This window comes from Delphinus delphis, chromosome 15 (assembly GCF_949987515.2).
Source record: "Delphinus delphis chromosome 15, mDelDel1.2, whole genome shotgun sequence".
In the NCBI taxonomy this organism is placed as follows: Eukaryota; Metazoa; Chordata; class Mammalia; order Artiodactyla; family Delphinidae; genus Delphinus; species Delphinus delphis.
Genome location: NC_082697.1, coordinates 14609948 through 14747369, shown reverse-complemented (window position 1 = coordinate 14747369; position 137422 = coordinate 14609948). Strand labels below are relative to the sequence as shown.

The window sequence follows — 137422 nt, the reverse complement described above, 5'->3', positions numbered from 1 at the left end:
TTCCAGGAAACTTGGGCTCTGGTGGGAGTAGTCAAGGGCTTCCAACTTTGTCAGTGAGAACTAACATTTTTAGCCAAGTGGTGCTTCATCTCATGGGGTCCTCACAGCAAACATAATACCCAGTTTACAGACAAGGGAACCGAGAATCATAGAGTTAAAGTAATATGCTCAGCGCTAGCCAACTGGTCAGTGGTGGAGCTGGATTACAAACCCAAGGCTTGGGATGCCTTAGTCCCAAAGGATTGTTTCCTGGGGTGGCTTAGTTCACTTCTGCTGAGTAGATTCTCACACTTCCTGTTTCCACTGAATGTTTTCACTGATGCTTTTCCTCCTGCTTTCAACTCGGGCCTCATGACTCCTCATTCCCTTTCACGCTTAGAAATCTGCCTTCTCCAAGGCCCCAGGCACCCTCTCCCTCTGTCCTCTAACTCAAGCTCTTATCTCTGCCTGGAACGTTTTTCTCCCACTTTTCAACAAACTCCCACTCATGCTTCAAGTTTCATATTAAATAAAAATCTCCATGGAAGCTTCACCCCAGACAGAATGGTTCTCCTTTTCTTTTCACAGAACCTTATCTTGGCCCTACTTTAAACTTTATCACATTATACTGTAACTGTTTAACTTAGTATTTTCTCAACCTAGAGTATGAGTCCCATAAAAGTAGGAACTGTGTCTGACTCCTTTGCCACGGTACCCTAAAACCCAAAACCATGCCTTGCATATAGTGAGGACATCATTCTGACTTTTCAAATGGGCTGAGAAGCAGGCTGGCAAGGGGTAGCCTAATCCTAACACTTCATGAATTTTTCTCGCAAAGAAAATCTTCACTGGCTAGTCCAGAAGCCCTCAGATACCAGCTGTCTACTTCAATTTTGTCTGCTGGACTCAGGTGTTTTACAAATTATTTTTCTTAAAGGCGAATTTATATTTGATTTGGAAAATAGAATAGGAGGGAAAACAAACAAAAAAGAAGCGTGGGAATATCCCATTCAGAGGGAGGACTAGGATAGACTAAGGGCTATAGGGCTATAGGGGTCCTGGCTGCTCTGGGACTCAGTCCGGCTCTGCCCTTGCTGACCTGGAGATGCTGAGTATTTCCGAGTCCTCAAGGCTCCAACCTCTTCATCTGTAAATGGAGCTGAATAATACCTACCCCAGGTGTGTCATGAGACAAAATGAGATGGCACAGGCAAAGCACATACCACAGTGCCTGGCAGAGAGTCTAAGGAAAATGTTACTATTATTACTTGTGTTTTCCCAAACCTTCATTTATCCAAAATTCTTGTTTTATAAAGGAATCAACATGTACATTCCACCTTAAACTCTATGTTTTTAAACTTTTCCTCTAGGTTCCATATAAATTAGCTCCCAAAGAAGACAAGTATCGTGTCTCCGATCTCTGAAATATCTTCTCAGATGGAACAAGGCATATTTGTGGAAAGTACTCCATCCCTGAAAGACTGTGGGATTAAATCAAATGATAAAAGCTCAGCTAATTTAACAATGATCTCGATTTCTCTACTAAACCTCCAGCAGCTATGGAAGATGTTGCTTCCCTCTGCAAGTCCCATGTAAATTTACCAACTTGGAAATTTGTGGTCACCTACTCCCATGATTCCACTTTGCCCCAATCACACCCCCCTCCAAATGAAGTTTTCCCAAGATAAATGTATCACCATTCCATGTCCCACACCTTTCTTCTAATCTGACACCCTTCTAATCTGGCTGACCCCTGGTAACCCCTGGCCCAGAGCTGGAAACATTGTTCAGAAAACTCTACAGCTTCCTTTATCACCATGAGTTGACCAGATGTGGTTCAAGTTGATCTAATGAGCCAGGCCTCTCACATTAAGGTTGGCCCATTCAAACTACAGCTGTCACTGTCTTAATCATCTAATCTTGATCTGTCTGTTACCACAGGCACTGGTCACAGGAGTCTATTTAAGTGTAAATTTATATTAATTACAATTCAATAAAATAAAATATTCTATCAACTCCTCAGTCTCACTAATCACATTGCAAGTGTTTGATAATCTCATGTGACTTGTGGCTAATATATTAAACAATGCAGACATAGAACATTTCCATCACTGCAGAAAAAGTTCTACTGGAAGGCATTGCTTTGAGCCTTATAAAGCTGATGTGTAAATAATAATTGCTAATTAAAAATCATGACACCAGATGAATGGATGAAGAAGATGTGGCACATATATACAATGGAATATTACTCAGCCATAAAAAGAAACGAAAGTGAGTTATTTGCAGCTAGGTGGATGAAACTAGAGACTGTCATACAGAGTGAAGTAAGTCAGAAAGAGAAAAACAAATACCGTATGCTAACACATATATATGGAACCTAAACAAAAAAATGGTTCTGAAGAACCTAGGGGCAGGACAGGAATAAAGACGCAGACATAGAGAATGGACTTGAGGACACGGGGAGGGGAAAGTGTGAGCTGGGACAAAGTGAGAGAGTGGCATGGACATATCTACACTACCAAACGTAAAATAGCTAGCTAGTGGGAAGCAGCCGCATAGCACAGGGAGATCAGCTCGGTGCTTTGTGTCCACCTAGAGGGGTGGGGTAAGGAGGGTAGGAGGGAGATGCAAGAGGGAGGAGATACGGGGATGTATGTATACGTATAGCTGATTCACTTTGTTATACAGCAGAAACTAACATTATTGGAGCAATTATACTCCAATAAAGATGTTAAAAAAAATCATGATGTCAGAATTTTACAAGGGTTGAATATTATAGAAGTTTTTTTTACATTTAGTGTATTGGTATTTAGTTCCAATTATTCATAAAGGAATAAAATTCGAAGATGTGTATTAATTGTTGAAGCATGTATTTGAACTTTTTACTCGGGGCATAAGAGTGTGATATGAAAAGCGCCTGAGGCAGGAATAGGTAGTGAAGGGACTTGGGCAATGGAGCTCTCCTATTTCATAGGCACCCACAATATGGATTTCCAACTGAAGGAACTGGAGATGATACAGGAATGGACCCATGTTTTTGGAGGATTAAGTGGGTGTTGGACTGGAGGACCCATAGGCATCACACCAGGTGAAGATCATTACTAAAAGATGTGCTGATGAAATAATGATGTGGTCAAAGATGTTCATCAATATTACTTATGAATATAAAATATTTGAATCAGATTTAATACTCAAAAGGAGGAGACTACTTATGTAACTTATAGTAGACCAATGGTGCAAAATGAATGTATTTATGATAGGCTATGGAGTGGGACTTCTTCTGTTGTCTCATAGATTTTAGCTGAGATTTCACAGCTAAAGACAATCATCGATGTTCCAAACTCATTCTATGAAGCCAGCCTCACCCTGATACCAAAATTTGACAAAGATAAAGAAAATTATAGGTTATTTTAAAAAAGAAAGAAAATCACAGGCCAATATTACTGAAGAACATAGATGCAAAAAATCCTCAACAAAATATTAGCAAACAGAATTCAACAATACATTAAAACAATCGTGTATCATAATCAGATGAGATTTATCCCAGGGATGCAAAGGTGGTTCAATATCCACATCAGGTACTTCCCTGGTGGCGCAGTGGTTAAGAATCCGCCTGCCAGTGCAGGGGACACGGGTTCAATCCCTGGTCCAGGAAGATCCCACATGCCGCAGAGCAACTAAGCCCATGGGCCACAACTACTGAGCCTGCGTTCTAGAGCCCGCGAGCCACAACTATTGAGCCCGCGTGCCACAACTACTGAAACCCGTGCGCCTAGAGCCTGTGCTCCACAACTAGAGAAGTCACCACAGTGAGAAACCCACGCACCACAACAAAGAGTAGCTCCCGCTCGCCACAACTAGAGAAAGCCCGTGTGCCACAACAAAGACCCAACATAGCCAAAAAAAAAAAGAGTAAAGGGAATGTGGGGTGGGGAAGGGACAGAGTGGGAAGTTAGGGTTAGTCGATGCAAATTATTATATAGAGAATAGATATACAACAAGGTCCTACTGTATAGCACAGGGAACTATATTCAATATCCTGTGATAAACCATAATGGGAAAGAATACAAATAAGAATGTACATACATATGTATACGTATAACTGAATCATTTTGCTGTACAGCAGAAATTAACGCAACATTGTAAATCAGCTATACTTCAATTAAAAAAAAAAAGAGTAAAGGGAATGTGGTGAAGCCAAAGGAGGGGTCAGAGGCTTAGCTCTGGTTGGAATCTGGGACTCTTCTAATGGGAATTTTACTATGTCCTTTTGTATCCTGTCAGCACATCCTGATTGGAACAAAATTCCCCCTTTAATTCAACCAGAACTAAGTGAATATCTGCCTGTGAACAAAGAATTACTTCAGTCAAAGATCCTACACGGGAGGTTGACTACTGTACAGGATGCTATATATAAAGGTACGGAATGACTCTGAAGATTTTGAAGAAGGTGTATTGATTCAAGATAGAAATAGGTATAGTAGGGTATCAGTAGGGCTGAGTTGCTTAAGAAACCTTTAATGCAGTAATCAGTAAGGGAACCTGTCCTAGAAGGTGGATGCCCAAGAAAGGAGTCGATTGCTGAAACTTTTCATTAGACAAATCCGGAAAATCTTTTGGTGCAGTGGTGGAGAGAGCTGTTTAACCTGAAGTCAGAAGGTAGTATTAGGCTCATAAATAAAATGAATAAATAAAATCTCTTGCGTCTGCAAGGGAGCAGAAAGTAGTCAGAGTGAGACTGGAAGGAAATTCTGTTAGGAGTTTATGAACTAGATCCCTTCCCAATTAGCCTTGTGACTCAGCCTGGGATGTTTCCAAATGAGAATTGATGGAAAAAGGTCAGAAGCCTTGGGCCACAGGCCTAAGGGAGAAATACATAAGGTGTATACAGTAATGAGTACAGTGGTGAGATAAAGTAAGATCCTTAGAGCATGACTAGGAGAGTTAGATATTCACAATAAATCAAGGAGCTTTTTCTGAAGCTTAAATGCTAAAAACTCCCTGGGTCCACAGGTGCCTGCTTGGAATTCCCTCATTCACCGCAGTCATGTAATATATGGTGGCCACAAAGGATGAATTACTTGGGTAAACAGTAAATTAAGGATATAAGGATGAACGCCTGTGTTTGGATATCCCAGAAGTTACAAGGACACCAACACAACTCAAGCAGCCTTCATAGGAAGATATATGAAGAGAGACATGGAATTTTAATCATTGATTCTTCCAAAATTTTGCAAACAGTTGGCACTAGATGTCCCGATTGCATCGAGTGCATCACTCATGTCAAGTGCATCGCTCATGGAAGTCCCTCCCCCCATCCATCTTACCGTTTGGCTTCGTCATTCATAGCTCTTATAACCTAGCAGCTGAGAGCTGGGACTGCAATCAGCTTCTTCCTAAAGAAACCATAAGTGTGGATTTCAAATACTGTGACAACACAACAAGAAGAGTATATTTCATGGGCTGAGAGTGTAATTTGCTTTCTCATAAAATTTACTTGTGCCTTTGGGCCACGTCATAACTGGTCTAATGTAGACTCCTTCCTTATTTAAATAGACTTCTAATGGGTTTACTAGGTACTCCAAGCTTTTCTCAAGCATCCTTCTTTTAAAAGTTTTATCCAGGCAAAGCAGGGAGTTAATGACCCTCGCTGATTCCCCCCCCGCCCCCCGTAACATTTTCACCCAGTGTCTTAGACCTCACACACTGAAATGGCACATTTCATCTTCTCTCCCTGAAGACCTGCAGTTCCGAACATTCACTCCCATGCTTGCACGTGAGCGTACAGGAACTTCGGGAACCCAATATTTAAATAATGGTGCCATCAGGTAGCCCTTCTTCCGAACACATAGGGGAAAAGACAAGGCATTCAGCACTCTGGAATATATTTATTCCTTCATCATAGCCTAGGGCCTCTCCCACCAGCCCTGCCACTATTCAGCCTTGTCCTAATAAGGACAATGGAGCTGGTGATCAGGGCAAGCAAAGATGTTGACCTTGCTGGAACCATGGAACCAGATACCTTTTACTCCAGCCTTTGGCTCTGATCTGTCTCCATGCTGTGGAGAATGTACTCCAGCCAACACAAGATACTTAGCCTCTCTACCCACTGACTATTAAATCAGATTCCAAGTCTTTTATACAGTTTAATTATGAAAGCCTTAAAAAAAAAAAAGGAATTATGCCGCATTTGGCTTCCTCTAACAATATATGACCTAGCATAGCAGAGAAACTAATTGTATATTGATTACGTTCTCAACACAGGACTGGATCATAATGACACTCTAGAACTCAAGTATGCAAAAGCATTTAAAGGTTATCAGAAATTTTAAAACATGAGTTTAACATTTTTCAAAAATAATGTTCCACCTAGATCCATATCAAGGTTGCTTATATTTGTTGCCGTATAGAATATATACTATTAATCACATGGAGATGTGGAGTCATAATATATATAACAGAATTGATATAGTCTATGCATTACAAGCTAAAATGTTTTAATCCTTTCTCACTCATAATGTCCAAGTACAAAATAATAATTTATCCCCTCAGCAAAAAGAAAATATCCTGGCACCAATAAGATAACAGAATTAAGATTTGCCCGGGACTTCCCTGGTGGTCCAGTGGTTAAGACTCCACGCTTCCAGTGCAGCGGGCACGGGTTCAATCCCTGATCAGGGAACTAAGATTCCACGTGCTGCGTGGCAAGGCCAAAGAATTAAAAAAAAAAAAAATTTGCCCAATATGAACCAAAATCCCTGAACATTAAAAGCCTAGATTCTCTGACTCTTACCCAAATACTCACAGCACCCCATTCTCCCATTCATGAGTTGTTCCTGCCCACACTTATAGGAAAGAAAAGACACCATAACTGAAAGTCCAATATGCAGAGGGAAAGTTCTGCAAAGAACAATTGGGGTGCTGTTACCAGATGGAGGATAGTGGACAAAAGCAAAAATATTCACTACATTCTACCCCTTGACTCTTTAACTCATATGCACTGTTTTCCATTCATAAACTTTTTAAGTCTTATGATTAAAATAGCCAAAAGCATTTAACACAACCCAAAAGGAGACCATCGGAAGTCCCGTTCACTACCTCAACTACCTTCAGAGCTAGGGTTTTACAGGTAAAGTCTCTTCTCTTTTAGCACTACCTGAATCCTGCCCGGAAGTTCTGCAACCAGTGTATCAAATGGCAAGTTTCAACATCAACCAACATATCTTAAATAAAACAGTAAGTAAAATGGAAAAGAGGGAATTTCATGTAATTCTATAATACAAGCAAGGAAAAATAGGTAGCATATTTGTGCTGTATCTTATAAGGCCGTATGTTTAAAAACATTCCTCCTTTTTTAACATTTAAACATTTAAACAATGTTTAAAAACATTCCTCCTTCAAATATTGTACATTCCATATTGCCCCACCTTTGGCCAGAACCTCTGTTTAACTGGGCTCTTTACACATTGGGTAACGCAAAGTAACACTCTAGACAGAAGAAATATGAGCTCATGGTGGGACTTCCTGGGCAGTTTTTAATCTTTCCATCTTTCAGGCTTTCATGCTTTCTAACTTCCATGAACCTTTACCACCTCAGATGATGTACAATACATGCTCTAGGGCTTCAGAGTCCCTTCGGTGAAGCGTTAACCATATCCCCCCTGATAGGCTCATTCACTTTAGATAAAAATAAACCCTCCTTTTCCTGCTTTACCAGGTGAAAGAGAATTCCAATTGAGCCCATAAATGTGGGTTAAGGAAGCTGTGACACCACAGAAAAAAGAGGCTTAGCCAGAAATGAAATATAACTGCAATGAAATTGCCTGGTCCGATACAAAGTCCTTCCCTCTAATGGAATGCTACTGGGTACATGAGTGTCTCAAGCTTTCTCAAGAACTTTCAATTGTTAGTTTTCTACTAGACAGAACAGAAAATGCAATGGAAAAAAATAAAGGAAATTTAATGACCCTCATTGTTTTCTGCCTCACACCTCTTTCATCTAAAATTTTGTGCTGTATGCTTTCCACTGAAATGGAACATCTCACTTATTTCCCCCAGAGACATGCAGTGCAGGACTTTCACTGCACGTGATAACAGAGATACTTCATGCAAAACACCAAGGTTTCCAGCATCCTGGGGGATATTTATTCAATTCATTATAGCCTAGATCCTCTCCCATTCAGTTTTCCTTCTCCTTATTGGGAGCTGGGCTAGTTAGTAAGTTAAACAAAAATGTTGACACTGTTGGAACCATGGAGCAAGGCACCTCCAGACTCCTGGCCCAACAGTGAGGAATAGACATCAAGAGTTTAGCTTCTACTAGGTAGATCTTAAATATTCTCACAACACACACACACACACACACACAAATGGTAATTATATGAGGTGATGGATATGTTACTTTGCTATCACTTCACAGTGTATACGTATATCAAAACATCATGTTGCACACCTTAAATATAATTTTTATTTATCAACTGTACTTCAGTAAAGCTGGGGGGGGGTAGGCCTGACTAGTCACCTCATGTTTCTACATTTCAAGCTTTTTATCTTCTGTTAAACTTTACTGCTTAAAACAGTGGTAATATGCAATTCGGTGTTTGCTTCACTTACCCTATTGGGATACATTAACCCTATTTTCTTCTGATATGGTCAACTGAATAAAATTGAGGACCCAGAAATAAATTCTTACATTTTTGATCAATTGATTTCCAACAAAGGGGCCAAGATAATTCAATGGGGAGCTCAGTTTTTTCAGCACGTGGTGCTGGGACGATAGAATATACACATGGAAAAGAGTACAATTGGACCTCTACCTCACATCATATACAATAACTAACACAAAATGGATCAAAGACCTAAATGTAAGAGCCAAAACTATAAAACTCTTAGAAGAAAACACACAGAGGCAAATCTTTGTCACCTTGGGTTAGGCAATGGTTTGTTAGAATGACACTAAAAGTACAAGTGACAAAAGAAAAAACAGATACATTGGTCTTCATCAAAGTTTTAAAAATTGTGCTTTAAAGGGCACTATCAAGAAAGTGGAGGGAATTCCCTAGAGGTCCAGTGGTTACAATTCCACGCTTCCACTGCCGGGGGCACGGGTTAGATGCCTGGTTGGGGAACTAAGATCCCGCAAGCCCTGCAGTCAGCCAAAAAAAAAAAAAGTTTTATTCATAATTGCCAAAAAATGGAAATAAACCAGATGTCCATCAGTTGATGAATGGGTAAACAAAATGTGCTATATTCATACAATGGAATATTATTTAGCAATAAAGAGGAATGAAGTACTGCCACATGCTACAACATGGATGAACCTTAAAAATATTATGTTAAGATGGGGCACAGAGATGCTTCTGGAAGAAATATCACAATGACTGCCCAAGGAGAACCCCAAGTTCAGTTCAAACTTATACTGGTTGGTGATGGTGTTACTGGAAAAACTATTTTCATGAAACATCCTTTGACTGGTAAATTTGAAAATACCTTGGGTGTTGAGGTCCACCCCCTTGTGTTCCATACCAGCAGATGATCTATTAAGTTCAATGTATGGTCAGTTTGTCAGAAGAAATTTGGTGGACTGAGAGATGGCTATTATATCTAAGCCCAGTGTGCATTATAATGTTGGATGTAACATCAAGAGTTACTTAACAAGAATGTGCTTAACTGTAACGGAGATCTCATAGGAGCATGTAAAACACCCCCACTGTGCTGTGTGGCAACAAAGTGGATATTAAGGACAGGAAAGGTAAGACAAAATTGTCTTCCACTAAAAAAGAATCTTCAGGGACTTCCCTGGTGATGCAGTGGTTAAGAATCTGCCTGCCAATGCAGGGGACACGGGTTCAAGCCCTGGTCCAGGAAGATCCCACATGCCCCAGAGCAACTAAGCCCGTGCACCACAACTACTGAGCCTGAGCTCTAGAGCCCACCAGCCACAACTACTGAGCCCACGTGCCGCAACTACTGAAGCCCACGCGCTTAGAGCCTGTGCTCCGCAGCAAGAGAAGCCACCACAATGAGAAGCCTGCACACCGCAACAAAGAGTAGCCCCCTGCTCGCTGCAACTAGAAAAAGCCTGCGCGCAGCAGCAAAGACCCAATGCAGCCAAATAAATAAATATTTTTTTAAGAAAAGAAATTTCAGTACTATGAAATTTCTGTCCTAAGTAAATTCAACTTTGAAAAGCCCTTCCTCTGGCTGGCTAGAAAATTAATTAGAGACCCTAACTTGGAGTTTGTGGCACGCCTACTCTTGCCCTACCAGACTGTCATGCACCTGGCTTTGGCTGTGTAACATAAGCATGACTGAGAGGTTGCTCAGACAACTGTTCACCCAAATGAGGATGACGACCTGTGAGAAAATGAGTCTGGAGAACAAGGTCAGAAGTCTAGTTTTACAGGCAACTGTCCTGTGATGTCAGTGGTGCAGCATGTTTGCCACTTTATTATTATATAAGTTGAGCAGGATATGTGCTTAACCTTTGGGGTACTGAAGGAGAAGAACAGGCTTCAGAGTGAATGTGGCAGTTTTAAAAATACCTTCTTTGGGGCTTCGCTGGTGGCGCAGTGGTTGAGAGTCCGCCTGCAGATGCAGGGGACACGGGTTCGTGTCCCGGTCCGGAAAGATCCCACATGCCGCTCCGCGGCTGGGCCTGTGAGCCATGGCCGCTGAGCGTGCGTGTCCGGAGCCTGTGCTCCGCAACGGGCGAGGCCACAGCAGTGAGAGGCCCTCGTACCGCAAAAAAACCCACAAACCTTCTTTTTTTTTTTGGACCTGCATATTTAGCTGTTTTAGAATGCAGCTGTTTATTCCTTTAGTGTCTAATAGAAGATTGCTACTATCACATCACAATATTCAGTGGTGAAATCTTGTTACTGTCATTCCTCCCTTTCGTTTAGAATCAGAATAAAGTTTTATTTCAAATATCTTTTTTAAAAAAGAAAGAGAGAGAGAGAGAAAGGGAAAGGAAAGATTAAGTGAAAGGATCCAGACACAAAAGGCCCTAAATTGTATGATTCCATTTATGTGAAATATACAGACAAGGCAAATTTATAGCGACAGAAAGTAGATTAGTGGTTGCCAGGGGCGATGGGAGAATGGTGTGTGAGTTTTCTTTCTGGGGTGGTGAAAATGTTCGGGAATTAAAGAGTGGTGATGGTTGCACGATTCGTGACTGTGCTCAAAGCTATTAAATTTGCGAGTATGTAAATTATATCTCAATTTTTTAAAAACAGTGTGGCAGTTGTACAGGAATGAAAACAGTCATAGATAAATGAGACAGAAAATCCAGAAAGTGATCCAAGTATAACTGAGAAAATGAGGAAGCAGCATGTCAAATCAAGGGAAATTTTATATATCCTTCAATAAATGATCAGACAATTTGCTGTTCATTTGATACGGTAGTCAAATTAGATCCCTACTCCACACATTCATACAAAAATAAATATCCAATATATTAAGGTTGTACATGTAAAAAAAAGATAAACTAATAGAAGAAAATATATGAAAACATTCTTCTAAATTTGGAGTGATAGAGGACTTTCCAAGACAGAAAACTCAGAAGCCCCTATGTTTGTTTGTGTGTTCATGTATTTATGAATGACAGCTTTCATCTTATAACTCTATGTATATAATTATATAAACATTAAAAGTACACAATTGAAGAAACCACAACAGGATGAGAGGACAAATAATACCCCGGGAGAAAATACTTACAGCAAATTAAGACTCATAATTTATAAAGTACTCTCATAAATCAGTAAGAAAAAAGACCAAGATAAAAATAACCGAAGTGTAAGAAGAGGCAAGGCAGTTCACAAACTCAAAATGTCAATAACCATGCTGAAATAATCTCATCCCCACTAGTAGTCAGGGAAATATAAGTTAATGGTCTGCCATTTTTCACCCTTTAAATTTACAGATAAATGAGCGTTGGCAAAGCTGTGATGAACTGGGTAATATCTGCTGAATTTTATAATGTGTAATACATGCTTTTGACCCCGAAGCTCACCTCTAAAAATCCGTCATAGAAATAATTGTACATAAAGATCCATGTTCGAGAATGTTCACTACAACATTATTTGCAATCACCTATCAAAAACAATCTACTATGTTCATAGCAGCACTATTTACAATAGCCAAGACATGGAACAACCTAAATGTCCATTGACAGATGAATGGATAAAGAAGATGTGGTACGTATATACAATGCAATACTAACCAGCCATAAAAAAGAATGAAATAATGCCATTGGCAGCAACATGGATGGACCTAGAGATTGTCATACCAAGCGAAGTAAGTCAGAAAGAGAAAGACAGGACATCCCTGGTGGTCCAGTAGTTAAGACTCCATGCTCCCAATGCAGGGGGCATGAGTTCAATCCCTGGTCAGGGGAAGATCCCGCATGCTGCGAGGCACGGTCAAAAAAAAAGAGAGAGAGACAAATAACATATGGTATCACTTATATGTGGAATCTATTAATGAAACAAGACAAATGAACATATCTACAAAATAGAAACAGACTCACAGGCATAGAGAACAGACCTGTGGTTGCGGGGGGGTGGGGGGAAGGACTGGGAATTTGGGATTAGCAGATGCAAACTTACATATAGGATGGGTAAACAACAAGGTCCTACTGTATAGCAGAGGGAACTATATTCAATATCCCGTGATAAACCATAATGGAAAAGAATATGAGGGAATTCCCTGGTGGTCCAGTGGTTAAGAATCCACCTTCCAATATAGGGGGCACGGGTTCGATCCCTGGTCAGGGAACTAAGATCCCGCAAGCCACGAGGTGTGGCCAAAAATAATAATAATAAATAAATAAAGGAAAATAATTTTAACTGGGAGAACTCTAAAAATGGGAAGATATAAGCTCCATATCAAATGGATCAATGCAGAACAGAAGAACCTTAACACTGAAACCAAGAACACTCTATATAAAGAAAAATCAATAGCAATCTTATCTGCAAGCCCAAGAAGTGTTGCAAAAAGATAGAGGCTTTGTCACCTAAAACACTTATTGGCTTCATTGAAATAAAATTGAAAATAAAAGTCTTTGAAACCACTTGGCAAAGACCATGGGAAACAGCAAAAGCCTTGTTAAATATAAAAAAATTAATAAATAGTTAGGGAAACAGAATACTTTAACAATTAAAAATCACGTCTCTCTATGACATACTGTTGAATGACAAACGCCAATATCACAGAACCACAGGCACTTCCCCTGATTGCTACCCATATCAACACTTGTGACAGTTATCTGTGGGCCAGGAAATCTTCCTCTTTGTTTGGATATCTCAACAATGATTATGCAGTTTTTTCAAAAGATAATAAACTGGAAAAGGAAGAGATGAAGGAAGGGGGAGGGGGAGGAGAAAAGGAATAACAAAAAAGACTCATGGCCCCAAGCATATAAACAGCTCTGAACATATGGGAAAGCCGAAGGAGAAAAACAAGAGAATGGTAAAGGCTGGATGAACACTTCAGATTACTGAATTAGGATGGGATTTCCCTGGCAGTCCAGTGGTTAAGACTCCATGCTTCCACTGCAGGGGGGCAGGGGTTTGATCCCTGGTCAGGGAACTAAAATCTGGCTTGCTGCACTGCACGGCCAAAAAAAAAGAAAAGAAAAGTTTATTGAATTGGGCTCACAGATCCTTGTAGCTGAGAGGGACTTTTGATGCTGAAAACTTGGCCTCTGCGCACTGATGCCAAATGTAATCTTGGAAACAGAGTTTTGGGTGAAGTAGAAAAGAATAGCTTTATTGTTTTGCCAGGCAAACATAGGGGAGGGGAATTTGGTGAGGAGTGAGTTGCTGATAAGGATCAGGGTGTGTGCAGGGCCTGTTTAATCTGGCCTCAGGCGGTCTCCTGATGAGCTTTTGTGGTTCTCCAGGTTATCAAACTATGACCTTCTCTCTGGAATGAAGAATGCCTCATCAAGTAGTTTATCTCCCATTTGTTGGGGGTTTTAATTCTGCAGAAGAGCTCAAAGATACTGTTCTGTGTGTCCCTTGAGGCAGAACTGGGAACCTGCCCCAAGGCTGCGCTACTGTTTCTGGGCTGCTTCTCCCTTGTCTCTGCATCCCCTCCCTTCCCTGATTAGCAACTGTTCGAATCTGCCCTTTGGGACTGAGGGAAGGTCAAGGAGGCGGACTCAGGGAAGGTCACGGAGGCGGACTCAGGGAAGGTCATGGAGGCGGACTCAGGGAAGGTCATGGAAGCTGAAGCCTATTACCAAGAAATGGGGGGACACAGAAAGGCTTCCGTGCCCAGAAGCTCCACAGGGTCCTGCCCGGTTTCATTTTCACAAACTTCTAATTCAGAGATCCCCAAACCAGATCACCTACTAGAATCCCCTGAGGAGCACTTTTAAAATAACTACTAATAAATAAACAAGCAGCTTCTTTGGCCTGCCCTAGTTTTGACCTACTGAATCAAAATATCTGGGGTGGGGGATCTCGCTGGTGGCGCACTGGGTAAGAATCTGCCTGCCAATGCAGGGGACACGGGTTCGAGCCCTGGTCCAGGAGGATCCCACATGCCACGGAGCAACTAAGCCCGCGAACCACAACTGCTAAAGCCCCCTAGAGCCGGTGCTCCACGACAAGAAAAGCCACCGCAATGAGAAGACCGCGCACAGCAACAAAGACCAAACACAGCCATAAATAAATAAATAAGTATATATATATATGGGATGGGATTTGGAAATCTGTACATTAAGAAGCCCACTTGGGTACCGATGACCATTGAACCAGGCCAGGGTTAGGGGATCCGACCCTCCACACAGTAGAAAATTTGAGCATAACTTATAGGCAGCCCTCCCTATACGAAGCTCCTCTGGATCCACAGTCCCGCATCCTCTGATGCAACCAACCAGCACTGCAGTGTTTACTATTGGAAAAAATCCACCCTTAAGTGGACCCACACAGTTCAAAACCATGTTGTTCACGGGTAAACTGTAATTCTGTTCTAAAACCAGACCTGACAACCACTAACGGGCTTTCTGTCTCCATGGACTTGCCTATTCTAGATATTTTGTTTGAATGCGGCCTTTTGTGTCTGGCTTCTTTCACTTACTATGATGTTTCCAGGCTCATCCCGGCTGTAGCATATGTCAGTACTTCATTCCTTTTAAGGCCAAATAATATTCCATTGGATGGATATGCTCTATATTGTTTATCCATTTATCCACTGATGGACATTTGGGTTGCTTCCAGCTTTTGGCAATTGTAAATAGCGTATCAATGAGGATTCATGTGCAAGTTTTTGTTTAAACGCCTGTTTTCAATTCCTTTGGGTATATGCCTGAGACTGGAGTTGCTGGGTCATAGGGTAATTCTATATTTCACTTTTTGAGTAAACACCAAACTTTTTCCTTTTTTAATGTGGCTACTAGAAAATTTGAAATGCAAATGTGGCTTGCAATATATTTCTATTGGAGAGTGCTGCTCTAGATATTTCTTTCTGCCTAAGAATTCTAACTGGTACTAACCTCTCATATATGTATACACCCCCTTCCTCCAAACAGGATTTGAGGAACTTAATACTATAAAACACATTCCATAAAACTGAAAAATCATTGAACCGAGAGTAAAAAAAAAAAGTCAGAGACAATAAAAGAGGGTAGAGAAACTGAGTAACAATAGCTAACATTCATTGGGTGTGCGTTTTGTGTCAGGCTCTGTGCTAAGTGCTTACTTTATATATTGACTCTTCCCAGAAATCTTGTGAGGTGGGCAAAGTGATAATGTTATTATCCTCATTCATTTTGCATAAAGATAATAAGCAACAAAGAGTCTAAATTCAAACCCAGCCCTGGCTCCAAAACCCAGGCTCTTGGGTAGGATGAATTGGGAGATGGGGATTGACATATATACACTATTGATACTATGTATAAAATAGATAACTAATGAGAACCTACTGCCTAGCACAGGGAACTCTACTCAATGCCCTGTGGTGACCTACATGGGAAGGAAATCCAAAAGAGGGGATATATGTATACGTATAGCTGATTCACTTTGCTGTACAGTAGAAACTAATACAACATTGTAAAGCAACTCTACTCCAATTTGAAAAAAACAAAAAACAAAAAACAAGCTCTTGGCTTCCTGGTAGCCAAAATGAAATATCATCTCTCGATAGCAACATAAGAGATGTCCAATAAATCATTTCCCATTCTCATAACAGCTTATCATGAGAGGGAAACTCCTGATCTTGAGCTCCACAAGGAATTTGCCCTGTGACTTTGGTACAAGAAACATTGATACAACATAATGGATAATGTCCCCAAGATAAATGTTACCAAAAGTGCAGAAGCATTCCACATCATATGAAAAGGAAGGCCATAATGTTAGGTCTTGCTTTATTACATGTAATTCAGTAGGGATCTGGAGTATAGACCCAGCTATGTAACTTTTTCTCAAAGTGGATTGAAAAAGCTGGGACGAGCTCAGAATAACGTTTCTATTGCCTGGAAATGGTCTATGACGACCTCTGCTGCCCTCTGGTGGCTCTGAGCATAAAAGCACCAACAAGGAATTCCACTCAAAACTCCCAGCCCCAAAGCGCAGCTAAGCCTGGGGTCCCAGAGGAGGAGCATCTGAGCCCCACTACCACTCCGAATAGGTCTTGATCCCTCACTGAGCACCCTACACCTCATCTTCAGTGTCTGGATGAGACACCCTCACAAACTCCATTTCATTTCTTAACAGGAAGAGCTAAATCGGACTCCATGTTCGATCTGTTTCTTTGACTCTAACCTTTGCTTTGCGTTTTGTTACTATAATCAGACATAATGGCCTGCCGCAGGGAACCCTGTCCACCTGTGGATGGCTGCAAGAAAGAAGAAATTAACACATCCCCTCACCAAGGCTGTCCATTCCAGGGGATACTTGCAAAAGTTACCGCCTTTTTACTTTACTTCCTCATCTCCTCCCCCTCTCTGTGCTATAAAAGAAACTGTCATCCAAACTCTGATAAAATGATTTATTGGAGACACTAGTCTGCCATCTCCTTGGTCTGCCAGTAGGCTTTGCATTCCTTCCCTCAACACCTCGTCTCCAATTCATTGGCCTGTCGTGCAGCTAGCAGAGCGAGCTTGGACTCGGTAACAATTTCCCTGTCCTGAGTGCACTGGTGTCCTGGTCCAGACTGGAGCTGGGGTCCAGGTTGTCGTTGGAAGAAAACAATTTAAGAGCTGTTACCTGATGGTCTGACAGTCAGTATATAAGGACATGATGACAGAGTATAAATGAGGAAGTATGAAAGGGAGCGTATGATGCAGAGTTATCCTTGCCTGTCCCTCTTTTTCTTCTCAAACTATTGCAGTGGCCTACCACTAGCCTACCACTACTTTATAGTTAGAGAAAGTAGAATATTAAAATTAGAAGAGGGACTTCCCTGGTGGTCCAGTGGGTAAGACTCCGTGCTCCCAAAGCAGGCGGCCCGGGGTTCGATCCCTGATCCAGGAACTAGATCCCGCATGCATGCCACAACTAAGAGTCCACATGCTGCAACTAAGAAGCCCACATGCCGCAACGAAGATACCGCATGCTGCAACTAAGACCCCGTGCAGCCAAATAAATAAATAAGTAAATATAAAAAAAAAAATTTAGAAGAATTTTGAGGTCAAACAGACCAAGGTTCAAACTAGCCCTCTGACTTACTCTGGGACTTCGGGCAAGTTACTTAAACTTTCTGACTCTCCAGAAAGAGAAAGACAAATACCATATGATATCACTTATATGTGGAATCTAAAGTATGACACAAATGAACATATCTACGAAACAGAAATAGACTCACAGACATAGAGAACAGGCTTGTGGTTGCCAAGGGGGAGGAAGGTGAGGGAGGGTTGGATTGGGAGTTTGGGGTTAGCAGATGTAAACAATTATATAGAGAATGGATAAACAACAAGGTCCTACTGTATAGCACAGGGAACTATATTCAATATCCTGTGATAAACCATAATGGAAAAGAATATGAAAAAGAATGTGTGTATATGTATACCTGAATCACTTTGCTGTACAGTAGAAATTAACACAACATTGTAAATCAACTATACTTCAATAAAATAAAAATTTTTTTAATAAAAAAATAAACTTCTGACTCAGTTTCTTCATCTGAAAAACATGGGACTTCTCAAGGCCACTATGAGGATTAAATGAGATTGTGCATGGAAAGTTCTTAGCTTGGCACCTGGGACATAGTGCTCAAAAAGTGTTCCCTGTGAACTCCTTTGGGGGGTTTCTTCATTCTTTACTGATGCTTGTGAATCTAAATGAGGCTGCCCTTCTCTGCACTGATCTCTTTGACAAGAGGGCCCCTTGCCTGGGGCATGGGTTGAGCCTCCTGCCCCTCTCATCCCACGTGCACCACTCCCCAATTACACTGTGCCCCACCAGACAGCAGTGAGATCCAGGAGGACGACAGGGAGAGGATGCAGGGGTTCATGGTGCTGTCAGGGCTCAGTGCACCTGTGGAGCTAGGGACTTCTACCACCAGATGGTCAGGAAAGGGATGGAGAAGGGAAGACTTGCAAGACTCACTGTCTCTGGTCAAAGAACAGGTCTTGGTCAACCCATACTTGAAGACTGGCAAGTGTCAGAACCTCAGAAAATCCTGCCCAGGGCGAGGATTTATTAGAGGAGGTCATCGCGAGGACGTGACCGCTGGTTGCCCCGTGCAAGGGACCCGGGCAATCGGAGGCTCCTCACCCCCTCCCCCGTGCTTGGAATGTACCTTCTGCCCACTGTTCCCACAGTGGGAGGTGTTCCAAGGATGCGGCCTTAAGACAGGGATGCTGTTGAAACCATCTGCACGGTGTACACGGCTGAACCAGGCTAAGGCCTCCCTGTAAACTTTTAAGCTTCTGGAGGCGGGTGCAGAGATTGGCTGGTCTTGAGCCCGCCCCCAAACAAACACGTAAGTTCCCTTGCTGGTTAAAACTGCCACCTACCGGGGCTTCCCTGGTGGCGCAGTGGTTGAGAGTCCGCCTGAGGATGCAAGGTACACGGGTTCGCCTAAGGATGCAAGGTACACAGGTTCGTACCCCGGTCTGGGAAGATCCCACATGCCGCGGAGCCTGTGCTCCGCGACGGGAGGGGCCACAACAGTGAGAGGCCCGCATACAGCAAAAAAAACCAAAACAACAACAAAACCCTGCCACCTACCAATCCGGAGTGGTCTGCCTCTTTCTTCTCTCTCTCTCTGCCCTCTGTGTGCCCTCCAGAGTAAGGGGCTGGTTTCAAATTTCACCCAGGAAGTTCCCAAGGTGAACCAGCAGGAAGCTGAGAATTAGGGAGGGGGAGGTGTGTGGCTTTTCTACCAAGTCAGAAGCTAATTTCAGGGTGCAAGTTTAGGGAGTAGGACCAGGGTCCACAGAAGACTTACACTCGCAGGAAGGAAAGGTTCTGATGGCTTTTTTGGTTTAAGGTACAACAGTAGGAAAAGCTGCCCAGAAAGGTCTTGGAGGCGCGCAGCGGGGAGGGGTGGGGTGTTGCAGGGTGCGAGACGTGGAATTTGGCCTCCTCTCAGCCCTTGACCTCCAGCTCCAAGTTCAAATTCAGCCTGAACTTCAGCCCTTTCCTCCTCTCTCTCTCTCCCCCCTTTCTATCTTCCTCTCTCTCAAAAACTTGCTACCTATAGGCAGGTCAGCAGCTCCCATGCGGACAGGATGGGCTGCCCCAGATGAGAAGGGAAGTTCTGGAAGGGACCCCTCTCCCAGTGCTCAGCCTGAGCTGCACCTGGAGCTCACACCTCCCTCTCCAGCTCCCCACCCGGCAGAAAATCATCCTACAGGGGCTTCCCTCCCTGGTGGCGCAGTGGTTGAGAGTCCGCCTGCCGATGCAGGGGACGCAGGTTCGTGCCCCGGTCCGGGAAGATCCCACATGCCGCGGAGCGGCTGGGCCCGTGACCCATGGCCGCTGAGCCTGGGCGTCCGGAGCCTGTGCTCCGCAACGGGAGAGGCCGCAACAGTGAGAGGCCCGTGTACCACAAAAAAAAAAAAAAAAAAAAAAAAAATCCTACAGTATTTTAAGATCCCCAGATTATCTTTCATTGAAAACTCTTCCATACTGATTTTTCCAACTAGATGCATGTATAATATTATTTTGCTTGTTTTAATAAACAATAATTAACAAGTAAACATTCATTATCAAATAAATAATGATAAGCAAAACAATGGAAGAGGGATTGGCTAAAATGTTCATCGGCCCATCACAGACCCCGGTCCTTCCCAGCTCCCTGCAATGTGAGCCTGGAGGCGTGGGTGTCCCTAGGATGCCCATGGGTGTCCCTAGGATGACCACCCTGAGGCTCACGCCAGTAACTCTTTTTCAGCTCAGGCAACGCTGTCCTATGTCTCCTCTACTCCAAGAGATGAATGTTCTAAACCAGCAGAAACCAGAATACCACATGCCAGTATGAAAACAGAGGAGGAAAAGGGGGTACAAAAACCCAGCAGTGGTGAGAACTTTTTTTAAAATTTATACTTCACCTTTTTCCATTAAAGTTGGGAATTACAGGGCTTCCCTGGTGGTGCAGTGGTTGAGAGTCCGCCTGCCGATGCAGGGGACACGGGTTCGTGCCCCGGTCCGGGAAGATCCCACGTGCCGCGGAGCGGCTGGGCCCGTGAGCCATGGCTGCTGAGCCTGCGTGTCTGGAGCCTGTGCTCCGCGACGGGAGAGGCCACAACAGTGAGATGCCCACATACCACAAAAAAAAAAAAAAAAGTTGGGAATTACAAAAGCATTTCTGCAATATTCAACATGAGCAGTGATACCATTTTTTTTTTTCTTGTTACAAAAGCCCTGCCTAGGGCTTTTAGAAATTTCTGTCCGAATTTTAAATGCATATGTCCTTTGACCCAGTATGGTACACACAGTTTATTACCTACCCATCCCAAAAGCATTCCCTCCTTTCTTCTTGCTAATAGAAGCTCGATTTTTTTTTAAATTCTCAGCGCTTTTTTTTTAAGTTGTGTATTTTATTTTATTTTATTATTTTTTGGCTGCATTGGGTCTTCGTTTCTGCAGGTGGGCTTTCTCTCGTTGTGGCGAGCGGGGGCTACTCTTCATTGCAGTGCACAGGCCTCTCACTGCAGTGGCTTCTCTTGTTGTGGAGCACGGGCGCTAGGCACTCGGGCTTCAGTAGCTGCAGCACACAGGCTCAGTAGTTGCAGCATGCAGGCCCTAGAGCACGTGGGCTTCAGTAATTGGGGCACACGGGCCCAGTAGTTGTGGCTCGCGGGCTCTAGAGCACAGGCTAGTAGTTCTGGCACACGGGCTTAGTTATTCCTCAGCATGTGGGATCTTCCCGGAACAGGGATCAAACCCGCGTCCCCTGCATTGACAGGCAGATTCTTAACCACTGTGCCACCAGGGAAGTCCCATCAATTTTTTTTTTTTGGAAGTGTAGTTGATTTACAAGGTTGTGTTAATTTCTGCTGTACAGCAAAGTGATTCATTTATATATATATATACATTCTTCTTTCATATTCTTTTCCATTATGATTTATCACAGGATATTGAATATAGCTCCCTGTGCTATACAGTAGAACCTTGTTCTTTATCCATTCTAGAACCTCGATTTTTATAGCCACGTGGTCACCTGCCTCAGCCTCAGGGATGAAGCAGGATTAATTTAAGATCTTAGGTCACTTTCCCATTAGCGTCTGCAGACATTTGCTTTCCAGGCCTTCCTTGCAGCACCAGCCAATGAGATGACAAGGGAAGCCTGGGAAGGCCGTGGCTTCTGGGGAAGCCACTCTCCATCAAGAAAAAGAGAGCATGGTCTGCTGTAAAGGTCTTTTCACCACTGCCCTCTACACACAACTTCCTGTTGTGACATCTAGAGCTGCAGCAACCATCCCACACCCATGAGGTGACCGGCACAAGAACAAAAGCCAACACACTGAGGATGGTGGAGACGGAAGAAATGACTCTGGCCATCAGTGTTTCGGTCCAGCTGCTGAACCAGCCTCACTGCCTCTCTCCAGACTCTGACGTGAGAAAATTAAATGTCTTTATTGGCTAAGCCACTATTAGTTAGGTTTTCTATTAATTGCAGCCCAACAAACTCCTAATGGGATAGACTTGGGAATTACATTCATTCTTTCACTCATTCAGCAAATATTTACTGAGAGCTTGTTCTTTGCCAGGCTCTATTTAAGAAACTAGAATTCTACTACCAAGAATTTACCCAGATTTATCTGCAAAAGTAGGCCATGATTTTTATATGTGAAAAATGTTAATGTCCAACAAGAGGTAACTGGTTAGTTATTTTCATGGAGCTGTATTAAAAGAATGTATGTGATGGCATAAAGGATCTCCAAGATATAGAATAAAAGATCTCCAAGATATAGAATATATTTTTTGTCTACATAAAAAATATATATTTTAAAAATTATCTTGGTCCCAAGAACCTAAAGACATCCCTCCCTACAGCAAAGCTACCTGGAGGGGACAAAACACCTGTCTTGGAGCCAAGGGCTGGCCCCCAAGGAAAGTGAGCCAAGGTGGGACCATCCAAGTGACTCAAAGAACTAGCCACTCACCCCAGTTCCATTCCCCAACTCACATTCTCCAACAAAAGAAAGGTCAGCAAGTCCAAAAAGAGGCCTGACTGTCCCACTCCTGGACAAGCCTATGGCAAGTCACCCCGGGTTTGGCTTCCGTCCTTCTCCCCCCTGGCCACACCCAACCAGCATCCATTTCCAGTGTTCTCAGAAAGAAGGGATCCCCTATCCTTCCTAAATAAGTCAGTCCCATAATCCCACAGCCACGTTCAGACCCCCTTGCTCTCTTTCCTCATCTTAGCCCTCAAGGAGCACAGACAAGAGGGTCAGCATCAGCCTTTATTGGGGAAAAGAAGCACCACACACCCACTTTCCAAGCCCAGGGCTGGGTTTCCTACGGTCAGGGCAGCAGCAAGAACAGAAACAGAGCAGAGAGGGCAATGAAAGTCCCTGGGGGTGTCACAAGCCCCAGGACATCATCCTCTCCTGGCTACCAGGACAAGCCCCCTGGAGTCACCAAAGAAACTCAGGACACATCAGGACAGCTACGGCACCGGGCTCTCTGCAAGTAGAAGAAACATCAGGTCACAACTGTGCCCTCCTGGCTCCAGCTCCTCAAAATGTTTTTTCCCTTCCACCCTGGAGAAGTTTGGCAAAGATTGCTCTCAAAGGCCTTACATAGCTCCCTGCTTCCCAGACAATCCAGTCTAAACTGGCATTGAAGACTCTTATCATTCATTGACCAACCTTACATTTCCTGTTCAAAAAACAGCCTGTCTGTTCCCTTACACACTCTCTCACCACCCCCATCCCAGCTCCCCAAACACGTCACATACATTACCCCCTCTGTGCCTTTGCTGACCGTCACCAGACCACGCGTGCAGCATGTTCTCTGGGCTCTCCTCCCTTGGTCACATCCTGCCTAGGCTTTAGGGCCCAGATCAAACCCTACTTCTAGGAGAAGGACCTTCCCAAGCAGCCACACTTACTCTCATCACCTATACGTGCATACTGCCTATACAAGGGTTCTGATCTGTGACATAGAATCTTTCTCTCCAACTAGACTCTCCAGGGCAAAAACTGTCTTGCCCTTCTGGAGTCCCCACCCAGCACCTAAGCCAGTGCTCTGTACATAGCAGTTAAGGCCATTGTTACTGATAACAATGGGCCGTACTCACCTAATTCAAAATTAGACCTGATGGTCCGGTTGGGGTTCAGGGCCAGCTGGGGTGGCAGGATTGGCGGGACACAGAAACGGCCACAGCCTGACTTGCAGCACTTTTCCCCAGCTGGGCAGTTCTCATCCGCCATGCAGCTGACAATGCACAGGCCCACCAAAATGTTTGGACAGTCGCCACCCCGCCCTGTGGGATAAACAGGCATAGGTATAGAGACAGGAGGGTTGGCTGCAATGACTCCAAGTTCCCATCTGGGACGTAGAGGCTCCAGATGAATCCATCCCTGATTCTAACTAGATCTTAACCAAAGATCTGGCTGGAAAACCTTGAAGTTCAAGGATCCGAGCCCCTGCAGGGCCCCAAGAGAGCATCTGGACTAATGATTTCCAAATGGTGTCCCACAGGAAGTTCTCTAGAGGTACCTTGGGACTTGATACCTCTGTGGGTTTGGGGCTGGGGCAGGGTGGGATGCAGAAGGAGCAAGGCTCCGAGAGCACCACCCTCTCCCCCTATGCTTGGGCTTCCTACTAACACCCACTGCCTTCCTCTAGTTCTTTCAATGCCAACATGGGCCCCTTGGTCCTTGGAGGAGGGCTGCTTTGGGTTGAAGGGCTAGGAGGACTGGAAAGATGAGAACTCTGACTCCTCCCACGAAGAGAAAGAGAAGAAGGCCACAGATGGCTCCCTCCCAAGCCAACCCTGGGACCCCAGGAGCACTCAAGTCTTCCCCAAAGAGCCAACATACCTCCCTTAATGTCTCCATGGCAGGCATGGCCACAGCCAGTGCTGCAGCACTTATGTCCCTGAGGACAGGATGCGTCCCCATCACACAGCTCTTCACACGGAAGGGGGTCTGCAGGACATTCACCGCCAAACCCTGCCATAAAATCAGAGCACTGGGGCCCAGAGGTGTTCAAGCCCAGTGTTTCCAGTTATTTTTATTGGGACTCTGAGTACAAAATACATTTTCCATTGAGTCCCGTGTGTACTTTATACCTATTTATGTGTAAAATGTACATATTTATGTGCATACATGTATATGCAATGCTGATACTTTATATTCTATTTCTTTTTTTTTTTTTAAATGCTGACCACAAAATACTAAATAGCTATCCAGACTCACAGACTGAAAAGCACTGTTGAGGTCCAACACATTGTGGCAAATGCACTAGCTGCTACCCCCATATTCATCCTCCCTCCTTGCTTACTGTGGTCGACATCAACACTGCTGGCTGCTGGAATACGTGCTCTTGGGTAGCCCGCTCCCATACCGTCTCTGGGCTCGACTGGGTGACTTGCTTTGACCAACAGGACACCAGCCAAGTATGATGCAAGCAGAGGCTTGAGCAACACTTGCGTACTGGGGCTTGAACACTCCCTCTTGGAAACCACCCACCGTGCTGCAAAGCAGCTTGGGCTAGGCTGCGGGATAGTGAGACGCCTCCGGAGAGAGAACCTGGAGGAGGAGAGGCCATCCTGGACATTCCAGCCACAGTGGAACTTGCCAGGGAGCTCCCAGCTGCATGAAGGACCTCAGCTGTGCCACTGGGTATAAGAACTGCCCGGCTAAGCCCAGCCAACCCACAAAGCCACACAACTGTGAGAAAGAATGCACTGTGTTAATGTTGATGACTTCAGGATTGGGGCTTTGGGGAAAAAAAAAAAAAAGAATGCACTGCGTTACGTCGCTAAGTTTGGGGATCGTTTGTTAGGTGGCAATAAATAACTGAAGCATTTGTGAATAGAACCCCAGGCTTGTTCTGAGAGGCAGTGAGCCCAGTCAGCTAAAATGATTTGCTTCCCCCATATTCCCTTGTAACTAGGGGTGACCACAAACTAAGATATAAGCTGGGAAAACTATTGCATTGTTGGTTCAGAGAATACAGCTGTCAAACTGCCCTCTCATTTCTTTCTTCTTCCAGTCCAAAGACAGACAAGGAATCAGAGCAGCCTTCTTGCAACCAGGAGGCACCCAGTATGAAGACAAAGTCAAGAATTGCAAAGGAGAGACAGAGAAATTGTTTCATCGTGGAGTCACCACACCAGCCCTGGCGCTGACTTCAGGACTTCTTGTTATGTGAGAAAGAAGAATCCCTGTTGGTTTCATTTTCTGCTTCATGTAGCCAAACACATTCTTGATGTGCCCTTTCACAGCCCCTAAGAAGACAATGAAACTCAGAGAAGAGAAGGGGTTGGCCCAGAACTGCAGAGTGAGTCAGCGGCAAAGCAGGACAAAACTCAGCCTCTCGGTTTGCAGTGAAGCACTCTTTCTACTACACCATCCTTAAGACATGTGGGCAACAGGCCAGGTCCACGGGGGCAGGCACACCCAAGAAGTCACATCCAAACCAAACCCACTCACCATGACTCATTCCTCTCAGTGTTTATTTCAAGTTTTTTAAATGGAGGGGAAAATGACAGGCAATTCAAGCTTTGTAGAAAACCGAGACAGGACTGGCCCAGTGCCTCTGAGAACGAACATGTACATACGATTGGACACAGCTGGCTCTGGGAACTCTGACATGATGGAAAAAGCAAGTGTTGGACTCCAAGAGAATACATGCAGCTAAACAATCAAGATATAATAACCTGGCATCCTAGGATTTTCCGGAATAGCCCCTATTTCAAGTATTTTTTGCCATTGTCCGCTTGTGTCACAATTATGTGTCTTGATATATTTTATTCAGAAAATATGGTCACTGTAACCACCAGATGTATCTCCCCACGCCTCCCCACCTGTCTGACAAACACTAAAATCCATTTAACAAGGAACAAAGCCTTTTACCCCACGGTGGAGAAGGCTGCGCATAAAATAAATCTCCCTGGTTGGGAAAAACACAGCAACATAAACTCACCAAGTCACCGTGTGCCCTAGAGTGGAGGCCTAGAATACCACACTTTCCAGATATCACCATTTTTCCGGGCCCAACTCTGAAGTAACCAGTGCCAGGAGGACCCTGCTACCTCTGCCCTTATCCTCAGGACCAGGCATAGAGACCAAAGCCCTACCCTCTCCCAGGCCAGGCTTCCTTGAGGTCCCTGGGGTTTTGTCAAATATTAGAAGCAATGAAGGGACACTTAGGAAGATAGGCTGAAGCCCTGAGGGTCACAGCACATCCCCTCGGACCAGTGCCCAGCAGAGCCACCCAGTCTAATGCCCCATCTGATGCTTGAATCCCTGCCAAACAATCCCCTACTCTCAGCTTGAACAGCGGGAATTAAGGGGGCTTCAATAGCTCCAAGCCAGACTACGCCATCCTTATACTTAAGCTAGACAGCCTTAGGTATAAGGAAGTCCTTCTTTATACTCAACCGAAATCTGTTTCTATCCATTGGTCCTTTTCCTATCCCCAGACACCTGGCAAAAACATGGCTCATGCCATCTCTTTAGCCATCCTCTGCCTTTCACTGTCTTAGCTTTGCCAGGCTAGGTAAGCTCAGTTCCTCATAACGCATGGTTTCCAGTCACCTCACAGGTATCTTAGCAGGAATCAGGATGAGAAATAGGAATGAGAGCCAGAACGGGGATGGTCATCCCTAGCCTCCAGATATGCCCCTATCCCAAGATCCCAAGCTATCACCAGAAAAGTAGAATAAAAAGCTGAAGCCTAGGAAGTACTCACACTTAGTCTTTACCGTTGCCCCAGCTCCAACCTTCCACTAGGGAAGAATGCCAGCTGCTGGCAGAAAATAAATTTCAAAACTTCTTAAGCCAAGAAGGGCCCTCTGAGCCTTCAAACCTACTCCTCTTCTCTTGTAAATAGACAGACACCCAGAAGCGGGAAGGATTGGCCTGAGGTCAATGGCCACAGAATTGGGTCCCAAACCCCCAGCTCTGACACTAGGTCCACTGCCCTTTAACCCACATCACGGTGATCCCCTGCACTCCGCAACTATCACCCAAAACCAAATCACCAAGCACTGGGACTCAGCTCAGTTCTGCCAAAAGACCCAGTGGTAGACAGTTTTAGGGGTTAGGAAAACTTATAAATAAACTAGTGTGTCTGGAACCCCCAAGACCACTCCTAGTTTTGGTGATTCTCTAGGACTCACAGGACTCAGCATACAGTTGTACCCATGGCCATGATTTACGACAGCACAAAAATACAAAGCAAAATCATCAAAGGGAAGAGGTGCATGAGGTGAAGTCCAGAGGAAGCCAGGCGCAAGCTTCCAAGAGTCCTCTCCCAGGGGAGTCACACAGGATGACTTCATTCCTCCAGTATGGAATTGTGACGGTACATGTGAAGTGGTATCTACCAGGGAAGCTCACTGGAGGCTTAGGGTTCTTCCTGCGGTCTGGTCACATGGGTGCTCTCTGCCTAGCTCATACCACTCTTATTAGTTACGGTGGCAGGAACCGTCTCAAAATCCAAATTCCCAGAAGCCCACCAAGGCCAATCTTGTGAGCAGGCCTTTCTGAGAATATCAGTCTTGGGCCTGCTGTGTCAACTCTTAGCTGTACAACCAGCACTGAGGTTTTAGAAAAAGGGGACCCAAACACACAGGGAGCCCATGCCATCAATGCATACGAAGGATACAATGTACATGTCGTGGGACTTCCCTGGTGGCGCAGTGGTTATGACTCTGTGCTCCAGGGCTTCCCTGGTAGCTCAGTGGTTAAGAATCTGCCTGCCAATGAAGGGGATGCGAGTTTGAGCCCTGGTCCAGGAAGATCCCACATGCCACGGAGCAACTAAGTCCACACGCCACAACTACTGAGCCTGCGCTCTAGAGCCCACACTCCGCAACAAGAGAAGCCACTGCAATGAGAAGCCCGCGCACCACAAGGAAGAGTAGCCCCCGCTCGCCACAACTAGAGAAAGCCCGCATGCAGCAACGAAGACCCAATGCAGCCAAAAATAAATAAATAAATAATAAATAAATTTATTTAAAAAGACTCCACACTCCCAGTGCAGGGGGCCCCGGTTTGACCCCTGGTCTGGGAACTAGATCCCACATGCATGCCGCAACTAAGAGTTTGCATGCCACAACTAAGGATCCAGCAAGCCACAACTAAGCAGCCCGCCAGCCACAACTAAGACCCAACACAACGAAATAAATAAGTAAATAAATAAATAAATTTTTTAAAAAAATAATAATAATGCACATGTCATAATAAGCAAAACAGAGGGTCACGGGGGATCAGGAGGGTTCAACTTTCATGCGGTGGAAGGCAGGCCATAAGGGAGCCAGAGGGGACAACTCTTAGGCCATAATCTGAATCTTCACTCCAAAACCTCCTCCTCCTCCTCCCAAAGTTGTCCCCTTCTCAGTAAAGACCACCACCATCACCCAACAGCTCCAGCCAGACACTCACCACCCTTTTTGACACTTCCTTTTCCTCAACACCCACATCTGCTAACTTCTTTCCCCGGGCCTGTCAGCTTCACCCTCAAAAGTACTTCAAGGGCTTCCCTGGTGGCGCAGTTGTTGAGAGTCCGCCTGCCGATGCAGGGGACGTGGGTTCGTGCCCTGGTCCGGGAAGATCCCACATGCCGCGGAGCGGCTGGGCCCGCAAGCCGTGGCCGCTGAGCCTGCGCGTCCGGAGCCTGTGCTCTGCAACGGGAGAGACCACAACAGTGAGAGGCCCACGTACCGTAAAAAAAAAAAAAAAAAAAAAAAAGTACTTCAAGTCTGCCACTCTTCCAGGTCTGCACTGTCACCACCCTGGTCTGAGCCATGATCACCCCCAACCCAGCCTGGCATATTGGCCTCTCAACTGGCCTGCCATCTTCTACATTCGCCCCATCCATTCTTCAGACACCAGCAGAGTAGCCTTTTTAAAATGAAAAGCGGATCAGGCCTCTCCTGCTTTTATAGCCCCCTTTAAAGGCCTCCCATTGCACTTACAATAAAGCCTTAGACAGAGGCCCCGGAGACTCCCCCAAAGCCTGGACTCTGCCTCAACTGGAACCACCTTCCTTCACCATCTCTTTCCTCCAGCCACACTGACCTTTCCCCTCCTTAAAATAGTAAGCCCTAGACGCAAGAGGGAAGACATATGGGAACATATGTTTATGTATGACTGATTCACTTTGTTATAAAGCAGAAACTAACACACCATTGTAAAGCAATTATACCCCAATAAAGATGTTAAAAAAAAAAAAAAATAGTAAGCCCTGCCCTACTCCACTGCTTTTGCCCCTGCAGTTCCCTCTTCATAGCACTCCACCCAATGGCCAGCTCCTTCTCGTTCTCCAACTTAAAATGACACCTCCTCTTTCCCTCTCTTTTCTTTCCCTTCATTGCACTCATCACGACTGGTGGTTATTCTTGCTCGTTTATGATTATTTACTGTGTCTCACATCAGAGGGTGAGCTCCATGAGAGCAAGGGCCGTGGCTACCATGCTTACCCCAGGATGCCCAAATGCCAGGTAGGGTAGACACTCAATATGTATTGAAACCATTTATAAGTGAGCAAGTGAATAGACAAGCCAGACCTCAGATAGTTGGGAGGGAACCTGAACAGCAAGGTGCTGGGCATAACTATGTGAGCTGTCAGGTATTATCTGGCAGGTTTTGTACAAGTTTCTTATGTGCATTTCTTCTCAACTGCATGCTGTAGACTGAATATTTATATTCTCCGAAAATTCATATGTTGAAACCTAATCTCCAAAGTGAGGGTATTTGGAAGTGGGGTCTTTGGGAGGTGATTAAGCCAGGAGACTGGAGCCCTCATGAATACTAGTGGCCCTTACTGCCCTTCTGCCACGTGAGGTCACAGCAAAAAGACGGCAGGCTACAAACCAGGAAGCAGGCCCTCCCAGACACTGAACCTGCTGGACCGTGATCTTGGACTTCCCAGCCTCCAGAATTGTAAGAAATAAATTTTTGTTGTTTATAAGCCACCCAGTCTATGGCATTCTGTTATAGCAGCCCAATGGACACTGCATTATCACTCTATGAGATAAATACCCTTATCTCCATTTTAAGGATGATAAAAATGAGGTTCAAGGAGATGAAAGGACTTGTCCAAGGCCACAGAGCCAGCAAGCAGAGGAGCCCGGTTCAGACCCATGCTCAGACCCGAACTGCCTCAGGGGAGCAGGTCCCAGGGTCTGTCCTGTGCCCTCACACACCCTGACATTCCTCCAAGTTACCAAACAGACAGGACAGGCTATGGTAAGCTTCTGGCAAATCAGAGCTTAATGAAAGTAGAGATTATTCATAGCCCAGGAAGGGGAATTCCCTGTGCAGTGGGCTGTAGCAACAAGTCCCGCTGGGTGAGTGGGCCAGCCCTCCTCCAGGAAAAAGTAGTTAGCTAATATCCCAGCAGAAATATTCCTTCCCACCAGACAAGGAACCCCACTCAGCCAGTGGGCTCTGGGAGAGGTGCAGAGAGATCACTACTCTAACCGGCCAAGCTCCAAGGAAAGAGGAAGCCCCATCTGGGCTGGCCAGGGCCCAGGGCAGCTCACCAAGCTGCCTCGCCTGGCGGCTGGCCTCACCCTCAGCCCCCGCAATTCAGCCATCACCTTCAAACACTGCGAAGATTGTACCAGGCCTGACAAGTTGACAGTGAGTGACCCGCGTGAGACAGATTCCCAGGCTCTGGTTCCAGAGCTGACCCTCCAGAGTCCTGGCAAAGAGTACAACACTCTATTCTCCCTTACGGGCAGGCTGCCCAAGGGAGCTGCTGCAGCCAGGCGCAGACAACGCCACTGGGTACAGGGAAGGGGCCTGCTACCTGGGGAGGTTTGGCTGGAAGGAGGCCAGCCTTAACAGGAACCCTGAGTTCAAAGTATAAGATGCAGATAATCAATGGCCTGTTCTCTCCTGACAGAAGGCAAAGAACTGGGGACACGAGTGATTAAAGGAGAAGAGACCCCCCAAAAGGGGAAAAAAGAGGTGAGCTAAATTTCAAGAGCCAACCGAGGAGATAGGAAGCTCTCTGGCTCTATCTAGCCCAGAGGCAAGATCGGAAAGGAGACTCGGATTTCGCCTCTCAAGCCAACATACCCTTAGGGGTGCCTGCTCGACAGAGCCGACCACAGCCTGCGCTGCAGTGCTTCTGCCTAGCCAGACAGGATTCATCCTCCCGGTATGGCTCTTTGCATGGGGTCTTATCGCGAGGGCATTTTCCTTCTTTCACTGCAAAAGTTATCACTTGAGATTGGGGCAACTGGCGAGGCCTCAAGAAACAGGGAATGGAAGCCAAATGTACTTCGGGGACTTTTAGTCTCTCCAAGATTCCTGTCAAAAATATTTCTGGGGCTTCCCTGGTTGCACAGTGGTTAAGAATCCGCCTGCCAATGCAGGGGACACAGGTTCGATCCCTGGTCCGGGAAGATCCCACATGCCGCAGAGCAACTAAGCCCATGCGCCACAACTACTGAGCTGGCGCTCTAGAGCCCGCAAGCCACAACTACTGAGCCCGCGAGCCTAGAGCCCGTGCTCCGCAGCAAGAGAAGCCACTACAGTGAGAAGCCCGTGCACCGCAAGGAAGAGTAGACCCTGCTCGCCGCAACTAGAGAAAGCCCACGCGCAGCAATGAAGATCCAACGCAGCCAAAAATAAATAAATTAAATAAATAAATAAATTCAAAACAAAATATTTCTGCAACCACTTTCCCCTTCTCCCACACAGCTGCTAACATGCACCCAGCACCACACATGGACCAGCCACTCTGCAGAGAGAGAGAGACAGAAAGCTTGGGGCGATCCTATTCTCACCCTAGGGTGAGAGCCCTCGGGAAAAGCTAGAACCTCTAGTAAGCCAGACTGGAAGTGCTATCTCCAGGGAGGACAGAGAAAGCCAGGAAGACCTATCCTGGCTGTCCCAAGAATCTATGCGTCCAGTTCTGTTCTACAGAGAAGACCATCTCCCCAGATGAGGACCCTCACTCCGGGAGGAGGCAGGGGATGACTTCTCTAGTCGTTTTCTATTGCTGTTAGCCAGGGATCCCAAATGATAGCTCACCATGCTCTCCTGCAGTCACCCAGGATGCCACAGACCCAAGAGCAAGAAGTGCCTTCAGGAGGAAGAGGCAGCTCGACATGATGATGATGCTGAGGGTAGAGATGAGAACTCAGTTCAGGCCAGACGTGTACACCTTGCCTTGTATCAATACATCAACCGAGGGAAGGGCAAGACTAGGGGATTGGTCTAAGGCCAGCCACAAAGTTTTCCCTTTCGCAATAATCCCCAACGATGTCTTCTCCAGACAAGAAGAAAAGTGACTGGTTGCTGGTGTGTGGGAAAATTCCTGGCACTACCAAAAGACACACGTGATGGGAATGATCAAACTCTGCAGTATACACAACATCCCTGGACAATGATGAGGAATCTAATGGGCAGCTGAGGAAATGGAGGGATGGCCACTGGATAAAGGATCAAAGAGAGCCTTAGAGGGTTTTGGAAGGACACAGCTACAGCTGTAATGAGAGAGGAAAGGACTAGAGACACAACTAAAGAAAAGAACCAAAGCTAATAAAATGCACTGTGGCTCCTGTCCATCCTAGCAACCTAGAAAACAGAGAATGGAACAGACTGCTTAGAAACTATCCAAAAACTACAGAAAAGCAGTGTTTAGATTTGTTCAGAACTAATATAAATGCACCAAAAACCTAAATCTTGGTCCCTCTAGCCCATACAGGGTATTATTGGACTATATGAAGGTTAGTCAACAAAACCCAAAAGAACAGCTGCTATGACTCAAGTAGTAACCTAGGTCATATATACTCCCTTTCTTTATCTCTTCTTCCTATATTTCTTTTTATTTTTTTAATCTATTCCTTTGGTCAACCATGATACCTAACAGCAATACCTATTGGCATTGCTTAGCCTAATAAGGTTAAAGGGTAAAAACCTCCTTAATAGGGACAAAGAGTTTGGTGCCAGAAAGTTGCCTTATTGTTTTAAGGCTGATATTGGAGCGTGGAGATAATTAACATTTATTGATGACCTAACATGTGTTTTATACACATTATTTATTTTATGCCTCACAATAATCTTGCAGAAGTAAGAAAACTAGTTCAGAGGGAAAATTAGCCAAGGTCATTAAGCTAGTAAGTGGTAGCTGCTGGAATTTAATAATAGTAATGACATAACATTGTTTGAGGGTTTACTACTGCCAAGGTTCTAAGTACTTTACATGAATTAACTCATTTAATTCTCATTGCAACCCTATGAGTTAGGTACTATTATCCCCATTCTACAGATGGGGAAACTGAGGCACAGAAAGAAATGTGGGTCACAGCTAATAAGTAGCAGAACAAAGGTAAGCAGTCCAATCCCATAGTCAGTGTTAACCACCATATCATAATGGATTTGAACTCAGATCTTTCTAACTGCAAAACTCATGCACCTTCTACTACCCCGTATTACGACCTGATAAAAGTAATTTTATCTACCACCCATAAGTAGATCCAATTCTATTCATGGACGTCTTACCTCTAATGCAGAGCTAAAGGGGCTCTGGGGAACTCCACAGCTGTTAAATCCCTGCATCCCCAGCCCATCCCAGTATCACGCATCTGGGGAGAGAAGCCCAGAATCTTCATTCAGACGCCAAGAGGCAATCCCTGGGGTCAAGGCCTGGAGAGACCACTGGGTGAGTGGGATGGCATGGGCCAGACCCCCTCTTGCTGGGTTTCGGGGTCCTCGCATTGGGCCCATCCAATTCCGGGGGCTGAGTACCAGGCATATTAAAATCTAGTTTTCCAGAGACAACTGCAGGCGCCTCGGTACCAAACGCTGCCCTCCGCTCCCCAACACCAGCCCGAGGAAACCTGCTCCCCTCCTCCTGACCCGCACTTCTCCACGGGTCTTGGTCCGGCCAGAGAAAGATCCTTGACTGAACACCCACAGTTTACACCCGAGGGGCGGCCGCTCCCGAGAGGGAGCCTGGTCAACCTACCACAGGGCCTCTAAGCGTCTGGGACCCGGCGAGACGCGGCGGCTCGGTTTCCCTGGTAACCCTGCCGCTCGCTGCGTCGCGCTTCCGGAGACTGCGGGCGGCGCGCTCCAATGACGTCACAGAGAGACTTTTCAGCCGGTGACAGAGTCGGACTGAACTTGTGGATACCGGGGGCGCCATGGGGGCCACTGGAGACGCTGAGCAGCCGCGGGGACCCGGCGGGGCAGAGCGGGGCGGACCCGAGCTGGGAGACGCGGGCGCAGCGGGGCAGCTGGTTCTCACGGTGAGGGCGTCCCCGGGGAAGCCGCGGCCAGGCCTGGGCTTGGGCCCGACAGGGCCTCGGGCTCCCGGGACCCTGGCCCGTGGGCGAGAGAACGAGGCGGCTGGTGCTGCCGAGGGGTTGTGGTTGTCGAAGTCCGACGACCCGGCTTCATATTCTGGTGCCGCCCCCCCAGCTAGGTGACGTAGGCCGGCCCTGCCAAGCCCCTGAGCGCCAGTTTTCTCTTCTCGAAAATGGAGATGATTAGGCCCTGCCTCGTAAAGTTGTTGTGGGAAAGGATATAAATGCGGGTAAAGCGCCCAGCGCCTCATCTGGCACAGAGTAGCCCCTCGGTGGACACTGATTCCTTTCCTCCACCCGTTACTGAAAAAGTGGGGTTGGGATTTGGGGGCAGGAAGCTTTTATCTCGGTTCCTCTTCCCTGGTAGGACCTTCCAACCACTGCCCTCCCCGCTACCCCAAGCGGGGAGAGACGGTGAAAGCACCTGAGAAGCAGGGATGTCTAGGTATAACTTAATACCCACCCTCCACCTCCACCCCAGCGTCACGGACCTCGGTGACATCTGCTCCCTTGGTCTCCACAGAACCCTTGGAACATAATGATAAAGCACCGGCAGGTACAGCGGAGGGGCCGCCGCTCACAGATGACAACAAGGTAAGGCTGGCCTTGGGTGGGACTTCCCCTCCCAGGCACTGGCTTGGGAGGCAGCTTTTGGGTCCCCACTGCACAGAGCTGAGAAAGAGATCATCGGCCAATAGAAAGAGGAGATTCAGATTCTGTAACTCTGTGTGACCTTGAGCAAGTCATTTCCCTTCTGAACTCAAAAGAGGGGGCATGTTGATTCAACAGTGCCCAAGGTCCCTAACATTCACAGGCTCTGCGTTTGAAGGCTCCAAAGAGGCAGGATAGCATGGAAGTTAAAAAAATGTGGGGCTAATAGTATCCATCTCAGGGAAGGGAGAGAGCACAAGATGGGTCTTTGGGATGCTGGTTATATATGTTTCTTGACCTGGGTAGCGATTAAAAGGATGTTCACTAAAACTGTTTGTTAAAGTGTATAGACTTTTTCTGTGTTAAGTATTATACCTCTATAACACTTTAAAAATAATGCCATTCCATAGAGTTATGAGTATGAAATAAAGTCCTGCATCTATGTGGTTTGCAGAGCACCTGGGCACGTGGCTAGTTTTCTGTAAAAGCCATATGTTATTGTCATTAAAGGGTCCTATCTCAATAATTGGCTGGGCAGAGTAGGAAAGGATATGTTTGGGACATGCCTCCTGACTGTGTCTCCTTCCTGAATGCAGTTTCACAGATCCTGCCATCTCCATGGATCTCCTCCGAGCTGTCTTGCAGCCTAGCATCAATGAGGAGATCCAGACTGTCTTCAACAAGTACATGAAGGTGAGAAGGACACAAAGATAAAAAATTAACAGGAATAAAGACTCATGGGCAGTCCTTGCCTGCATCACAGTCTCTCTTTCTAGTACACACAGATAATCAAAAGTTTTCCAATTCTGAACCCCCGAAGAATGTTTTTCCTCTTTGGGGGTAATTTGAATTCCTCTTCTTGTTACCAAACCAAACTCGAGTCTTACTGCTTGCCCACGTGCAGTGAAGCCAATCTACTGTCCCTGGGTTGTGGTGAAGGAAAGTACAGCATTTATTGCAGGGCACCAAGCAAGGAGTCCAGGACAGCTAGTGCTCAAAACACCCAAAGTCCCCGATGGGTTTAGCAAAGCTTTTTTTTTTTCTTTTGCGGTATGCGGGCCTCTCACTGCCGTGGCCTCTCCCGTTGCAGAGCACAGGCTCGGGACGCGCAGGCTCAGCGGCCATGGCTCATGGGCCCAGCCGCTCCGCGGCATGCGGGATCCTCCCAGACCGGGGCACGAACCCGTGTCCCCTGCATCGGCAGTCAGACTCTCAACCACTGCGCCACCAGGGAAGCCCCCTCAGCAAAGCATTTTTAAAGGCAGAGTGAGGGAGGGGCATCCCAGGGTCTGTGATCAGCTCGTGCACAATTCTCTGATTGGTTGATGGTGAGGTAATGGTGGTGTCACAGGGGTTAACATTATTAATCCTTAGGCTCTGGGGGCTATGTACTCATATTCATCAGGTAGTTCATTTCTTCCCTTTGGTGGTGGATTTAGCATCTATAAGACAATTCAGGAAATGTGCATCAGATACTGTTATCTAGGTACTTGAGGGAGGAGCTAAAGCAGAGGATATGAGGGAGGGGTCTGCCCCCGGGAAGGCCCCATAGGGTCCTGCTCCGTTACATTTGGCCAAGCTGTTGTGAGGATGAAGTGACTTAAGTGTAATATGCTTAGCACTGTGCTTGGAATGCAGGTGTTTTTATTACTTGTTTAATAATATCATCATTATTACTATTTAAGATTCTTTTCAAGGTCTATTAATAAACTTATACATGGCTCTACCTGGATGTCCCATGGATACTTCAATCCCAGCATATTCAGGACTGAACTCTTTTTTTTTTTTTTTTTGCGGTACGCGGGCCTCTCACTGTTGTGGCCTCTCCCATTGCGGAGCACAGGCTCCGGACGCGCAGGCTCAGCGGCCATGGCTCACGGGACCAGCCGCTCCACGGCATGTGGGATCCTCCCAGACCGGGGCACGAACCCGTGTCCCCTGCATTGGCAGGCGGACTCTCAACCACTGCACCACCAGGGAAGCCCAGGACTGAACTCTTGTTTTTCTTCCTAAACCTTCTCTCTTGTGTTTATTCATTCATTCAAAAAGTATTTACTGAGCACCTACCATAATGCAAGCACTATGCTAGGCACTTAGGGATGTAGCAGTGAATAAAATGGACAGTGTCCTTACCCTCTTTAAATAAATGTGTACTTTGTCAGGGAATGCCAGAGAGAACAGGAAGAGAGTGACCGATAGGGAACAAGGATGCTATTTCATAGCTTGTGGCTAGGAAAGCCCTCTGATAAGAGGACATTTGAGCAGAGACCCAAATAAAGTGAGGAAAGAACAAGTTGTGCAGATACCTGGAGGGAAAGCAACCCAGGCAGAGGGAACAAGGGCAAAGGACCTGAGGCAGAAGCATGCTTGGCACATTCAAAGCAACAGAGTGGCTGGAGCCAGCAGAGCCGGAAGGAGAGGAGAAGGAGAGGTGACCAGACAGGTAACAGACTCAGCTCAGGCGGAACTTTAAAGCCGTGGTGAGGACTGTGAATGAAATTTATTGCTTGCCACATCAGGAAATAAAGGATGTTGCAGCCATCAAGCCATCACATTACAGCCACCCTGATGTTGAGCCATGAGGGAACTCAGGATAGAAACAGGATGCCCGCCATCTAGCGGTCAACTGCTGCAGCCACCCCTGACCGTGCACCTTGAGGAGACTCAGGATGAGAAAGCACAGGATCCTGGTCCCAGATAGCTGAGGTGCATATCAAAGGAATAATTTCATTGAGCCCGGACTCTTGCATCTTCCCATGCATAGGAAAGTGCTAAATTCCTTAATTTGAGATGTCTGGTTTTCTTTATTTAAGAGTAATCTTTTGATGTTCCGACTCCGTGGTCTTTGTTGCGAAAACTCCTATATATCCTGGCTCCCCGCACTTGCCTCTTTGGGGTAGTCCCTCAGAGCTGTCTGAGATGCTGTGTCCCAGGCTTAAGTCCTCAGTTTTGTCCACTGAATAAAATATAACTCTCAACTTTCAGGTTGTGCATTTTCTTTCCAGTCGACAGGACTTTGGGTTTTATTGCAAGTAAAATAGAGGCTTTTGGAGAGTTTTGAGCGGAGTTCATGATCTGAACACTTTTAAAAAGTCGCTCTGACAGTTGTAAAGAGAATAGACTTCAGGAGGACCAGTTAGGAGGCTTGAGATGATAGTGGCTTGGGTGTTAGCAGTAAAGGTGTTGGGAAAGAATCAGATTCCGTATGTGTTTTCAAGGTAGCAACAGGATTTGCTAATGATTCAGATGTGCCGGGTAAAAGAAAAAGAAGTAAACAACTCCAGAGTTATTTGTCAGGGTCAACTGTAAAGATAGGATTGCCATTGACTTGATATGAGGAAGATGGAGACAAGCAGGGGAAATCAGGAGCTCAGTTTTGGACAAGTTTGAATGGGACCATCATTCACTTAGAAACCAGAGTCCAGTGGCTCTGCCCTCTGCTCCATCTTCCATATCCAGTAGCGGGGTCCTGTACCTTCCACCCCACAGTATGACCAGCATACCCTTATTCCTTGCCTCTGCCTTGGTTCAGGCCTTCATTATTTCTCATTCAGGCTCCCACTGTAATCCCTAACCGCCTCTGTTCTTTCCCTCTTTCAATCCACCCTCCATACAGCTGCCAGTGATCTCTCAAATATAAACCCAATGGTGTCACTCCCCTATTTAAAATCCCTCCACGACTTTCCATTTTTTTCTGGGTGAAATCCAAATTCCTTAACATGGCACATATGGTCCCCTGTGATCAGCCACACTCCCCTACATACCTAGTTATTCCTGCCCCTGACTTCTGCACATCCCAGAATGCACCAAGTATTCTAATACCTCTGTACCTCTACATGTGCAAAAATAAAGAGGTTAAGCCCCTAGGAAAAGGCTAGACCAGCATTCAATCCAGGACTGTCTACCTCCAAAGCACTTTCCTTGTTGCTTGTCCCAGTAGTGGATGCCATGATTCAGGAACTTTCTCTCCTGAACAAATGCTGGATAAACACAATTTGTGGCTTCATGTAGTCTGCAAAGATAAGTCCTTGCCACACTTGTTTTTATTTTATTTTACTTTTTTAAATTTTATTTTTGGCTGCGCTGGGTCTTCATTGCTGCATGCAGGCTTTTTCCAGTTGCAGTGAGCGGGGGCCACTCCTCTGTGGGGTGTGCAGGCTTCTCACTGAGGTGGCCTCTTCTGTTGCGGTGCGTGGGCTCCAGTAGTTGTGGCACACGGGCCCAGCAGTTGTGGCACACAGGCCTAGCCACTCCGCGGCATGTGGGATCCTCCCGGACCAGGGATCGAACCCGTGTCCCCTGCATTGGCAGGCGGACTCCCAACCACTGCACCACCAGGGAAGCCCCACACTTGTTTTTAGACAAGGTACAAATGACTTGATTACATCACAGCTTCAGGTAAGTCCAGGCTCTTGATCGACCTCATCTGATCACTTTGTTTAATGATGTTCCAAATCTCAGCTACCCATTTTCTTAAAAATGTTTAGAAAAATAACTTCTAGAAATAGCTGATTTTATCCAAGACATTGTGAATTTTATTCATTTATTCCTGTTATTACTAAATGCATGCCCCTTTAAAAAGAATATTCTAATAATATAGCTTAGGAAATGGATTTATGGGTGGATAAATGGGATGGGTAAATGAATACATGATAGCAAATATAGCAAAATTGTGGACTAGGTGGTACGTATTAGTATTCTTTGATTGAATAACAGTAAAAACCAAAGTCACTAAAACTCACCTCCCAGGATACCAAACTGTTAACAATGACATAGTCTCCTATATTTATTTGTGTGTGTGCGTGTGTGTGCGCGTGCACTCACTCATGTTTAAAAAATACATGGGATCAGGGAATTTCCTGGCGGTCCAGTGGTTAGGACTCGGCACTTTCACTGTTGTGGCCCAGGTTCAGTCCCTGGTTGGGGAGCTAAGATCCCACAAGCCGCACAGTGCGGCCAAAAAAAAAAAGAATACGTAGGATCATTTTACACACACTGTTCTGCAATTCAGTTTTTTCATTTCACAATATATTTTGGTCATGTTTCTAGATCAATACATAATAGCTCACCCTGATTCTTTTATAATAGCTGCACAGTAATCTATTGTATGGATGTACCACAATTTAATGAGCTAGTCCCTAGAACATTCGGATTACTTATAGTTTTTGTCTATTACAAACAATGCTACATTGAGCACTTTGAATGTATATCTTTGTTAACCTGTGAGAGTATTTCTAGGGGATAAATTTCTAAAGATGGAATTGGTGGGTAAAAGAGGAAACATATTTTTCCCTCAAGAAAATTTGTCTCCAGAAAATGTTGTTGTTGTTGTGTTGCTTTTGTTTGTTTGTTTGGTTGGTTTTTTTTTGGCCACACGCCACACAGCGGCATCTTAGTTCCCCAACCAGGGATCAAACCGGTGCCCCCTGCAGTGAAGGCACGAGTCTTAACCACTGGACCGCCCGGGAAGTCCCTCTCTCCAGAAAGTTTGTGCCATTTTACATTTCTACCAATAGTGTTTGAGAATTCCTTGTTCATGACTGAATTTCATTCTCACGTCTGGAGGTAGCTTACACTCACCCCTACATATTTGTTGCCCTGCCCACCTCACAGGCTGGTTCTACAGTATCCAGATTATTTTAACTAGCTTTCATATAGTCAGTAGTCGGTATTGAACCACCAGTATTAATCTCCAGTTTTTTGTTTTGAAGTCAAACTCATCTGATCATTTCATTTAATTTTGCCTGTAGAATTTCCCTCCTAAACTCTTGAGGTCTCTAATCCAGTGCTTTCACACTCTTCTCCTTGGTTTGATGTTAACAGCAAAGGCATATATATAAAATTCTGAACATAAAATGATAGTACTTCCCCATAGTTGTCTCCCACAGGAGGAGCATGCGTTATAGGTTCCAGAATTTTTCTGTTCACCAGAGAGAACCAACCCTTTCTTCTGGAGACATGGACTATTGTTACAAATGTGCTCCGGGTGCCTTGGTTTGGGGCCTCATGTCACCTTGTCCCTTGGTGTTTTCAGGCTCAAGCTGTCCCTCTTACCCAATGGAGGAAGCTTCTGCCTTTCCATTCCCCAGCCAGCTGGGACTGCTGACATCCTGGGGCCCTGGCCAAGTCTCACCCTTCCCAGTCTACAGATGTTTCTTTCAGACTGGGCGAAGTCAGAATTCAATTAGGCTTTTCCACTCTCTGGGTCTTTTCTGGCCTCCCTGACCTGTTCATCTCAGGTACTGGTGTGGTTGTTTTTTCTTCTGTGGAAGTAAGACACGTACATTATAGAAATTGAGAAGATAGATAAGCAAAAAAAAAAAAAAATCATATCACCGCTTTTACTCTAATATATTCTTACAGTTCTTTTACTCTATATATTCTTACAGTTCTACAGTTTGCTTTTTTGCTGTTTTAGATAAATAGGCTCACATTATCCCAGACTATTTTATAACTTGCTTCCTTCACTTGACAAAATATCATGAATACCTTTTCGTGTCAAAAATATATTCTCCTGGGCTTCCCTGGTGGCGCAGTGGTTGAGAGTCCGCCTGCCGATGCAGGGGACACGGGTTTGTGCCCTGGTCCAGGAGGATCCCACGTGCCGCGGAGTGGCTGGGCTCGTGAGCCATGGCCGCTGAGCCTGCGCGTCGGGAGCCTGTGCTCCACAACAGGAGAGGCCACAGCAGTGAGGCCCGCGTACCGCAAAAAAAAAAAAAAAATATATATATATATATATATATATACACACACACATACACACACACACACACACACACACACACACACACACACACACACACACACACACACACACACACACACACACACATTCTTCTAGGGAATTCCCTGGCGGTCCAGTGGTTAGAACTCTGCACTTTCACTGCCGAGGGCATAGGTTCAATCCCTGATCAGGGATACCGCAAGCCATGTGGCACAGCCAAAAAAAAAAAGAATAGCTTTATTGCTTTGCCAGAGGAGTTTTACAGCACCTCCATGATGGTTCTCCTCCTTAAGAGCGTATAGAGTGGGGAAGCAGAGCCTGGGATGTGAATCTAAGTCTGGCTGATCTCAAAGCCGTGTTCATTATCACCTTTCCTTTCTTTCTGAGGGTAGGAGGAAAGCTTCTGTTTTATATTCTGTTCCCTTCAAATTGATGCAGATTAGCAGGACTTCTGACCTTGTCTTCTATTGTACCTCTCCCTAGTTCTTCCAGAAGGCCGCACTGAACGTACGCGACAACGTCGGGGAAGAAGTGGATGCAGAGCAGCTGATCCAGGAGGCCTGTCGGAGCTGCCTGGAGCAGGTGAGATCAAAGAGGAAAAGAGATGTAGGCACAAGGTTTAGCCCTCAGGGCTCAGCAAAGAAATGTGATCCCATCATCAGTAGTATTTGGAGGGATACCCGGCGAGCTACTTACATCTAGATAGGGCTTAGAGCTTTGCTGACAGAAGGGAAGGGAGGTAGCTACTAGAGGCCAGCTACCACGGTAGATGCTTTCACCTGCGTTAGTTCATTTACATCTCAGAAGAAACCTGTACAGAAGGCATGTTTCCATCCCTAGTTTAAAGATGAAGAAATTGTGGCTTGGAACAAGCGAGAGAGAGAATAGCTAAGGTCTGGCTCGCCTCTGCAAGTGCTTTTGCTGATTTGATCCTTCAAGTAATCGCAGCCCCTTTTGGTATCATGAGAACTGTCACCCTTTCTGCCTCCCTGCCTCTCAAAGTGGTCAGGAGTCATGACATCAGGTCTAGAAATGGCTGTGTCCTCAAGATAGCAGTGAACAGTTTGCATGTGTCAGCTGCTGTTATTAATAGGAATTGTCAGCATCACCCAGATTCTGTGCTTGACTGTGGAACCATTAGCTGTCAGAAATGGAAATTTCTTCATAACCATAGCCACAAGGGCAGGCTTGAGGTCAGTACCATGAGGGTAATTATCGTGAGATGAGAGAGTAACATCTTCCGGGAGGTTGGCTGACTAGCTACTCAGGCACAGCCTCAGAAATGAGCAAGACCAGGGCCTAGACCTCAGCTTTGAAAAAGCAAAACTCCATCCTGTGAGGGCAGTGAAAGCTGATCTGGTTCTCATAGACTATTAAATTTAAGCTAATCAAATTCATAGGAGGCCATTTCATTAACTCACTCTGGGACTGTAATATGTTATAATCAGTTGTGACATGTGCTGATAATAAAACAGGGCAGTTTGCTAACACTAATCTTATAAGTTTGAGCTGAATCAATATTAAATTGATAAAACCTTCACTCTCATTTGCATCCTGAAATGCTTTCTTGAATTTATTTCTTCACCTAATATGTGTTGAGGGCCTACTATTTGCCAGGCCCCAGCAGGGCTGTGCAATATGAACATAGTCATTGCCCCCAGAGCCCTTGACATTACTCCAGTGATCATACGATAGGTCTATAATCAGAAACTGTTATAAATGCTGTAAGCATAGGAGGTGATGAGAGAGTACACTAGAGGGTGCCGAGCCCAGGGGCAGGGCAGAGTGGAGAAAGAAAGAAGCCAGTGTTGTTGGTTTTCAGAGATTGGAGAGGATGGCAGAGCACTGCAAACCAAGCTATAGGTGTGGAATTTTAAGCAGAAGAGCTACCTAATGAAATTTGTATTTTCAAGATCACTCTGGCTGCCATGAGGAGATTAGCTTGGGAATCTGCCATGGAGATGGAAAGGGAAATTTATGAGACCGTTCAGGAGTCCCAGTGAAAGGTGAAGATGGAGTTAAAGTGAATTGGGCATAACCTCCACTCGCTGAACGTTCATACCTTTCCAGGCTTCTGAGTCCCCACATCCACTTTCCACAGTTTCCCCCTTCCAGTACTGATGTAACTGTGTGGTCAGAACACGTGGAATCAGAGCATAGGAAGGTAGAAAGCCCAAAGTCTAACTTAAAACCAGATGAATCAAGAAATTTGGGGGAATTCCCTGACAGTCCAGTGGTTAGGACTCCATGCTTTCACTGCCAAGGGCCTGGGTTCAGTCCCTGCTCGGGGAACTAAGGTCCCAAAAGCCCGAGGCACGGCCAAAAAAAAAAGAAAGAAATTTTGAAGAAGTCTTTTAACCTTTCTGACCCTCAGTTTACTCATGTCTAGATTTTGGACTAGGACCACTGTTTTGCTGTGAGGATTAAATGCGATGATACACATAAACCACCAACACCGAATGGCTACATACAAAGCGTACTAGATGCTAAATACAGGGCAGTGACATTCTCAGTGTGGTGCATGTTGCTGCCTCCCAACACAGCCTCACTTTCAGGGGGCCGGGATGCGTAGAAGCTCCGTGTCTAAACTGCTGCAGAACTTCTTCTTACAGTAAAAGATTCTTCAGACTGGACCTGATAGAATCAGACTAGACTATTTCTTGGTTTTAGTGGGATTAAGACTTTATTGGCTTGTTTTCACTTTTGAAACCCCATCTTGCCCATCTCAGTGGTATTTCCTAATCTTCTTCACTACCTCTTTACAGCTGTTTCTTAGGGAGAAATGACTGATCTTATCTATGGCACGTGGCCTTGGGGTTTTTGATTGATTTTGTTTTGCAAGGTAGTTGTGGTTATTTCTTCGTTTTATTTATGCAAGTAGTACACATTCACTAAGAAAAATGTGTCATAGTAGCTAAGGATGCAAGTTTTCTCTTGATTCTGACTGCGCAGATTTGAGTCCTGGCTTCAGCACTGACTGGCTGTGTGACCTTAGGCAAGTTGCCTCACCTCACTAAACGTCAGGTTTCTCATCTGCAAAGTGGAGTTAGAGGCTCTACCTCATAGGATTATTGTGAGAATTAAATGTGGCAATACTCTTAAAGCATTTAGATCAGTAGCAAAGACTCAATAAATGTTACTTGCTGCTGGTGTTATATTAAAATTAGAAAATATAAATTACAAAGAAGAAAATTAAAATTTCTCATAATCTTACTGCCAACAATAACTTCTATTAACATTTTGATGTGTTTACCATTTTTTCCCCTACGTATGTTTATACACATGTGTGTTCATTCACTGGGACACTGAGAATACAATGGAGAACGAAACAGACCGGCCTTGAACCCACAGTCCCCTTCAGAGGCCACACTATTTCTCTGTTCCCTTTTATAGCCAGACTTTAGAAAAGGTTGCTATCCCTGACTCTACTTTGTCACCTCCCATTCATTCCATTAGTTCTTTCATTTGTTTTTTTTTTGTCATCCCCCCCCCACCCGCGTAAGCCACGCGGCACAGCTGATTCAACAGGGCCCTTGGCAGTGAGAGCACGGGATCCTAACCACTGGACCACTGGGGAATTCCCTGTTTTGGGGGGGTTTGGTTTGGTTCTTTTCCTTTGATTTGTTTTTCTTTTGTTTATTCCATTCATTCTTTCACTCACTTTGTTTTGGCTTCAGTCCCCACCAGTTCACAGAAAGCCCTCTTATATCAGGGTCACCAGTAACCTCCATGTCGCTCAGCTTACTCAGCTTCTTGGTGGCATTCGTCGCAGTGGATCACTTCATGTCTCTTGGAACACTCCTCTCCTGGCTCCAGTGCCTTGACTTTGCTCCAGCCTCATCGGTCACTCCTCCTCACTTTCCTCAGCTCTTCTTCTCTGCTACTAACTTGACGCATTCCCAAGTTCAGTCCTCAGACCTGTCGACTTACAGAAAAACACACAACAAACACACAATGTAAGAGTTGCAAGTTAAGTTTTATTCAGGGACTTACTGAGGACTGTACCTAGAGACAGCCTCTCAGTGGCTCTGAGGGAACTGCTCCGAAGAGGTGGTTTATATATGATTGGGAGGGGGGGGGCAGGCGCTGCAGTCAAGCATACGTCTTGGTGAAAGATTACTGCTGATGACAAAGAACAGACATCTTAAGTTAATGATTTTGCTGCTTTTCTATGTATGGGAAGATGCAAGAATCTGGGGTCATTGAGATTCTCCCTGAGATATGCATCTAACTGTCTAAGGGCCTGTTTATCCAAAGCACAGAGTGCCTCATCCTGTTTCTCATCCTGAATTTCTCTCGGGGTGCACTGTCTACTTGCAGTGGGTTACGACTTAACTCTTGTAGTGCTGAGTGGTGAACAGCGCTCATTGTTTTGCTTTGTTCACAAATCCCATCTCTTCTGTGGCTGCCTCTCGTTCTAGGTGATTTCATCTAGTCCTGTGGCTTTGAAGCCAGTTTAACTGGTGATGATTTCCAAATGTATATCTCAGCCCTGAGCTACTGCCCCTCTTGCCTTCCTCCACTCCATCCTTACAGCAGCCAGACCCATCTTTTTAAAGATGAATCAGATTGTGTCACTCTCCTCTTTAAAACCCTCCAGTGACTTCCCATTGCTGGCAGAATAAACCCTAATGCCTTACCATGACCCACAGAGCCCTACCTAGACCTCTCCTGCATACTTCTTTAACTTATCTCATCCCACCTCCCCCTCACTGACTACATTCTAGCTGTATAGGAATCCTTTCTGCTTCTCCAGCACACTGGGCTTGGGGCCTTTGCACTTGCTTTTCTCACTGAGAGGCACACTGTTCTCACTGCCTGGCATACGCTTAACTCTTTACAAAGCTTGTTCCTTCTTTTCTTTAGATTTACCTTAAATATCACCTCATCAGAGAGGCCTTCCTTGGCCACACCATCTAAAGTAGTGCCCCCCACCCCACTGCCATCTTACTCCCTTTCCACCTCCATTTAATCTCTATCACCTTACTTGTTTATTCCGCCATTTATTTCAATCTGAAATTATTAATAGTACACATGTTTATTTTCTACCTCCCTCCCATCCCCAACCTCTGCTAAAATCTTGAGCTTTACACCAGTTGAGGCCTGATCTCATTCACCACTGTATTCCCAGACCTAGAATATGACTCTTAATATGTGTACACTGTTTATCGAATGATTGAATGGATTAACATGGCAAATGAGCAGGCAGGGTTCCTGCTCTCATAGAACCTACAGCCTAGTTAGGCAATACAGGTCTGAATTAAATTACCACACAGATGTGTGCAAAGTTACACACTGAGATTTGTGCACTCTTCACTGAAAAGGGACAAAGCTTGGAGGAGAAGATCATGAGTTCAGTTTTCGACTTCGCAAATTTGAGACATCTACACGTAGACATGGGGCAGACTGTTACATAAATCTGGAACTCAAAGGAGAGGCTACCACTGAAGATAGAAAATTAGGGAGATAGGTGTTAACTGAAGCCATAAGCATAAATGAGAGCAGACAGAATATCTAATGAAAAGAACCAGATTGAGGAGGATGAGCCAGCAAAGAAGGCTAAGAAGGAGTGGCCAGAGGGCTTCCTTGGTGGTGCAGTGGTTAAGAATCCACCTGCCAATGCAAGGGACATGGGTTCGATCCCTGGTCTGGGAAGATCCCACATGCCGTAGAGCAACTAAGCCCATGTGCCACAACTACTGAGCCTGCGCTCTAGAGCCCGTGAGCCACAGCTACTGAGCCTGCGTGCCACAACTGTTGAAGCCCATGCGCCTAGAGCCTGTGCTCGGCGACAAGAGAAGCCACCACAATGAGAAGCCCGCGTACCGCAAGGAAGATTAGCCCCTCTCGCCGCAACTAGAGAAAGCCCACATGGAGCAACGGAGACCCAACACAGCCAAAAATGAAAATAAATAAAATAAATTAATTTATAATTTTTAAAATTTTTTTAAAATTTATAATTTAAAAAAAAAAAAAAAGGGTGGCCAGAGAAGTAGGAGGAAAACCAGGGCATGTGGCCACAGGAGCCAGTAGAAGACTGTTTCCGGAAGGAGAGCGCTCTCAGGGCTGTCAAATGCTGCTCTGAGAGGTCACGTGATCCTGACTCTGCACAGGCCTGCAAAGCCCTGCAAGCCTCCCCACGCTCCTCGCTCACCACTCTCTCCTTCTCCCATTACTTAGAGGCCATCCTCTTCTTCAAATGAGCCACGTCTGTTCCCAGTTTAGGGCTTTTGCACTCCTTCCTGCGGCAGAAACACGCTTCTGCTCAGCCTTTTCTATACGTGGCTCCTTCTTCACATCTCAGCTCAGAGGCTCCCTTCTCAGCAAGGCCTTCCCTGACCACCTACCCAAAGTAGCCCTCCCCTCTGGTGATTCTCCATCACATCTGCCTAGCTAGGGTTTTTCCTTCTCAGAGAAAAATTCATGATTCGAAGTCACCTTGTTTATATGTTTGTTTATTTGCTTATCATCCGGATCACCCACAGAATATGAGCTCCACAGAGCAAGGCCCTTGCTTGTGCTATTTACTGCTGTGTCTCCAGCACTTACGCACTAGGCACTCAATATTTATTAAGCGAAAAACGGCAGCTTACTGAGGAATATGTTTAATATCAGTGCATTTAGTTAGAAAAAATACATAGCATGTGTTTACATGGAAAAGAGTGAGGAAGAATTTACATTGAAATGTTAATAGTATTCTGTGGGTACTGAGGTTTCAGATTTGATTTTTTTACATTTTGCTTATTTACATTTTTCTAATTTTTCAACAATGGTCATGAATTATTCAAGTTTTTTAAAAAAGATATCTATTTGTATGCATATCTCACGGTCCCTTTGTACTGACCATGAAAGAGTTTTAACCCAGTTTGAAGTTGTGTCTATAAAAATGGGGGCAGAGAGGCTTACCACCAAAATAGTGACTGTTAACACTTGGTCTTGTCCCTTCAGGCTAAACTGCTGTTTTCAGATGGAGAAAGAGTAATACCCAGATTGACCCATGAGCTTCCAGGGATAAAGGTTAGAGTCACTGTGTCCTCAGGTCTTGGAGGGGGAGACCGATCAGAATGGGAGGCAGGTGAACTCTGTGGCCTAGGGGAGGCTCCACGGACCACCCATTTGTGGGACCAGGTCTAAATAGCATCATGCTGGGAGGGCTGCTGAGTCCCGGCTCAGGGAGGGGCTGGAGGGTGTGGTCCAGGGGCTCTGTCTTCTGCAGCCCCAGGGGACCCACAGTTCCCGGCCACTGGCCTCCCACTGACTCCTTTCCCTTCTCCTGCAGCGTGGCCGGCAGGCAGAAGAGGAGTGTGCCCACCGAGGAAGCCCCGTTCCCAAAAAGGTAAACCATCTCCTGGTTTTCTGGCTGGGGAAAGGGCGTCATTTGGTCTCGTTGGGAAACCATCTCCTTCAGGTGACCCTGGACCTGCCAGTGGGGTGGGGACTTCCACAGGGTCAGGCCACTGACACCTGTTCTTTATGGCAGAGGAAGGGACGACCTCCGGGACACATCCTGTCAAATGACCGTGCAGCCGCAGGCATGGTGTGAGTAGGGGCCAACAGAACCAAAGGGAGGAGCTGGGAGGGAGTGGGCCGGGAGGAAAAGAGACCAGAGTTCTCTGCCTGGCAAAATCAGATCCATTTGTGCCAGGTCCCCGTGGAGGGGAGCGCTCTCTAGTCTGAGGGGTGGGGAAAGAAGGCAGTGAGGAGGTTGTCGTATCCTGTTTTTACCCCAGAACAGTTCAGCACAGCTTCATTCAACACCAGAGGTCTTGTATTGGTAGTGTGTATTGAATGCTTGTGATGTGCCGTAACTGGTCTAAATACCTTATATATACTTGATCTTTTAATCCTTACAACCACACCCTAAGGATGGTATAATTAATTTTGCAGATAAGGAAACAGAATTACTTACCCAAAGTCAGACAGCTGATAAAGGGCAAAACTGTACTACATTGCCTCCAGGATGGTCATTTTCAAAGATTTTTAAAGCAACAGAATCTTTTGTCAAACAGAGTTTTATGTGGGAGCCTAATCCTCATGCCTTAGATTCTGTCCCCGGCCCGAAGCACGTTCATTCCTCACTAACACAAGACAGGGAGTTGCTGCTGTTATCGCCTCCTGACAGATGAGAAAACTACAGCCCAGAGAGGTTCTTGGACTTGCCCATATGGCTAGGTGATAGCAGAGCGAGTCCTTGAATGGCTCCTAGTCCCTGTGCTTTTTTCCCTTTGCACCTCCTCTAATGAGCACCAGGAAGCAGTCCACCCAGGGCTGGAGCGAGAGTATATGCGGAGCTCCCACCAGCAGCAGCAAACCGTCTTCCAGTCCTAGGCCTGATCTTGGGGGATTCACCTTTCTTCGTTTCCCTCCAATCAGATGGAAACCAAAATCCTGTGAACCAATTCGTCGGGAAGGTCCTAAGGTATGATTATGTGAGCATGGCAGTGACTGCTGTCCCAAGGAGACCCAATCCAGGCTCTGGGCTCCACCTTGAGGGAAAGGGGCTGGGGGTGGTGAAGGACATGTGCATGCCATTCCAGAGCCATTTTCACCTCCCACCCCACCTCCCAACTCTGGCCTTCCAGAAGCATCCCAAGTAAGGACTGAAATTAGGGGCAAAACAGAGAGAGGGCTTGGTCTTTGCTGAAGGCTTCTCCCTGTAAAAGCTAGTTGTCACTAATATTTATCCAGTACTTAACATGTCGTAGGCACGGCCCTAAATCTTTTGTATGGATTCCCTCATTTAATCTTTATAACAACCTTATGAGGTAGATTCTGTTACCCTTCTGTGGTTCAGGAGCTTTCTTTCCTACCTCCTGGGCAGAAATTATATTATTTTATCTGGTTATCTTATACACTTGATACACCTGAAGACACTGAGGACCACACAGTTGCCCAAAGTCACGTACTGCGTAAGTGGCAGAGCCGTGTCAAACCCAGCCAAGGTCCGTGGACACCAATCTGTGCTCTTAACTCTTGCCTCCAGAACAGTTGTTTGCAAGCTTTTTTAAGAGTAGAATCCTTTCTTCAACTAAAATCATACATGGAAGCCCAGTAAGGTAGGTGAAAGCTCCACTGTCCGGGTTGCAGCTGTGTCCAGTAGAAACGGTCCGCCCCTTATTGTACTGGCCCTCTGCTTCCACCAGTGACCACACCTTTCTTCTTCAACTCTGCTCCCTTAGAGTCTCCTAGACCTTTCTCTTCCACTCCAGACACCCCTTCTCTCTCTCTGGTGAGTCCTTCCTCAGCAGTGACCCGTACAAGTAGGCATTCCCCAGAATTCTCTCCATTGCCCACTTGTCCACCTAAAGTTTCTCTCTGGATGATCTAAAGCATCCACTCGTATGGTTTCGGGGACTAGTATGTGCTGAAGTTGCCTTACCTCTTTGACCCACACCTCTCTCTCTAGTTTGAAGCTTGTATATCCTAGTGTCTGCTAGCGCTCTCGGCCTGGAATCTCCATAGAATTTCAAACTCAGCATATCCAAAGTTGAAATCAGCCTTTCCCCAGACCTGCTTCGACCTTTTCTACTCGAGTCATCTTTGCCTCTTCGTTTCCTTTTCCTCCAGACATCCAGTCAAGTCCCGGATGATTCTACCTCCTAAATACGTTTCTCACAGTTCCTATTCCCTCTTTTTCGTCGTACTGCCATCCTAGCTCCAGCCTTCATCTTTCAAAACTGCTCTAATTACAACTGCCTCTAAACTGCCCACCCAGCCTGTAGCCTCGACACTTCATGCCCGTTAACCACGTTGCAGAAGAGCGAGCTGTCTTGAGCACAAATCCGGCTCTCCCTGTCTAGAGGCCTTCAGTGACTCCCCATCACCGACAGAATGAGCAAAATGAAAAGCCGTCCACATAGTGTACAAGGGTCCCCAGCCCCTCTCTGCTTTCCTCTCCAGCCTCGTCAATTGCCGCTCCCTAATTTGCTCTCTTTTAGCAACACAATCGCTGTGGTTTCTCCAACAAGCCAAACCAGCTCTCACATGCCTTTGTTCATGCTGCCCCTCCTTCCTCCCCTCTACTCTGTCCAGCTTGTGCTCTCCCTGTCAGAACCAACTTGGGAATTAACCCCTTCAAGGAAGCCGTCCTGTTACCCTCCCTTTGGCTCCCATTAGGCTGTGCACTCATCTATGTCACTGCCCATCTCATGATGGCATCATTATCTGTACCTACGTCTGTGGCCCCCTGGAGAACAGATACTATCTCCAATTCATTCCTTTACCCTCCACCCCTCCACCCCCCACCCCCCGTATGGAGCAGAGGACCTAGCATATTAAAAGTACTCGGTTTCTTGAATCAGCTGTTTGATGAACAGTGGACAAGGGTGGTGGTAGGAGAGGGTCAGGGAGGAGTGTTTGTGTCCCGCCCACCAGATAAAGCTCAGCCTCACCAGCCTCTCTATTTTTTGCACAGTGGGACCCAGCTCGGCTGAACGAGTCTACCACCTTTGTGTTGGGATCTCGAGCCAACAAGTAAGTCTAAAGAGTTTTGGTGCTGAGGGAGAGGGGAGCTCGGGGGCCCACCACTAGGACCGCAACTGCTGGGATCCTTACCACTCCCTGTTACTTTGCAGGGCCCTAGGGATGGGGGGCACCAGAGGGAGAATCTACATCAAGCATCCACATCTCTTTAAGGTAGGTGAGTGCTGGGAGTCAGGCAGACCAGTGCAGTGGAGCAGGTGGCACTGGGAGTAAACACTCATCAGGGAGTCAGAACATCTGGGTTCTTGTGCCCCTCTGCCCTTAACCTTTACCTTTGGTAATTTACTCAGCACCTCTGTGCCTCAGTGGTAACAGTGACCTTCCTCGTATGTTTATTGTGTACCAGACACGGTTTTAAGTGCTACACTTACATTATCTCTTGGAACTGTCCTTTAAGATAGGTATTGTTATCCTTATTTTACAAATTAAAATAAAACAAAAAGAAAGATTGAGGAAGGCTAAGTGACTTGCCCAAAATTACTCAGCTAGTAAGTGGTGAGTTAGGATTCTGTCTTCTGCAAAGCTTGAGATCTTAACCACTGCTGTATTCAGTTGTCTATAAGATAAAGAAATTGGAGCAAGGCAGCAGTTCTAACCTTTTTCAAAGACAGGACTCCTCTCCTGAGCTATGCTTTGGTGTCCACTGTTTGAGAAAATCTTGGGGGTGGGAGGGGTATGAATTCACCCTCTTAAATGAATTTGTATTTTATCAGTCACAAAAGCATCCAAATATATTAGAAAAAAAGTAATGCACATGTGTTCAAGTTATATATTTTTTTGCACCTGTGTGCAAGGCTTAGTGCCCCTTGTCAGAACTACACAGCTCCTTGGGGTCCCAGAATCATGGGCTCTGTCTACTACATTCTGTGCAAGTTCAAGTTCTTCAAAGGACATACCTACTTCCTCTCTTTTTTCAGTCTTATGTTGTGGGATTCCCAACACCTGGGCAATTGGGTGTGCTTGCTGCTGCTTCATTTTCCTCTCTTAGTGTCTCCACTCCTGCTGCTCCCTTTGATGGCCTTCCTCCCCTACCCTTTTCTCTGCCTGACTGTTCTGTAAGATCTGCGTCTCCCAGGACCCTTGCTTGCATCATCTGCCAAATGGACATGCTCTTGGACCTACTTCAGATTCCTGTTGCACAGTGTTGAGAGTATCATTTCAGTCCTGGTTCCATTACTTACTAGCTGTGTGACCCTGGGCAAGTGGCTCCACATTTCTGAGACCGTTTTGTCATCTATAAAATCAGAATGATGCAAACCAGCCATTTAGGGTTGGTGGAATTAAGAGAAAATGCAGTAAAATGTAGCCATTTTTGGTAATAACTTTAAATGATGGAGTATAAGCTATAAAAATATTGAATCATATTGTACACTCGAAACTAATATAATACTGGAAATCAACTGTACTTTAAGAAAAACACAACTGACTTCCTCTGTAGAAAAAAAAAAAGAGAGAGAGAAAGCACAGTAAAGCTCCCAGACAGTGCCTGGCCTAGGAAGGGCTCAATAAATGGTCATCATTACCAGCATACATTCCCAATTCTTAGACCCATCATTTTTAATAAACTCCCAGCCCACACTGTCATTACCAATGGATGCTATCTCTCATTGTAATCTTTCCAGGCTAATAAGTGGAGGGAAAATACTTTTGTTGTTTTTACTTTTAATTCTTTATTAGTGATAATCATCTTTTCATCCATGTAGAGTCTATTTGTGCTTCTTTTGTAAACTGCCTATTCTATCTTTTGCCCATTTTTCTGTCCTAAAGGCGTTATTCAAATTTTCTTTTCCTTTTTAACTTTTGTTAATAGAAATAATATGTAAACCCATTCTTGTTGTAAAAAGATTCAAACAATACACTGAAGCTAACAGGGAGCAAAACACAAAGCTCCTCTTAACCCTTGAATCTGACTCTTCTACCCCAGGGGTCACCCCCAGCAACATGGTATCATCCTTCAGTCTCCTGTCTATATGTGTGTGAGTGTGTGTGTGTCCTTGTCCTTTAGTGATATTTTGTTTGTGTTATTGGGCTCATACTATATACATTCTGATTTTTCTTTTCACCCCAAAGTTCATTCATTCACTGAAAAAATATCGAGTGCTGAGCATTCTCAAACTGCCAGAGATACAGTAGTGGACAAAACAGACACAGACACCGCCTTGCCCTCATAGAGCTTACATTCTAACGCAGGGCAAGCTATGGTCTGTGGGCCAAATCCAACCTGTAGCCTGTTTTTGTCCAACGCAGAGTGGTGACATTTTTAAAGGGTGATTTTTTTAAAAGAAAATGAAGATTATGTGACAAAGATGTATGTGGCCACCAAAGCCTAAAATATTGGGTTGGCCAAAAAGTTCGTTTGGGTTTTTCTGTAACATCTTACAGAAAAACCCAAACGAACTTTTTGGCCAACCCAATTTTTTTTTTTTAATATTTATTTATTTATTTTTGGCTGAGTTGGGTCTTAGTTGCGGCATGCGAGCTTCTCTCTAGTTGTGGCATGCGGGGTCCAGAGTGCATGGGCTCTGTAGTCGTGGCACGCGGGCTTAGTTGCTCCACAGCAAATGGGATCTTAGTTCCCTGACCAGGGATCGAACCCGCGACCCCTGCATTGGAAGGCAGATTCTTAACCGCTGGACCACCAGGAAAGTCCCTGGCCAACCCAATATTTACGGGAAAAGTGTGCTGGCCACTACAGATCTAGGGAATAATATCTTAGCAATTTGTCCATGTTATTAAGTCTCCCTCATTTTACTTCTAACAGCTGTGCAGAATTCACAGAATAGATTTTCTGTCATTCATTTCATTGCTCCCTTACTTATAGATGTTGAAGTGTTTTCCGACAGTTTTGCTGTTGTAAACGGTGCTGCACCAGACATCCCTGCATGCACGGGTGGATGACTGTGAAGGATAAATCCCTGGAAATGGGGTTGCTGGGTCAGGAAGTACACACTTTCAAAGTTTTGATTAATATTTATATTACTTGGGAAGTGAACTAATTAAACTACAGATTTAAATAATTAAATCTGTAGTAACCATACAGATTTCCCAGCTTGGTCTCCATTTCAAATGATCTGCCTATTTTATAAAACCTACTTTTATTGGGCACTTATGTGTCATATACTATATTTACCACCTTTTATGCACTATCTCCTTTATTCTTAACAACAACCCTATAAGATAAGTGTTACTTTTTGTTTTACAAATGAAGAAACTGAGTCTTGGGACTTCCCTGGTGGCGCAGTGATTAAGAATCCACCTGCCAATGCGGCCTGGGAAGATCCCGCATGCTGCGGAGCATCCCGTAAGCCCATGCGCCACAACTACTGAGCCCACATGCCACAACTATTGAAGCCCGCACGCCTAGAGCCCGTGCTCCACAGTGAGAAGCCTACGCACCACAACGAAGAGTAGCCCCCGCTTGCCACAACTAGAGAAAGCCCGTGTGCAGCAACAAAGACACAACACAGACAAAAATAAATAATTTTTTTGAAAACTTAAAAAAAAAAAGTAACTGAGTCTCAAGGAAATCATCACTTACATTTACACCACCTGATAATTAGCAGAAACCAGAATTTCTGAATCAAATTCTTTTCTTTCTTTTTCTTTCTTGTGTGTTTTTTTTTTAAACTGCCGCCCCCTAAAAGCCCACCAGGCCAGATTGGCCACCTTCACATGCTCACCTGCAACCTTCCCTACCACGCGCATTCCCTGTGGGCTGAGCTCTGAACCCCACAGCTAAGTTCTTAACCACGATGCTATTCTGCCTCCTCCAGGTCATGAAGTGTCCTGATTTTTGTTTTAGAAAATTTGGTCACCATAATAGTCACATGTGTTGTAAGCCACCTCAGATCATTTCTTCAAAGAGGAGTACAGCTCTAAAATAATAGTCACGATCTGACCAGTTGCTGGAAGTGCTGTGTTTTGAGAAAGGAAAGGGGGGAGTTCCTTGCTGGTCTGGTGGTTAGGACTCAGCACTTTCACTGCAGTGGCCTGGGTTCAATCCCTGGTTGGGGAACTGAGATCCTGCAAGGCGCGTGGCATGGCCAAAATTTTAAAATTTTAAATTTTTTTCGGATTTCCGTGGCGGTCTAGTGGTTAAGACTCCGCACTTCCAATCAGAGGGTGTGGGTTCAATCCCCAGTCAGGGAACTAAGATCCTCCATGCCGCGTGGCACAGTCAAAAAAAAAAAAGTTTAAATTTTGAAAAAAAGGAAAGGGGCAGGAATGAGAAGTGTACTAAACCTCGGGGAATTGGGTTCCCTACCCTGGCCTCCTCCTGGGCTCAGCCCTGCTTGCTCTGAAGAGGTTGGTAAACCCTCTACATCCACCAGGCTAGGACAAGGTCTTGTTGCTAAGAACTGCTCAAGGGCCAAGAGTATGCTCTGGACCAAAGAGAAAAGCCCATCACACCAGGCTAACCTCCCCCCCTCCCCATGCCTTCATCCCTCACAGTATGCAGCTGACCCCCAGGACAAGCACTGGCTGGCCGAGCAGCATCACATGCGGGCAACAGGGGGGAAGATGGTAAGTATTGCCACACGTGCCACTGCTGGAGACCCACCCTGCCCAGGGACCAGGGCTGTTGGTGGCAGCTTACCCACAAATCTGAGAGACTCCATGCCCAACAAGTGTGAGAAAGGAGACTTGTAAGTGTAGAGAGGGCCCATTCCTTCATGCTGAAGACTAGACTGTAATCTCTGGCTTCCCTCGCCTGATCCCAGGTCTCCCACACACCTCCCCCTTCCCTTCCACAGCACCCTCATATGTAGATCATACTAGCTGTATGTAAGAATGGCAGGTACAAGATGTCCTGAACACTGCTTTCCCATCATGTGCTGCCCATTGACAGATTTCACTCCTCCATCACAACTCTTCCACCAGAATCAGCTATGGAATCTCTTCTCAACACTGTGCTCCAGGCCGCACCCCTTGTCAGAAGGAATTAGCACATGCAGTGAAACTTGTTTGCCACACGTGGCAGCCCTTTCCAGAATCACTTCTACTTAAAGAGTTCTTAGCTCAAATCAAGCAACAACCTTAGGAAAATCATCGTTGCATGTGTTCTAAAACTATCATGGAGGGATTTGTCCATCACATGCCCTGTCCCCCACCTGAAGACTCACTTAGTCCCACCGCTGGGACTGCTCCTATTAGAATTCAACGGCCTCGGGACTTCCCTGGTGGCTAGTGGTTAAGAATCCACCTGCCAATGCAGGGGACACAACTTCCAGCTCTGGTCTGGGAAGATCCCACATGCCGCAGAGCAGCTAAGCCCGCAAGCCACAACTACTGAGCCCACGCACCTAGAGCCTGTGCTCCACAACAAGAGAAGCCACTGCAACGAGAAGCCCACGTACCACAATGAAGAGTAGCCCCTGCTTTCCACAACTAGAGAGAGCCAGTGAGCAGCAATGAAGATCCAAGGCAGCCAAAAATAAATAATTAATTAAATTTATTTTTTAAGAAAGAATTCAACGGCCTCACAAGTATGCCATCTCCTTTCTGGCAATGAAAGCTATCTTTTTTATTTTCTACTATATGCTACACTCTTTCAAAAAATATTTCAGGAAACTTACCATTGACACATACATAAATAAGAAATAGAGAGGATAAAAAGGCAACGCAGGATCTAAAATTAAGCCACAAGAAAGACTAGTTTTTAAAAAGGGATTTTTTAAATTGCCAGCCCAGGAGACCAGTGCAAGTCCATAGGTTTTTGGCTGCAGGCCCCACTCAAGGACAACTGATCTGTCACATAGTTCACAGTGCCCCTAAGATGAAGACAGTCAAATGTCTCAGGGGACACACAGTTATTCCTGACCCTAAGACTGGAAAGAAATGTCTCCCACAGAAGACTGTCTCATGTGATGGACAGCATGCGCCACATGGTAGGCTCACAAGAGGGCTCTCTTGCTGCAGACCATGGCATTGTGCTACAGCAGTTCTGCAGGCCCCCGGACAACACAGCCCAGTTAATGGACAGCAGTGTGGTTTATCATGTTTCCCCTTTTGCCACGAAGTTCAAAACCAAATTATCTTAGTTCCAGAGTTCACATATGGCTTCCTCCTAATTTCCTATTTCCATGTGTATTTTTCTACCTCTGGCCCTTTCATTTTAAGCCACCTCAGGGTCCCTTTGTAAAAGGGACGACGGCTATAAGTAAATTAATCATCATTCCCCACTCTCCCACCCATAAATTTTCTACTTGAGTGAAAGATTGTCTCAAGAAACTATTCCCCAGACAGCCTCTCCCTACTTACTCTCCTTTGCTAAATTATAAACTATGACTACACACCCCCACCTTCCAGCCCTTACATTAAGGAGGTGTTTAATAAAGTATTAATCGAGTTGGACTGAAATGAATCAGAGGCAATGACGACTCTCCTTTGCTCCTGCCCCAGGCCTACCTCCTCATTGAGGAGGACATCCGGGACCTCGCTGCCAGCGATGACTACAGGTAAAACCTGCCCTCCCTCCCCTGGGATGAGCCTGGACCTACATCCTCCCTGGCTCCAACTCTCCTCCTCAATGTCTCTTCCAGAGGATGCCTGGACCTGAAGTTAGAGGAGCTGAAATCCTTTGTCCTGCCCTCCTGGATGGTTGAGAAGATGCGGAAGTACATGGAGACACTCCGGACAGAGAATGAGCATCGTGCTGTCGAAGCGCCTCTGCAGACCTGAAGCCAGGTCCCCTGGCTACAGTTGGCAGCCCTCCTCCAAGGCCCTCTTACCCACATGGCGGAGGCCACTGCTGGGACTGCTCCTAGATGGATCTCAGAGGCATTAAAGCTATGCCTGGGCTAGTTTGTAGTGACTCACTGCAGAACACCCCCAGACTGGCATGTGGTTCTATATTTGTAAAGTTATTGGGATAAGCAGCAATTAAATGGTTTGTAATAAACACAGATGGTGAGCCTGCTGTGAGGTCTGCCTGTGCACGCTGACAAAACATCAAGGGCTCTTGAGGAAGTGGGTGAAGGAAAAAAGGACCAGGCTCCCTTTCCCCACCCCACATTATTCCCAGGAAGCCCAGTGCCCCATGCGTATCTGCTTTGTGAGACGAAGCTGGGGGCTCCACGTACCTTGCCAGTCTTCCGTGTCCCTTTATTTCTATTTCGTCACCCAACTAAGGTATGGAAGTAGCAGAATGTGGTGATGGCTGGCACCATGGGCGGTTGATGACAAACCAGAAGAAAAATGCAAGGTGGCTTTTATTACCCCCATTCTACAGGTTAAAACACTAAATTATGTGCCCAAGGGAACACAGCAAACCATTGGAGAGGCAGCCGATGAACCTGTTTTCCAGTGAGGAGTCCCTGGCCCTGGCTATCAGCCTCTAGCTTTTCCCCTCGCCTGAATGTGCAGGCTCTTAAAGCCCCAACCAAAGTGCCCAGGACATAATAACAGGTGGCGGAGCTGGGGCTTCCGGTTTGAGGGAAGAGTACCAAGGCCCCAAGACTGGAGACCCTCCCTTCCCCTGGGAGTAAGGGATCCTGGCCGGTCGTGCCGGGTGTCCCCGACAGTAGCCGGGCGTTTGACCTAAAAGGATTCACCCCACGTGGACTTTTTCTAAGCCCTTTAATGGTCGGCGTTTTCCAAAGGCGGCCAATCCGCTACAGCTTCGTTAATTAATGACAGCCACTCTCCTGCCAATCGCCCATCAGAAGCAGCATCCCGCCGCCCAATAGTGGTACTCTGGTGGGTGGTTCTAGCAGTTGCCCGGTGACAGAGTGCTCTGGCGCGCCCCATTGGCTGGATCAAACCCAAGCGAGCCGCTGATAGGCCAGCGCTGCCGGAGGGTTACAATTCAAACGCGGGCGGAAGGGCCCGGGAACCCGCAGTTGCAGCCGCGGTCTCAGTGTAGTCTGAGTTCCTGTCTCCCTTCTCAGTGCCACCCGGATGGCTTCCCAGAATCGCGACCCAGCTGCCGCCAGCGTTGCTGCCGCCCGTAAAGGAGCCGAGCACAGCGGGGGCGCCGCCCGGGGCCCCGTGGGCAAGAGGTGAGTGGTGTGGAGGTAACAATCGCCAGGCCTGGCACAGCCTGGGCCTTTGGGGCCGAGAGCGAAGACTTCCGGGACCCCCCACCTCCTCCTGGAACGGGTGAGATATGGGAGGTAGAGGGACACGCCAGGAGCTCGACTGCTCTTAGAGACCCTCCCGAAGGAGGACGGAAGGGGTATGGCCGCTGCCAGGATCCTCCGTCGGTGAACCAAGATGAGGATGCTCCGGGGACCTTCGGTGTCTTGGCTGGAGGACGGCGGGGGAGGGGGAAGGAAAGGGGAGAAATTGAGATCCGGCACGAGAGAGACGCCAGAGAAGCAGACGAGGTTAAGAATAAGCCAGAGCCATCCTGTGGGAGCCTGGAATTAGGGAGAGTGAGGAGGACTCACTACGACCCTCTTGTGGAACTGGGGGTGACTGTGCCCCCAGCTGAGTCCGACTTCAGGGTAGAGGGAGCCTCCGTGACAGCTGCTTCAGAGATTGGGGTGGGAGGAGATGCACCACCTGGAGCCCTGACCCATCCAGACTCCCAGGTGACCCCGAGTGCTCTTTTTGCAGGCTACAGCAGGAGCTGATGACGCTCATGGTGAGTGACTGATGCCCAGAGCCCCAACCAGTTGGTCCTCCCTCCCACCTCCCAGTCACTTATCAGTAGCCTCCTCTCCTACATCAGGCTCTGTGATAGACATGGGGGTAAAAAGATGAGTCCAGCTTGTTCTCTTCTGGGAAGAAGGTAATCCACCTCACCTACACACCTTTTCTCCAGAGAGTCTCTACTCCCAGTCCCGTCCTCCCACAATAAAGTTATCCCTGAAATACGGCTCTCATACGAGACCCTCCCCCTGCCCTACTTCCCTGCCCTAAGGTTTATCCACACCCAACTCTCCATCCTTCTTAATATTTCCAATCCTGTCGTACCTCAGAATGCTTCTTTCCTGGACGATCTCTTCTACGTTAACCCTGGATATTCAAGTCAAATCCTTCAATGACCATATTGTTTATGTTCCCAGTCCGTGAGTAGTCTCTGGGCTTCGTATGTAACCAGCACTCAGTAGCATGTTGAGTTGAATTCCCAGCAGCCAGCACTGTGGTTACAGAGCTGCCTTCTGTTTCCCTGCACAACCCCTCCCTTCTTAGCCTGGCGATGAACCTCCATCATCCCAGTACTCCCCGGAGAGGCATGCTGAGCCCCGAGGATATAGCCATTTCCTCAGGAAAGCCTATCTATTTGGCCTGGTTGCTTTATTTTGCATCAAAATGTGATGAGGTTAAGGAGAAAGGGTTCACCCACTGGCCCCCCAGGAGCGTACGCTTCAGCCCAGCACGTGTTGTGTTTCCTCCCCAGATGTCCGGTGATAAAGGAATTTCTGCCTTCCCTGAATCAGACAACCTTTTCAAATGGGTGGGGACCATCCATGGAGCAGCTGGCACAGTAAGTATAGGGTTGGGGTAGGTGAGTGTGACTTAGCTGAGTCTGGGGAGAGGTGGGACGTGAAATCCAAGTGCCGGGTCTGCTTCAAGTCTTTCGGCTGACGGGACACTCCCCTGTGCCTGCTCTCTGTGCCCTGAGCCTGTGGCCCTGATCTCCCTCTCTCTAGTAAGAGGCTGTGTTTAAGGCAGGGCTCTCCATCTTAGATGCTGACAGGGGGCCAGACAGCAAGGACAAGAATGGACAATTGAGGACTTAGGCCAGTGGGCCTTAGACCAAAGGATCACTGATGACCCCAGTGACCAGATATGGGAGAAAGTACCAGACCAGTTTAATGCTTTCTCTTCTGTCAAGTCCCAGACAAACTCAGGGGTCCTGGCAAGTCCCTTATGCGGGGTTTGGGGTGGGAACTGAGGCTCAAGGTGGATGGGTTACTCCCCGAATCTCTTTCTCCAGGTATATGAAGACCTGAGGTATAAACTGTCCCTGGAGTTCCCCAGCGGCTACCCTTACAATGCACCCACGGTGAAGTTCCTCACGCCCTGCTACCACCCCAACGTGGACACCCAGGGTAACATCTGCCTGGACATCCTGAAAGACAAGTGGTCCGCCCTGTACGACGTCAGGACCATCCTGCTCTCCATCCAGAGCCTGCTCGGAGGTGATTGCCGAGACCGGCCCCTCCCCTGCAACCTGGGAACCTGTCAGAACTCCCCCAGGCGGCCTCTTCTACCCGCACCTGACCGTCCTCTTTCTCTCCACCTGCAGAACCCAACATTGATAGCCCTTTGAACACACATGCCGCCGAGCTCTGGAAAAACCCCACAGGTGAGTCCTTTGTCCTTCTCAGGGCACCAGGCCATCCCTCCCCAACCTTCAAAGCCTCCCTCAAACAACAAAAGGATTCCAGTGACTTGGGAATATGTCGTTGGGGGGCAGGTAACCCAGTTCCACCTCTGCCTTGGTGTTTCTGGTTTGCCTGTTTGCTATAAAATCAGGAAGAACCAACCCTTTCCACATTAATGTAGGTTGGGGAGGGTTTTTAAGTAGAAGGCAAAGCTTTGTGCAGATGACTTGCTTGCTAAGGGCCCCTAGTCCCCTCCCCAGCCTCCCTGGAAACAGAGCCCGTCCAGGAGTCCTGGCTGGGTGGGCAGCAGAGGGTCAATCTGTTGTGCTGGGAAGCCCCTCCCCAAACTCCTCCCACATTTATATCCTTGCTGCCCTCTTATCCACCTTAACCCCTGTCCTCATCACTCACTGAGACCTGCCTGTTCTCTTCCAGCCTTTAAGAAGTACCTGCAAGAAACGTACTCAAAGCACGTCTCCAGCCAAGAGCCCTGACCCAGGATGTGCAGCTCTCCTTCTGTTGTCTTTTTATTTTTTTTCCCTTAGATGGTCTGTCCTTTCCTCGATTTCTGTACAGGACCCTGTATCTTATCTGTGGTGTCATTTTTGTTTTGTTTCTGTTTTTTAAATTAAGTGTCTGGTTAAGCCCTTGTGATGAGTATATTAAATAAATACATTTTGGGGTTTTTTTAACAAGTAGCTGTCTTGTAGTTCCCCTAGGGTTGGAAGTGCGCAGGATCAGCAGAGGTCAGGTGTAGGATCTGGATTCCTGCCCTGCCCCTCCACCCAGGGAGTAGGAGAAGCGGATGGGCTGTAGAGCTGTGCAGTGGGGTGACAGGATTTGCTCCGTTGCAACCTTAGTTATTTTATGGCTCTGCATCTGTTTCCTCATCTATAGAATGGGTGTCACAAAATGCCGATTTCTGGGCGTTCCCTGGTGATCTAGTGGGTAGGATTCAGCGCTTTCACTTCCATGGCCCACGTTCAATCCCTGGTCGGGGAACTGAGATCCCATAAGCCATGCAGTGCAGCCAAAAATATAGATAGATGAAAATTAATTAAAAAAATAACAAAATGCCAATTTCTATGGTGTGGTGACATGCACCAAGAATGTTAGCAAATATAGGAGTTGCCCCAGGTATGTTGCAGATGAGGCTGAACCAGACATTAGGCTGAAATAGAGCTGTAGAGAGAGAGAGAGAGAGAGAGAGAGAGAGAGAGAGAGTGTGTGTGTGTGTGTGTGTGTGTGTGTGTGTGTGTGTGTGCGCGTGCGTGCGCGCGCGCGCGTGTGTGTGCGTGCGTTGGAGGGGGTGGGAGGTGGGGATCAGCCACCTACTTTCTGACTGTAGATGTTTTAACCCTGAAAAAGGAGCAAGAGGACATTCAGGTGACCCTACAGCAGGCCCAGGGACTGCGGAGACAGCCAGGGGAAGCCTTCTGGACTGAGGTCACAACTCATCCCTTGCCCCAGGTCCCCCATAGATGGCTCCATGCTCCACAGGGACACGTTCACCTCCTGCTTCATCTCCACCAGCAGTTCCTCTGTCTGCTGCACCACTGACCCAGCCAGCCCCGGCCCCTTGGGCCATCTTTCCACTGGCCTGCCACAGGCCTTTGGGCCCCTGGGAGGAAACCCCTGTGCCGACCAGCTGGATCCAGGTAGGCTGAGGTGTTGGGCCCAGCCCAGGTCCTGCAGGAAGATCTAGGTGACACACCCAGGTGTGCTCCAACAAGGCCTGAGTGTTGGCTACTCGCCCAACCTGGTCAGCTCTGCCTGCAGCTGGTTGTGCAGGCCTGGGAGGAGGGGGAGAAGACAGCAAGGAGGTCATCAGGAAGGTTCTCACCCACACTTTCCTCCTACTCCAGCTAGCCCGGACCCCTGTGCCCCCAGCCAGCAGCCACATGTGGGATTGGATTGGAGTTGTCAGGTCTGGGACTAGAACTTGGATGTCCTCTAATCAGTTCCTTCATCTCTGACTGTGCTGTTGGCTCCCTCCTTGGGGCTTGGACCAGTGTTGCTCAATCTACTGTGCATGTAAATCTGCCGGTGGGGGGACTTTCCCTGGTGGCGCAGTGGTTAAGAATCCGCCTACCAATGCAGGGGACACGGGTTGGATCCCTGGTCCAGGAAGATCCTACATGTCGCGGAGCAACTAAGCCCGTGTGCCACAACTACTGAGCCTGCGCTCTAGAGCCTGAGAGCCACAACTACTGAGCCCGTGAGCCACAACTACTGAAGCCTGTGCGCCTAGAGCCCGTGCTCCGCATCAGGAGAAGCCACTGCAATGAGAAGCCCGCACACCGCAACAGAGAGCAGCCCCCGCTCGCTGCAACTAGAGAAAGCCCGCGCGCAGCAAGGAAGACCCAAGGCAGCCAAACATAAATTAAAAGAAATCTGCCTGGGATCTTATTCAAATACAAATTTTGATTCAGTTGGTCTGGGTGGGGCCTGCGGCTCTGCATTTCTAATCAGCTCCCAGGTGGTGTCATTGCTGGGCTCCAGTTAAAGATACAGAGCGGTGTTCTTGAGGTGTGGTCCTTCCACTTTTCACCTGGAACTGGTTAGAAATGTAAATTCCTGGCCCCAATAAGCTCTTCAGGTGATTCTGATGCTCTCTCAAATTGAAAATCACGAGGCTGGGACTTCCCTGGCAGTCCAGTGGTTATGACTCCTCACTTCCACTGCAAGGGGTGAGTGTTCGATTCCTGGTCGGGGAACTAAGATCCCCCATGCTGTGCCACAAGGCCAAAAAAAAAAAAAGAAGACAAACACCAGGCTGGAGGATGTCTGAGATGAGCAGAGCTCAGAACCTGACACTTGCTTCTTAATAAATGCTGGCCAAAGTGGATGTATCTTTGCCTTCCTTAGGAAGCCTCTCTATGTGGTTTCCTGGACCATGGTGTCTGACTCCCCCAGATGGTCACATGACCTACCTGTGTCAGTCACAGAGACCCAGCTCTCTACCCTGTCGTTCGGAACCAATCAGGGTGTTTCCTGGAATTAATCTCTGCAAGAAAGTAAAATTATTTTACTACTAGGATTGCTAAAAGAGGAGGGAGTCAGTCTGGGCTGCTGGTGGAGACGGCTGCAGATGAAAGAAAGCCAAGCAGAGACAAATAGCTGAGAGATGACATTGAAACTCTGGCCTCCAGTTTGTGCGTTGGCATCCCGGTGTCATGAACCAACAAATCCCTTTTTGGTGTAAGTCAGTTTGACTTAGATTTCTAACACTAGTGCAGTCAGTATTAGAAGGTGTGGTGATCATTATTCCCATTCATTCAGTAGAGTGGTTGAGTGCCCACAAGGTGAAGGCCCTATGTTGGGGGCTGGGGATGAGGCAGGAAGAGGACACAGTCCTGTCCTCAGGGAGGGTGAAGTTTAGGGAGTAAATAGGCATGTCAATGGTGTAGAATAAGTGGTGGTTAAGGTAGAAGAACTGTGTTAGAATTCCTGATCCACCCCTATGTTACTCGTATACACTTGGGCACTTATATTTAACCTCTCTGTAAAATGGAAATATTAGTAGCTACCTCATAGGATAGATGAAGAACTGTAGAACAGTGCCTGGCACATAGTAAGCACTCAATAAAAGCTGGGTGTGGGAGTTCCCTGGCAATCTAGTGGTTAGGGTTCTCGGCTTTCACTGCCCATGGCCCGGGTTCAATTCCTGGTCGGGGAACTGAGATCCCGCAAGCTGCGCGGCACGGGGTTGGGTGGGGCGGGAGCTGGGTGCTAGGCTCCCAGGTTGCTATGAAAGCTCAGAGGTGGGGCACCTAATGAAGATGAGGAGGGTCAAGGAGGGCTCTCTCTGGAGAAGGAGATTGGGCTGCGAGGGAGGTAACCAGCAGTTAATGAAGTCTTGAGCAGGGCAGTGACGTGGTCAGATTTGGTTTTGAAAAGATCCTGCTGGCTGCCATCTGTCTAGAGAGTGAAGGGCAATGATAATGGCCTGAGTTATGATGCTGAGTGGGCTTGGAGAGGAGGGTTGTAGAGGTAAGGAGACAAAGTAGCAGGGCATAGTAAGTAAATTAGAGGTGGAAAATGAGCTTCAGAATTTGTGACTTGGGTCTCAACCCTGAGGTGGGCAACACAGGAGAACGAGATGGAGGAGGGAGATTTACTAGTTTAAGGCAGGGCCAGTTTGAAACACTCAGGACGCCCTGGTAGAATTGTCAACAGGTAGGTGGTCTTGCTCCTGTTTCCACCACACAGCCGTATCATCTAGGTTGTTACCTACTTGTCTGGGTAATTCACCCCACTCTGCCTGAGTTTCCTCAACCGTAAAATGGAAATAAGGGCATCTGCCCCTGGGGCTGTGTGGATAAATGAGACAACACCTGGACAGCACACAGTAGGCATCCACTGCTCCTAGCTGGAAATAATCCAGGAAACATGAACGAGCCAGAAAGGGGAGAAGAGAACAGGGAGTTGGAGAGGGAGGGCTGCAACAATGAATAAGAGTTCAATGTTTCAAGATGATAATGATATTACTAATAGCATTTATTATATGCTGACTCCGTGCCAGGCTCTGTTCTAAGCACTTTGCACACATTAATTTATTCTCACAAGCCTGTGAGGTAAGTACTATCACTGTCCCCGTTTTACAGATTAGGAAAGGAAGCAGAGAGTGGTTTGTCACCAGCAGTGAGGATTCAAACTGAGCGTGAGGAAAGCCAAGCTACCACTGCCCTTAATTAGCTTTGACCCAACGCCGGCTGTAATTGAGTTGTTTACAAAAGAGGTGTGGGCGCCAGAGTGCAGCCAGTCAGGGCAGGGATCAAGGGAGGACAAGGTGGTATCTGAGCTGCGTCTTGGTATCTTGGAGATGGCATTTGAGCTGTGTTGAAGGATTTGCCAAGACTTTAAGAGGAAGAAGGGCATTCCAAGGAGAGAGAACAGCATGTGCAAAGGTTGGAGGGCTTAAAAGTGCACCCCACTTCCACAGCAAGAACGATCGATTGCCCAGTGAGACTGGAACCTCTCGAGGAGGGAAGGGGTAACAGTGGGAAGGAGGGGAAGGAATTAGGATTTGATTCTAGAAGCAATGGGGACCCTGGAAGCGCCAGGAGCCACTCAGCCCCTCGGCCAAGTTGCCACGCGCCAGCTGCAGATAGACCGTCGCTAAACTTCCGAGGGCATCGAGCGCCACCTCGGGCTCCCGCGACCCGGCGGCCTTCCGCGTCCCGCTGCGTTCGGACCCGAGGACGCTCGGGTGGCTCCAACTGGGGTGGCGCCCTGGACAGCGGCCCAACCAGGCGGCTCCCAACACCCGATCCATCCCGGTCCTCCCCTCACTCAGGCCACGCGCTTTGCAATGTTTCCTTTTATTCCTTCTAGACACATTCCCAGAAGGGGCCGCGCCTCCCTCCCGGGGCCGGGAGTGGGACCGGGCGGCCATGACGTCCCCACGCCCTAAGGACGCGCAGTCTCCGCGGAGGGGAGGGCCGACTTCTTACTGCACGCCCTCCATCATCTTCAGGAACTCTGCGGGGAAGGAGACGGAGAGGCGGTCAGGGGTCCCCTAGGGGCGAGGCAGGTCTGGCCAGGCTCCGGCCTCGCAGAGGGGGTGCCTTGTCATTTGTAGATAAATTGCACAAAACCTCCCGGAGGTCCCCCCTACCCGCCCGCAGGGGGTGGGGAGGAGCTTGGCCCCGCCCCGCCCCGCCTTCAAGGCTAGGGACTCCCGCGTGGGCGGCACGCTCGGACTCTCCAGCCTGGTTCGGTCTTCCGCTCCTCGCGCTCCCCAGACCCTCACCGTCGAAGTCAATGCGGCCGTCGTTGTTCTTGTCCCCGTCCTTCATCAGGGATTCGAGCTCCTCGTCTGTCACGTGCTCCCCGGAGGCCCGGAAAATCTCAGCCAGTTCCTCAGCATCGATGTAGCCGTCTGCGTTCCTTCAGGCGGAGGGCCAGGGCGGAGCTCAGGACGGGCCGGGGCGACCTGCCCGGGCCACGCCGGACGCCCCCTCCTACATCCCCACCCCGAGAACCTTCGTGCCCTGCTGGCCAGACTCAGACGGCTCTGCGCCTCGCTCGGCTCCCAGGCCCCCAATGCACCTGTCAAAGATGCGGAAACACTCAGCCAGCTCCTCCTCACTCTTCCCCTTGGCGTCCTCTTTCATCTGGCGCACCATCATGACCAAGAACTCCTCGAAGTCGATGGTGCCGCTGCCTGAGGGAAGCAGATGGTGAGGGAGCCCGAGCCCTGGCTGCCAGCTCCTCTCCACCACCACCATCCCATCCCTCGGAGGGCCACCCGCTCACCGTCCTCATCCACCTCCTCGATGATGGCGTCCAGCTCCTCTTTGGTGGGTGTCTGGCCCAGCATCCTCATCACCGTGCCCAACTCCTTGACGCTGATGTCCCCGCCACCATCAGCGTCAAACATGTCGAAGGCGGCCTTGAACTCTGCCAGGGTAAGGAGAGCCGAGGGCTAAGGTGAGCCTGGCTGGACCGTCAGCCTCACGTCCACCCTCCCTGCCTGCCTAGACACCAAACATTGCCCAGCACACAGCCACCCAACGGACAGCCCGCCCACCCCCACTCACCAGCGATCATCTCCTCGCTGAGGTAGGACCGGGCCTCAGCCTGCTGGTCCGTCTGCAGGAAACACAGACCATCAAAGAGCAGAAGGGGAAGCCCTGGAGCGCATTCCTGACTTAACCCCATTCTTCTGCACCCCCGTTTCTGTAAGTGCCCCTTAGTCCTCCTGAGAAACAGCTCCAAACTTGCCCCCCCCCCCCCACCGCGTGCTCCCACAGCACCCAACCCCGCTTTTGAAGAACTAGGGAGGGGAATTCCCTGGCGGTCCAGTGGTTAGGACTCTGTGCTTTCACTGCCGAAGGCCTGGGTTCAGTCGCTGGTTGGGGAACTAAGATCCCACAAGCTGCGCAGCTCAGCCCAAAAGAAAGAAAGAACTAGGGATTATGCCCTTCTTGCTTGTCAATCAGAGGTCAATTCAGGAGCCCCCCCCCAGTAATCTTGGGCAAGTCACTAAATGTACCCTCATCCCCTCATCTCTTCTCAGCAGTTTTTCAGGGATGAGCTGAAATCAGGGGTGTGAGAAGGCTTTGTAAAGTACCGGAATGATTCCAACATCGTTTTCCAGTTTTCCCTGCCTCCTCGCAATGCCTGGTACTTTAACAGGTGCTCGATAAATGTTTGTTGTCAAATAAATGATAATGCAAGGCAAAGTTACTGAGCACCGACCAAGTGGCAGGCCATAGACCAGGCACTGGGACCCCCAAGAAGTCAGGCACATCATCCCTCTCTCCAAGAACTCGCAGAGATTGTAAGCTTCCTTGCGGCGATTCAGTCATTGGAGGAAATGCCACTCCTGCTGGGCGGAGCATGATGTGGGCCTTGTGCAGGTGATGGTAAGATGGCTCTAAGGAGTTTCCATCACGTCCAAGCCCAGCCAGCTAGCGAGAGGACTTGAGACTGAGGCCGGCAACAAAGAAGGGCCGAGGCGTCCAAGGAGCCCTTCAGCTGGCTGGCTGCTGGCTGGCCTCCTTGTCTCCCTCCTCCTCCCCTCCCCCCTCCCCTCCTCCTTGCCTGTGCCAAAAGGGCAGGTTATTTTTAGTCAGGAACGGGCCACAGCAGCTGTCCTCCAGGGTCTAGTTACTCCTTGAAGTGAAGTGGGGAGGGCGATCTCAGAGGAAAAGGACAGCTTCAAATCATAACCCCTCTCTGGGAGGCTGACGTCTCTCTAACTCTGCTCTGTCATCTTCGGCCCTTTCTCATCCCCTTGGAGTTCTTGGGGTCCTGCCCCTGAACTGGTCTGAGACCCTGCAGGCTTCCCATCTTCCAGAGGAGGTTTCCTTCTCTCACTGGCAGGAAGAGGGTGTGGCAAGGCTTCCAGCCCACCCCCACTGCTCACTGGCTTGCTGGGTGACTCCCTCTCCACCACGAGGGTCCCCATCTCCACCATCAGGGTGACAAGCTAAGACCCACTCACAGTTCTCTGACCGACATGGCTAGAAGTCTCAGAAGGTCTCAGGGAACCGGCAAGCCTGGAGGCTCAACCCCGGAACGTCCCAACTCTCCCCTTTCAAGACAAGTCCGAGGCCTTCTTCCCAACCTTCCTCCCAGACACCAGGGTTCCAGGAGCTTTCATATTCCAGCTTCAAACATCCAAGTTACTGCCCCACAGAGCACCCAGATGTGGCCTGAAAGATGCCCAGAAGTGCTCCTGCAAGTAAAAGGATGAAGTCTCTTCTCATCCTTACCATGGTTGCGTGTCACCAGGACTCCTCTGCTGCAGGTCACCTCCTCTGCACTCCACCACCCAAAGATGCCCTGGCCCTCTGTAGCCCCTAGGATTTGTAGGGGCATCCTCTCCTCCCACTTCCCTGCTCCCCAGGACCAGATGCCCTGGCCAATCAGATCCTGGGGTCAGCGAGCACCCCCCTCCCAGAGTCCTAGCCCATTACCTAATTTAGCCAAGGGCTCTTGCAGAGAAATTTAAGCCTCCGAGCAGGTGGCAGGCCTTGACGTCCTAGATTCTTGTGAGGAGAACCTGCCCCGCTCCACCGCCTTAGCGAGCGCCCCCTCAAGAAGCATACTTGCTCCAAGATGGGTGAGGATGATTAGGATAGAGAAAAGTGAGGCAGCATGGTGGAATGCAAGAGCACAAGCCTTGACGTCCAAAGCCCAGGATCCAATTCCTGTCTATACAAGCTGTGCACGCTTGGGCAGGTGGCGATGCCACTCTGAGCTTCAGTTTCCTTGACTGTGAGATGGGGAGAGTCATAACCTCCCTCACAGAGAAACCATGGTAAACGGGAGCCCAGGTATATGTCACCAAGATTGTGCCAACTACACAGGGTCAGTGCTTGGCAAGTGGAATGTTTTGTCTTTGAATCAGGGTAAGGGGCGGGGGATAGGAGGAGGGGAAAGTGACAGCCACAGTTATTGAACCTCTGTGACTTGCCACACACTGTGCTAAGCATTTTAACGACATGATCTCATCCAGTACTCATCCTGTGAGGTAGCAACTATGATTATTCCCTTTTCACCGGGAGCTTTGTAAATCATAAAGGTCTATAGTCATGTTGGAGATTCTTATTCATACTGACTGAGGGGAAGGTGGGGCAGACTGTCCTCAGGGGACCCGTCTAGAAGGAGGAATGTATAGAGGGGTCCAGGAAACAGGGTGTGCACTTGGAGGAGAAAGAAACATTGAAAGAAGATTCTTCTCTCAAGCTTACCTTCTCCAGGGAAAGGGTTTGGGGGATTCACTTTTTTGGGGGGAAGGGGGGACCGGGGGAAGTTTCTCTAAGTAGGTGAAGGGGCAGCTGGCCCCTTGCTAGAGCTTGAGGAGGAAGTCTGGAGGAGCTCAGCTGGCCATCTGGAGAGGGAAGGAGTGGGCAGATCAAGTCAAGTCCGAGGCGAGCCCACCCTGAGAACGTACAGGGTCCACACGGGGTGTTGACAACCCACAATCCCACACGGGGATAGACAACATTTATGGACGGTAGCTAAGTCAACAAAAAGAGCACGGAGATGACTAAACACAGGGTCTGGGGCTAGTGAAAGGGGGCTGGACACCAAGGAAGTCAGATGGACAGTGACAGCTGGGCTGCCCTCTTGCCCTATACACAGATATTCCCAAGGAAATCTCAGTGGAGCCAGGCCAGGCTAAATAAGGCCTCCCCCAGCCAGGCACAGGGCCAAGGGGCCGTGCTCCCCAGGGGATGCCAATTTGGACACAAACATTGGAACCACTTAATCCCTTTGGAACAGAGAGTGTGGAACTTGCAGCAATCCTTTGTTCATTAATTTGTTCTTTCATTTATTCAGGGAAATAGATAAGGTCCAAACTCAGTGTGGCCAAGCAAGGTCCCACTCACCCTTCCATTCTCATCCCCTTTCCTCTCCCACCTTGCATGCCGCTCTTCTCTGTTCAGACTAAAATAAAGCTCCGAACACCACCCTTTAAAGTTCCCGGGCCTTTGCACATTCTGGGTTTTTTCTGCCAGAAACTCCCATCTTCCCCTTGTTCACCTGCCTACTTCCTTATCCTCTTTCTCGGCTTTAACGATACTTCCTCCAGGATCCTTCCTCCCCTGTACCCAGGCCAAAGGAGTCCAAGGTGGTCTCCAGTATTTTCCTCAGTCATAGCACTGAACATGCCATGGGCTCACGACCTGTTCTAAGTTCCACGGACCAGAAACTGTTACCTGCCTGCCAGTGCACTCCCCAGCACCCAGCACTTGGCACTTAGCAAGTGTTCAAAAAATAATATGATCTTTGGAAGAATAAGTGAACAGAATGACATCTGGTTCTATATAAGGAGGACCTTTCTAACAGTGGTGGTTGAATAATAATGGGACTGGGCAGCCTCATAAGGTAATGAGCCTCCTGTTACTGAATGTATGCAAACAGGAGTTTGATGACCACCTCTCAGGGAGGCTGTGGGGAGAGATCCATACGGAGCCTAAGAGTAGTGGAGAATACAAGACCTCAAAAGATCTCCTAGTTCTGGCCCTGTGGGTATGGCCCAGGGTAACTTTCCTTCACTGAGCTTCAGACTACCCATCTGTAAAATGGAGATGCTAGACCAGATTTCGGAGCAACCCTCCTCCAGACCCTCATGGCTCTGACAACCCGTGGTTTCGTGAACACCTGCTTTGTACCCAGTCTTGTAAGCCATTTGCCAAAGTACAGGTTAAGATTCAGCCAATGTTTGGTGAATGGGTGAGTGCTGAATGAATGAACAAATGAGGTGTGTCTTTGTTGCCCCAACACCCTGCTGGGAAGCTGAATGAAGAGTCATTAAAGCTTTGAGATTACACAGACTTGGCCTTAAATCCCAGCTCCCCTATTTCCTAGCTGTGGATTTTGGGAAAGTCTATTTGCCTCAGTTTCTTCATCTTGAAAATGGACCATTCTTGTCCACTAAGAGCCTCCTGCCCAGGATGTTGTGAGGGTGAGATGTGACCCCTTGTAAAGTGCCTAGAACAGGATGGAGGATACAGTGGAACTTCAAGAAATGAAAGCCCTGCCCCTTCTGTACAGAGGGAGGGCAGGCAGTATGTGTTCCATTCAAAGCTATTCCCATACCCCTCTCTCCTGTGCCATTTAAAAAGGGGAGGAGCTACCATCAGAGAGATTTTACTTGTTTGATTTTATAACTAGCGATATCTGCCCTGCTAGGGACTGATAGCTAGGTCTTTTGACGGGAAGGGACAATAAATTTTTGACCTACTGCTGCCCTCTGGATAAAAAATAAAAACACAGCTCACTGGGGGAGTTGCTGAGATTACCAGGCCTGTAGCGTGAGAAAAGAACAGGATGTGGAACTCAGGAGACCTGGGCTGCAGGGCCCTACACTCAGAAAACTCTGGCAAGCTGTATGACTTGGGGAAAGTAACTCAGCCTCTCTGGGTCTCAGTTTTCCCCGTTTGCCTATGTCCTGTGTGTGAGGCAGGCTCAAATGAGATTGTAAAAGCTTGTGAACACTGTAGAAACAATAATCATTGTGTAACTTATTATCCTCTTAGTCCCTCCTCTGTGCAAAATTTGTACTTAAATTCGTATTAATTGCTCCTGTTTTACATATGAGAAAACCTAGGCTACTCGAGGTCAGAGGTCAGATTTCATCCCAGATCACTCGGCTTCTCTTGGCCTCGGTTTCCTCAAAGGAGAGATGGGCTTCCTACTGCCGCGTAATGACTTTGGAAAGTTAGAGTGCTGGGTATAAATTAGGGGATAGATTGGGGCCAGCCTGGGTCTCCGGAGGGTTGGGAGGATTCAAGGAGGGTGTAGGCCCCTCCGGATTGGGGACGATCCCTTAGGGAGCCGCGGGCTTGCCCAGGCCTACCCAGGATTCCCAAATCCCTCATGGAGCGAAGGGCCCGGGACTCCCGGGCGGCTCAGGGAGCAGGCGGGGCCGGAGGCGGGGCGGCGGCAGGAAGGGGCCGGAGCGGCCTGGGCCCGGCGGAACCCGGCGGAGCCCGGTTGCCCTCGTCCAGGCACGGCGGGCCGCACGAGAACCCCGGGGAGCGGGGCGCCCCAGAGTGCACTTCGGGGCGCAGGAGGCAGACCCGCGCCAGTGGGTGAAAGAGGCGCCGGCAGAGTCGCGGGACCCTCCACAGGCAAGGGCGGGGCCTCCGCGGCGCCCCACCCTCCCTCAATCCCGGCCCCGCCCCGCCCCCTCCCCGCGCGGGGCTGGGGTTCGCCTCCCTCCCCAGCCCGGGACCCAGCGTCGCGAGCTCCCCCCGGGGTGCCATGGCCTCGCGGCTCTTGCACCGGCTGCGGCACGCCCTGACCGGCGACGGCCCCGGGGAGGCAGCGGCCGGCCCCGAGGCCGAGCAGTTCCCGGAGAGCTCGGAACTGGAGGACGACGACGCCGAGGGCCTGTCGTCCCGCCTCAGCGGCACCCTGAGCTTCACCAGTGCCGAGGACGACGAGGACCAGGACGACGAGGACGACGAGGAGGCTGACCCCGACCCGCTGCCCGATGGTGACCGGGCGGCGGGAGAAGACGCAGGCGAGTGCGGGAGGATGGAGGCGGGAACCCTGGGGCTCGATTAGGCCTCCACTCCAGCCGCGTTCCCGAGCTGATCCAGCCGAAACGCAGACACTGCTCTTTAAGTGCCCCAGCCACCTCTTGGCTGTGTGACCTTGAGAGAGTCACAACACCTCTCTCAGCTAAGTTCCCTTGTGTCAAATAGGGGAAATCACTCCCATCCCGGGTTGTTTAGGGCATGATATGTACAGGGTCTGGGATACAAATGGTAGTAATGTGCTAGCAGTGTTTTGGGGGTGGAGATATTTATTTAACATCTACTGTCTGCCGGGCAGGTGTTTGACACCAGGCCCCCTCTCTGGCCCTCCGTTTCCATTTATGTCAAATGGGGATAAATCCTTTGTCATTTGTTGGGAGGATGAATGAGGTCAGGGCATGTAATTTATGTGGAACCTGGCCCCAGGCACATCCTGTGCTCATGCAGAACGGAGTCCCCCACCTGATGGGCAGCGGGGTAGTCAGCTTCTGACACGGCAGTTGCAAGATTTCTGGAAGAAGTCCCGGAACACCCTGGTACCCCAGCGGCTGCTCTTTGAGGTGACCAGCGCCAACGTGGTCAAGGACCCGCCCTCCAAGTACGTGGTGAGTGAGGGTCCAGGAATCCCTGGGCTGTGAGTCTAGAAGTCTGGCTAAGAGAAAGTAGGGAAAACGCCAGCTTCCTGGGGGATCTGGCTGTGTAGTTATAAGTGGCTGCCCCATTTTACAGATGGGGAAACTGAAGCCAGAAAGGGGATGTAACTTGAGCAAATCCTCAGGCAAATGACTTAAAACTTTTTTGAGGGACTGTGGACCTATCCAGTCCTGGTTCTGAGACTAAGAACTAGTGTGCGTGTCCCCTGCTCCCTGGTTTTTGCAAGGAAGAATATTATCTGAGTCAGACTTGAGATCCAAGTTGCATTGGTTAGTGGTTAGAAAAATGGGTTTTGGATCCCAGTTACTACCAGTCGTTTGACTTTGGGTGAATTGTGAAACTTTGACGACCCTGTTTCCTCATCTGAACAAGGGGATAATGCCCAGGATCGTCGCAGAAATCAAATGAGACAGTGCATAGAAAGCCCTTAGCGTTGCACCTGGCATCGTGAAGTGCTCGATAAAATGGTAGTTCTATTATTATTACTTACCTTTGGGTTGAAAATGTCTGGCCTCTAGGGCCTGTTGTACCCTCTTTACAACCCAGGAAAGTCAGTTCTCCAGCACCCACACCTGTACAGAATGTTTGTCCTAAGGACTGGATTTATGGGATGGGTAGGGTTGCGGTGAAGATCAGCGCGGTGGGGAGGCCCTGATTTCCTGGCTGTGGAAAGGAGAAACACATGGCGAATTCGGTGGTCCCGGTCCTGAAACCCAGCCTGACCTGGCTGGTCATGGCAGCAGCAACTCCCTGCCTCTCACTTCCCTCCTCTTCACCACCCTCCTCCATTTCTGACTCAGCAGGAAGGGGGCCTGGAGCCCTGTCCCACGTCTGGGCTTCTCCACCCCTCTCTGCAGCTCTTAGTGAAAAAAGGGCCACGCCCATGGGGCGACTGCTCCCATTTGAGCAGAGATTGACTCCCGATGATCAGATCTTAAGTGGCGAAAGTCCTGGCTGGGGGTCATGCACAGGAAGGGGGCGCCAGGGATCAGTAGCAGCTGGGAGACAAGGAAGTATGCGGGCAACTCTGGGAAGAGAATGACAAGATAGAGCCAAGTTTGGCCTGGCCCAGGTCTGGGGAGACGAATCTTCTCTTTGTTTGATGGGGACCCTAAATCCTGCTTTAACGTCTCCTGGGGGTTAAGAGCACAGGCTTTGGAATTAGGTCGGCCTGGGTTTGAGTCCCAGCTGGGCCATTTACCGGCTTAAGGGAGGTCGTTGAGCCCTTTGCCCCCTCTTGGGGCCTGCTTCCTGAGCTGTCAAATGGAGGTAAGGATGGCTTCCGGGCAGTGCTGTTGTGATGATAAAATAGTAGATGTGAAGAGCTAGGCACAGCACGTGGTGCAGGGTAGGCGCTCAGTTAATGGAGTGACTCTCATTACCTATCTCAGCGGGACAGTATAAGGATAAGATAATGGATGTAAAATGGGGTTTTGTCCAGAAATTACAAATGAAAATAAAAGCTAGATGAGCATAAGGGGTCACTATAGACCAGTGCTTCCTGAAATGTGTTTAGCAGAAAATTGGTTCCCTCCCTGGAATATCAATAACTGTTCTTTAAAAAAAAAAAAAAGTTTTTACAGTCAATATGCAATGTTTGGGGAATGCAGAATTGAACGAGAGTAAAATAAGTTTCTTTATTGTTAAACTTTTCAATCCTGAATATTATTGTACACTGTGACTCTTCAAGGGAAGGATAGAGCAGGCAAACCGAACTGACCGGGGTGGCTAGGATATTGGCAGTGTCACAGAACAAATTCGAGAGAAGAGTCTCGGTTTGGTGTTAGTATGCTTTCAACATCGAACGCTTGCTAATCCCCCCTTTAGACCTGTTAGCTCAGCATGATTACAGATTAATCTATATTTGGGTTCTCGGACCTGGGGGGAAGCTTAGTGGTCATCTTGTTCAGTGTCTCCCAAACCTCCAGCACCCTCACAATTCTTGTCCTATCTAAATGCTACTTGTACCATTCTGTGCTTCATGTTTCTCTTCAAATAAACCTATTTTAAAAAAATAAGTTTAAAAGACAACTTTATAGCACAACTGTATATGGAAAGGCTCACTTTGCCATAAAGAGAAGATAACCGTCAAAATAAAAGCAGTGAGAGTGTCATTAAGCCCTGCCTGGATGCTGCTGCCTGAAGAAGGCCCCGACCTGAGAGTCTCTTTCTGGCTCTCTTCTAAAAATGGAGATGAAAAGGGCTTTTTTAAACCAGACTGAGAGCTTCTCAATGTGCAGTCAGAAAGGCTCACAGAGCCTTAGTGGGGGCTTCGCCTCCTGCCTCTGACTCAGTGTTATTTACTCCAGTACATACCCCCTAAACCACCCAGGTGCCAACGTTTGCACACGTCCCACACCTAAGTAAACAGTGAGCTGGGCCAGCGCTCCAGTCACTAGAGTCGGAAGCGGACCCAAGAAGGGGACTGCCCTGCCTGACATCACATGGTGAGGGAGCACCTGACCTGAGGTTAGAACTTGGGTCCCAGTGCACTTTTCACACTGGTCGCTACTGGGGCTGTCTGAAGACCTGTGTTCTGGGTCTGGATTGGAATAACCTGGCCAGGGATGTGGGGCTGTGTATCCAGAGTGGAATGAAACTCCAAGCTGACCCTAAAGGTTGGCTCTAGAGGCCCAAGAGATGGGCCTGGGTTTCGGCCCTCGGCTGCTTTTCCAGAGGGGCTGTTGGAAGAGCTCCCTGCCCTATGTGAAGGGAGTACTCCCTAGGAGGGGCAGAGGGGGCGGCTGGACCAGGCGCTGAAGCTCATCTCTGTCTTTTTCTCCCCATGCTGCCTTGGGCCTGGGTCATTTCAGATGAGCCTCAGGTAAGATGAGACTGGGCTCCCCAGCAGCCACGGGGGTGAAGGGAAGAGGTGGGGGAAGAGAGCTGGAAGTGAGACGGAAGGGTCCCGGGGACACCTTGCACCTGCCCTGACCCCCACCCTCCCCCGCAGCTCTACACCCTCGCCGTGATGGGCCCGGGGCCACCGGGTCGCCAGCCAGCCCAGATCTCCCGCCGATACTCGGACTTTGAGCGGTTGCACCGAAACCTGCAGCGGCAGTTCCGGGGCCCCATGGCTGCCATCTCCTTCCCCCGCAAGCGCCTGCGCCGGAACTTTACCGCAGAGACCATTGCCCGCCGCAGCCGGGCCTTCGAGCAGTTTTTGGGCCACCTCCAGGCAGTCCCTGAGCTGCGCCAGGCCCCGGACCTGCAAGACTTCTTTGTGCTGCCGGAGCTGCGGCGGGCGCAGAGCCTCACCTGCACTGGCCTCTACCGCGAGGCCCTGGCGCTCTGGGCCAACGCCTGGCAGCTGCAGGCCCAGCTGGGTGTCCCCTCAGGCCCAGACCGCCCTCTGCTGACCCTGGCGGGGCTGGCTGTGTGCCACCAGGAGCTGGAGGACCCTGGGGAGGCCCGGGCATGCTGTGAGAAGGCCCTACAGCTGCTGGGGGACAAGAGCCCTCACCCTTTTCTGGCACCCTTTCTGGAGGCCCACGTGCGGCTCTCCTGGCACCTGGGCCTGGACAAACACCAATCAGAGGCCCGGCTCCAGGCCCTGCAAGAGGCAGGCCTGACGCCCACGCCACCCCCCAGTCTCAAAGAACTACTCATCAAGGAGGTGCTGGACTAACCACACCTAGACTTAAGGCCACTGTGGGGAGAGGCACTGCCCCAGGATGGGAAGTGGGGTAGGGGCGGATGAGGACACGGACAGCAGTTGGGAGGTGACCAGGGGTGCTGGGAACCCCTAGAAGTTCCACAAAGGATTTGTAGCAGACTGAAGAAATGTGCTGCTTCTGTTGAGCTGGGCTCAGGACAGGCTTTGGCTAGGACGGTGCAGGGAGAAAGTCTGGTGCGGCCTCTCAAGCTTATGAATTCTGGGGGCTGTGCCCCAGGTCAGGGTCAACAGTCCCTTTTCCTTGGGCCTCCGAGCCAGCCTGGCTAAGGGCCAGGAACTCTGGCCCAGGAGTCCTGGGGTTGATGGCTGGAGGGAGGCCTGCAGTTCCGGCCAAGGGGGATTAAAAGCCAGCAGCTCCACTGGTAGAAGTCTCTTTATTCCATGTTCAGGACCAAAGGCCCAGCCCTGGATGGTAACTCCTGCCTCAGGAGTCGGGGGAGAAGGGAGATCCTTGAAGCCCCAGACCAAGCTGGTACCTCTGGCTACAGCTTTGAGTCCCGGGGCTTCACTCGGATCACGCCCTCCTGGGCACAGGACATAGCCAGGACCCCGTCCCGACGCCACAGCCGCCCATGAACTAGGCCCCGGGAGCCACCTGCGAAGATAAGGGAGAGAACTGTTTCCTTCCACCCAGCCAAATGCCCTCCTTGAAAAACGTACAACTCAGGTTGGGCCACCCCATGCCAGGGTACGCTCAGTGTTGTCACTCCCAATCTCCAGGCACCCTTTTAAGAGCCTATTATGATTGGTCATCAGGGGTAACTCCTCCCATGGGAATCCCACTTGATGGTTTAAAAGCACTTTCACATATCTGCTGGCTTCCTCAAAAAAATCCCAAGGGGATACATTCTGAGAACAGTCTGGTTCAGTAGCTCAGCTAACCAGATCTGCCCCACTTCTGGCCACCTGTGTGAGGAAACCCATCAGTTCCCCCTTTTTTTTTTTTTGCGGTACACGGGCCTCTCACTACTGTGGCCTCTCCCGTTGCGGAGCACAGGCTCTGGACGCGCAGGCTCAGCGGCCATGGCTCACGGGCCCAGCCGCTCTGCGGCATGTGGGATCTTCCCGGACCGGGGCGCGAACCCGTGTCCCCTGCATCGGCAGGCGGACTCCCACCACTGCGCCACCAGAAAAGTCCCCATCAGTTCCCTTTATAATAAATCAAACCAGGCCCTCCAGGCTGGTAATTCATTCAAACAAACAAACCAACAAAAAAAAAACCCCACCTCCATCCCCACAGGGACAAAGGGGCTCGGAGGACAGGACGTGGAGCCGTGAGGCCTGGCCACCCCCTCCCCACGTGGAGATTCTCCCTTGCTAGCCCAGGGCCTTAGTCTGATTATTTAGGAAGGGAACTGCTGGTTTCTCTTATATGCAGAACAGCTCACTTAGGCCTTGTCCCATGTTCCAGATGATGCCAGTCAAATCCAGAGAGGCTCAGGAACTTGGCCTTAAGGCTCAGGCCAAACATGAACCCAAGAGTCCTAACTTCAAGTGGCGGCTCCTTTACTGTGATCCTGTCGGTGCTTGAGAGCCCCCCTTCCCTGAGTATAAGAAGTCCCTCCAGTTTTGTCCCTGGTTCACAAAGCAAGGCTTTTCTTTGTTTGAAATGCACTTCCTTGGAAAGGAACCCAGGGCTCTGAGACTAGGCACTGATGAACGAGTCTGGGTTTCTCTCAACACTATAAGGAGTATCCAAGCAGTGGGGCCCTTAGAGAATGCTGAGTGCCCTGACCCTCAACCAGGTTAATTGTCAGAATCACTTAGGGAGCTTTTTTCTTTTTTTAATTTTTTGGCTGCGCCGTGCAGCATGTGGGATCTTAGTTCCCCGACCAGGGATCAAACCTGTGCCCCTTGCAGTGAAAGCATGGAGTCTTAACCACTGGACCGCCAGGGAAGTCCTGGGAGCTTCTTAAAAATAGTTTCCTGGATCTCATCCAAGATCTGCAGAGTCAGAATCTTAGGGATGGAATCTGAGAATGTTCTGAAAAAGCTCCCCCAAGTGGTGGTCTGATGGGCCACCAACTTTGGATACCTCTGTTTTAATGCAACCCTATTTGTTGAGATGGGGAAACAGGCTCAGAGAGGAGATGGGACTTGCCCAAGATCACACAGGTAATCTGAAGTGGTTCTGGGACTAGAACTGAGTCTCTGAGATAAACTGAATCATATTCCCAGCATGTTACAGAAATTAAGAGCTGAGCAGGTGTCCCATCCTCAGGCCTCACCCTGTCATTTTGAAGACAAGGATACCACAGCTTAGGGAAGCAGAAGAGGAAGTGAGTGATCTGTGTGGTGCTCCATAGAAAGTGGGGGGGGGGGGGACAGCATCACCCAAGAAAGCAGGCTCCCTGCCCTCCCAGGGTCAGCACCCTCATCCCCCATGGTCCCACACTCACCGGCCCAGGGGCTCTCACACTCATAGAGCATCCAGTGGTCAGCTCGGAAAGGAGCGTGGAACCACATGGAGTGATCCAAGGAGACCATGAAGTGCACCTTGTGCTGCAACTGGTGGGGCAGCAGTGCTGTGCCCAGGAAGGCATAGTCCGAGATGTAGGCTGCCACGCAGCAGTGCATCTTCATGTCGCCCTCCCCTGCAACAGATTCCGGCCCCATCAGCCCTGGGCTCCTGGGCTTTACAGCTCAGGACCTGCAGGGAGGTAGGGAGAAAGGGGCTGCCGTGCATAGGTGTGCAGACTGTTCACTGCCCAAGGGCACCTGGCCCAAGGTGTGTGTGTGTGTGATGGGCGATAAGGGAGACAGGGATGGGAGGGGGGCAGGTGCAGGTGAGGACTGAAATCCAATCTTCAGTCCCCAAGTCTCCCACCGTGGACCCCCGAGGTGTCTTCTTCCAGTTTGCACAAAGACATCTGATGCTTAGCAGGGGACCTGGGGAAGAATCTTGGCAAGGTGCCTTGCCTTCCCCAGAAAGGACCAACATTAGGATTACAGTCACCTGCCCGTTCTCCCCATACAAAGGGCTGAGCCAACCTCCCCATCATGCAGATAAGTAAACAGGCCCAGAGTGGGGAAGTAACATGCCCAAGGCCACAAAGGGCAAATGAGGTACAGGTCTAGGCCCCCGGAGAGCGTTTCCTTTCAGGCCATGGGGTCCTCTTACCAATGTAGCCCCGGGCTCGCACCCAGAACATCTGTTTGGGCTCCATGCTCTGCAGCTGGCTCAGAGTGGGTAGGTTTACCAGCTTGATCTCAATGGGCACCTCCCGGGCAGCAATTCGGTTCAGCCCCACTCGGTACTTCTCTTGGAGGTTAGGGTCCCTGAAAGTAAAGGGGAGAGGGATGGGGAGACCCAGGAAGATGGGGAGCCTGTCCTCTGAGCCGCCTCTTCTGACCCCTCTCATTCCTCCACAGGGACTCCTGACTTATCCCCAAAGCTCCCCTCCCCTCTGGCAGGCAAGATAGGATAGATTTGCATCCTTTCTTTGCCACTTATAAGTCCTCTGGCCTGGTGCAAGTTAGTCATCGCTCAGCCTTTTTCCCATCTGCAAAATGTGGATAATGACAGTCACCTACCTCATAATAAGTACTGTGGAGGAGACAAGATAAGACATATGAAGCCAACACATCATCTAGTCATGCGGTGTACCCTGTGACAGGCCCTGTTCCAGGCACTTCACACACATGAACTCACCCATCAACACCTCTGTGAGATCCATGCTGTTCTCACTGTCATCTGATAAGTGAAGCAAGCACAGAGGGTGCAGGTAGCCTGCTCAGGAGGTGGAGGGGCGCGGGATTCGGACCCAGTCTGGCTCCTCGGTTCACACTCTTAACCACTTCTCTATTCTAACACTCAGGAAACAGGCTGCCCTACTTGGACTGACTTACCTAACCCTGAGCAACTGGGGACGCTGTGTTCCAGGGAGAGGAGCCCATTTCCAGGGAAGCCCCTTTGCCACAGTAAGGACACCCCTTGTGCCCCTAGGCTCTTCCCCGGTATTTCCGTTTCCATCCCTATCCTTTCGAGCCCTGTCTGACAGAACCTTCTGTGATGATAGTATGGTCTGTGGCTGCACTGTCCGCTGTGGTAGCTAGCCACGAGCCACATGTAGCTGTTGAGGGCTTGAAATGTGGCCAGTGTGACCGAGGACCAGAGCTGAATTATTTCTATTTAATGTTAATTAACTTAATACAGCCACCTGTGGTTAGCGGCTTCCTTATGGGACACACAGGTCTAGATTCAGGGACCTTTAAGAACAATGTCCTCCTTTCATTTCTCAAACATTTTGGAGCTCTGACCGCATACCAGGCTCCGTGCTTATTCCTCTCTGTCAAGAGTGATGTAACTACAATTTACTGAGCACTCGCTGAGGGCCTTGTTATCTTGTGTAATCCTCACAGCAGCCTTATAAGGTAGAAATTCTGATTGGCACCATTTTACAACTGAGGACACAGGCACACAGTGGAAAAGCAACTTGCCAAACTCACACAGCTGGCAGGGGCAGAGTCTAGATTTGAACCCAGGCTTTTCCCAGGTGCAGATGCACGTCTGTTCCATCACACCGGGCTGACAGCCCTGACTGCTGCACAAGGCGGCGGGGCTCTCCTTATGATACAGCTGTGAAGTCTGCAGGGCAAATGCAGCCATTCCCATTTTTTAGATGAAGCAGGGCTCTGAGAGGCTGGGGAGTCGAGCAAAGCAACACAGCAGGTGGGAAGTGGAGCACTGGCCCCAATCTATAACCGAGCAGGACCCTGTGGATACCTCTGTCAAGTTTATGATTAACCTCCTTATCTGAACCTTTATTCCTTTTATTGTTCAAAACCTGTTCTCCTCAAGATTGAGGAGGGGAACTGTAACAGAGCAGGACCCTATGGGGCCTTCCTGGGACAGGCCCTTCCCCCATATCCTCTGCTTTACTCTCTGAAGTACCTAGATAACAGCATATGCTGCACATCTCCTGAGTTGTTTTACAGATGCTAACCACACCCCCCCAGCCAAATAAAGATGTTAACTACTTGATGACCATGAGCACATAGCCCCAGGCCTCCTGGAGCTTAAGGACTAACAATGTTAACTGCCCTCTTACCTCACCATCAGCCAATCAGAGAATTGTGCATGAGCTGATCACCTACCCTGCGACCCTCCTCCTTTACCTGGCTTTTAAAAATGCTTTGCCAAAACCCTTCAGGAGGGACTTCCCTGGTGGTGCAGTGGTTAAGAATCCATCTGCCAGTGCAGGGGACATGGGTTTGATCCCTGGTCTGGGAAGATCCCACATGCTGCGGAGCAACTAGGCCCGTGTGCCACAACTACTGAGCCTGCGCTCTAGAGCCCTTCAGGGAGCTCGGGGTTTTTTAGAGCATAAGCCACCCATCTCCTTGCATGGCTTTGGAATAAACCTTTCTCTGCTCCAAACTCCGATGTTTCGGTTGGTTTGGCCTCACTGTGCAAGTTGGGCACATGGACTTGCCATAACAAATCCACGTGACTTGTCCTGTGTCAGGACCCAGAGCTCTTTCCACTGCCCCAGCATTTTTCCAACTTTATTAGCTGTGATTCAAGTAAGAAACCTATTTTACCAGGTGACATTCAAAATACTTAACATGCACTAAGGCAAAGGCAGCAGGGCCACAGCTCTGCAGCAGGACCCTCACCCCTGGCAGGCATTAACTCCTAGGCTGCTGGGTCATGGGTGACCCTGGAAGAGAAGGGGGACCACTCAGGGACTGGGGAGGTACTTACCAACAGTTATAAAAGTATTTCAGTATTTAAACAGTAGGAAAGCTGTAACAGTACCTGAACTGGCTGAATAGGAAGCCCTGCATTTCACACCATGATCCAACACCCACCCATGGGCACACATGCTCTCACACACAACTGAAACTAATGTTTCACAAAAGGATGCCTACCCTTACTACAGGCAATACGGTCTAGTATCTTCTTTTCTAGTCCAGCTTCCCCGTGCCCCGCCCCCACTCCGGCCGTGCCTCATGGCTCGTGGGATCTTAGTTCCCCAACCAGGGATCGAACCCGTGCCCACTGCAGTAGAAGCACAGAGCCCTAACCACTGGACTGCCAGGGAATTCCCTGGCAGCTTTTTAAAATGCTGCTAAAATGTCCAGCTTTTTAAAATGCTGGCCGAGATCAACTAAAGGACTCCATGGCCTGCTAACAGGTGGCGACTGCAGTTTGAACACTGTCCTGGGACCTTGAGGTCTCTCACCTTAAATACTGGTTAATGAGGGCCTCGTGGCCAAGCAGCTCTTCCGGCGGGGGCACTGTAGGCATGGAGAACTGGTGCTGCACAGGGCTGGGCTGGGCCTTCTGGAAGGAGGCCTGGCAGATGAAGATGGGCCTGCCGTGTTGCACAGCCTTCACGGAGCGCACGGAGAAGCTCACCCCTGTTCGCGTCCGTTCCACCTGGTACAGCACCGGCACCTTCGGGTCCCCTGCAGCAGGCAAAGGGCACACAGCACACGGTGAGCCCAACTGAGCCCTGTAGGCCCTCTCACCATCACCATGGCTGGACAGGCCCCTCTGTTGCTTGTTCTCCATTCCTTTTCTGCTTGGTAACTACGGACTGAGGCCTGATGAAGCCCAGGTACTGGGGAGAGAACCCTAGACCCTGTCATTGGGATGCTCCCTGTGCAGGTGGAGATCCACTCCATCAATAGCACAGGACAGAAGGGACACTGCCAGATTCCCTGCATTCAAAGTCCAGCTCTGACACTCACCAGCTGTGTGACCTTGGGAAAGTCACTTAACCTCTGAGCAGTTAACGCATCTGTGAAATGGGGATCATCATAGTGTTCACACCTCTCAGGATTTTAATGAGGATTAAATTAGTTCAGAGTCGTAAAGTATTCAGAATAATATCTGGCGCGTAGTAAGTGCTCTGTGTTTGTTCAATAAAATACTCTCAGCTTTTGTCTTGTTCCTTCTGTGACTGGGATCTTGTCATGAACCCGGTACCATTCTTCTAGATCAGGGGTCAGCAAATCTGGCCTGCTGCCTGTTTTGTTTTTCTTTTCTTTCTTTCTTTTTTTTTTTTTTTTTGAGAACAAGCAAAGGTTATTTATTCAGAGTTTAGTGCATCAAGGGAGTCAGCCATAATCACTTCCGCTTGCAGAGACTCAAAGGCACATGGAGGAGCGGGAAAGCTTTATAGTGAAAAAAAAGGTTTCAGGTATGCCCTGCTTGGAGGCTGCTGGCATGGTGATAGGCAGGCTAACTAGAAGCAGGGCAGCCTATGTAATTGGTGATGTTTGGCTTTCCCCAGTTAGTCCTAAGTTGGAAGCAGGGGCAAAAATTAGGGAAGCTCTCAGTTATTCATCAAGTCCTGGCCATTAGGGGCCGATCATTACAGGGACTATGGTTTGGCTTCCTGGACTGGCTGCTAGAAATGGTGGTCTGACTTCCTCCAAGCCTGACTTGTAGATAGTAGGTTGGCTTCCTGTGCTAGTTGCTACCAGCTGTGGCTCAGAGTTCTCTTTTTATATATGGTTTGGCCACTGTCTTATATTCATTCTCCCAGGAAAAGCCTGCTGTCAGTCCCTTCATCCCTAATGCAAATGGAAGTCAACCTGACCCTTCTCCTTCGCTATCTGTGCTCACAAGACAGGATGGGAGACACTGGCCCCAGCGTGAGGACTATTAACCCTCAATGAACAGGTCAGGGAGGGTTTTTAGAGAGAGTTTTCCTGGTGTCCCCGAAGTCCTTTAGTCTGAGTCAGACCAACCTTAGAGAACCTGACATGTAGGTGGTAAGATGTCTTGGGGATGATTTTCAACTTTGAGATGAAAGAAGCAGGTCTAGAGAAGCATTGCTTCCTCCACCCCATCCAAATGGGGAGCCTGCCAGGCACTGGGGGCTCATTCAACAGCAATAAACACGCCTATGAAGCCCTGAAGCCCAGCGGGTTTGCTCAGGTCTGTTAGCCAGCAATGCCAAAGGGGCATTTTTAATCAGAATGGGGGCTCCTCAAGGCCAAAGGCCTTTGAGAAGGGCTTCCCAAGAGTCCAGAAACGAGACAGCTACATAAGCAGTCTGATTTCAGGGGCTGGGAAGGAGGCCTCCCTTCCCTATCAACGAACTATTAAAAAAAAAAAAAAAAAAAAAAAAGCTGCCATCCAATCCTTGGGCTGCAGCTAAAATTCAGTATTTTCAGTTACTAGTGATTTACCTTTCAGTGTGAATGAGTTCCAGACCTGTTTTTTAAAATTTGTATTGGAACAGAGCTGGTAGGCTCTGCAGTATATTGAAGGAAGGGAGATAACAGTTATGGAGTGAGTGCATTTGTTATGTGGACCTGAAACAGACAGCCAGATACTTCTCCAGCAAAGATGGGTTTCTTCAGGATCAGTAGAGAAATGCAATTCAGGGTCTGAACCACAGTGAGCCACATGCAAGTCCCCGTCCAGCAAGAGGAGAATGCTTTTATAGAGGGGAAAAGGGAGGGCTATAGTATAGTGCAATTGGGAGGGCCCTAGTAAACAAAGAGCCCATGGCTTTTCATTGGTTGAGTCCTTGCCAGAAAGGAGTCTTTTTCCTGTCAGGCTCTGCTATTGTTACAGGGCATGAGCGCTCCCCGCTCTGGTCTCCCAACTCTACTTAATGGAGGTTTCTGTTTATGAATTTTTTTATTGTTGCTAAGGTATCTTTTCTCACGTTGGTCTCACATGAACTATGCAAAGTGGGTCTTATCACCATTGTATAGATAGGGAAACTGATACCGTAGTAAATAACATTTTTTGGAATATGACCAAGCCCATTTGTTTACATACTATCTGCTATTGCTTTTGCCCACAAAACCTAAAATATTTACTCTGCCTTTACAGAATAATGTTTTTTGACTCCTGCTCAAGATTCTCCATGCTTTAAACCTATACCAAGTCAGAAAACACCTGTATTACATTCTTCTACCTATCTAGAGAAATACTTTTTTTCTTAATTTTATTTTTGGCTGAGTTGGGTCTTCGTTGCTGCGCATGGGCTTTCTCTAGTTGCGGCGAGCAGGGGCCACTCTTCATTGTGGTGCACAGGCTTCTCATTGCGGTGGCTTCTCTTGTTGTTGAGCACAGGCTCTAGGCGCACAGGCTTCAGTAGTTGTGGCTCGCGGGCTCTAGAGTTCTGGCTCAGTAGTTGTGGCACACAGACTTAGTTGCTCCGCGGCATGTGGGATCTTCCCGGACCAGGGCTCGAACCCATGTCCCCTGCATTGGCAGGCGGATTCTCAACCACTGCGCCACCAGGGAAGCCCTGAGAAATACTTTTTTTTAATCAAAAAACAAACAAAAAACCCAAACTGACTAACATTCTATACTGGGCTTTTAGAAAGAGAATTGATATGATAAATGGCCAAGGACCAACACCTCTACCTCCCAGTATCTTTTAATTAAAAATATCATTAGCAACATTGTAAAGCAACTATACTCCAATAAAAAATTTAAAAAAATATATATATATATCATTGGAGCACCATCATTGTTTATAAATCTTGATGTACCTGGTAGAGCGTCACATCACAAACTAATAAGAGAGCTTCCCTTTTTGCCTTGCTGCCAGGAAGCTCAGAACTAACTTTTGTATTAAACTGCAATGACATGCCTTAGCCTAGTATTTTGACACAATTATTTCCCCCAAATCCCGTTACTACTAGCCTCCTGGCCCTTGACTTTTATTTGTTATTACTTTTGAAAATTTTGTCCCAGGGAATTCCCTGGCGGTCCGGTGGTTAGGACTCCACGCTTTCACTGCTGGGGGCACGAGTTCAATCCCTGGTCTGGGAACTAAGATCCCACAAGCTGTGCGGCCCGACCAAAAAATAAAAAAATTAAAAACTTAATATCCTTCTTAAAATAATTTTTTTGCCCCAAATGTTTTATTTTTTCCCATACTTAATTTTTTTGCAGACTATATTCCATTATAGGTTATTACAATATACTGAATATAATTCTCTGTGGTACACAGTAAATCCTTGTTGCTTATCTATTTTATGTATAGTAGTTTGTATCTGTTAATCCCATACTCCTAATCTGCCTTGACTTTTATTTTATTTTAAAAATTAGTTAACTGGGGTTCCCTGGTGGCACAGTGGTTGAGAGTCCGCCTGCTGATGCAGGGAACACGGGTTCTTGCCCCAGTCCGGGAAGATCCCACATGCCGCGGAGCGGCTGGGCCCGTGAGCCATGGCCACTGAGCCTGCGCGTCCGGAGCCTGTGCTCCACAACGGGAGAGGCCACAGCAGTGAGAGGCCCGCGTACCGCAAAAAAAAAAAAAAAATTAATTACCTGATTTATTTTTGGCCGCACCACACGGCTTGCGGGACTTTAGTTCCCCGACCAGGGATCGAACCCAGGCCCTCAGCAGTGAAAGCATGGAGTCCTAACCATTGGACCGCCAGGAAAATGTGACTTTTATTTTAATAGTTCTATAATAGCTGCCAATTATTTTAAGCTGCCTTGCAGCCTTTCAAGAAGCAGATAGGGACACAAATAATTCGTGATTATTAGTGTTGGCACTCCCGGAGCACAGGCTCCGGACGCACAGGCTCAGCGGCCATGGCTCACAGGCCCAGCCGTTCCGCGGCATGTGGAGTCCTCCCGGACCAGGACACGAACCCGCGTCCCCAGCATCAGGTAGGCGGACTCTCAACCACTGCGCCACCAGGGAAGCCCTATGGGAGCTTCTTACATAACCTCTTTGGGTCCAAGGTTCCTTATACATAGAATAGTGGCAGGAATGCTGTTTACTTAGAAGGATTAAACAAGATAATGTACATAGCTGCGCACTGTAACATGCAAATTTTAATTATTCCCATAAGTTCATCATCAAAAAGTAATGATAATTACCATTTATGGAAAACCCACATCATGCCAGGCCCTGCACTAGATACTTTACCTGCAAAGACTAAGAATTCTTTTCAGAAACCAGATGATGAAACTGATTCAGAGAGATCAGGTAATGCCCCCACCCCCCCAAAAACGAAACAAAACTGTCTCACTGGGCTAGAAGGATTACAATATCAAAAGGCCAGCACTTTTGGAGTTTACAACCAAATTGAGGGAACAAAGGGCGCATCTGCACCCAGCTAGCATCAAAGTTGAGAACGGGGCTCACCCCAAGGTCAGTATTCAAATGCTTTATAGCAATGACTGTCACGGAAGTAAAGGAAGTAAAAGGATGGGGAGTGAGGGGCATGGGAACGTAGTACGAAAAGGTGTATTTACTATTAACTATTTTATACTTGTAAAATGAAGGCGGAAACCCATTGTCTTTTTTAATACAGATCACATATAAAGTTTCATAAATTATTCTCAGCTGATGGGACCATGCAGAAGACAGAGACTCTTAAAATTGGGAGCATCTGCCTAGGAGTGAGATTTTTGTTTCTCAAAAGGGAGCATGGGTTTTAAAAGATTACTCTTCTCCTTCATTTGATCCCAGAGCTGTAAGCAGCTACAGGGATCTTGCTTGGCCCCACCCCTTCTGCATTTTTCAGGTGGGATGAAGGAGGGGTCGGGGAGGGTGGTTATATCTCACTCAAGGTCGCCTGGTGAATCAATGGCAAAGCTCCGACTAGACCCAAGGTCTCTTGTTTCCCAGGCTGGTCTCTTCTCCAAGTTAAGCTGACTGCCTCAAACTCCCAGCAGAGGTTTCAGCACCCCTCTGAGGATCCAGCACAGGACTGGCACCAGAAGGTGTATGAAGAATAAAGAACAAAAGACCCACTGGGAACAGTTAAGCACCAAAGTCTTGTGCCACTGTGGGCCAGAAAACAAGTACCAGTATCTCAGCAGGTATGGGGTCTAAGGCTCTTCCTGGCCCCAGGCCTTCTTCCTCTTTAGGCTTCCCTAAGGGCGATCAATTAACCCTCTCCCTCACCCCTCCCTTCCCTCCCCTCCCCCCTCTACCTCTCTCCCTCTTTCTCCTCAGTCTGCTCCCCAAGGCCAGAAAGAAGTGGCTGCTGGGCCACCAGTGCTGGGGTGGGTTAAGGGAGGGGTTGGTTTACCTTTCCGAACAAAGTAACAGTGCAGGGAATGCACATGGACATCTTCAGTCACAGACTTGGCCGCAGCCACCAAAGCCTGGCCCACGATCTGACCCCCAAACAGCCGCTGGTTTGAGGGTACCCAGTAATGCCTTCCTCTGTGGGGAGAGGGGAAAAACAGGAAAGACTTGGGTGCTGGGCCATATCCCACAATCTTCAATGAGCCTCTAGTGCAGGATCTCTTAACCTGATTGGGGTTTGGGATGCTTTGAGAATCTGGTGAAAGCCTTTCCCCAGGCAAATATCCTAACACCACTCTACCTACAACTTCAAGGCCTTAAGGATGCCCCAAACTTCTGTGGATTTCAGTCAAGGATAATGAACCAATCCCCATATTTTATACTATGAGAACAGGGATCAGAGAGGGAAACTGACTTGAGCAAGGTCACACACACACACAGCTCAACCATTGCCATCCTGAGCAGTATCCGGGTCTTCTGAGCCCAAGTCCAGTGTTTCTTCCACTGCCCATACCAGGGTAAGGCATAAGCCTCTCAAGCCCTTGAGTAGACCAAGATGAACCCCACAAATTGTGGGGGGGACTGCATTAAGGTCTGCCACTTACACCCTTCAACTTGACAGCCCAGTTCTTAAAAGAACTAGATTTAGAGCTTGAAGGGCCCTCAGACTTCAAGTCTAACCGCTTCAGTGCACAGATGAGGAAACAGGCCCCAGAGGTGAAAAGTCTTGCCCATTGCATGAGCCCAGTGGAGGATTAAGAATTTAGGTCCCCAGCTTCCCACTGCCCAGCCCAGCATTTTTCATATAATGCATTGCAAATAGCCCTCCAGGGAGTTATTTGTAATTGGTTTAAGTGGGGCTAAGTTAATACCTAAGGTAGCTTCCAATAAGCCAGGAGGAGCCTTGGAAGCCCAAACTATTAAGTCCCCAGTTACAGTCAAGAATTTAAGCGGCATCAGGAAGGAAACTGGCTCAGGCCTCAGAATGAATAAAGAGCTACTAGACCCCACCTAGTGGTGGTGGGGATGCGGAATGTAAGAGGAAATTATAGTGAATATGCAGGAGCTGCAGATAAGTTTGTGCCCTTGGACAAATCACGGCCCTTTCTGGACTGGCTCTCCCTGGGACATGATTCCTCAGGGGAGGCTGCTGAGAAGGATACTTTGGGTCACCACTTTTTGCCTAGATTGCCAGGACCTCCCAGGGGTGGGAATGCACAGACCCCCGCGTCGAGGAGGAAGCCGGGGCAGCTTTGTCAGGCACAAGTTCCCTCCCAATCGCAGCACAGGCATCTCGCGCAGAGCCCATCCTCGTCCAGGGGGTACAAGCAGGGGCAATGGGGTGGCAGCAGGCAAGATCAGGAGCCTCTGACCCAATGCGTGGGTGCGGGCCCGATGCGGCCGGCTACCTGAAGAGATCCTCGTCCAGCAGCTCGAGGTTGAGCACGCTGGTGACCAGGACGCTGCGGAGGTCCCTGGGTGGATCGCCGCCGCCCTGTTCGTCCTCTAGGGCCTGCGGGGACGACATGTAGCCCACTTGCTGCCGGCCCGGGACCCTGCGCTCGGGGGAACACGCGGACACCTGGACAGAACGCGCAGCCTCCAGCAGACGCTAAGTAACCGGAAGTCCCCCTCAAGCCCTGAGAAAGTGGGATGCAGGTTATGATTGGTCGGTGTTCCTGTCAGTCTTCGGGTGAGTGGGCCCACCTGCTCTCTAGCGATTGGAGAAGATGAGTGCCAGTCCGGGGAACCCGTGTGTGATTGGATGTGACAGTGAGGGGGCGGAGCCCCGGGACTGGATAATAAGGGCTGAGTGTCATTTCCCCTCTGTCGAGAGAGCAAAGACGCCCCCGAACCTGCGGTAACCCTCTCAGGCCGAGGGCTTCTCCTGAGCTCCGTTAACAGGCCACCCAATAGGGGCCCACCGTTAAGGCGTCCTGGGCCCACGCCAGCCGGTAGACCCTCAGAGGTGACCTCTGACCCCTGGTGTTTATCTTGGTGCAGCCCCTGGTGTGGGCAGAGGGGGCGGCCATGGAGCTAGGCAGCTGCTTCAAGACCTACGAGGACTTCAAGGAGTGCTTCAGCGCCTACAAAAAGGAGAACAGGTGCTCCTTCATTCTCAGGGACTGCGTCTCCGTCCGCTTCCACAACCTCAACCACGGCACCTCCATCCGCGAGGACATCCTGTAAGGGGGGGGCGGGGGCGGGGCAGGAGGGTGGGGAGGAGGCCGGATGGTCCCCAGGAGGGCGGCCTGGAGGAGGAGGGAGTGCAGCTGGGCCCCTGTCTCTTTGAGGATGCCACAGGCACTTATTGAGCACCTGCTGTGTGCCTGGTGAAAAGCGCAAAAGCTCCATAGGCATCGCTTTTTGATCCCCCGCTTCACCTTCCCTCACTCACGCCTTCATTCACAGCTTTTATGGAATCCATAATAGCTGCAGTTTGTCCCATTTTTTGAGCACCTACCGTATCCCAGACACAAAGTATGGCCTTCACAAATAGATAAAAACGCCTTGGCGAGAATTTTCTTCATCAGTCTTCTCTTTACAAAGCAGTAACACTGGTCATTTATTGGGTAGTTTGTTCATTCATTCATTCATTTGTTCGTTCTGTAAATGGTTCTTGAGCTCCTGAGATTTACAACCTTTTTTCAAACACTTCCCGTGTCCCAGGCAGCGTTCTCTATTCTGTATGCTTTACCCCACAGGACTGTATTGAAAATTATAGGCAAATGTTATTTTTTCCATTTGGAAGATGAGGAAAGAAGCTTGGAGGCTAAGCTAAGGGTTGAAAACTCAATTGCCTTAAGGACTCAGGTGAAACATCCCAGTGTAAGAAAATTTAACTTTAACTATACAAAAAGGAATGATGAAATAACCAACACCAGGTGTTTGTGCTAGGGAGAACAGAAGTGTGAACTGGGCAAAATGGCGAGCAGGCCAATTAACTCCAGCTGGTGGCTGCCATGTGAAAATGAAGATCCAGTGTTCCCAGATTTGGGACAAGTGGAGTCAGCAATCCAGGCTTTATGCGAATGTGTCCACTTTTTTAAAAAATCAATTCAAATGTAATCACACACTCTATAGGCCAGCTCAGTGCGTCAAAGTGTATCTGAGTTTGAGACCTCTGGGTTGAGGCATTTGGCCAAAGCTCACTCTCTAAGCAGGCAGGCTGTGTTTTTTTCCCCTACTCTGAAGTCCAGTGTTGTGCTGGGTACAGCTAACATAAAGATGAATAAGTAACTAAACCTGCCCTCAAAGAGCTTGAGGTGGCATAGAGTTGGACTTAGGTAAACCAACTAGTATGTGATAAATGCTTTAAAAGAGATGTGCAGAAGAAGTGGCAGATGCCTGGGAAGAAAGGGAAAGGCTTCGCACTGGAAGTAATGGTTTCTGCTGGGTTGTGAATGAAGGCACAGGGCTAGTGTAGAAGTTCAATGGTTAATATCAAGTATCACAGAGGGGTTTGACCAGAAGGAGCTGTGGAGCGAGGGCACAGATCCGTCAAAGAAGGTGGCATGTTGGAGAAATAGTGTGGGATGCCATGCTTGACAGGAGGCTGTGTCAGTTGCAGTTTATGTAAAAGGTCTGTAAGTACCATTGTGAGGTGTTTGGACTTTGATCTCTGCCGGTAGCATCCTTCTAAGCAGCCAAAGAATACCAAAAAATGCCCTGCTTTCAAACTGCTTACAGTCCGGATAAAGTGCAGTAGCCTCCCGTTGCCCTCATGATTAAGTCCAGGACTGTTACTAAGCTGGCTGGCCAGACCATCTGACCCTTCTGACCTCCCCATCTTGCACCATGTGCTCCATCTACACCGGGTCGTACTCCACATTCAGCTCCTGTCCCAAGCCCACAGCTTCCTGGTCCTTGCACTTACGACATCTGCTGGTTAGAATAACCTTGCCCATCCACTTATCTTAGCTCCCTTTTCCTCAAACATTAGTTGTTTTTATACTATCCTCTCTGTACTATATATCCTGAACTACAATTTACTTAACATTTTTCTTGAAATTCTTCTAATATTCAAAGAAGCTTTAGAACCAATCTAAGCAATAATATATAAGAAGTAACAGTATAGTGGCAAAAGGATAGTATATATTTCTAAATAACTATTAAATATTCTTGTATAATCTGAGGTCATTTTGGGCTACTTGTGGAAAACTCTGTCTTAGCTAATTGTTACTTTTCCTTCAGTTATTAGCATAATTTCCAGGAAGCCTTTCTTAACTCCCTGAAGATTAGGTTAGATGCTCCTACTCTATGTTCTGACAGCGCCTGTTACAGTTATTTGCACATCGTTAAGGAGCACAGTTTACAGAGGTTTCCCTGGTTTGCTGAGCTCTTCCAGGGATGGACTCTGGTTTACTATTTTTTGCATTCTCACTGATTAACACCATGCTGCTTGCATAGAATCTAGTCCAGACACCTCATAATCACGCGTAAACACCCTTCAGGTGGATGGTTTCCAGGGTCTAGCACAGGCCTTGTCCTATAGCAGGCCTTAAGTAACTGTTGAATGAATGAGTCATCAAGTGTTAAATGTGTAATTCAGCGGAACTGGTGCTGCAGGGACTCAGAGAAAAATCACAGTGGGCTAGGGAAGCAAGTGAGAAAGGGAGACTTGAGCTGGGCTCCATAGATGGGGAGGTGTCAGGCGGTGTATTTGCTGCTCTAACAAATTATCACAAACATAGTGGTTTTAACAACACAAATTTAGTATCTTACTGTTCTGTAGGTTAGAAGTCAGGCACAGATCTGACTGGGTTAAAACCAAGGTGTCAGCAGAGCTGCATTTCTTTCTGTAGTCCCTAGAGGAGAATCTGTTTCCGAGTCGTTTCCAGCTTCTAGAAGCTGCCCACACTCATGGTCCCCTGCCTCCATCTTCAAAGCCAACAGTGGTTGGTGGAGTCCTCACATCACATCACTCTGACCCTGCTTCGTCCCATCTCCCTCTCTGGCTCCCCTTCTGCCTCCCTCTTCCATTTTTTTAGGACCCTGTGCAGATAATCTAGGATAATTTACCTTTAAAAAATCAGCTAATTAGCAACCTTGATTCCATCTGCAATCTTAATTCCCCTTTGCCATGTAACCTAACATATTCACAGGTTTTAGAGATTAGGAAGTAGACGTCTTTTGGGGGACCATTCTGCCTATCACAGGAAGGTTAACATCCTGGATGGAGAAATCGTGTGTGAGCTAGTGCAGATATTAATATTGCTGTACTTAGAAGGCAGTGAGGAGACCTGCTTGGCTGGAAGGAAGATTTATGCTGGAGCAGTGCGAAAGAGAATGGAAGGGACTCAGCTAACAGATTAGAGGTTCGGATTGGTTTTGTTTTTGCAGGCTGAACAATTTAATAAATGAATTTGTTTTTGAGTGGTCAATATAGTCATTTAATTTTTTAAAAATTTCACATTACATCAAAGGGTCTAAAAGTCAGTGTCCCTTCCACTGTGTTATCTAGAGACAACGGCTATTATCTTCCTGAGATACCCGTGAGCCTGAACAAACATATCTCTTTTTTTTTAATTTAATTTTATTTATTATTTTATACAGTAGGTTCTTATTTGTTATCCATTTTATACATATTAGTGTATATATGTCAATCCCAATCTCCCAATTCATCCCACCACCACCACCACCCCCTGCCACTTTTCCCCCTTGGTGTCCATACATTTGTTCTCTACATCTGTGTCTCAATTTCTGCCCTGCAAACTGGTTCATCTGTACCATTTTTCTAGGTTCCACATATATGCGTTGATATACGATATTTGTTTTTCTTTTTCTGACTTACTTCACTCTGTATGACAGTCTCTAGATCCCTCCACGTCTCTACAAATGACCCAATTTCGTTCCTTTTTATGGCTGAGTAATATTCCATTGTATATATGTAGCACATCTTCTTTATCCATTCGTCTTTCGATGGGCATTTAGGTTGCTTCCATGACCTGGCTATTGTAAATAGTGCTGCAGTGAACATTGTGGTGCCTGTGTCTTTTTGAATTATGGTTTTCTCAGGGTAGTATGCCCAGTAGTGGGATTGCTGGGTCATATGGTAATTCTATTTTTAGTTTTTTAAGGAACCTCCATACTGTTCTCCATAGTGGCTGTGTCAATTTATATTCCCACCAACAGTGCAAGAGGGTTCCCTTTTCTCCACACCCTCTCCAGCATTTGTTGTTTGTAGATTTTCTGATGATGCCCATTCTAACTGGTGTGAGGTGATACCTCATTGTAGTTTTGATTTGCATTTCTCTAATAATTAGTGGTGCTGAGCAGCTTTTCATGTGCTTCCTGGCCATCTGTATGTCTTCTTTGGAGAAATGTCTATTTAGGTCTTCTGCCCATTTTTTGATTGGGTTGTTTGCTTTTTTAATATTGAGCTGCATGAGCTGAACAAACATATCTTGTGTGTACATATGTATCCTTTTTTTTTTGCGGTACGCAGGCCTCTCACTGTTGTGGCCTCTCCTGTTGCGGAGCACAGGCTCCAGATGCTCAGGCTCAGCAGCCATGGCTCACGGGCCCAGCCTCTCCGTGGCATGTGAGATCTTCCTGGACCGGGGCACGAACCCGTGTCCCCTGCATTGGCAGGCGGACTCTCAACCACTGCGCCACCAGGGGAGCTCCATCCTTTTTTTTTTTAACACGAGTGGCTGCATACTATTTATACACATCATTCTGCACCTTTGCTTTTCTCACTTGTCAGCATATTTTGGAGATTACTCTACATCACTTATTACATTGTATGAGCCCTTTAATTCATTGATTTTACCAATCGTTAACTGAAAACTTTCTCCATGCTAGTGTCTGAGACACAGTGTTGAAAAGATAAATTGAGTCCCTGCCCTCATGGAGCTTCCCCTCCAGCCAGGGAGACAAATATTAAACTCTAATCACAGAAATAATGATTTCTTTAAAATAGTAGTAAAAGGGAATTCCTGGCGGTCCAGTGGTTAGACCTCAATGAAGAGTAGCCCCTGCTCACGGCAGCTAGAGAAAGCCTATGCACAGCAACAAAGACCCAACACAGCCAGAAATTAAAAAAAAAAAAAAAATATGTATATATATATATATATATATATATATATATATATATATATATAAGAACCAAAAAAAAAAAAAAGACAGGCTTTAACTCTGACCTTGGGCAAGACTTTTAATCTCCATGACACAGTTTCATCCTCTGTAGAATGAGAAGGATGTGGTGAAGATTAAATACATGCAGTTGCTGAAGCATAGCGCTCAGTAAATATTTGCCAAAGTCATAACTGGAGTACATGATGGAAAGTAGTAGGTTTTTTTTTTTCTTAAATAAATAAATATTTATTTATTTATTTAGGCTGTCCCGCGTCTTAGTTGCGGCATGCAGGATCTTCGTTGTAGCATGCGGGCTTATGTGCGGCATGCGGGATCTAGTTCCCCGACCAGGGATGGAACCCGGGCCCCCTGCATGGGGTGTGCAGTCTTACCCACTGGATCACCAGGGAAGCCCCAGTATTTTTTTTTAAATTTAATTAATTAATTAATTTGGCTGCGTTGGGTCTTCGTTGCTGCGCGTGGGCTTTCTCTAGTTGTGGCGAGCGGGGGCTATTCTTTGTTGCAGTGTACAGACTTCTCATTGCGTTGGCTTCTCTTGTTGCGGAGCATGGGCTCTAGGCACGCGGGCTTCAGTAGTTGTGGCTCACGGGCTCAGTAGTTGTGGCGCATGGGCTTAGTTGCTCTGCAGCATGTGAGATCTTCCCGGGGCAGGGTTTGAACCCGTGTCCCCTGCATTGGCAGGCAGATTCTTTTTTAAAAAATAAATTTTATTTTATTTTATTTTATTTATCATTTTTGGCTGCGTTGGGTCTTCGTTGCTGCCTGCGGGCTTTCTCCAGTTGCGGTGAGCGGGGGCTACTCTTCCTTGCGGTGCATGGGCTTCTCATTGCGGTGGCTTCTCTTGTTGCGGAGCACGGACTCTAGGCGCATGGGCTTCAGTAGTTGTGGCTCGCGGGCTGTAGAGTGCAGCCTCAGTAGTTGTGGCGCACGGGCTTAGTTGCTCCGTGGCATGTGGGATCTTCCCGGACCAGCGATTGAACCCGTATCCCCTGCATTGGCAGGCGGATTCTTAACCACTGCGCTACCAGGGAAGTCCCTGGCAGGCGGATTCTTAACCGCTGCACCACCAGGGAAGTTCAAGCCCCGGTATTTTTAAGCTGCACCACCAGGGAAGTTCAAGCCCCGGTACTTTTAAGAGTCAGAAAAATGTGTTGTGGGAGGTACTACTAAATGACCCAAAGTCCCAATCGACTGGGAGATTCTGTGATTTTATGCCCAGTTTCCCTTCCCATATTTTTACATAAGGCTGTTGTGTTTTTCTTTTTGTTATGTCTTTGGGGGATTGCTAGTCTTCAAACCGTGAAGTATTCCAATGTCTCTCTCCATTGCTGTTCAGTTTAATAACTACCTTTTTTGAATACTTTTTTGGAACATGTTCTAGACACTCTGCTGAGAGCTTTACAGACATTGTTTTGTTTAATCCTCATCACACTCTTTGAACTAAGCCATTGTTATCTGAGTTTTCATTTTTCCATGTATCACTAATCACAAGGCTCCGTAGGAAAGCACAAATCTTGCTAACAAACTAGCCACTTTAAAAATTAGTCACTACTTAGTCATTCCTTCCTGCTTATCCTACCGGTTCCATCAACATCTATGGTAGTGAGTTTTTGGCAAGTGAATAGATGTGGTAAACATAAGGATTATAAAATGCAAATAAAACTGATTGCAAACTGAAATTGCATGTCTTCCAAGAGCTGTAGGACTTGGTGAAGTCCCTGAAAGTAATGATAGAGAAATCCTTACATCACCTGCAGCCTTATGCCAGTTGACAAATGGAAAGGGAAATCAGCAGGACAATGATATGTACAGACGTGAAAAGCAAAGGATTTGCATAGTAAAAAATTAAATTAGGCCCTTGGCAAACGTGATAAAGCCCAGGAATATTTTGGTAAAATTGACCCTTACATATTGCAAAAGTAAGACAGGAAATAAAGTATCGGAGTGTTTGGGGGAGATATACCAAGAAAAAAAAAAGTTGATGCTTTAAGTGGTTCTTTGATTATTCTAAGAATTGGCAGATAGCTGCCATTATAACTTAAATTTCATTAAATATAATATTTTCATAATTTTCATCTCATTTTTTTAAAGATTGCTCAAATCTTTTTTTCCCACTAATTTCCTGTGAAATGTGGTTTCTGGCGAGGTTTTTTTTGGCTGTAATTAACCAAAAACCCTGACTCAAAATGCATTATTTCTTAGCCCAGAGAAGGTGATTGTTTCAGCGGCCCAGGCTTTTCCCGTCTTTCCACTCTGCCATCCTCAGGTCTCAGCGTTGCCCTCAGGATGGCTCGCCACATGGCACAAATGTAAGAGTCACATCCAGAGGCAAAAGCCTGCCTGGGTTTCCTGCACATTTCCTATCATGTTTCTTTGTGCAGAATTGGGCCAGTATCCATGGCCATTCCTAACGAGATTACCTTAATTCGCTTAGAGTAGCCCCGAAGCACTTAGCTATGTGGGAGAGGAATGGCAACCTGAATATAATTGGCCTTCAGTTAGGAAGGAAGGAAGGAGGGGGCTAAGGAATGTTGGGTTGGCCACCAACCAATCCTGCTACAGCCTTTTTTTGTTTTTAATTGAAGAATAGTTGATGTACAATATTATATAAGTTACAGGTGTACAGTATAGTGATTTACAATTTTCAAAGGTTTTACTCCTTTTATACTTATTATAAAATATTGGCTATATTCCCTATGTTGTACAATATATCCTTGTACCACTTAATCCCCTACCCCCTATATTTTCCCTCCCCGCTTCCCTCTCCCCACTGTTAACCACTAGTCTGTTCCCTTTGTCTGTGAATCTACTTCTTTTTTGTTATATTCACTAGTTTGTTGTATTTTTTAGATTCCACATATAAGTGATATCATACAGTAGTTATCTTTCTCTGTCTGCCACAGCCTTTTAAATGAATCCACTTTTAGTGGTACTGATTATTCTTGGATCAGGTACTGATTATTCGTAGATCAGTACTCTTGTTATTTCTATATTTATAGATAAGAATTGGAGGCTGAGAGGAAGTGAAGTGACTTGTCCAAGTTCACATAGCTAAGTGGTAAAGCTGGAATATAAACTCAGATCTTCTGGTTCCAGATTCTTGTTCGTAACTCAGGTTATGTTGTCTAAAATGGCTTGACTCCACCTGTAAAAATTCTGTTCGTTGCTCAAGGTGCAATTTACATGCAACAAGGACACAAATCTTATGTGAAATTAATCAAAAGCTTTAGATCTGTTCCAATCCCTATAGTCAGGGTAAATCACTCTTTATTCAATTATAGGTATATTGCTTGTACCTCTATTTAACCATTCACTTAGTTTTGGCTTTACTGGCCATCTGTGTAATAATCTCTCTGCTCACTAGACTTTGAGAGTAGAGACTACCTAATTTGTCTCTGTAGCCTTCTGAGCAACTAGTATAGTGTTTGGTACATAGTAGGACTTAGTAAATGTTTGAAATTAAACAAAGGACTTGTCCAAAGTTATAGTTAGTAATAGTGCTGGGATAGAAGCCAAGTCACCTGACAGAACTCTCCCAGTGGTCTTCCTAATGTGCTACTCATGTTAAAAGGAGAATTTTCTGTGTCATGCAATCACTCATTTAATGTTCATTCAGGGTGTGTGTTCAGAGCACCTAGTCTGTGCCAGGTGCAGTGCCAGGCACTGGGAGTACACTGGGGGCACAGTCCAGGTAGAGGAAATAAACATGTACAGAGAACATTGAAAGGAAGCAAGACTGGCTGACTCCCTTCTTCCAGATCCTGGCTGAGCACACTTGGATGTAAGCACTAAGGGAGATTCAGAAAAGTATAAAACCCCATCCCTGTCTTGAAGAGAGTCTATGCTTTCACCTGGGAGATAGAAATAAATACAGATTAAAATTACTACAGTGCTCAAAGAATTCTTACAAAAGATTTGTGTATTTCACTGTGTGTATATTATACTCAATACCAGAGATTAAGGGAAGCAGGGGAATTCCCTGGCGGTCTGGTGGTTAGGACTTGGCACTTTCAGTGCTGAGGGCCCGGGTTCAATCCCTGGTCAGGGAACTAAGATCCTGCAAGCCGCATGGTGCAGCCAAAAAATTTAAAAGTTAAAATTAAAAAAGATTAAGGGAAGCAGGAAAAAATAACAGAGGCTTTAACCTAGTACCCTTTAAGTTTGACGTGCATGGTGCATGTCACGCACCAAACAAGGACAGTATGTTTAGAGATCTTTAAGGAAGTTATTGAACCTGAACAATCAAAGCATTGAGGGTCAAGTTGAGGAGGGTAAAAATGAGAATTCAGAGAGGGAGAAGTATTTTGAAAGAAGACAGGCAACATAATGGTTAACTACATAGACTGTAGCCAAGCAGGCTTAGTTCACATCCCAGGTCGTCCAGTTTTAGCTGGAGGATTAAATCCCAGATTCTCATCCTTGAGAAGCTCTTTAAGCCTGTTGCCTCATCTGTAAAATGTGGATGATAGAACCCTTTTCTTAGTGTAAAAGGATGCATGTAAGGGGCTTACATGTAGCCTGGCATATAATAATTCTTAATATGTGTAATAGTGGGAAGAAAGAATTTAAAAGACTTACCACACTGGATATAGACATGGAGAAGGAGGAATTAAAAAGAATGCCAATGTCTCCACCCTGGGAGGCGCAATCATTAATAGAACCAGGAAAGGTGGAAAGAGCTTTATGGTTGGCACTCACCAGTATCTTTTTTTTGGGAAAAAAAGATAGGTTAACAAGCATATACTGTGAACACGTGAAGTCAATATAAAGTTATGAGCTAAGATCTATGCTAAGATGTTGAGCCAGCAGAAGGGTAGGGCCCAATCTGAGGGCTTGGGGGAGGCATCCTAGGAAAGATGGTAGTTGCATGTAGTCCTGAAGGATGAGTTAGCTCTGAGATGAAGACAGATGGGTGGGGCATTCCAGACAGAAAGACAACCCGAGCAAAGGCATCGAGGTGAGACACAGTGTAGTGAACATGGGAAGTAGTAGACAGTTTGTCTTTCTAGGGTACAATAAAACAAGACAGTTGGGACAGTGGAAAACAGGCGGAAGAGTTAGGCAGAGGGTACACCGCGGTCACCCCTCTCTGGCCTTGCCGTGCTACTGGGCTGCTCCCTGAGCTGGGGACGGTGTTGCTGCCCTGGCACTGCGCACACCACACATGCAGGCATTTTCAGCCTCAGGCCCCTCCGCCCTGTTATTTCAGGCGTGACTTCCTATTTTTCTAAGCTTCCCCACAGGATGAGCAAACAGGACCAGCTGGACCAGAGTGTTTGGAAGGGAGTTGGTGAGATGCCCAGGCTGTGTCATGTCATGCCAGGGGCTGAGATTTTTCCCCCCTTCCCCTATCTTTGGGTTAGGACACTCTCTGAGGAGGCAGGGGTGTGACCCGTCCCGCCCACCTGTGGTCCCTGAGTCATTCATCCATCACATCTTTCACAAGCATCTGCTGAAGGAACAGCAGTGGTGTTAGGTGCTTGGAATACACTGAGGACTGACTTGCTCTTGCCACTTGAAAACAACCCCATCCAATTGGAAAGACACTGCATAAATGCCCAAGAAAAGGTCCCAAGGCTTAGGAGCTGTAGTAACAGTAGATGACTTTTATTTAGAATAAATGAAAGGCTGAACCAGGCTCTGGGCTAAATCTTATGTCTGTGGCTTATTTAATTTTCATAACAACCCTAATTAGTTTCATTTTATGATGAGGAGTTGTGCAGTTACTCTGCACACAGAGAGGTGAAGTGACTTGCCCAAGGTCAAACAGCTTCTGAGTGGTAGAGCCTGGATTCAAATCCAGAGCGTCAGCTTCCAGCATATCCACCGTTTAACCACTACCGCTACCCAGAAAATCTGCTAAGCCTTTTCCTTTAAATAAATGCTATGAATCTGAAGTAAGGAGCAATTACTGTGGCTTGAGGGCCTCCATAAAGGTTTCCTGGAGAAGGTGGGGCCTGATTTGGGCCTTGAAGCATGGGTTGAATGAGGATAGGAAGGGGAAAAGAGCAGATATTCAATTTAATTACTGTTCTCCTTTGAATCAGCACTTTCAGCCTAGAATGGAAAGCTAGCAGGATCCTAAAGGTCATCTAGCCCAGGGGTTCTCACTCTCTTAGGATGTGGACATTTTTCTTTAAGTCAGCGGTGACCCCAGATCCCAGATACACCCTAACCCCCGAGGCCTCTTTTATTTTTGCTGCCGAGAGGAGAAGGCAGAGGAGGCAATGGCTCCCTAAAGGCAGGAATGAAGGGGCCACTTTAAACAGTGAGTAACCAGCTCTGCTGCTGCCTCTTATCTATTTTCCCTTGTACCTTTGCCTCAGATCGAATTGTTGACAACTACAGATGGGAAAATGAGAGTAAATAAAAGGAGCTGGGGCTTAGAACTTCTGTAGATGAACATGAAGGGTGTTTTAGTTGGATGGGGTCTTGAAGAAAGACCTGAATACTTTGGGACTGGAGAGAAAATGTAAACCTTTCCTACTTCCTGTATTGCACTGTGGTCTCCCGGAAATGTATCAGCCGCTGTAAGTCCCTGCAGGGCGTTGACTTGTAAGAGAAAGGGGGTGGTCAGCACCTTTTTCATTTTCACCTCTGCCTTCCCTAGATATGTGCAGGTGAAATTTGTCTGTATTCGGACCCAGTCAAACAGGAAGAGAACAGCAGCGGCAGCTATGTGCCCAGCATACTTGCTCCTGCGGTACAATGAGAAACTGGATAGGCTGTTTATCAGTGAACTCAACACACAGCATATACACGTTGACTCCAAAACTGCGGGTCCTAGAGGAGACGCCACTGGCAAATCTCAGAAGAAACTCCAGCCTGCACAGCCCACGATCAACAAAGACCTTGGCACAGCTGAGAAGTCCCTGTTTGAGCCATCATTTTGCTTAGATAAGGTCCAAACACCCTCAAAGCCAGAGCAGGAGGGCATCACTCCTTCTGACCTGGCCAAGATAGCCAAAGTGATGAAGAACTTTCTTAAGGTGGATGTGGGTTCCATGGCCTCCTTTAGTGTGGGCAGCAGCCAAGACCTGGACAGGCTCAGCTTCCAGAGCAGCAAGATGAGCGACCTCTTCATCCGCTTCCCTGAGAATCTCTTGTTGCACCGGGTGGAGAATGCCCAGGGCCACATCCTCTACGCTTTCTTGGTGGAGAGCAAGGAACGAGAGGGGCGAGTGGTACACTTTGCGGTGCTCAAGTCCGAGACAGCCACCTCCGTGGCCAAGATGCTGAGTATCTTTACAGAGTTCAACTCAGATTGGCCCAAGGTCAAGGTGGTCTTCGTGGACCCGTCCTTCCCTCATCGAGCCATCCTGCAGGAGATCTTCCCTGCTGCCCGCATCCTCCTCTCCATCTATCACACGACCCGACTCTTGGAGAAGAAGTTGCATCGTAGTTCAGCAGATCCATCCTTTAAAAGGCTCATGAAAGAAGCCCTGCGGGAGGCCGTGTTTGTCACTTCTGAGGCCAGCCTGCAAAATCTCTGCCAGATGTCCCAAGTCTTGCTCAACGAGCAGCTCTTCAGCTTCCTTCAGGCCCACTGGTTCTCGTGTGAACTGCTGTGGTACATGCACGTCAGGAAGGGCCTGCACGCCTGTAACACCTACATGGACAGCCTGGACGTCGTCACCAGCAAGGTGTCGAGCCTCTTCCGGGAACAGCAGTCCCTGCTGGACTGCATCCTCCGCTTTGTGGATTACATAGACTTCTTTAACACCAAAGGCTTGAAGAACTTTCCCACTGCTCCCCCCAGGTTAAAGAGAGCCCGGTCAGCAAGCAAGGCACCAAAGTCCAAGAAGGCTTCTGGAATCTGTGGAGGGAGCTTCATCAGGCTGCCCATGCAAGAGGCACAGCCAGAGCTGCAGCAGGTGCGGGCGCCGCAGCAGCAGCCCCAGGGACAGCCCTCCCAGGGCGGCATGCTAGACTCCTTACTCCAGAGTGGCTCCGATCTGGCCTACAAGCTATGCCACAATGAGTGGGCGGTGGTACAGAACTCCACGCACCTGGTGGACGTGGCTGGCTGCTCCGTGGACGTGCAGCTGCTAGAGGACTCCCACCAGGCGAGCAAGGACGGCTGCAGCTGCAGCTGCTCCTTTCAACAGCGGTACCACCTGCCATGCCGGCACATTTTGGCGCTGCTGCACACCAGCCAGAGGCCCGTGGGCGAAGCCATGGTGTGCCGCCGGTGGCAGAAGAGGTACCAGCACCTCCTCGGGCCCAGCGGGGAGCTCCGGGACCCTGTCCTGATACCGAATGCAGGCCAGCCAGGGGAGAAAGGACGGAACGACATGATTCAGGACCTAAGCAGGGAGCTCGCGAACCTGCTGATGCAGAGCGAGGGACCAGAGCTGGAGGAGCGCTGTTCCACCTTGCGCAAGATTGTGGACATCTGGGCGGCCTCCTGCCAGCCTCCTGAGCCCAGTCAGCAGCTGGGGGACTTCAAGGATGTGGGCCGCCTCCCTTTCCTCTGGGGAAAGCAGGAGGAAGGGGAGGGACTCGCTCCTCCTGGAGCCACAATTCACGATTGAAGCACCTGCACTGGCGCAGTGGGCCACAGACCACTCTCCCTGGAAGTCTGAGAGCTCAAAGCAGGCAGGACATGCTAGGTGTCAGCGTTTTAACCAATGTCTTCCTAGGTAGGGTGAGGAAAATTGTTCCAACAGGAAGAAGAAGAGCCCCACTGTGTGACAGTCCTTTGAATCTACCCCTTTTCTGCCCTACCTTTGATTTTCCTCGGGAGCCTCATTCATTGTTCAAGGCCAAAGTTATCTCCATGCTGAAGGGTCGTCCCTCGTTCTCCCTCAACCCCTGAATTTAGATCTTATTCACTACATAGAGATGAAACCCTGCCCCAGGTTAGGGTGAGATAAAACGGACCTGACAGAAGAGCCTGGTTTCAGGGACGAAAGGAAGGAGGGTGATCCTTGGCTGTTGCTGCTCTTTACAAAGAATTTGTTATTTGTACCTATTTTTATTCATATTAAAGTTTTTGTTTTGTTTTTGCTTTTTAAATAAAATCAAAGAAGCAGGAGAAATGCGTTCTGCCTGAACAGGGAAGGAATCGGATGGGGGTTGTGGAACCAAATGGAGCCTGACACTTCAGATTCAATGAGTAGCAATCGGCCACTTACTTCACCCTCTTCCTGCAACAGAGCCTTCAACATTGATTTCAGGCTGCCTCATATTCTAGCAGGAAGAAGCCAAATAGATTGGGAGGGAAGAAACCTGGGTCTGAGACTTGACTGCCCTCAACTTGCTGGGAGACTGTGGGCAAGTCCCTAATTTCTTTGACCCCAGTTTCCTCATCTGTAAAAATTAGTGTGTTGGCCTGTTCTAATTCCAATTTACCCTCTAGATTCAATGCAGTTTTAAGCACCAACACAGGCTTTTGTTGTTGGTAGTTTGCAGTCTTAATCACCTAAAGCCTGGTAGCCACCCAGCTTTCCAAGAGCCATCTTCAGGGGAACCGAGGTCAAAAGATGACCTTAACAGTCACAGCGCTGTGCTGGAGCTCGCCAGCAAAATACTGGAGTGGGTTGGGCTGGGCAACACCGGAGTTCAGCTCTCTCAAGTGTGGGTCTCTTTAATTCCAAGAGTTGGGCCCCTTGACCCCTGTTGGAGAGGCGGAATTTGAGACCTGGCCCTCAGTTTCCCCATAAGGCAGAAGACACTGTACCATTCATTACATAGGCACCCCTTCCTACCCTCCTGGGGTTTTGTAATTTGACCAGAAAAGAAAAAAATCCGTGAAACACTGCCATTTATTTTTTCTTTTTTTGGCTTCGGAGGGAGTTTCCATAGTAACGCACACTTCCTGTGCTCTTCCCACACGTGAGGCTCCAAAGTTTCAGCCTCAGTGCTCAGACTCGCCAGGATGCTAGTGTCTTCAGGCTTTCATTGGTTGCCGCCAGCCGGGCCCCTCGTATCTCTGGTAACGGCACCCGCCCACGAGTCGTCGGGCTACGGTTGGTCGGAGCGCCAAAGACCGGAAGCAAATTCCTCAGGCCATTGGCCAGAGTCACGGCGAAGCTGGCGCCGCGGTTGGTGAGCCCAGAGGTCAGTCAGAGTCAGAGTCGGGGTCAAATAGGGAGAAATGGCGACGGAGCCAAGCTGTGGGTGAGTAATTTCTGAAGGGGTGGAGGTGTGAGGCAGCTGGTGACCGCAGTCACCATGACACAGCTCCCAAAGGGGTGGGAGGTTGACTTCTCTTCTGGCTCCGGCCAGACTCCGAATGGGAATGTCAGACATCCACATCCTCCCACCCGGGTTAGAGGTGAGAGGTCAGAGGCCACATCCTCTCTCTGTCTCTGGTTTGTGAACCTCAGGTACCGTGGAAAGCAGCCAGAATCCCGAGCCAAAGACTCAACTTCCAGCTACTTATAGAGTAATGGTGGGCACGTCACTTAACCTCTTTGAGCCTCAGTTTCTCATCTGTAAAATGGAGACGGTAACCCGGTTTGGGGGCTAAATAGAGGAAACGTGAACATAGTATTGCAGTTAATAGAGGGATTTACGTGGAGGGAGAAGAGACTATGAACATTTGTTAATCCTGTTTTATGGTTGAAGGGACTGAAGCTCAGAGAGGTCACTGACTTGCCGAAGATCACCCAGCAAGTTTGGGGCAATTGCAGTTCTCTTGTATATACCAGGACCAATGAAAGAATGGAGGCCAAGAAGTAATTTGTAAATATAAAGTGCAATACAAATATTTAAAATGCTCTTTAAGGGGGAAAAAAAAAAGGCAGCTCCGGCCTTCACACTCATTTAAATCTCATGGAACCAAATCCTTCCGTGCTGGCTTCTTATCAATTAGCTCTCAGCTCCAAGTCATCCTCCCACCACCCCCCAGAGAGGACTTCACTGGTTACTTTGGCTAAAGTATCCTTCCCTTCTCCAGCTTACTATTACCCTGTTTTGTGGTCTTCGTAAACTTCATTATCTGATATATCCTTGTTTGTTTACATGTTTATTGCATATCCCCCAGAACAGTGCTGATACACAGTATCAGCAATAAAATGTCTGGATGCGTAATTGAAGAGTCAAGCCCCTACTGTCTCCTTAAACCTCTGTTCCTCTCCATAGGCCCAGCTTTGGAGCGAGATCTGGGAACTGCAGTCCGGCCTCAAGCCTCAACTTAGTTGGAGCTTGAGAGAGAGTGAGAGCCTTCCATACGGCAGCCTCACAGAGCAGATATTTTGACCTTGGCATCTAGATGTCTCCCATCTCCCCCATGGCCCTGACAATGCTGAATGAGCTCCTGATTGAGGACCCAAGCCCACCTCTGCTGCTCTGTCAGCTTAGCAAGACTGCCCAGTTAGATGCCCTCAACTATCAAAGCTGCTTTATGCAGGGAGTCTTTGCCCATTTTCCTGAAATCTTATTTATCCACCGGACCTATAACCCAAGGGGCAAGGTGTTATATACCTTCCTGGTGGATGGACCTCGGGTGCAGCTGGAGGGTCATCTTGCCCGGGCAGTCTACTTCGCCATTCCTGCCAAGGAGGATGCTGAAGGCTTGGCCCAGATGCTCCAGGTATTCAAGAAGTTTAACCCAGCATGGGAGAGAGTCTGTACCATCCTGGTGGATCCCCACTTCCTCCTGCTGCCCACCCTCGCTATGGAGTTCCCCACAGCTGAGGTCCTGCTCTCAGCCTTCCACATCTGTAAGTTCTTCCAGGGCAAGTTCTATCAACTGTCCCTCGAACAGCCCGTGGAGAGGGTCCTCCTGACCTCCCTGCAGAGCACGATGTGCTCGGCCACAGCTGGAAACCTGAGGAAATTGTATACACTCCTGAGCACCTGCATCCCGCCGGCCCAGCTGCCGGAGCTCCACTCGCACTGGCTGCTCAATGACCGCATCTGGTTGGCCCACCGCTGGAGAAGCCGAGCGGAGAGCAGCCACTACTTCCAGGGCCTGGAGGTCACCGCCCACGTCCTCAGCCAGTTCTTCGGCACCACCCCATCTGTGGAAAAAGGCATGACTGCCCTGTTGCAATACCTGCAGCAGAACTCAGGAGACAAGGCGAGTTTCAGCCTGGGCCTGAGTCCCCTGAACAATCATCCCCCTTCGGATGGCAGCCCCGAAAGCCCCAAAGTGGAACAGTTGGTAGAAGCCCGCATCCAATACTCCCTTAATGCCATCTGCACGGGGCCGGCCGCCCAGCTCTGCCTGGGCGAGCTTGCCGTGGTCCAGAAATCCATGCACCTCATCGGCTCTGGTTCCGAAAAGGTGAACATACAGATCCTGGAGGACACCCATAGGGTGCAGCCCCAGACCCCGGCCAGCTGCAGCTGCTACTTTAACCAGGCCTTCCGTCTGCCCTGCCGCCACATCCTCACCATGCTCAGTGCCCACCGCCAGGTGCTCCAGCCAGACATGCTGCCAGCTGAGTGGACGGCAGGCTGCGCTGCCAGCCTCGGTGACATTGTGGGCAGCAAGTGGAGTGAGACCCTGGATAAGCACTTGGCCGTGGCACTCCTCACGGAGGAGGTGGGTCAGCTCCTGCAGCACTGCAGTCAGGAGGAGTTTGAACGGCGGTACAGCACCCTGCGCGAGCTGGCCGACAGCTGGATCGGCCCTTACGAGCAGGTCCAACTCTGATTACGCCCGACGCCCAGAGGTGCTCATCCGCAAAGTATGTGCTCACACCCCCCCTACACACACCCACACACACATTCACACAGTCGTACTTCCACGGGCCCTCCTTCCAGGGAAGAAGGACAAAGGTTTTCTCTTCCACTGCAGCCTGCTACCTACAATGTGTCTAGTTCCCTAAGACAGGAGGCGGCAAACCTTTCCCATAAAGGGCCCGCTAGTGAATATTCTAGACTTGCTGGCCACGTAGAGCCTCTGTTGTATATTCCTGGTTCTTTGTTTTTGTTGTGTGGGTTTTTTTTTTTTTTTCCCCTTTTTAACAACCTTTTCAAAAGGTAAAAACCGTTCTTAGCTCAAGGGCTTTATAAAAACAGGTAACCCCTGCTGTAAGATAAGGGATAAGACACTGAGTGGAGATCAAGGGTCGGGACTTGGTAACAGCTTCCCCAGTCATGAGCTGACACCTCACCCACAGAGGAAAAGGCCCCCAGAGGCAGCGGCTCAGCCAGGCTCCCAGCCTGACTGTCCCTCACCCTGCCCCATCCTGAGGTCATTAAAGTTGAATGTTGTCTGTTTTAGCATTTGTCTAGTTTTTTGTCTTGTAGAAAACAGTTTAGGAAATACTATGGAAAGAATAGACTTTGGAGTCTGACATTACATGCAAATCCTGGTATCTTCCCTGTCTGATTTTTGAGGGCTGGTGCTGCCTTTTACTAGCTATGTGACGTAAGTCACGTCACCTCTCTAAGCCTCAATTTGTTCATCTGTAAAAATGGAGATCCGCAGAGCACTGGTAAGATTAAAGGTTAAGTGGGCATGTAATGGGCCTGATGCCCAGTGGGTGCTCAAGTAAGAGTTAATTTTCCTTCCTTGCCTGTGGTCCTATCACCTGTCCTCAGCAGGGTGAGAAACAAAAGGCAAGAGGAAAAGTCACCTTGCCTAGGGCTTTGTACAAGAACTTTTGATCGAGTACCAAAACAGTAAAAAAAGAAGTCTCCATAGGGCTTCCCTGGTGGCGCAGTGGTTGAGAGTCCGCCTGCCGATGCAGGGGAAACGGGTTCGTGCCCCGGTCCGGGAGGATCCCACATGCCGCGGAGCGGCTGGGCCCGTGAGCCATGGCCGCTGGGCCTGTGCGTCCGGAGGCTGTGCTCCGCAACGGGTGAGGCCACAGCGGTGAGAGGCCCGCGTACCACAAAAAAAAAAAAAAAAAAAAAAAAGCCTCCACTCTCCAAGCAGGGCCTCCTACCTTGGTAATTTTTATTGTAACCAATCTGACAAGACCTATGGCATGGCTTAACGGTTTCTGGAAACTTCCTGGGGTCCGGCCCCTCATGGGCTGGTGTTTGTTAGAATGGCTCAAACCACCACCCTATCCGCATCCCTGCCATAGACACCCACCAACCCTGCCTGCCCAAAAACCATACGGAGAAGCCACCCTATGTGTCTGGTGCTATTTCATCCCGCTACAAGCAGGAGCCAGGAGGCTGGCCCCTCCGGGATCTCACTAGGGCCACCGTGCCCCCTCCACAGCCCCCGCTGGCTCCAGATGGGCCATCATGAAAGCTTGAGCTGCCCGGATCAGGTCCTCTTCCCGTAGGCCTGGGACAGGCACGGTGGGGATGCCAGCGATCATCATGGCCAAGGTAAGGATGCAGATGTCGGGCTGGGGCCCAGCCTCCTTCCCTCCTGTCTCAGAGGGCAGCCCACACAGCAGCAGGGGCCCAGGCCTGCTGGGGCTGCCCAGGTAGGGAGCTCTGCTTCTGGAGCAGCCATCCTCCCAGCCCAGGCGCTCCGGCTGCCTTGCGTGGGGGAATTTGTGGCAGTTCCGGCTGTACTCCTTCCGCTGCAGTGGCTCCCAGTGAGCCCCCCCAGGGCAGCCCCTGGCTTCTGGCACTTCAGGCACTGGTGTCGCCTGCTCAGCTTTCTGGCTCAGTGGGCCTTGTCCACCAGAGGCCACCACCACTGGCTCTACAGGACTATAGAGGCCAAGGGATGAGCCCAGAGAAGCCGCCCCACCTGCAGAGACAGGAATGGGATGGAATGTTATTCTTGGTCTCTTTGTGGAGGAGGCCCTGAGGGGCAGGGCATAGGAGCAGAGCTCTGGGATCAGGGGCAATTAAGACCAGCCCAAGAGGGCTGTCCAGTGGTTGGGAATTAGGTTTTACTCATAGCCACAGCCCCAGTCAGTCTCTAATGCAGACAGGTGATGGAGAAGTGTTTGCTGAATCAATGAATGAGCAAGTGGGTAGCTATTGGCAAGGACTTCTGGAATAGCTTTCTTCCAAGAGAACTGACTCCAGGTCCAGCCCAAAAATGCCCAGCAGAACCTCCACCTCCCCAGAGCCAGGAAGCAGGTTCTCAGGGGAAGTTGTGGTACACCCTCCAGTTCCAGGAGCCCCGCCTCACCTTGGCCGGAAGGCGGAAGACCTGGATGAGTTTGTGGAGACATGAAATAGGACATGGCTGCTCTGAAGCCCCTGTGTGTGAGGGAACAGTCATCTGCCTTCTGTCCTACCCTCTCCGCCCTTCTAGAATGTCACCTCATAGTCCCTCCCTTTTACACCTGGAACCCAGCTCACGGCATTGACCTGTTCATTCTAGAACGTGTACATGACAATGGATGGGATTAAAAGAGCACTGGACCAGGAACTGGGCATTCTAGGTTCTTGCCTTTACCTTGGGCAAGTCACCTGGACAGTTTTGTTCCTTGACATCCTCAGCTGTAAGATGCGGGTAATGACTGCCCACTACCTCACCAGAAGTTATGAGGGTCAAATAAGATCATTTGTATGGAAGCAAATGATCAGCGATACAATTCAAGGAGTCTGATGCTTTGTGCCCTGTAGGGTGAGAGAAGGAATACTCTGCATTCATTCATTTGCTCTGTGACCTTGGACAAACACATTCCCATCTGTGAAATGAAGTACTTGGTCTAGGGCACTGGTTCTCATCCCGAGCTGCACATTAGATGCTCTTGGAAGCTTTTAGAAATCCTGATGCCCAGACTTATCCCAGGGTCAATTAAATCATAATCCCAGTGAGCAGTATTTTTTCAAAGTTCCTCAAGTGGTTATAACATGTGCCAAACCTGAGACCTCTGTTCTAGGGAAATGCTTCTCAATCCTGGCTGCACCTTAGAATCTCTAGGGGAGCTTTTACAAAAACAATGTCTAGCCCTCATCCTTTCACAAATCAAATGAGAATCTCCAGAGATGGCATCTGGGGCACCAGCAATCTAAGTATCCCAGATAATGAGTAGCCAGGCTAGGAACCACTGGTCTAGGTGATGTCAAAATGCTCTCATTCTCTCGTCTACCCTGCTGACCCCCAGTGATTCTAAAAGAAGTGCCCCTCACAGGCTTCAGGGGCAAGGAGACCCTCCAAGGATCAGCATCAGCAACGACTGTGTTTATTTCCATCCTGGCTGGTATCAGTATGGCCAGCTTCAGGGCAGCCACACCTCTGGGGCCAGGATGCATTCACGTGGCCCTGCTCCAGGGTGGCTGCAGGCCTTCACTCATACTTGCAGAAATCCTTAAGTCCTTTGGGCAGGTGGAGCCCGTCAATGGCCAGCCGGTGCACCACACTCCTCTGGATCACTAGGCGGCACAGGGTCTGCAGGGACGGCACTGTGGAAAGAAGGTTGTCAAAGGCAAAAGGAACGGGAGGGTTGGGCCGAGGCTGAGACCTAGATCTAGGTCTTGGTCCCCTCTTTGTCGTTGACTTGGGCAAGTCCCTTCACTCTCCAGGCCCAGCCTGGCATGGGGCTATTCACAGGACTGAGATAAGCACCTCTTTCGCAACACTTTCCCAGTTCTGCAGCCCTATTTCCATTATAGCACCCATCCTGCTCCCTTCCCCCTCGCTTAGCAGCTTCTGGGGTCAGGGGTGGCATCTGATTTACCTGTGCAACCCCCAGCCTCCTGCACAGGCCCGACACAGAGAGGGTTCTCGTTCACTGTATTCGTAAAATGTCATCAGATGGATAAATAAAAGGCTTAACAGGGCTATCATGAACCAGACCTCAGGATTAAGAAGCTCTCACATGGGGTTTAAAAGTGATGCCTTTAAACTGGTATGCCCAAATCGATGAGCATTTGTCTAATAAAAGAGCACGTAATTCTCAAAGAGGACCAAAATCTAAAATCGGTGTAGAATTCATGCCCTAGGTTAATGCAGAAAATATTGCCAAAGCCAGAAAGGGAGTTGGAGGGCATCCTAATCAATCACAGCCAAGATGGGTAAATTGAGGCCCAGAGCCAGGGAAAGTGACTTGTCCAAGATCACAAGTAGAGGCAGAATCTGAAGTCAGATTCCCCAGCTTCTAAAATAATGCTGGACAAACCAAGGCCTTGCTACCTGTTTCAGGAGCCCTAGCAGGTTCCTGTCCCAACAGTAGGCCAGGAGGGGTCGCTGCCCAGGGTGTGGGATACCTACAGCCATACTCGACCTGGACCAGGCGCACGCTCTTGGTGGAGGCGAAGACGTCCACCACCGCGTAGAGGGGCTGGGCGGCTGGCAGCCCCCGGGCGCTGGGGCCCATGTCCTCGCCGTTGATGACGATATGCATGTCAGCCGTGCCGTCGGGGCGCGGGCAGAAGAGAACGCCCAGGCGGCTCCGACGTGCAGTCGGAGGCAGCATGTTCAGCTCATAGAGCTGGTCCAAGAGGTGGCTGTACAGCCCGGGACGGCTGCGGCCCACCAGGCGGTCGCGGGGAATGCGAAACTGCTCAATGCACAGATGCGGTTCCACCAGGAGGGCTGGGGGGCAGCTGGGGGCCAGCGCCTCCGCCTCCGGGCGGCCCTCCCGGGGCACGCGGTTGTGATGGCGCGTGATGGCGAAGACCCAGGTGTGGCCGAGGCTGACCAGGTCGGGCAGCGAAAACTCGGGCACGGCGGCCAGACTGGCGGGGTCCAGCGCAGTCAGGCCGAGGCGCAGGTGCCCGCACCAGCCCAGCTCTTTCTCCTCGATCTCCACCAGGAACACCTGGCCGGGGGCCAGCGGCTCGCGACTGAAGCACACGCCGTGGGCGAAGCTCTCCACGCGTGTGGCCCGCGTCCCGGAGGGGTCCACGCGGATGTTGGCACCGTGTACCGGGTGGAAGCGGGTGGGAGGGGGCTCGGGGCGCGCGGGGCCCCAGGGCGCACCCAATTCCACGGGGTCGGAGGCAGCAGCCATCTCCCAGCCATGAGGCAGGCCAGCGGGCGCCGGGGGCTATTTTGGGCAGCGGGCTCAGATGGTGACTGCGGGGGCACCATGTAAGGTACTTCCCCCCTGACTCCCTTCCCCGAGGCTCTGCCCAGGGGTCCTAGCGCCGCTGGCTCAGCCATCCCGCTTAGAACGGAGTCCCCGGGAGGCTGGGGGATCCTGGCCATCCACACCTGGGTCATCTGACCGCCGGCGCCCGGGATACAACCTGCGAGGCCTACGGACCTTCACCTTGTTTGACCGCCGCCGCCACCGCCCCCTCCGTCTTCCGGGTGCTCGAGGACGTGGGGGCGGGATGGGCAGGAGGAAGACTGTCACGTGACGCTGGAGCACACGTGACTCGGAGTACACATGACTTCCCGTCGCGGGCCACCTCCGGGAGAGCAAGGACGCGGGGCAGCAGAGGTGAGGGGACTCCGGAGGCTGGAAGAGATCCCGGAGGCTGGAAGGGATCCAGGAGCCCCCGGGGCGGGGCGGGGCGCGGCGCGGCGCGGCGGAGGAAGCTCAGCGGGTGGGAGCTGGGACTGGGCCTGGGCTTCCCTCGCTGATGAGCCGCCAGCTCTTCCCGAGGGGCGGCTGAGCAGCTAGCGAGCGAGTAAACAGCCGGCACCCGCTTCCTGCCGCAGATGGTCCGAGCCGCGCTGTCGCCGCCATTCCTCCTGCTGCTGCTGCTCTCCTGGGCGCCCCGAAGCGAGGCAGCCCCCGACCAGGACGAGATCCAGTACCTGCCAGGGCTGACCAAGCAGCCGTCTTTCCGCCAGTACTCTGGCTACCTCAGAGGCTCCGGCTCCAAGCACCTCCACTACTGGTCTGCAGCCCTGCCTTCCAGGGCGGGGTTGGGAGGGACACTGCGATGCCCACCGGGGGAGATGATAGGGAGGGGGGGTTCTTTTTTTTTATATAAATTTGTTTTATTTATTTACTTATTTTGGCTGTGTTGGGTCTTCGTTGCTGCGCGTGGGCTTTCTCTTGTTGCGGCGCGCGGGTTTCTCTTTGCGGTGGCTTCTCTCGTTATGGAGCACAGGCTCAAGGCGCGCGGGCTTCAGTAGTTGTGGCTCGCGGGCTCTAGGGCGCAGGCTCTGTGGTTGTGGCTAACGGGCTTAGTTGCTCCGCGGCATGTGGGATCTTCCCGGACCAGGGATCGAACCCTTGTCCCCTGCATTGGCAGACGGATTCTCAACCACTGCGCCACCAGGGGAGCCTGGGCATGGGGGTGGGGGTGGGGGTGTTCTTAAGACCCCTGAAGGAGCCTGGGAGCAGGGAGGGCTGGAAGGAGCCCTCCCCCCACCTGCACCCATCCTAGCCTGACTCCCTCCCAGGTTTGTGGAGTCCCAGAAGGATCCCAAGAGCAGCCCTGTGGTGCTGTGGCTCAATGGAGGGCCGGGCTGTAGCTCCCTAGACGGCCTCCTCACCGAGCACGGCCCCTTCCTGGTGAGTGGAAAGCAGCTCGGTAACCCCTGGTAAGGGGCAGGGAGGGGACAGTTCCCAAAGGAAAGAAGCGGGGAAGAAGGAGAAAAGGACTTTGTGATCTTCTGAAGATGTGTCCGTTTCCTGAGCCTCAGTTTCTTCATCTGTACCATTGGCTTGACTATTAGTACCTTTCGGGGATTTTGCCCGATTGTACAGTACTCAGCACGGTGGCTCTTTCCCTACCCCCAGCTGGCTCTCGGGACTTAGCCATCTCTTTCCTCCGCAGATCCAGCCAGATGGTGCCACTCTGGAGTACAACCCCTATTCCTGGAACCTGGTATCGCCGCCTCTGTGGGTCCTGTGGGGGTGTCTGGGCACTGGGATGGGGTGGGGAGCCCTCCTTAGCCCGTTTCCACTTCCCCTGTAGATTGCCAATGTGTTATACCTCGAGTCCCCAGCTGGGGTGGGCTTTTCCTACTCCGATGACAAGTCTTATGCAACCAATGACACCGAGGTGAGTCCGCTGCCTGCCCACGTGCCCCAGCCTTGCTGGGTGGCATGATGCGGGGAGAGAAAGAGCATGCCCTTGGAGTCCATCCGTGGCTCTGTTGTGTGCTAGGTGGTGTGGTTTGGACAAGTCACAACCTGTTGTACAAACAGGATGGGTTGGTGTCATTATCCCTGAGATTCTTTCTAGCTCAAACACCAACACTTCCCGATTCCCTCCATCCTGCCATCCCCAGGTGGCCCAGAGCAATTTTGAAGCCCTTAAAGATTTCTTCCGCCTCTTCCCGGAATACAAGGACAACGAGCTTTTCCTGACGGGAGAGAGCTATGCCGGCATCTACATCCCCACCCTGGCAGTGTTGGTCATGCAGGACCCCAGCATGAACCTTCAGGTGCAGGGAGGCTGCCGGAGGGAAGGGAGGCATCTTGGGGTCATAGCCTTGTGGTTAGCAAAGGTCAAACAGGTCAGCGCCTCCATTCCAACCCAGTCTTCCTTCATAACATTCCTGCCACTAGCTGGCCTCTCCCCGGCCTGCGTGCCTTCCACAACAGGGAACCTACTCCTCAAGCTGCCAGCTCCATTCTTTACGTTGAGTGGCCTCCCCCGCCTCCACCCACTCCCACAAGCCAGCCCGGGTTTCAGTTTCCAGACTGCTGAAGGTCTGGGTGCAGGTCAAGGGAGGCTCTTCTTCCTCACCGTCCAGATGAGCTAACGCCCTGGGTGTTTCACAGGGGCTGGCTGTGGGCAATGGACTCTCCTGCTATGAGCAGAATGACAACTCCCTGGTCTATTTCGCCTACTACCATGGTCTTCTGGGAAACAGGTATGGGAGGGGACCGTTGGGCAATCTCTGGGGCGCAGCAGGTCATGGGACCTCAGGTCTGTCCGCCAGGCACATGATATCCTGGGTCCTACCCTGGTTGATGAGCAGAAGGCGGGGCTGGGTTTGCTAGAAAGGTTTTGGTGCTGAAAGGCCAAAGCATAGACATCAGAGTGTAAAGGGACGAAGGAGGGCTGCAGCATGGCCCAGGGCAGCCAGGTTTGGGAGCTACATACCACGCCCTGTGATAAATGTCATTGTTCCCTGGGATTAGGTCCCTTGGGTCCAGGCCGTGACGGGAGGTTGAGAAGATGGGGTGTTTGCCTTCTCTGCCCACCATGGGCCTCAGCAAATCTCACTCATCTCCTACAGGCTCTGGTCTTCCCTCCAGACCCACTGCTGCTCTCAAAACAAGTGTAACTTCTACGACAACAGAGACCCACAATGCGTGACCAATGTGAGGTTCTGCCCCTGCCCTCCGTCACCCCTGACGGCCCCCATCCTGAGAAGGGGACCACATCCCCTTTGGGGACTCCTCCCCCTCGTCCCCCTGTGGTTTCCTATCCTGCACCCTTCAGCAATTCGATGTCCTCTGGGACACATGAGTATGCATGTGTTCCCACACCACTTCCTGTGACTTCCCTGTGAGGGGAAGGGGCTTCTCACTCATCCATCGTCTGCGATGTGCCAGGACTGTGCTCGGCTACGGCAGCGTGGATTGTTCCATCTTCAAGAGTCTCCTTCAAGGGAGATGGTATTAGGCACATTTTCCAGATAAGGAAACTGAGGCCAAGCGTGTCGAAGTCGCTTGCCTGAAGTCACAGTGCTAGGAAGTAGAGGCCTTAGGATTTGGACCCGGGACTAGCAGATTCCTTCCACTGAGCCTCAGTTTCCCTGCCTGTGAAGAAAGGGGGGAAAGGGTAGTGACCAAGCGAAGCAGGAGAGCAATAAATTTTAGGGCGCTGTTGGGGAGGTCATGGGGAGGCCAGGATTCTGTAAAGCATGGTGGCTTTTGGGGTATCATTGCAGCTTCAGGAAGTGTCCCACATCGTGGGCAGCTCCGGCCTCAACGTCTACAACCTCTACGCTCCATGTGCTGGGGGGGTGCCCAGCCATCTAAGGTGGGCCCTGCCGTGTGCCCCTTGGGCCAACCCCAGTCCCATCTGGAGGCTCAGGCACTCATCCCCCGACCTCACTTGCAGGTACGAGAAGGACACTGTCGTGGTCCAGGATCTGGGCAACATCTTCACTCGCCTGCCACCCAAGCAGATGTGGCATCAGGTGTGCAAGGGCCCACGCTTACCTCCCAGCAGGGTGGGGAGGGACAGGGCAGGGAAGCAAAGATCCTGACCCTCTGTGCCCCCCCCAGGCACTGCTGCGTTCTGCGGGAGAGGTGCGCCTGGACCCCCCCTGCACCAACACCACAGCCGCCTCCACCTACCTCAACAACCCTCTTGTGCGGAAGGCCCTCCACATCCCCGAGCAGCTGCCCCGCTGGGACGTGTGCAAGTGGGTTTCTGTGACCGCTTGTGGCCTGGGGGGTGGTGGGCTGTTGTCCCCAGGGATCCTTTGGCTAGGGTTTCTCAGTGGGGACACAGAGGGTGTTTGGGGTGTGACCGAATTGTACAATAGGATGTTCAAGGTCTCTGACCCCCCCCCGAAGTTGACTGATATTCAGCCACCTCATTCTTTTTTTTTTTTTTTTTTGAGTTCCCAACCAGGGATTGAACCCGAGCCCTTGGCAGTGAAAACGCAGGAGTCCTAACCACTGGACCTCCAGGGAATTCCCCCAGCCACTTCATTCTTTTTTTGCGCACGGGCTTCTCTCTAGTTGTGGCGCATGGGCTCTATAGTTTGCGGCATGCAGGCTCTCTCGTTGAGGCGTGCGAGCTCAGTAGTTGTGGCACTGGCTTAGTTGCCCCGAGGCATGTGGGATCTTAGTTCCCCGACCAGGGATCCAACCCACGTCCCCTGCATTGGAAGGCGGATTCTTTACCACTGGACCACCGGGGAAGTCCCAGCCACTTCATTCTTAAGCAGCCACATTGGTTGTTAAAGTATCAATTACTTAAATGGTATTTAGTAAAAAGACGTTCCCATCCCCAGCCCCTCCCTGACTCCAGTACCACCCTAGGTGCCCACATCTCCTATGATCCCTACAAGTAAGAGGGTGACGCCTGGCACAGCAGGGGCCACTCAGTTCCATTCTGATTGGTCAGCACGAGCCCTTATGCACTCATGCCAGTGCAGCCCAGCCATTGTAACAAAGTGTCCCTGTACATTTCTAAATGGAGGAGAGTTGGGGACCTCTGAATTCCAGTCCCTCCCCCCCATCTAGATAAGTCCTAGAGAGGTTACATGCCCAAGGAGGGACTGAATCCCAGCTATCTGCCTCTTGGGCTGGAGCTTGGGAATAGAAGGGGATAGGGGAGGGCGTCTGATCTATTGTCCCTTTTTCTCCCCCAACCTGGGCCTGGTCTTCCTGCCCGCGTGCTCCTGCAGCTTCCTGGTGAATATCCAGTACCGCCGTCTCTACCAAACCATGTGTTCCCAGTACCTGAAGCTGCTGGCCGCACAGGTGAGTGGGGCCAGCACAGCTGGGTCCACCAGCAGCCTCAGGACCCTGGAGCAGTGTGGCGAGGCGGGGGCTCCTTCAGGGCGCCACTCGGGACAGGGGAAGCTGAAACTCCAAGAAGTGAAGTCACTTGCCCTAGGTCCTGTGGTCAGCAGGGTCAGGATTTGAACCTGGCTCTGTCCCCACCTTATGCTGCTCTGCTGGAGGGGGCAGAGAGGTCCGCGTCAGCCAAGGAGCCATTAGGGTGAGAAGAGCTAGTCAGATCGTATTACAGAGAGGCAGACTGGGGTCTGAGGTGGGAGAGGGCCTTGTCCAAGGTCACCTAGGAGATACTGGCAGAGCTGGGGTAGGACCAGGTTCTGTACAGCACAGTGGTTCAAGCATGGGCTCTGGGGTCAGACTGCCTGAGTACAAGTCCGTTTACTAGCCTACTAGCCAGGTGACTCTGGGCAAGTTTCTCATATATCTTGAGACTTGATTTCCCCATCCATAAAATGGGGTTATTGATGGTATCTACTACCTTCATAGGGAAAGCATTTAGCAGAGCACTGGGCAGGTAGGAAGTGGTCAGAAAACACAAGCGTTTCCTGGTTTATGCTGTTTAGCTGGGCCTCTTGAATTCCCTGAGGGGTAGGGCTTGAACTGGGGAAGGGCTGGGGTTTGGGCTTATTCCAAACCCCCCATTTTTCACCTGCCCTGCTTCAGAAATACCGGATCCTGCTGTACAACGGAGATGTGGACATGGCCTGCAATTTCATGGGAGATGAGTGGTTTGTGGATTCCCTCAACCAGAAGGTGAGCCCGGGGTCCCAGCCCTGGGGTTGGGCCGGTACAGGGGTAGTGCAGCGTGGCTCTGGCAGACAGAGGGGGCAAACCTGGAGGAGTTCCCGGCCCCTGAGGTCTTGCTGGTGGCTGTGAGCAGAGATGACGGGGCAGCTACAGGCTGCTAAGTCTTTCCTGGTGGGGCAGATGGAGGTACAGCGCCGGCCCTGGTTGGTGGACTACGGGGACAGTGGAGAGCAGATCGCTGGCTTCGTGAAGGAGTTCTCCCACATCGCCTTTCTTACCATCAAGGTAGGGCCTGGGCCTGGTGAGGACTAGGGGGGCTGGGGGGATGGGGCAGGACCCACCTGTCCTTTCCTTCTGACCTCCTTTTATGCTGGGTTACCATCTGGCCCGTGGAAGGGCAAGTTTTCGGGGGAAGATGGGAAAAACAGATGGATTGGGGGAGCAGGAAGGTCACTGGCTAGAGGGGTCCAGTAGGATGAAGGAAGCACCCAAGGGCAGGGGTTGTACAGGGAAGGAATCTCACGAAGCTTTGCCCTTCAGGGTGCCGGACACATGGTCCCCACTGACAAGCCCCAGGCTGCCCTCACCATGTTCTCCCGCTTCCTGAATAAGCAGCCATACTGATGACCATGGGAGCAGCCCCCCACTGCCTGATCCAGCCCTTCCCAGCCTCTCCTGCCGGGAGGGAGGTCCTCCTTTATGCAAAATGCCCCTGTGGGGCAGATCCCTGCCTCCAGAACTGACCCCACCCGCCTCCGCAGCCCTGTGCATCCCAGACCTGGCCCCAGCGCCTCACATATACAGTCTGGGGGGAGTTTGCACTTTATAACTCACTGGGGTGAGGCCTGGCCCCCTCCCTGCTTAAAGAATGCCCTCAAGGCACTGATCGCATCCCAGGAACACAACAGAGCTCAGGACAGCCCACGGGGAGGGTGGACGGACTGTAATTGATGGATTGACTGTGATTATGGAATTAAATTGGGTACAGCTTAAAACCCCATCTTCTCTGTGGCACTGGGGGTTAGAGGACACTAGAGGCTGTGATGGGGTGAGGGAGGGGATGAGAGACGGTGGAGTCCTGAATGCAGCTGCGAGGGTCGGGGTTGAGGACTCAGACAGCTGCCATGGAGGGTGGCGGGGCACTGGGTGCTAGGGGGTCCCTGGTGTTGGAAGGCCGGTTCTTCTCAATCACCTCTCGCAGCCCTTTGGCAAAGTGGAGGTCAGCCCCGATGGTGAGGAAACCCTGTGCAGGGAGGCAGAGAAGGGAGTCTCTTCATTCCATTACCGAGAGCAGGGTTTAGAGACGGAGACAAGAGTCCCTGGCCTCAATCTAGTGGGAGAGGTGGAGCAGCAGAGCGGTTCTTATAACTCCCTATGAAGGGTGCTGAAACAGAGGCTGCAGGAGCACAGCCTGTGGAGGTCAAGGAGGGCTTCCTGGAGGAGATGAGCTCTTAGCTAAGACCTGAAAGATTAGTAGGCACTGAGGGTAGAATCAGGGAAGAGTGTTCCAAGGTGAGGACACAGCCGGTGCAAAGGGCTGGACGAATCTGATGTAAGATTAAAATAAGAAGAGGCAGTTGATAAGGGAGAAGCTAGGATCAGGTCACGGAGGGCACACGAGAGCTGTAGAGGGAGGGGAAGGCTCTGCCCTCCTTCCCCATCGCACCCCTACTCACCGCGTGGTTCGTCACCACCTCGCGCACAAAGTCAATACCCTCGGGGAGTGGGATCTGCACCCCACGCCAGGTCCGCTCTGTGGATGGGAACAGCCAGCTCAATCTGGGCCCACCTGGCTCCCCTGTCCTTTCCCCCTCCCTCCTCACTTCCCCCAGCCCTACCATTAAGCATGGGCATCACCCCAATCTGCAGCATGGTCTTCAGAGGGGTCTGCAGTGGGATCAGCTGGGAGGGAGGAGGGAGGAAGTTAGGGCAGCCTGTAGAGGGTGGGCTCGCCTTCGCTGCCCACCTCAATCCCAGCCCTGGCCCGCCCCCCCCGCCTCAATTCCCAGCTCACTGCCAGCGACTCTAATGCAGACTGGTTTGAGTAGATTCGGAACCTGTGGGGAAAAAAGAAGGGTCCAGTGGGCACGAGCCCTTGGAAGCTCCACCTTCTCCAGGCCACTCAGGCCTCTACCCACCCAAAGCCCCTGAGTTTCAGTCTTACATGTTACACCTACAAACCTTTCCAGGGGGTTCTACCAGTTTCCAGGTGTGTATCCTTGGGTGAGTCATTTTTCCCTCTTTGAGTCGCCTTTTCTCCAAGTCTGCTACTTTTTTTTCCAGTTTTTTTTTGTTTGTTTAATTTCAAGTCTGCTACCTTTTATTTGTGGAGTACCTCCTATAAGCTAGACTTATGCTGATGGCTTTACATGTGTTGTTTACGTTTATTTAGCAAAACTTTCAGTGCTTACTCCCTGCCAGATACTGTGCATGTTAAAAAGTTAAATATTATTAAACTATCTTAAAATGCCACCTCATAACAACCCTAAGAAACAGGCACTATTACAATTTGCACTTTACAGAGGAAGCAAATGAGGCCCAGAGAGATTAAGTAATTTGCATAAGGTCACATAGCTGGCAAACTGCAGAACCTGTCTCCAGAATCTAGACTCCTAACCTCACCCTGCGTTATCTCATTTAACTCCCTAGAACAACGCTGTCCAATAGAACTTTCTGTAAAATGTTCTGTATCTGCACTGTCCACACAGTAACCATTAGCTACATGTGGTTATAGGAATGAACAACTGAGGAACTATTTAATTGTAATTAAATGTAAACAGCCACATGTGGCTAGTGTCTGCCACGTCAGACGGCACGTCCTTGGAAAGTAGGTGCTACTATTTTCTATATTTAATGCATGAAGGAAACGAAGCTCAGAAAGATACAGTGACTTGTTTTAAGATCACAGAGCGAAGATGTGCAAAATCCTTATTTTCGTGCACTTTGCTGTGTGACTGTAGGTGTGTCATTTTAACCTTGCTGGGCCAGCTTGGTCATCTCTCATAATACCTGCTCTGGGTGGTGAGAATGCAGAGAAACTACACTAAAATGAAACACTTTTTATGCGTTAACAAGACCCCAGCTCTCCAGTGGCTTATAGGTATGACTGCATTTTAGCTCCCCAGTATTTTGGGGCAGGTGTGATTATCCTGAAGACACAGAGGCTCAGAGAGGTTACAGGCTCGCCCACCTGCGCAGGTCCAGCTGTGTGCGCAGCGCCTTCCCCTGGAGTGCCATCTTGGCACTGAGACGGGCATCCTGTGTAGGAAGGTAGGGAGGGTGGTGTTACGGCCCCAAAGGGTGTCCGCAGTCCTCCTCCCCGATCCGTCACAGCCCCGACGCTGGTGTCCGTACCATGGTCATGCTGGACAGCTTGACCTCGGGCTGGTCGGGTGGGACCAGGGCGATTGTGACACTGGCAGTGACAGAGATGGTGGTGCCCGAGGGCTTGATGGTGCAGCGTGGTGGCGCCGTGACCCGCAGCTCCAGCTTCAGCGGAGAGTTGATCACTGCCGGGCTCTGGGGACAGAGCAGGGAGGACAGGTCAAGTTCCAGATGGGTCAAGTCCTCCTCCCTGTTGAGTCCCCGGGGAGGAGGGGGTGGCTGTACTGTCTGGGAGCCCAGAGACACAAATGGGAAGACTGGTCTGGCTTCTGGAGCCCTCCAGAACTGTGTCCAGCCTCTGCCTTTGCTCAGACAAGGGGATGTTTCATTCTAGGAATGCCTCCTTCCTTCTCTTTCTGCTTTCCTGAGTTCTCAGTATTCAGGACCCATCTCCAATCCAGACTCCTCCGGGACAGTCTCTTTGCATTAAATATCCCAGGGAACTCCCTGGTAGTCCAGTGGTTAGGACTCGGCGCTTTCAGTGCCGTGGCCCCAGGTTCAATCCCTGGTCGGGGAACTAGGATCCCGCAAGCCGCACAGCGTAGCCAAAAAAAAAATCTCAAGCTTCGTGCCATATCTCTTTTCTTGAAACGACTGAGCTATTTCTTCTACAGGCAGTGTAGTGACCAAGTGCTTACTTTTCACCAAACACTTCACGTGTATTAGCTCATTTAAACCTCACAATAACTGTGTGAAGCAGGTATTAAATTACACCCATTTGTGAGATGGGGAAATTGAGGCACAGAGAGGTTAAGCAACTTGTCCAAGTTGTTATTTAGTTGCAGAACTGGGACTCAGGCCCAGGCAGTCTGGCAATAGAGTCCATGCTCTTAACAACACTTGGCCACGATCATGATGACGACAAGGACAGCATTCAGAGCAGCTGGTGTTGACTGAGCACTTCCTCTGTTGTTGTAATTGCTCCAAATGTATTAATTCATTTAATCTTCATGACAACTCTGGGAGGTTGCATAGTATAGAGGAGAGAGGCAGGGTGACTTGGAATCACACAGATTCCTATCTGGGTTCAAATCTCAGCTCCATCATTTACAAGGAAGAACCAAGGACAGGTCCTTTAATGATCACTGAACTATTTCTTTAAAAAATTTAACTCCCCATTAAACAAGCAAAGATAAGCAAAAAGGATAATACATCTGTCGCTGTGAAAGCCCCTACCCTGGCCGAGCTTGGGTTCTCAGCCCACCCTCATCATGGCTTCGTGAAGGAGACGGAGCGGGGGCAGGAAGCCCCCTTCACAGACCTGGAAACAGGCTTGGCCAAGCGAGCGGATGTGGCCACAGGCAGGAGGCCAGGCCTTCTGTCTACTCCACAGCTGCCACTGGGGGCTCTACTTGCCTCACTGGTCCCATCACGGTGTGCGGATGGCGTGCCCACCCCCCTGGCCAGGTTCCTACCTCCCGCTGACACTCACCAGCAGGATGATGTTCCCAAAGTAGGTGGCTCTCAGCAGCATGTCCAAATCATGGGGCACCTGGACCAGGGAATTGGGGATAAGGCAGGAGTTCCATCACAGGCCCCTCTTGCTCATCCCACAAACAGACCCTGGCATACCTTGGCCCCCACCAGCGACAGCTTCAGGGCCCCTGCCTGGAAGTAGCTCTCCATGGCAGAGTCGAAGAAGAACTCAGAGAAGGCCACGTATACCATCCGCTCTTCCTCGGGCAGCTGGGGCTCCACCGCCCGATTGTGCAGGCTCCAGTTGCCCTCGGCCAGGGGAAAGAAGGCCCCCTGGGGTTGGAGGATCAGGGTCAGGGCCAAGGCAGACTAGCCCAGCACCCAGATGTCTCCAAGCCCTGTGGGGATGGTGGGGGGTTGGACCCGGTTGCTGTCCTTGGGGGACTCAACAGGTACTTTTCTTAAAAAGCATGGGAAGGAGGGTAGCAGGAGTGCTTCAAGGGAGCAATCCCATCAGACTGGAGAAGGGAGGCTCAGCAAAGGGTTCAAGGAGGAGGTAGCACTTGAGTGGGCCTTGAGACTAGATAGTAGTAATGACGGCAGCTGCTAGATGGTAGACGGCAGACTGGATGGTAGTAATGACGGCAGTAATTACATACACAGTAATTCTTCTGTGCCCCTTACCTAGACCAACTCCTTTAATCCACATAACATCCCATGAGATTATTTTCTCTTTTTTTTTCTTAATTGTTTGGCCTTGCCACGCAGCATGTGGGATCTTAATTCCCTGAGCAGGGATCGAACCTGTGCCCCCTGCAGTGGAAGCATGGAGTCTTAACCACTGGACCGCCAGGGAAGTCCCGAGATTATCTTTTCTTACTGTATTATTTCCATTTACGTATGAGGAAACAGGCATAGAAAGGTTAAGCCACTGGCTTAAGATCACACAGCCAGTAAGTGGCAGAGCTGGGAGCTGACCTTCAGGCATTCTAGCTCCAGAGTCTGTGCTCTGCAATTCTGCTGCACTCCACTGGGAGGGGCAATGGTAATGGCCACATACTAGTTGAGTGGCCTTGGACAGGTGCCATCGCCTCCCTGAGCAAGTCTCCACATCCCTAAAATGAGTATAACGTCACTGCCTGATTTACAGGGTTGTGAGAGGATGAAATGAGATTGTGTGCGTTAGAGCTGAATGTTCAATTCCTTCCGGGAAGATGGGGGAAGACAGCATGAGCAAAGGCCCTGAGGTAGGAAGCGAAGGGCATTTTTTGGAACTAGTAGCTGCAGGGGAACAGGATGAAGTGAGAAAGTTGGGGCCAGACAAGATGAACAAGGCTGAGTGCCAGGCTCAGGAGTTGAACCTGATTCTGTAGCCAGTGGGAAGCCACCGCGTCCCCAGCAATGGAGGGGCCACATCAGAGCTGTGCTTTAGGGAACTAAAACCAGCATTGTAGGGGAGAAGGAGGGGGTCTGGTTACACACACCAGCCAGACAGCTCACCCGGAATTCCATGTCCAGACTGCTGGCGGAGGCCACGGGATCCTTCACGAGGGAGTAGTCAATGCCAACGAGCTCGTCCACAGCACTGCGCACTGCGGGGAGGGGCTTGAGTCCCGCAAAGCTGTATGATGCTGGGCAGGGTGCCTAAGCTCTCTGGGCCTCAGTTGCTCGTTCATAGAATGGTGATCCTAATACTTCCCTCATAGGGTTGTTATGAGGATCAAATTAGTTTTACGTGGAAAGCATTTAGTGCCTGGTGTGCAGGAAGTGCTCAACAATGTTAGCTATTATTATTGTGGGAATTTTGTGGTGGTTTTTTGTTTTGGGGGGTGGGGTGCCACACTGGGCGGCTTTCGGGATCTTAGTTCCCCGACCAGGGATTAAACCCAGGGCCACAGCAGTGAAAGCGCCGAGTCCTAACCACTCAACCGCCAGGGAAGTCCCTATTATTATTGTTGTTGTTGTTGTTATTACTACTACTACTACTATCAGTACATAGGTTTCATCAAGTCACTAAACAAGATGGCAAGGGATTCCCTTCTCTCATTGGTTTCCCCTGCCTTCTCCTTCCTGTCCTGTGCCCCTTGTATGTGGCGTGATGATCTCATAGCTTAGGAAAAGAGAATTCACGTTAATTGAGCTCCTATTAAGTGCCCGGTGATGAACACAAATGAGGCCCCAACAGCAAGCACATATTAAGGATCTTGACAGCCATGCCCTCAGTCAACCCTCAGCAACCCGGGGGAGTGGTCCTCAGCCAGGCAAGGAAACCAAGTGAGAGAAGTGAGTACTTACCTTGGGTCACGCAGGAAGGCAGAGGCCACATTTGAACCCAGGGCTGTCCCATCACAGGGCTTGGAAGGGGCCTACTCAGGTGCTACCTGATAGCTGCGCACCCAGCCTCCTCCCCAGCCCCACTCCAGACCCAAGGCCGGGCCCAGAGCTCTCCGTCCCACCCGCACCAACTCACCAGGCACGGTGTCCAGCAGGGAGTTGAGAAGCACGGTCCCTGCATGGTAGAGCACGGGGCAGATCTGGGAGGTGGGGGCCAGAGTCAGGGTCTTCGAAAGAGAGGGCATGCCCACCCCCGCTGTCCCCCAACACCGCCTGCCCCCCACTCGCCACTGCCCACACCTGCTGGTTGAGGAGGAAGCGCATCCCTGAGGTGATGAACGTGGAGAGGAATTCATACACCTTCCTGTGAGGAGAGGAGAGGCCAGGTGAATCCAGACCCTGCCCCACCCCCAACCCAGGTCTGGGAGAAATCACAGCATCCAGAGATGGTGAGGGGTGGGGGGAATACCCCTACTTTGACTTAAATTACCACCTCTTTAGTGGAGGTTTTCCATGACTTGGGCTCAAATCCCCTTCTCCAGGCTGATTCTCAAGACCTCCTCTCCCACCCTCTCCCCCACCAGCCAAATGAATCTACCCAGAGTTCCTCAAATCTCCTCTGAGCATCCTCAGCTCCATATGCTTACTCATGTCCTCCCTTACACCCTCAATGCTCCTGTCCTGTATTTCCCCGTCTGGGTGCAGATGCTTCCTCTTCCAGGCAGTCCTCCTGGATTACCCTCCTCTGAACCTCCCTTCTCCAGAGTACTTTCTTGGTCCCTCTCTCAAGGCCCCAATGACAAATGTTTTGTCCCTCCAGTCAGGCTCTGTGCTCCTTTTTAAATCCTCAGGGCCTGGCATACACTTTGTTGAATAAATAAAAAATTGACCAAATTGGCCAACACCAGATAATAAATCCACCATTTTCTCTCCCCCACCCTCTTCCAGAACCAGCACAAATTCCCCTTCTCAGCCCCAAACCTGGAACTATGTTATTATTTTTGTTATTAGTAGTAAGAGCTACCACTTATTGAGAAGCAAGTACACACCCAACCAAGTACACCACTGTGTACGCTGGTCCTCTCAATGGTTATTATTGAGAACCAAGTACACACCCACCCGAGTACACCACTGTGTACGCTGGTCCTCTCAATGGTTCTTATCTAAGTGGCTAGCCCATACTATATGTCAGGTACTGTTCTAAATGTTTTTATATAGATTAAGATAAACAGTCCTCACATCTCATAAAGTAGGTCCTATTACCATCCCTATCTTACAGAGCTTCAGCGACTTGCCCAAGGTCACACAGCCAGGAAGTGGTGGCGCTGAGATTTAGACCCAGTTAGTCTGACTCCCAAGCCTGCACATTGTGCGTTGCACTAAGCAGATGGGCTGTGGGTCTCAAATGGTGTGCACTGGGCTTGGGGATGGGGCTTACTTGAAGGTTCCCCCAAAGGCTGCATGCATTCTGGAGACAGAGGCCTGGCAGGAGACGTTGGATACTTTGATCCGGCCAGTGGGATCCCGGGAGAGCTGCAGAGCGGTGTGGATGGACACACCCTCGGCAGAGGCGTTGATATATCCCCCATCGTAGCTGCGGTGGGGGTGGGGGTGGGAGGGTTAATGTTCACTCTGGCTTAGAGCTTAACCAAGTCTTCACTGCCCTCCTCCCCACCCCTCTACATCATGACTGCTCTTAATAAGACTTTATTTACTTCTGCACAGTATACCAGACATTCTATGAATTGGGTAAGATTGTCCCTATTGTACAGATGAGGAAACTGAGGCTCAGAAAGGCTAAGGGGGACTTCCCTGGTGGCACAGTGGTCAAGAATCCGCCTGTCAATGCAGGGGACACGGGTTTGATCCCTGGTCTGGGAAGGTCCCACATGCTGCGGAGCAGCTAAGCCCTTGCGCCACAACTACTGAGCCTGCGCTCTAGAGCCCGTGCTCCACAACGAGAGAAGCCACCGCGATGAGAAGCCCGCGTACCACAACAGGGTCAACCCCGCTCGCCGCAACTAGAGAAAGCCCGCGCGCAACAACGAAGACCCAACGCAGCCAGAAAAAAAAAGGCTAAAGGATTGCCCACAGCTCCACAGCACCCCCAGTCCTCCTGATCCGCCCTCCACTGCCCTGAGGGTGCCGGGTCCTCACAAGAACCAGTAGAGGAGCTGTCTCCGGAAGCGCAGCCCCAAGGAGCCATTGTTGATCTGTAGCATGAGCTCCTGCTCTGGCTGGAAATGGAGCTCAGAGGATGTCAGCTGCAGCTCCATGACCTTCACCCTGTGGGAGGAGACCTCAGGGTCAAATTCAGGACCAAGAAAAGGGGACCCCACCCAACCACAGCAAATTCATTCCTTCCTCTTCCAGTCCAGGCCTGGGGAAGCTGGCGTGGGTAGAATGAATTCTTCCATTGCCCCTCACGTACCCAACCTGTGCTTGGGTGGCGAAAACTTGGACTTGGGTGGGTCAGAGACTAACTTCTCATGACCCAGGTGTTAAAGGTGAGCTTCACCCCCTCTCTTAGAAGTCTTCCTTCCCTTCCCCACCCTGGGATTGCTAGACCCTGTCCCCACTATCCTAAACCACAGGCCTTTATCTCTGGTTCCTCTGACCTCTCCCATTAGCTCCACCCGGGTGCCCTACATCCCACTCTCATCCACCGGCAATTTTCTTGACTCCGCCTCTCTGGAACTCTTTGGCCAGCCTCAGTTGCACAGGTTAGGCTTCACTTTTCTCGGTCCCTACTACATTTTTAGGCCACGCCCACCTCCTTGGTCCCGCCTCTGTAGGCAGTCTAGGCCTTTATCTTTTCGGGCCTCATTCAGTGTCTTAAGTCCAGCCTCCTCGATTTGGCCACGCCCACATTACGCTCAGGCATCCTGTCTTCGAGACTCTGTAGGTATTTCCTAAGCCCCGCCCCCTACCAAGACCCCGCCCCCTCGGCCCCCACTTACTCAGAGATATTGTAGTAGAAGTGGCCTTCTCGGCCCCGCACGTCCGGAATGGTGATGGTCTCCAGCTCTTGCTCCAGAAAGCGCAAACCCTCCTGCTTCACTGAAGCAGCAATGAGGCCCTTAGCTCCTGCACGCCCTGCCGGTGCGACTCCTCCCACAGCCGCCCCGGCCCGCCCCCACTCTTACCTAGCTCAAGCGCCTTGGAGGTGATGCGGATCTTGCAGCCGGGGAGCTCAGCCTGAGCGCCTGCCAGCAGCGCTAGAAACAGGGCTCCGAAGAGGGCCATGGCGAGCGGGCCTGGGGGTGGGGTGGGATCGCGGGAGTCATCCGGGCCTCTAAAACCCACTCCTCGGATGGCCAACCAAAAGAGGGGGCTGGCCGGGATCGTTAAGCTTGAGATAGCTCTTCGGGGAACTTGGAACCAATAACATTGCCTCCATTTGACAGACGCGGAAACTGAGGCTCATGCGACGTGCGCTCTGGCTCCCAGAGGATTTGGGGCACGGGGGAGAGGAAGGGGACCTCCTCGGCTCGCTTTTGCAACGACCGCATGACGAGTTTGGACCTCCCGGGGACCAAGCCCCCCCTCGCCCAACAACATCCCTCTTCCTCTGCGGCGGGCGGGCGCGGCTTGCACGTTACTATGGGAACGGCTGCACGCGCATTCCTCGGGGGTGGCTTGCGGTCTCCTAGGCCCCGAGCCGGAGGAGCCAAGGGAGAAAGCTGCCGGCCCGACCTCCGGCTCCCGGTTCTCCCGGCTCCTCCAGGTCCTAAATACCTGTCGTCGGGCTTCTGCCTGGTGCCCCCCGTTTCAGCGCCCTCCTTCAGGGGCTCTCTTCCCCACCCCGGGCTCAGTAGACCACGCGGCCGGGCGAGGGTCTGGGGGTGGATGGGGACGCGCCGCAACTCACTCAGAGGTGGAGCTGGTGGTCGGCGCGGTCACGTGGGGCGGCGGGCAAAGCAGGGGATCCAGGCGGCGGGGTCTGGCGGGCAGCGCTGTTCCAGCCGCCTTTATAAAGACGGGCCTCCCCGACCCCCCTCCTCTCTCCCACTCTCCCCTCCTCCTTCAGGGGTTGGGAGGGAATGGGGCGGGACGCTGGCAGCCGGGAGGGTGGAGAGGGCTGTACGGAGCCCCGTGACAAGCCTGGCCGTTGTCAAGACAAGTGGGGGACCCAAGCCCGGCAGGAGGGAGGGAAGTGCAGAAGTCGGCCCGCCCAACCCCAGTAATCCCTGCTTTGCTGGGACCTTGCTTCAAATTCCTGTTACCCATCTCCTCCTGCATGATCCTGAACAAGTCATTTCACTTGGGTTCCTGAGCCTCAGTTTCCTCATCCAGCAAAATGTGTGTGACAATAGGAACTACCTCTTAGGCCCAGGGCAAGCCACAGAGTCAATGCCCAAGGCACGTTTTTTTCCTTCCCTTCCACCCAGAATCATCTCAGTACCTCTCTTTGCCAGGTTTCACTATGGGAAGCCCCACGGCCACCCCACGCCCACTGTCTCTGTGTCACTGCCTGCGGACCTTAAGGACCCAGGGACCTCTCCCACTGGGGTTCATCCAAATACTGCCAGCCCAGGAAGACAGCACACAAGCTGCGGGAATCACCTGGAGAGAGGTTTGGCATTTCCCCAGGGACTGTGGATTTTTGGTGAGACTTTGGAGCTAGGTTCTCTGCACGTGTACTGCCTATCGGTGTTCCCAGCTCCTAGGATGGGCACAGAGTGGGTGCTTGCTACCTTTTTGTTATCAAATGCATGAAAGTGGAAAGGAGAAACGATGATTAATGTCTGTTGAACATGTATTTAGCACAAAGCACGAATCCAGGCATGATGAGCAATTCCTCCTAATTTGCCCAGAACTTTCCCAGATTTTGAAACAGAAAGTCTCCCTTCCAGGGAGCCCCCTCAGTCCCAGGGAAACCAGGATGGTTGGTCACCCGAGATCTAGATTAACTTGTTTTATCTTCTTTTATTTATTTATTTTTTTGTTTGTGTTTACTTTTGACTGCGTTGGATCTTTGTTGCTGGGCGCGGGCTTTCTCTAGTTGCGGCGAGCGGGGGGCTACTCTTCGTTGTGGTGCGCAGAGTCCTCATTGTCATGGCTTCTCTTGTTGCAGAGCACGGGCTCTAGGTGCGCGGGCTTCAGTAGTTGTGGCACGCGGGCTCAGTAATTGTGGTGCATGGGCTTAGTTGCTCTGCGGCGCGTGGGATCTTCCCGGGCCAGGGCTCGAACCCCTGTCCCCTGCACTGGCAGGCGGATTCTTAACCACTGCGCCACCAGGGAAGCCCTGTTTAATCTTCTTAACAACCTGTGAGGTTGGCATTATTATGAACCCTCTTTAGCAGGAAACTAGAGGTAAAGACAATCCTTGGCTACTACTGGGGAGCTCAGAGACTGTTCATGGCAGGGTGGGAGGTCAGAAGTGAGTGTTTACAGCCCAGTAGTTAAGTGCTTTGACTGTGTTCGAAGGGTTCAAATCCTAGACTGTCAATTTTTAGATGTATGACCTTGGACCCCTTACTTTAGCAGCTGTAAGCCTCAATTTCCACATCCTAAAATGGATACAATTGGATTATTGCAAGAATAAATTAAACAGGCATAGTGCATGTGCCGGGCATGATAACGGCACACCATTAACGCCATTAACCAATAAATGCTAGCTAGCTATTGTGACTAGGGGCACAGATCACAAGCAAACAAGGCAGAAAGGGTGTAGGAGGGGAACAGAGAAAGTGCTAAGGAGATCCAGAAGAGGAAGTGCCTATACGCCTTTGAACTCTAGTAACCCTCACTCTTCCCGGAGTCTGGCTGAAGCAGAAAACCTGGTGAATGTTAGTTTTTCTTTCCTCTCATTTTCTTAACTGGAATGCAAGCTGTCTTTGTATCATTGTTATCTCTTACAGGGTCTTGGCCCCTGTAATTTACTGTCCCCAGAGCAGCCCCAGTGAACTTTAAATGTAGCAGTGTGACACTGGGCCAGTGGTTTAACCTCCATGGGCCTTTGTTTCCTCATCTATAAAATGAGGACAATCAAAGTACCTCCTTCTTAGGGTGGCTTGTGAGGATTAAATGAGTTAATGCATGTAAAGGGCTTAGTAAGCACCTGGCATTTATTAAGGGCTCAAAAAGTCACTACAATTATTAGCATCATTTAGCCATCATTCAGTGGCTTTCCACCACACTTGAAATAAACTGCCTCCATGCCCTGATTTCTAGACACATGAAAGGACCTTTTCCTGTCTCCTTTCCCACCACTCTCAGCTTTTTCCTTCTGCTCCAGCCACACTGACTTTTTTTTTTTTTTTTTGCGGTACGCAGGCCTCTCACTGTTGCGGCTGTAGAGCACAGGCTCTGGATGCGCAGGCTCAGCGGCCATGGCTCACGGGCCCAGCCGCTCCGCGGCATGTGGGATCTTCCCGGACCGGGGCACGAACCCGCGTCCCCTGCATTGGCAGGCGGACTCTCAACCACTGCGCCACCAGGGAAGCCCCCACACTGACTTTTTGGTTCCTTGAACATGCAAGTGAAATTCTTTGCTCAGGTCCTTTGTAGTTGCTGTTCCCTCTGCCTAGAATGCTTTTCCCTCTGATCCTCTCATGGCTTGGCTCCTTGTCATTTTGGTCTCAGCTTAAATGGCCCTTCTTCAGAGAGGCCTTCCCTGCCTACCTAGGAGTTAACTCTCAATCACATCAGCCTGGTTTATTTTCTTTATAGATCTCATTCCTATTTAATATTGGTTTATTGTCTGTCTCCGTGAGAGCTGGGATCTTGTTCACCACTTATTTCGGTGCTAAAACAGTGCCTGGTACAGATCAGGTACTGAGTATATATTTGCTGTGTGACTGAACTGGTTTTGGAGCCCTTGAGTATCTCCGGGGAGCAGGCGATACCTACACCACCCTGGGATTCTTTACCAGCTCCTGCCTCTGTGAGTTTCAGTCAGACTGACTCTAAGCATAGCCTTGACCTGGGCTGGCAGACGAGAAGGTATAGTCTCTGATCTTGATTTCAGGGACTTGCCTACTCAGCCTGCCCCTCTCTGTCACACGGATTTCCCCTCTCTCCCACAATTTGTGCCCCCGACCTCACACTTCAGAGTGACACTGTCAGATGTGCAGCCCCACGCGGAGTTTTGGCAGCCTTCCCTGAGTCCTCACCGCTTGGCCTGAAAGATGGAGCGATCAGAATCCCCAAATCCCTTTCCACTTTCACTCCTGGATATGAGAAGATAAGAGAAGCCTTCTCAGCCCTCAAAGTGACAGGAAAGAAATGATTTTCTAGCCTTTATTTTGCACCCAGCACAGTGATAGTGCAAAAAACCAGAATAGCAAAGCTGTTAAGTACTGTGGATCCAGGCAGACCTGGTTCAAATCCTGCTTCTGCCATTTTCTAAAGCAGAGGTCAGCAAGCTTTTCCTGTAAAGGGTGAGATAGTACATATTTTAGGCTTTGCAGGCCCTTTAATCTCTGTCACAGCTCCACT

General features: G+C 49.2%; 12 protein-coding genes and 1 pseudogene across 15 annotated transcripts; 7 read left to right on the top strand and 6 right to left on the bottom strand.

Moving 5' to 3' along the window:
- The first annotated feature begins 9355 nt into the window (after nt 1-9355).
- Nucleotides 9356-10341, top strand: LOC132438475 (GTP-binding nuclear protein Ran-like; annotated as a pseudogene).
- Nucleotides 10342-22838: 12497 nt separating this feature from the next.
- Nucleotides 22839-34620, bottom strand: WFDC3 (WAP four-disulfide core domain 3). Of its 2 annotated transcripts, XM_060032686.2 has the most exons (6): nt 34548-34569; nt 34082-34164; nt 32609-32697; nt 24431-24562; nt 23686-23871; nt 22839-23069 (listed from the first exon to the last, which is right to left on the bottom strand). In XM_060032686.2, exons 3-6 carry the CDS (start codon nt 32685-32687, stop codon nt 23053-23055), a joined length of 414 nt encoding a protein of 137 aa, XP_059888669.1. In that variant the 5' UTR covers nt 32688-32697; nt 34082-34164; nt 34548-34569; the 3' UTR covers nt 22839-23052. The 2 variants fall into 2 exon arrangements, with proteins under 2 accessions (XP_059888669.1, XP_059888670.1); XM_060032687.1 differs by lacking the exon at nt 34082-34164 and having other exon boundaries at nt 34548-34620.
- Nucleotides 34621-34682: 62 nt separating this feature from the next.
- Nucleotides 34683-59657, top strand: DNTTIP1 (deoxynucleotidyltransferase terminal interacting protein 1). The gene is made up of 13 exons (XM_060032685.1): nt 34683-34830; nt 35411-35481; nt 36135-36231; nt 42746-42844; nt 49211-49279; nt 49542-49598; nt 49743-49801; nt 50636-50681; nt 52677-52735; nt 52837-52897; nt 57197-57268; nt 59147-59202; nt 59287-59657. The coding sequence occupies exons 1-13, from the start codon at nt 34726-34728 to the stop codon at nt 59423-59425; spliced, it is 990 nt and encodes a 329-aa protein (XP_059888668.1). The 5' UTR covers nt 34683-34725; the 3' UTR covers nt 59426-59657.
- Nucleotides 59658-60584: 927 nt separating this feature from the next.
- UBE2C (ubiquitin conjugating enzyme E2 C) lies at nt 60585-64047 on the top strand. The gene is made up of 6 exons (XM_060032684.1): nt 60585-60744; nt 61304-61331; nt 62091-62177; nt 62631-62835; nt 62943-63002; nt 63457-64047. The coding sequence occupies exons 1-6, from the start codon at nt 60644-60646 to the stop codon at nt 63513-63515; spliced, it is 540 nt and encodes a 179-aa protein (XP_059888667.1). The 5' UTR covers nt 60585-60643; the 3' UTR covers nt 63516-64047.
- A 4296-nt stretch (nt 64048-68343) lies between these two features.
- On the bottom strand, nt 68344-70939 carry TNNC2 (troponin C2, fast skeletal type). Its single transcript, XM_060032905.1, has 6 exons — nt 70898-70939; nt 69567-69618; nt 69283-69426; nt 69076-69190; nt 68777-68913; nt 68344-68505 (listed from the first exon to the last, which is right to left on the bottom strand). The coding sequence occupies exons 1-6, from the start codon at nt 70937-70939 to the stop codon at nt 68474-68476; spliced, it is 522 nt and encodes a 173-aa protein (XP_059888888.1). The 3' UTR covers nt 68344-68473.
- Nucleotides 70940-74963: 4024 nt separating this feature from the next.
- Nucleotides 74964-80067, top strand: SNX21 (sorting nexin family member 21). The gene is made up of 3 exons (XM_060030721.1): nt 74964-75511; nt 75954-76132; nt 79135-80067. Exons 1-3 carry the CDS (start codon nt 75250-75252, stop codon nt 79807-79809), a joined length of 1116 nt encoding a protein of 371 aa, XP_059886704.1. The 5' UTR covers nt 74964-75249; the 3' UTR covers nt 79810-80067.
- Nucleotides 80068-80314: 247 nt separating this feature from the next.
- Nucleotides 80315-93458, bottom strand: ACOT8 (acyl-CoA thioesterase 8). The gene is made up of 6 exons (XM_060030722.2): nt 93242-93458; nt 91834-91970; nt 86046-86271; nt 82979-83136; nt 82257-82451; nt 80315-80452 (listed from the first exon to the last, which is right to left on the bottom strand). The coding sequence occupies exons 1-6, from the start codon at nt 93358-93360 to the stop codon at nt 80340-80342; spliced, it is 948 nt and encodes a 315-aa protein (XP_059886705.1). The 5' UTR covers nt 93361-93458; the 3' UTR covers nt 80315-80339.
- A 225-nt stretch (nt 93459-93683) lies between these two features.
- ZSWIM3 (zinc finger SWIM-type containing 3) lies at nt 93684-107968 on the top strand. 2 transcript variants are annotated; one of them, XM_060032683.1, is made up of 2 exons: nt 93684-93937; nt 105544-107968. In XM_060032683.1, the coding sequence occupies exons 1-2, from the start codon at nt 93864-93866 to the stop codon at nt 107465-107467; spliced, it is 1998 nt and encodes a 665-aa protein (XP_059888666.1). In that variant the 5' UTR covers nt 93684-93863; the 3' UTR covers nt 107468-107968. The 2 variants fall into 2 exon arrangements, with proteins under 2 accessions (XP_059888666.1, XP_059888665.1); XM_060032682.1 differs by having other exon boundaries at nt 93684-94018.
- A 2072-nt stretch (nt 107969-110040) lies between these two features.
- On the top strand, nt 110041-112395 carry ZSWIM1 (zinc finger SWIM-type containing 1). The gene has a single exon (XM_060032680.1). The coding sequence runs from the start codon at nt 110152-110154 to the stop codon at nt 111538-111540; it is 1389 nt and encodes a 462-aa protein (XP_059888663.1). The 5' UTR covers nt 110041-110151; the 3' UTR covers nt 111541-112395.
- Nucleotides 112396-112779: 384 nt separating this feature from the next.
- Nucleotides 112780-114045, bottom strand: SPATA25 (spermatogenesis associated 25). Its single transcript, XM_060032679.1, has 2 exons — nt 113941-114045; nt 112780-113550 (listed from the first exon to the last, which is right to left on the bottom strand). The coding sequence occupies exons 1-2, from the start codon at nt 113993-113995 to the stop codon at nt 113039-113041; spliced, it is 567 nt and encodes a 188-aa protein (XP_059888662.1). The 5' UTR covers nt 113996-114045; the 3' UTR covers nt 112780-113038.
- An 872-nt stretch (nt 114046-114917) lies between these two features.
- Nucleotides 114918-116997, bottom strand: NEURL2 (neuralized E3 ubiquitin protein ligase 2). 2 transcript variants are annotated; one of them, XM_060030719.1, is made up of 2 exons: nt 115972-116952; nt 114918-115163 (listed from the first exon to the last, which is right to left on the bottom strand). In XM_060030719.1, exons 1-2 carry the CDS (start codon nt 116711-116713, stop codon nt 115048-115050), a joined length of 858 nt encoding a protein of 285 aa, XP_059886702.1. In that variant the 5' UTR covers nt 116714-116952; the 3' UTR covers nt 114918-115047. The 2 variants fall into 2 exon arrangements, with proteins under 2 accessions (XP_059886702.1, XP_059886703.1); XM_060030720.2 differs by having other exon boundaries at nt 114927-115163; nt 115985-116997.
- A 59-nt stretch (nt 116998-117056) lies between these two features.
- On the top strand, nt 117057-123853 carry CTSA (cathepsin A). Its single transcript, XM_060030718.1, has 15 exons — nt 117057-117148; nt 117370-117551; nt 118063-118174; nt 118440-118490; nt 118581-118667; nt 118897-119052; nt 119393-119484; nt 119854-119938; nt 120511-120602; nt 120684-120762; nt 120851-120990; nt 121984-122059; nt 122762-122851; nt 123026-123130; nt 123386-123853. The coding sequence occupies exons 1-15, from the start codon at nt 117095-117097 to the stop codon at nt 123467-123469; spliced, it is 1485 nt and encodes a 494-aa protein (XP_059886701.1). The 5' UTR covers nt 117057-117094; the 3' UTR covers nt 123470-123853.
- A 97-nt stretch (nt 123854-123950) lies between these two features.
- On the bottom strand, nt 123951-133971 carry PLTP (phospholipid transfer protein). The gene is made up of 16 exons (XM_060030717.1): nt 133851-133971; nt 133126-133236; nt 132940-133039; nt 132137-132265; nt 131418-131573; nt 130280-130343; nt 130116-130179; nt 129146-129237; nt 127802-127978; nt 127662-127721; nt 126200-126364; nt 126036-126103; nt 124860-124902; nt 124684-124747; nt 124522-124598; nt 123951-124088 (listed from the first exon to the last, which is right to left on the bottom strand). The coding sequence occupies exons 2-16, from the start codon at nt 133223-133225 to the stop codon at nt 123957-123959; spliced, it is 1491 nt and encodes a 496-aa protein (XP_059886700.1). The 5' UTR covers nt 133226-133236; nt 133851-133971; the 3' UTR covers nt 123951-123956.
- Between the last annotated feature and the right edge of the window lie 3451 nt (nt 133972-137422).

Coding starts and splice junctions, on each gene's coding strand:
- TNNC2 (XM_060032905.1), bottom strand. CDS start 70,939: ATGGGGACCCTCGTGGTGGAGAGGGAGTCACCCAGCAAGCCA. Junction 69,427..69,566: donor CAGCGAGGAGATGATCGCTG/GTGAGTGGGGGT, acceptor TTACCCTGGCAG/AGTTCAAGGCCGCCTTCGAC. Junction 68,914..69,075: donor TGTTTCCGCATCTTTGACAG/GTGCATTGGGGG, acceptor CTCCGCCTGAAG/GAACGCAGACGGCTACATCG.
- SPATA25 (XM_060032679.1), bottom strand. CDS start 113,995: ATGTCCTATTTCATGTCTCCACAAACTCATCCAGGTCTTCCGCCTTCC. Junction 113,551..113,940: donor TCTTCCGCCTTCCGGCCAAG/GTGAGGCGGGGC, acceptor CTGTCTCTGCAG/GTGGGGCGGCTTCTCTGGGC.
- NEURL2 (XM_060030719.1), bottom strand. CDS start 116,713: ATGGCTGCTGCCTCCGACCCCGTGGAATTGGGTGCGCCCTGGGGCCCC. Junction 115,164..115,971: donor GGTCCAGGTCGAGTATGGCT/GTAGGTATCCCA, acceptor TTCTTTCCACAG/TGCCGTCCCTGCAGACCCTG.
- DNTTIP1 (XM_060032685.1), top strand. CDS start 34,726: ATGGGGGCCACTGGAGACGCTGAGCAGCCGCGGGGACCCGGCGGGGCA. Junction 52,736..52,836: donor TTGGGATCTCGAGCCAACAA/GTAAGTCTAAAG, acceptor GTTACTTTGCAG/GGCCCTAGGGATGGGGGGCA. Junction 57,269..59,146: donor GGGCAACAGGGGGGAAGATG/GTAAGTATTGCC, acceptor CTCCTGCCCCAG/GCCTACCTCCTCATTGAGGA.
- ZSWIM1 (XM_060032680.1), top strand. CDS start 110,152: ATGTCTCCCATCTCCCCCATGGCCCTGACAATGCTGAATGAGCTCCTG.
- SNX21 (XM_060030721.1), top strand. CDS start 75,250: ATGGCCTCGCGGCTCTTGCACCGGCTGCGGCACGCCCTGACCGGCGAC. Junction 75,512..75,953: donor GGCGGCGGGAGAAGACGCAG/GCGAGTGCGGGA, acceptor ACCTGGCCCCAG/GCACATCCTGTGCTCATGCA. Junction 76,133..79,134: donor ACCCGCCCTCCAAGTACGTG/GTGAGTGAGGGT, acceptor CCTCCCCCGCAG/CTCTACACCCTCGCCGTGAT.
- UBE2C (XM_060032684.1), top strand. CDS start 60,644: ATGGCTTCCCAGAATCGCGACCCAGCTGCCGCCAGCGTTGCTGCCGCC. Junction 61,332..62,090: donor AGGAGCTGATGACGCTCATG/GTGAGTGACTGA, acceptor TTTCCTCCCCAG/ATGTCCGGTGATAAAGGAAT. Junction 62,836..62,942: donor CATCCAGAGCCTGCTCGGAG/GTGATTGCCGAG, acceptor CTCCACCTGCAG/AACCCAACATTGATAGCCCT.
- ACOT8 (XM_060030722.2), bottom strand. CDS start 93,360: ATGTCGTCCCCGCAGGCCCTAGAGGACGAACAGGGCGGCGGCGATCCA. Junction 91,971..93,241: donor CTGGACGAGGATCTCTTCAG/GTAGCCGGCCGC, acceptor CTCTCCCCACAG/AGGAAGGCATTACTGGGTAC. Junction 86,272..91,833: donor CTGTTACTTTGTTCGGAAAG/GTAAACCAACCC, acceptor TGCCTGCTGCAG/GGGACCCGAAGGTGCCGGTG.
- WFDC3 (XM_060032687.1), bottom strand. CDS start 32,687: ATGTCGAGCTGCCTCTTCCTCCTGAAGGCACTTCTTGCTCTTGGGTCT. Junction 24,563..32,608: donor GGTGACTGCAGGAGAGCATG/GTGAGCTATCAT, acceptor ATTTTATGGCAG/GGTTTGGCGGTGAATGTCCT. Junction 23,872..24,430: donor CCATGGAGACATTAAGGGAG/GTATGTTGGCTC, acceptor TTTATCCCACAG/GGCGGGGTGGCGACTGTCCA.
- CTSA (XM_060030718.1), top strand. CDS start 117,095: ATGACTTCCCGTCGCGGGCCACCTCCGGGAGAGCAAGGACGCGGGGCA. Junction 119,485..119,853: donor CATGGTCTTCTGGGAAACAG/GTATGGGAGGGG, acceptor CATCTCCTACAG/GCTCTGGTCTTCCCTCCAGA. Junction 120,603..120,683: donor GGGGTGCCCAGCCATCTAAG/GTGGGCCCTGCC, acceptor CCTCACTTGCAG/GTACGAGAAGGACACTGTCG.
- PLTP (XM_060030717.1), bottom strand. CDS start 133,225: ATGGCCCTCTTCGGAGCCCTGTTTCTAGCGCTGCTGGCAGGCGCTCAG. Junction 133,040..133,125: donor CTCCAAGGCGCTTGAGCTAG/GTAAGAGTGGGG, acceptor TTGCTGCTTCAG/TGAAGCAGGAGGGTTTGCGC. Junction 124,089..124,521: donor AGGTGGTGACGAACCACGCG/GTGAGTAGGGGT, acceptor CTCCCTGCACAG/GGTTTCCTCACCATCGGGGC.
- ZSWIM3 (XM_060032682.1), top strand. CDS start 93,864: ATGGAGCTAGGCAGCTGCTTCAAGACCTACGAGGACTTCAAGGAGTGC. Junction 94,019..105,543: donor TCCATCCGCGAGGACATCCT/GTAAGGGGGGGG, acceptor TGCCTTCCCTAG/ATATGTGCAGGTGAAATTTG.